We start from the raw sequence: 144179 nt of genomic DNA, 5'->3' as shown, positions 1-144179 counted from the left end.
GCAGTAAAAAATTGAAGTCACTTGATGATGATTATTTGAAAAAATATTATTTTAAACTTAAATATTTTTTAAAATATAATAACTATTATGATATTCATAGTTTAAATTTATTTTCAGAGCTAAAAGTTTTAAAAAGAATTATACAAGTGGAAGATAATAGTTCAATGAACATATTCAATCATATAAAAAGACTCGACTCTTTTTCAAAAATATATATTATTTTTATAATAATGTTAATAATTTCAACAAATATTATTTCAGTAAGAAGAAATTTTTTAAAACTAAAATTAATAAAATTTTACTTAAGATCAATAATATCTCAAGAAAGATTAAATGGATTGACTATATTATCAATTAAAAAAGAAATGTTAGAAGAATTTGATTATAAAAATTTGATTAAAAATTTATATCTCAAAAAGTTAAAAAAATAAAAATTTAGTAAAAAAATTACATAAATTTTAATTTTTAAAAAAATCGGTTGAATAGAAAAACTTGAAAAGTGATAGTGGCGGAGAGATCGAGTTGTTGTCATGTCGGTGATGGTGGTAGAAGACCTGGACGTGATTCTGATGTAGAGTCTTGACTTGACAGATTAGTAGGATGGGGTTGCCGCCGTGGTTTGTGGGAGAGAATAGAAAGAGGAGGACGACAGTGAAAATAGTAGTCTTAGCGAGATCGAAAGATTTGAATTCCAAGAGTGGAGGGGTTGGTACAGTGACCGACAGTAGTAAGAAATAAAATTAGAAGAGCATCCATTAAACAACGTCATTTTGTTCTCTCTCTCTCTTTCTGAGAATCCATTAAATTAAATTGACCATGAAAGGATCAGAAAACTCGAACGAAGATGACACATTAGAGCGTGACGGTATGACCGCCCACTGATATTCTCATCAGTGCATTCCAAAAGGTGGAGATGCATTTAAAAATGCCCTTAATATTCTCACCAATTACCTCACTGCCCTTCCACTATAAGAATAATGATTTTTTAACTTAAACTTTTAAAAAAATAAATAAGAAAAGATAGTGGATTTGATGGTCAGTGTTCTTCACAAAAAAAGCAGTATATCTTTAGAATGTTTATAAATCTATACATCCATCTTTGAGCGACATTGTTGAAGGAATGATTACAAATAAATCTATGCATTCATTTGTACCTACTATGCAGGTCATGACAATTTAATCTTCTAAAGGTACATTACGCATCAGTAGAAAAGATGTAAAAATAAATTTTTATGTCAAAATATATCTTTTAAATATTTATTTTATACATTTGGCAATGTATTTGTAATATTTCAGTTTTGTCGTTATCTTGATGTATTAGGCTCTAATACCATAGAGCTTTTGGTTATTATTTACTTAGCTGGCTCTTAGCATACTTCAAATAATAAAATTATAATTTTCATTAAGTATTGTAACTAAAAATTAACAACAAATGCATGATGCCATTATTTGATAATGCTAATATTTAAAAAAAATTACATTTCATGCATCATATGGGGTTCTAAGCTAGTTATTATTTATAATTTATAAATCCATTGACACACACAAATATATATATATAAAAAAAAAAAAAAAAAAAAAAAAAAATATATATATATATATATATCGGTAATACATAATCAATAGAGTGAAAATAGGCACATTAAACTAGACTAAAAATATTTTAATTTTATAAAAATAAATTATAAAAAAATAGTTACATCATTTTATCAAGAATTGATAAAATTAGTAAGATTATTTTCATTTGTATCTACCATACCATTCGATAAATAAAATTATCTTCCGTAATGTTGCTATCAGTGCAAACATGAAAAAAGGGCCAAGCATGGATATTCTCGCATAACTCATATATAACTCATGTTTTAGTTATTAGATACTCTTAGAACTTTATTCCAAAATATATCAGTTGGCTTATAAGCCATATCTATCCAATTAATATTTGACCTGTAATCCCTCCATATCTCTTTCTAAGAGAGACTAAATCACCTCTGCATCATCCCTTGTCCTTCTTTATGCTAATGTTGTCCTAGAGTTGGAAAAGAGCCATGGCCACTATTGCTGCCGTGTCTAACCCCACCCCCCTCCCCACCCCAAACCAGCCTACCGCAGCTACCTCCACTTCTCTCCTTCTTCTTCTCACCACTAAGAGGATTAAGTACTCTCAACGATCAAAATTGTTATATTCTTCTCTTGCTGTGCTGATGTAAAGTATATTTACCTTGAAATGATTTGCAAATAGGGATGAGGGAAGGTTAAATACATAATATTGCCAAAATCCTAGGTGTGGTATGTGTAAAATGCTATTTTCTTTAAAAGAGATATGAAAGGATTTAACGTCAATTATTTTTTGGATAAGCATGTGTTATGCATGAGATAGCTAATATATCTTGAAATGGAGTTCTATGAACATTTGATCATTGAAATATTTGTTCAAGTAATACAATTGGTTAGCCATTAGGATTGTATTAATGCCTGACATGTCCACCTTTTTCTACATGCTCATACTTATAAAAAATTTATGAAAAATAATTTTATCTACTTGATAGTATGATATATGTAAATAAAAGTGGCATCTCCGGTTTTACCATTCTCGAGGAAGTAATGCTACTAAAAAAAATTATAGAATGTATCCCAGTTAAAAAGAATGACCATGTTTAATTCCAAAAAGATTGTGAATTTACGAGCAATCAATAAAATTTTAAACAATGTCAATGTGCACCTTTCAAATTATAGATATAGAATAGATTTCAAAGGAGTAAGTTAGGGTTCCTATCATGCAAAAAAAAGCCTCAACATTTGTTTGCAACACCCTCATCTACAAAGTGTTGAAAAGACTAGAGGGATAGGTGGTGCGGACACCAAGCCATCAAAAATCGGCAACATGATTTAAGTTCGATTTGGATCGAAGAAGCCTCGTTAAATTGATTCTACTTCAGTTATTTATTTTCAGTCAATAAATTTTAATGCATTTGGCTTTGGGTCCATAGGGCCATACTTGGATTTGTCCACGTCACCTTTGGAGCCACCACTCTCCACATGCCAAGAGAAGAAATATGCATGCCAGCATGTGCCGTGCTCATGCCAAGTTGTGTCAAGCATCAAGCATCCACATGGAGTTTCATTTCTTCCTTAGAATTTCTTAAGAGTTCTTGTCTACTTACTTATTTTGTTGAAGGCTGATTTCTTTCCTATGGTAGATTATAATGCTTTACTTTTTTGTGGATGGTTGATTTCTTTCTTGTAAAGATAAAGATTCCTAAACAAACAGGACCCTTAGAGTCCTATATAAATCCTTGTATCTTTCATGAAAAAATAATGAATGATTTTACAAACTCCACAAATACTTGTGTCAATCGCTCTGAGAGGGAGAGGGTGTGAGACCCAAAATCGTCCCACAAAGGGAGGGTGTGAGGCCCACTTTCTATCATATTCCTTCTACTTAAGATTCATGTTCCTGCGACTCTGATCGACTCCACCATCTACCCACGCAAGCCTATTCCGTCAAGAGAAGATCTGTCTCCTTCAGAATTTTCATCTGTCGTGCTGAGAGAAGGAGTGATTTCTTATTCTACAGATCATATGCTGTCAAGGACCTTCGTTCCTTAACAGTTGATCTTTGATTTTTTTTTTTAATCCGATGTTGGTAAAGACCTAGTTCTTTATTGATGGATCTGTTTGGTTAAAAGATTAAGAGCCCTAATCAGAGTAGTTTCTTAACTACTACGATCCGGATTCTTATCATCTTCTTGGATTTTTCATGGGTTTAATGTTTTATTTTCTCTCGTTCTATTCTTTCTTTTTTTTTGCATTTACTCGTGAGCATGTTTAATTTCTGCTATTTGTTTATGAAATTTTCTATTACTAATTGTTTACTGATCTCTCGAATGTCATTCGTCTGTATCATTTAGATTGATCTCGCTTTAGTCTCGTATCAATCAATCATGCCTCCTGAGCAGAGTATAGGCAACTATACTGTCTGTCCTGGAATAATGAGCTCCTGACCGGACGTGATTTGTTGTTGATAAACAGAAGAGAGCTTGATTATTATGATTGTTTTTCTTTTTAGGATTGTCCCGCATCAATAGGAATAGTAGTCTCCATCTATAACAGGAATGATTGTCCTTACTAACTTTGTGCTTAGTATCTTATCTATTTATCTCATGACAAACACCTTTTTTTCACTAGATTGATGGTCTCCAAGTTAGAATAGCTAATGAGCAATTTCTAAGCTCATCAAATACCTCAATAAGAGTATATCTGATAGCTTAAGATATAATGTGCGAGCTTATTCAAAATGATGGTCTTATGATTCCTTACTTTTCAGTATGTCAGGAAGTTTTAATGGCTAAACACTTAATCAGATATATCCTAGAGCCAATTAATCTATGGCGTACACTGATGAGAGCTAAATATGGAGGATGGAATGTGGGCCAGATGCCTTCTCCACTATATAGTAGGTCATTCATTTAGAAATCAATTTGTTCATATATTCCAATTATGGTTTCTGAACTCAAATAGATGATTGAGAGATGGAAGATCTTTTTGTTTTTTTAATAGGAACTATCAGTGTACTCAATGATCTAGGAATTTCACCCATCTCCAAATGCTTTTCTCCTTAAATGGCGACAATGTAGCCTTGGAAAACCAGAGAGTTTGTGATCTCTTTGTTTCCATAAAAAGAAAATGGAATAGTACCTTTATTGCTTATGTTTTCAAGGATACCCCGGCTACCAAAGTCCTTGCAGTGCAATACCCATGTTCAGCACTCCTGATAAGCTTGAATGGGAAGGCTCCATATTAGCCCATATCCAAGATACTGAGTTATATGAACACTTGAGGGCTAGCTTGTGGGATCCTATAACATGGCCTAGGTGTAGAGGGTTAGCACTCATTAAAGGATAGCTCTTTTCTTATGAAAAGTGGTGTCAAAATATCTCTCCTATTGTAGATTGCTGCATCACATGGGATCCCTTCATATTGTGACCTTTGTCCCAAGTCAGAGGAGACTATTGAGCATGTTTTAATTAAGTATCCAAAAGACTTGCATTTTTTGAGGTTGTCCTCTCCTTATTAGATGGCTATTGTCAACACCCCACATCTAGATTCTTTTGCAAATACTAAAAGTCAATGCTTGAAGAGGTAAATGTAATTACAAGGTGACTCTCATGGGCTATATTGCCCTTTATATTTGGATTGCTAGGAATGTGAGAGTATTAGATAACCCTAATCGAAGTCCTCAAGTAATCTTCATGGAGGCTTAAATCCATGCATCTGAATTCATTCTCCCCAAGCTCTAGTTTCTTCAAGATTAACTTTGATGATAATGTGAAAGAGAATCGTTCAGTAATGATGCTGGATTTTTGATGAGAAATTATGGATCAACTTTTTTGGTTGTAAGTCGATGTCACCTATTCAATATTACATTAATGTTGCAAACTTGCGAGTTATATGAGAGAAGATAGCATATGTAGTCACTATGCTAGGAGTATCAACCATAATTTTGAAAAGAGTCTAAAATTATGATTTAATGAATAACAGATCGATAGATTCCTATGCTAATTCACTACTTTAGCATTTCTAGAGGTTTACTTCATCGCTAACTGCCTTTGAAGCAAGATATGTCCATAAAGAAAGTAATAATGCAACAAATCAGATAGCTTCGCATATTCGGGACAATCCATTAGGAGTCTATTTTTTTTATTCCTTATTGGATGGCCATTGTCAATACCTCACATCTAAATTCTTTTGTAAATACTAAAAGCCAATGCTTGAAGAGGTAAATATAATTACAAGGTGACTCTCATGGGCTATATTGCCTCTCATATTTGGATTGTTAGGAATGGGAGAGTGTTTGATAATCCTAATCAAGGTCTCAAGTAATCTTCATAGAGGTTTAAATCCATGCATATGAATTCTTTCCTCCCAACCTCTAGTCTCTTCAATAATAACTTTGATGACAATGTCAAAAAGAATGGTTCGATAGCAATGCTAGATTTTTGATGAGAAATTATGGATCAATTTTTGTGGTTGCAAGTCGATGTCACCTATTTGATATTATGTTGATGTTGCAGAGTTGCGAGTTGTATAAGAGGGGGTAGCATATTTAGTCACTATGCTAGAAGTATCAACCATAATCTTGGAAAGAGTCTAAAATTATAATTTAATGGATATCAGGTCGATAGATTTCTATGCTAATTCACTACTCCAACATTTATAGTGGCTTACTTCATCTCTAGCTTCCTTTAAAGCAAAATATATCCATAAAAAAAGGTAATAATGCGACGAATTGGATAAATTCGCATATTCGGGACAATCCACTTGGAATCTATTTTCTATATTCCCAATCAATTTCATCGTATTTTAAGTGTAGATTTTGGTGGTTGTATATTCTATAGGTTTGATTAATGATAATGTCTCAACAAAAAAAAGAAAATGAGCTAGCTCATATTGTATTGTAAAAATATAGAAATTTATCATTTCTTAATAATGTTAGAGCGATAAAATCTAACATATTCAACTACAACTTATTTATTCAGAACTAGTCATGCCTACCATATGTTAGCCAGTACCTTTCTTGGTACCATTTTGCATTGCCCGGCATCTTTTCTCTGCTAACTTTTGCTTTCCCACCCAAAGGCACCAACCATCCATCCCTTGCAACACCCCATTTTTTCATCCAAATCCTCCAATAGGTTAAAGAGGTCCCCTACCTCCAAAGTGCAAAGGCTTATCTCATGCTTCTTTCACTGACCCATCACTTTTATGGCCACCTCATGCAACCATTCATCCAAAATGATGGAGATAAATATATATGGGTGAATTAAAAAGTTTTTTTTTGATGGAGATGTCTTTTTTTTTGGATAATTTTTAATTATATATGCCTAGTTAGGGATGGCAATCGGGTTGGATCGGATCATAAACGGATCAGATCAATGTGGATCGGGTCAGAAAATCATCAATCCAAACCCGATCTGTTTATTAAACGGATAAAAAATTCAAACATGAATCCGACCTGTTTATAAATAGATAATCCGATCCGACCTATTTAATCTATTTATTAAATAGATTAAATTAGGTTAAATATGTTAAATGGATTAAACAGGTTAAACAGATCGGATTAAATGGGTCAGAAACAAGTTAAATAGGTTTTAAACAGGTTAAAAGATCTTAAATAGGTTAAACAGATCGGATTAAATAGATCAGAAATAGGTTAAGCAGGTTAAACAGGTTATCTGACTCAATTCGATCTGAATATTAAATGGATTAAACGGGTCAAATATCTAAAACTCAAATTCGATTCAATTATTAAACAGGTTAAACGGGTCGATCTGTTTATGACCCAAATCCGTTTAATCTAAATTCAAATCTATTTATGACGGATCGAATACGGATCGAATTATATTTTGTGAGCCCTATCTATAGCTCTTTTTTTATATTCAAAATGCCAAAATGACCCAAGCACGCCTGTCTCCTCTGTCAACGCGGACATGGCATATGTATACAATTGATCAAACACTCTACTATCTATTTTTATCAAAAAATAAATTTTTTTAAAAAATCCTACCATCTATTCTACGAAAAGACCCATTTATTTAACTTAAGACCACCATTCACAACCACTCACATCCCTGTCTTCATCCATTTTAGCAAACAAAGGGTCCATCAGGAGACATGGGTGGAAGAATATATGAAACATGGCAACCATAGGCGATTAAAGAAGCGGAACACATTAGGGAAGGTCATGCTTGGAGGTCTCTAAAAGAGACCATCTCTAAAAGAGACTAAGATTGACGAATCTATCGTAGATCACCATGTGGAGGTCGGCAAGAGGGTGGGTTCATAGGCAATTGCTATAATCGCCAATTAAGTTGATAACGCGTGCAATGCTAGCGTCTAGAACTAGTATGGAGTCGAACAATCTACGAACCGAACAACGATAAAGATACTCCAAGTAGATCGATGATGGGGATAGAACTACACAACCATAACATTGCCTCACAAAATTAATTCCAAATCATGAAGGATTACCCTGTCGAACAATCCGATCACATCTCTAATTCCAGATAATGGTCATTATTTAAACTCCTGTTACTAACGTATGAAAGCATGAAAGCGAAGCCGATTGTAGACCTGATCTGACATTCATTTTTTTATTTTTTTTTTTTAAAAGTCCGAATCCAAATCCAAAGATCCAGAAATCATTATCTAACGGTCTCAACTCTTAATTAATCCATTCGATTTGCATATCTTCCTCAACCTTAGCTGACAACTCCTAAATTGTCTTAACACTGCATGTGATCAATCATCCAACTCGTTCTCTCTCATGCCTCCTCCCAAGCATTTTGGGTCATGCCAACCAACACATGAGCATGTGATCTCGTAGGTGTCCGTACCAGTGAGCCAATATGTAATATGGATTAGTTGGACTGCAGATAGAATCTAACCCTCGGGAATTAAACGCATGATTGGACCGTCAAGTATGGAGCAAATGAGCAATAGCAAATGGAAGACCAGGCTGAGTGGTTGCCAGGGCCACATGCTACTCCCCAGGTGCCAGGTGCTAAAAGCGTATGATACCCGCTTCGATTCCGCAGCGGCCCCATCACGTCACATGCCTCAACCGTCCTTTCCCCCTCTTTGTGCTAACGGTCCATTCTTACGTGTCATGTGCTACACAAACGAGGTGACAGTTGTAAGAACAGCCAGCCTTTTCATCGAAAGAGACAGTTGCAAGAACTACCAGCTCCCCATACCTGATTATTAAAGCTAGTAATTGGATATGTGAGGTAGTCTATCTAAAGGGATGTTATGCTTTGGAAGATGATTAGCAGGTTGATTAAACAACTAAGAACGCTACCCATCAATTGATTGATTGCTTGGTTAATTAAAATTGATGGGATATGCAATGATGGTAGTTAGATTACATGTAAATTTGGACCAATAAAAGGTGCAAAACTCTTGGTTTATCTAAGTATTAAGATCTAGGAGGATATAAATTGATCTCATTGTAAATTTGCTTGACTTCAATATGTATGTTATTTATAATTGATGTTAATATGCATCGCCCCATAGAGTTGTATTCCTCTTACATTTTTGATAGAAAGGTTGTTGCCGTATCAATTACATGTTTGACAACTTAGCAAGAGCTAGCTTTCTAGTCTGATACTATGAAGATCATATTTTACTAGTTGGTGCTATTCTTCTAATACTCAATTTGGTTGGTTGAAAGATCTATGCTCTTTTGTTATATTTAGTTCACCGGTTTGGTTGGAAAGAGATTTGGCAAACCATTATTATTTGGCTCATGGGTCGTCTATTTCTATATTTCATTTATTCCTGCATGACCTAAGGATTTGGGTAATTCTCTCCTTGATATCAAGGCTTCTCACGTTCTTTGGGAGGGCAACCAACTTGCTAATTTTAACTTAGCAATAACTATTCAGCATTCTCTGTCATGGTTTTCAAAGTTCTCTTTTTCAACTTGTCTACATTTGTAATGCAGATGCCTAGACTGCTTCTTTCTTCAGATGTTAGTTTTGGCGATCTTCGCTTTTACAAAAAAGAAAAGAAAAGAAACTGATGAGCTGACCCAAGATATACCATAACAGATGATTGAGATAAAACATTGACGGAAAGGAGATGCACTTTGTTGGTTCTACTATTGCTGTTGAGTAAGGGGTTACATTTTATTTCAACTTTCAACCTTATAATAAGAATTCAACTTGGTCCCCTTAAACCATGGAATTAATATTGTGATACAGTCGTTCAACTTGGTCCCCCTTTAAACCAACTAATCTGCAGACATCCCACAAGATCCAATAGACTTGAAAATCTGTAACAAGTATTGCCATCCTCTCAAGGGAAGTTGAGCAGCTAGAGGGAGACAAAATATTCTCCAACAAAAGAGAAAGGACCAAGCTATATTATTGAAACAAGCTATACATAATGGTTTCACATTGACTAGTAGAAGAGTTACCACATGAATTTATTGGGTTGGGCCAGTCCTTCCAATAATTGAAGTTTTTGAGTTGCGAATCCGGGGCATACGGCATTACCTGTGGATTACGGCACTTGGTTTGAAGAAGAGCCTGGTCATGTCAAACTAGCATCAACAGTGCTTCTAATAGTGTATTGGGGTCGCTCCCACTTTTCCAATAAAAAGAAAAGAGTCAGTTTGGAACAATATCTTGGCAAAATGAGCACTGTAGATCGTATCACAACTAGTGCACAATTCATTGAACTGGCACGGCACTTGACCTGAAGAACCTGGCCATATCAAACCAGCATCAACAGTGCTTCTAACAGTGTATTGGGTGGGGTGGCTTCCGCTTTTCTACAAAAAGAAAAGAATTAGTTCGGATCAATGTCACAGCAAAATGAACACTAGATCAGATTACAACTAGTGCGCAACTCATTGAACTGGCACGACACTTGGCCTCAAGGATCCGGCCATCGCAAACCAGGATCAACAGTCCTTCTAAACTGTATATTGGGGCGGCTCCCACATTTCCATAAAAAGAAAAAAATATTGGTCGGGATCAATATCTCAATAAAATGAACACGATGATTAGCTTTGTCTCATGTCGCATTAAATACATATCCTGTCTCAGTCTCCTAATTAATTCACTTTTCATAACTAGTCTAATAATCCATATATCTTACCTGCTATTAAGTGCTCAAGTTAACGACTTCGAACTCTAAATATTTTTTTAGACAGTGACGGCCGATACTTTGGGTAGCTCCGAAAGTCCGAAACCGTCACAAAAGGAAATCCGAACGAAGACAAAACAAAGCAAATGAAGATGGGCGGTGAGCCTCCTCTTATTCTGCGGTAACGCATCCAATGCTGCTCTCTTTTTATCCCGAGAAACAGTGACAAAAGAGGAGCATATCAGAAAAAGGCTGGGTCCGAGACCACATAAAAAGGGCAATGAATCCCCCCAAAGAAAGGCCTTTCTTTTCTCGTGATAGCGTAAAGATTAAAGAGTACCCCATGAGACAAGCTCGATGCCGCCTCCTTTTCTGCCGCTCTTTCCAATAAAGAAAGACCCCCCGTCAGACCAAGATCACATGCACATTTACTGCCCCCCCAACGACGCCTCCGTCACCACCGGCTCCTCCTAAAATTATTCAAACCAACCCCATGTCGAAAGGTAAAGCAAAAAAAATTAAAAATTGACGTCCGCTGCCACCTCCTCCATATAGAGTAATAGCCTTGTAAGCTCCCCTCTGCCCCCTTGCTCTCTTCCTTCACCTTGCAATAGCCTGGAAAAATGCTGAAGCCCAGACACCTCAACTTCCCCCACTAACACCTCTATTAGCTCCCTTCTTTGTTTCCTTTTTTTTTTTTTCTCTCTCTTAAAAGATCTTTGTAAGATGGCAGCTGCTCTAGAGTGCTGGTCCGGCCGGCCCAGCACGGACGAGGACATGGTCGAGCAGGTGCTGATGAAGACCCACGACCGGTCGGAGGCCTTTCCCTCCGCCTCTTCTTCCTCCTCCTCCTCCTCCTCCTCCGCTTCATCCCCTGCCCGCGCCACCGCCGCCGCCTCCAATCTCCCGCCGCCCAAGAAGTGGCAACGCCTCGGCCGCAACTTCGCCGGCGCCCTGGCCGCCCTCAGGAACTCCATCAACCGCGACACTTCCCCCCGCAGCGACAAGCTCCTCTGGGGCGGCGTCGTCCGCAACCTCACCCAGCTCTACCCCGGCAGCCAGCTCCCCGAGAAGCTCATCTCCAACATCCGCCGCCACTTCGATTCCTTGCCCAACAGGTATAATTATCATCACCTCACCTCCCAATCCAACCAAACATTTGGATGGACGAGCTCAGCTAGCATTTGATTTTATTTATCAAACAAATTTGTCCATGATGCAGCTACGCTCAGGCGGGCTTCGACATGAAGGAGATCCTGCTTCATGTCCGATTAGTGGAGCAGGCGACGGCGGAGGATCACCCGGCGGTGCATATCCAGGAGATCCATGAGGACGATGAAGCTGAGGGAGTGGCCTTCAAGATCGCATTTGCCTGCAACTCCTCGGTCTCGTGGCCGGCCATGTCCGGAGCTCTCGATACTTCCTTGATCTGCTGCAAGAAGATCCAGATCTTCGAGAAGAAGGGGTTAACCCTCGGGGTTGTCACCGTCCTGGTCCAGCCGGGGAACGAGCGCCACTTCAAGTCCCGGATCGAAGCTGCCCTGAGGTCGGCGGTGAAGAAGCCGAGGAATAATGTGGTGAAGCTCTCGTTTGGGCTGTGCGGTTGCCAGGAGGAGAGCTCGAGGAGCGTGGAGGAAGATGTCCAGTTTGATGGGGATGATGGTCAGAGGGTTGATAATGAGGCTTCGCATCGGATTCAGCTACCGACCCCGTTGCCGGAGTCTTCGCTTGTGGTGTCGATTGATGAATGGCAGACTATTCGATCCGGCGGCGAGGAGATCGGGAAATGGATCCTGAGCTCCGACGAGGTCGAATTTGTTGACAGGATAGGGCCCAATTCATTCAAGGGTGTGCACAGAGGGAAGAGAGTGTGGATCAAGAAATTACGGGGGTGCGAGAGGGGGAGCGCCTACGATATCGAGATCAGGCAGGACTTGCTGCAGCTGATGAGCTGCGGGCAGAAGAACATCCTGCAATTTCATGGCGTTTGCATAGAAGAGAACCAGGGGCTGTGTGTTGTGACTAGAATGATGGATGGGGGATCTGTTCATGATGTAATGCAGAAGAATAAGAAGTTTCCTATCAGGGAAGTGATCCGGATTGCGCTGGATGTCGCGGAAGGGCTCATGTTCATGAACATTCATGGGGTTGCTTACAGGGATCTCAACACACACAGAATTCTGTTGGACAGGCAGGGGAATGCTTGCCTTGGTGACATGGGTATCGTTACATCTTGTAACAATGTCGGCGAGGTGACGGAGTATGAGACAGCTGGATACCGTTGGCTAGCTCCTGAGGTTAGTGTTGTTGTTCTTGTTGTTGCATAATTAATATTGGTCTTCTTACTTTGCCATCACTAATTGTTTCATCATGCTTCACTTAGCTTTAGTCATAAGGTACAAATTACATACTTGAGTTGCAGCTAGCTAGCTAAATCTACAGATTGTATTTGTTAGCGAAGAATGAGAGATCGGAATAGCTGATCGGTCACAGCTGAAGAGGAAAATTTTGAAGCTGTGGAGTGAAAATTGCAGAAGCTACCGCTTAATTTATGCTATCTTATTGATAGTTTTTTTTTTGAGCAATCTCTTGGGACCTCCCATATTTGATCTCTTAGTTGATCAGTTGAAGAAAGACATGATAGTTGTATAGTTAAAAAAAATTAGGACAAGCCCAATTTACAGTACAGCTGCAGTCAAAAAGCCTCTCGTTGTTAGCTAGAGATTGGTGTTAAGAATTCTTATTGGCATTTTGTCATATGGGGCCTACATTCTCCGTCATTGCTTTGTTTAATTCAATTCTTTTAGGGTATATATCTACCTCCTCTTCCTTGAATCTTGAACACAGGTGATTTACTTTTTGTGTAGGGTCCATTTTAGAAGGTTGGCTGCGATTGGTCATATTATTTCAGTAAAATTAACAGCATCGATCGGTATCAGAATGCCTTCTTTGAACGATCATTTTAGGATGTTTCTATCCTTTACTTTGATTACTTGAAACATGTAACAGCCACTTTCTTTCTAGGAGTCTTGGTAGATCTTTGCAGCAATTGCGAATGCCACTGTAGCATGCTCAGCAACAACTCCAAAAGCGCTGGTTATAAGTGATACCTTTGGCTTTGCTAAACTTTACCTGTTATTACTCAAATCTTCTCTATCTCTCATACCAGTATGTACTCAATGCCATAAGAGAAATATAATCCACCTTATGGATTGAGTACTCAAGTCATCTATCCAGCAGGCAAGTAATAACTGACATGACTGAGGAACCCAACCTTTAAAAATGTAAAATTAATGGAGGATTCATATTGCTTTTTGGAATAAGTTTTCTGGCTGATTTAGCAAATTTCCAATTAACTTTGTCGCAAAAAAAAAAAAAAGGATCATAATATCAAGGTTCATTTACTCACTAAATGAACCTAGTGTGTTTTCTAGCTAAATTTTGAAGTAGAAATGAATCAGCTGACTATATAGTCTCATTAAAATTGCAAGTGCAGATTATTGCTGGTGATCCTGAGAGCGCGACAGAGAGTTGGATGAGCAATGTGTATAGTTTTGGCATGGTGCTGTGGGAGATGGTAACTGGGGAGGCAGCGTACTCTTCTTACTCGCCGGTCCAAGCAGCAGTAGGGATTGCTGCCTGTGGATTGAGGCCAGAAATACCTAAGGATTGCCCCCAGTTTCTGAGATCCTTGATGCTGAGGTGCTGGAACAATTGCCCCTCAAAGCGCCCTCAGTTTTCAGATATCATCATCATCCTGCAGAGGCAAAGCAGTAGATAAGCCTCTCTCTCTTTTTCCCTGTACCTGGGAGCTCAATGCAACAAGCTGCACCTAACAGGAGCTATGTAAAATAGCACTAATTTTGGTTACTGTTTCCATACCCGAACTTTTTTTATGTGGGATCTGTTGTTCTTTGCAAGAAACTATGGCTTTTCTACAAGAAAAAGTCTCTCCTCTCATTCCATGTAATATGCATACACCAACACCCGATCCTCGGGTTCTGTCGGTTTGATTGCTTGCAAATGTTGTATACCCTAAGGGTTTGATTGGATAGAAATCGTCTGTTGCATTTGGATGGTCTGCCATATCAACTTGGTGCTTGAGAATGCCTCAGATTTTTAATGTTTTGGCTTGTCTTTATCTCGCTGTGAGAAAAGCATGTTCTTGTTTCACCGCAACACCTCCCATTTGCATCATGGACGTCTGGATCGATTGGGATGTTACATACTTTATTATATAATGTATATGCTCTCATCAGATTGTCTTATTTAGCTGGTGGATGGAGGACCAGCTTATCCAGTAAGGGACCATCCACATGACTGATAAGGCTGTGATTAAGTTGATTTGGCTCTGATACCATCACAGCTCACATTTTGAAAGCTTAAATAATTGGATGGAGGGCTGGCCCAGCTCTATAAACCTTTGTGGCACCTTTTTATTAGCAGGATTATGGCGAGCTGCTTCTGTTTGTAATTTCTCATACCCTGCTGTCTTTTCTCTCCAGGTGTCTTTCCTCTATGTGGCCCTCTTATTAGATGTCACCAGGGTCCACTTGGCTCCCATTTCATATTCCACTCATGCTGTCATCCCTTTCACACACCACTTGTCCGTCTAACAAGATAAGTAATGCAAGTGGGACGTGGCACCTGAGATTCCTACTTAGTTAATGAATTAGGTCCAGATCAAGAAACTGGGTCAAATGGATCCGGCAAATTATAGTTCCAAACTTGATTCGGATTGGAGACAACACCAGGTGTCACAGATCTGAACTCATCTAATTTAGGGGAAGATAGCAAATTAACTACGCGGGCCCTGTAGCAGAGACAGGAGTAACCTGAGAGGCCTCAGGATCATTAGATTCTCTAGGTCATGGGAGAACTCTGTCTCTCAGTGCACGAAAAAAGGCCACGCATACTTTCTTAAAAGGAGCTCTGTGTGGGAGGCATTTGTATTAGTAACTGTTGCCATAACTTTAGAATTGGATGTTCTTTCGCAAAAGAAGCGTGCTTTGTGGCAAGATAAAGGTCTCCACCCTCAACCAATCTACGCTGGCTCATGCACATGATTGGGTTCTGTCGGTTTCTTTCGGTGCAAGTCGTAGGTTTGATTTGATTAGATTTTCTTTTGCCTTCCGGATGGTCGGCATAATCAATTTTGGTGTCTGAAAAAAGCTTGGATTTTGATGTTTCCGCACCGCCTTGAGCCACGCAATTTCTTGTATCTCAGCATCAAGATATAAGAATGCTTGAATACTTCATAAGCGCCCTTGGACTCCACTGGAATTTTACATATGTTATTTGCTTCGATGGCAAGGTTTCAATAATACCAATATATCTATTGAGGAGTTTGCCGGTTTGATATGCTAACACTTTCAAATAACATAAAATGTTGTTTTCTTTTTACATTGATTTTTTTTTCTTGAAAGGCTATTATAACATATGCATTAACAAATAATAATACTAAAATAATTGCATTATTTAACGATATCACTTTTTACAGTATAAAGCATTATTTTTGAATTTGACATGTGGAAAGTTTAAGAAAAATATTACTGTAATTGGATGAAGAACAAATTATCCTTTCTTGCTGTATAACGGATTTTTTTTTAGTTTATCAAAATATTATAAAATTTTATTACGATGCTCTAAAATATATTTTAATTTTTTATCTTTTATATATTTCAAATCATTGGATTAAATATGACTATTCATATTTCAACTGGATGAGAGATTCATTTGTACGATTGGTGCAGTAAATATGTCAAATATTAAGATTATTTTTTATTTTTATTTTTTATGTTTTTCAAAATACCCTCTCTATGCCATCGGAAGGAAAAGGAGTGGGAGAGGATGGTGGTGGAGGATGTGACATGGAGATGTCAAGATCGACGAGGGATGGTAGTGCAAAAAAACCGCTGATGCCATCGAAGGTGGAGGAGGCGGGAGGATGGGGGTGTGGTGCAGACAAGCTTGGAGGTGGGGGGGGAGGGGAGCGAGGGTGGGGAGTAGTGTGGAGAACCATCGGACTATGAGGAGGAGAGGAAGGGTGGTGGTGCGGAGAAGCCGCGGGCCATCGGAGGAGCTAGGAGGGGGGGCGGCGTGGAGCCAAAAGTGGAGGCTTCAATGGACGGAGGTACACCGAAGGCATCATGGGCAAAGGGCAGAAGACCCATCGGGGGTGGTGGGGGTACCGTGGGCGAAGGAGGGGGGCGCGGTGGTAGAGCCGCACGGGTGGGGCAACACCAACGGGCAGAAGCGGTGGTGGAGAAAAGGAAAGAAGAGGGGTGGCGGCACTGCGTCGATGGTGGGGAGAGGGGAGGAAAGACCACAGGGTGGGGGGGGAACCACCGAGAGGGGGGGCGCAGCATGAGCATGGGAGGGGTGGTTTGTGGGGGCACGAGCACAGGAGGAGTGGCGTGACATGAGGACGGAAGGGGAGGTTTGTAGGGGTTGGGGGGGAGTGGTATGAGCATCGGTGAGGGAAAAGAAGAAGAGGAGGGGGGCGGTGGCAGGAGCACCGGGGAGGAAGGAAGAGACCGCAAGGGAGAGGGGGGTGGGGTGGTGCGGTGCGAGGATGGAATGGATGGAAAAAAATGATAAAATTTTTAAAATATTTTTTATAATAAAATATTATAAATAAATATTATAATAAAATTTAAAATTATATTATTATCACCGTCATCATCATCTTTCTTTAGTTTCTATACATGACGTATAAGAAAGATTCTTTTATTTGTACACACTCTCGTATCGGCCTGCTCTCTCCATCACACGTTGTTTTTGCTTGCTTATATCAACTTCACGGGTGCTTCAAAAGTTGGATCAATAAAAACATGCAAACAATTGCCAGTTATTCCTTTTGTCTCCATCTCTCTGGTCCATATCGTCCAAGTTGTTATTTCTCACACCAGTTACACATCCCTGGCCATATTGTTGAGTCATTTTCAGGTCCACTTGATTCCCATCCCCTATTGTAATAATCCTGCTCTCCCAATGGGTGACGCATGATGTAAAGAAATGAGTCATTATCAAGTTTGTCACTTTATGATTATTAGATTCCTAATTCATAATTATCAGAAGAACCTAATTTATAGGTTGGTCCCACCCCCTTTGGATTTAGACCTGATTTGGATTTGCACATGGGACACCATAGCTGTCTTAATTCGTCCTTGAGGGTCTGATCCAATCCCAACCATTTATGTAAACCTGACGGTCTTGGAGCAGGAAACTAGAGCCCAAGGATGCATTTGATTAGCCCCCCAAAATATATATATATATATATATATATATATATATATTTATTATATTTTTATTATATTTTATTTTTTTAATTTTTAAAAAATAAAATTTAAAAATAATATTTAATAACATCATAAAAAATAAAAAGTAAAAATCATAAAAATAAAAATAATTATTTTTTATGAAAAATAAAATATTTTTACTTTTTAAAATTTACTTTTGCTTCTTTCCGATTTATCCCGATTTGCCTCGACACTCACCACCTCCCCCTCTCCCGATCCTGATCCCCACTCCCTCCCTTTCAATCCCTCCGATGCCTCCCATGTCATCAACCTCAGGATCTCCAACAGCCTCCCGTAGAACACATTAGGGCCGTTCTTCCCCCTCGTCACGATCGTGATCATTTTCGATCGTGTTCCTTTCTCCCCTATCCTTCCATCTAGCGACGCTGACATCTAGATTTGAATCTTAGGACTGGCGAACATGCCCCGCAGCAACTTCTTAGGGGAAAGACGTGGACCATGGCGGTGAGGGGAATGACACGGTTAGAGATGAAGGATTCGCCGATTTAATTGAATTTAATTATCCTAGTTAGACTTGGATTTCAATTCTGATTGGACCAGATTTGATGAACTTTTCGAATTAGATTCGAATTGAATTCAGATTGAACCCAAATTAGACCCAATTAACTTGGACAACCTAAGCCCATGTTTTATCTGAGATTCTCTCTTTTTTGGCCAACCAAAAGGGGTGAGGATGCAAGAAATCACACCCCTCTTTTCTTGACGTGAGAAAACAAGAAGAGGGCCCAACCTCTTCTTGGTTAGTTAAGGTCCTATCTAGATAAGGACGAGAAGGCCCGGTTGGAGGGGGGAGGGCAGGATTCTCCTCAACATAGAGGTCGACAGTAGATAGGAGGCAGCACTTGACCTCGTCGGAGAGAAAGACGGGTCAGTCGGAGACGGTGAAAAAGACTGGTACGAGCCAATTCGCAATAATCGTCTGGGAGAGAAGATTTGTCGGAGGCCAACGAGAGAGAGATTTGGATTCGGCGAGAGGAGAAAATGAAAGCGGCGGCAAAAAGAAAAGGAAAGAGGTACCTTTGCAGTCCCGGCAATGCTTGTAACCCGTTTTAACTTGATCAATTTGGATCAGCTGTTTCGTTTCGTGGAATGGTAAAGTATGTTTTACTAAATATATTTTTTATTTTTTTATTTTTATTCTATAGCAAAAATTTAAAAAAATAAAAAAAATTTAAAAAATAAAAATCAAAAATCAAAAAATGTAACTAAACGCACCCTGAATAAAAGATGAGACAAGTCACAAGTATGGTCTTTGGAGGGATATGGATGTTGCCTAGAGAGCACTGAGGTTAAAGAGCTGATAGAATACCGATAAGTCTCTGAATATTATTAGGTAGAATCCCAGGTTAATTCAACATTCCTAACTGTTAGGTCTGCACCAAGTGAATACAATTCTAGATATTAGTGCTGGTATTAAGAGATTGGAAGCCAGATGGGGCCTCAATATGTAGCCAACCTAGATGAATCAAGAATTTTCTGTAAAAATAATAATAAAAAAAACTCCAGCAAATCTCTTTGAAAATGAGCCAGGCATTAGAATTTGATCAAATAGTTGAGAGGCCACAGAAATGAAAAGTTGGAGTAGATCAAAATGAAGCTGAAATAAAAGTTGCACCAATGACCCTGCCTCTGGAGCAACGACATAATATATGGCTGATGGGTCTTAGCTGCTAAGGCAAACTATTATGACGTTGGAAAATTGCTTTTGATTTCATTAGTCCTAAAATGATGCAATTTTTTCCGACCAAAAGGCCTTTTTTTCTTTTTGGGGGATGTGGGGGTGGGGGGCGCGGGGGGTGGTGTGGTGTATGTTGCACTTTTTATTACATGAAGAATCTGAAGATGACGGATAAAATTATAATCTAGAAATAAGAGCATATTTCAACCATAATTTAATGACATAACCAAGAAGCAATCTTACCAGAGCCTCTTCAGATGCTTACTCTACATGCCTCAACTATCTTACTTTCTTCTCCATTACATATGCCCATGATGCCCCCACAGAGTTCTCCATAGCATTTTGAATCTCATTTCAATGAAGCTTAATTTTGGACATTCACTGCGAAAGTAATTATTTATAATGCCTACAGCGAATAGATTGACCATTTCATGCTTCCAAGGAAAATAAGACAAAAGTCTGATCACTTGTTAATTTTGTGATGTAATAATCATTGTATTGCCTATGACATTAAACCAGGAAAAAAAAAACATAATAATGGAGTAGAACTACACAGCAGAGCTAAGGTTGTGCTCTGAAGATGCTTCATTGCACTTAAGCCTGAGAATCCAAAGGCTAGATGTCTGAAAGAAAAGAAAATGATGGGATTGGATACGATGGTCAAAGAATACAAACTGTCTTTATTATGGATTGTAAAGGTTGCACTTATGCTATTTTTGATAAATTTCTCTAATTTATAGTTAATATTTCTTGAAAGAACTGATTGATTGTTTAATGGTGTAAGGACAAAAGGTGATGAACTTTTGATGGTAAACTTTGAAATTACAAAGACATCATACAGAACAAAGGACAAATAATGGAAAGAAAATCTTTAAACCTTAAGGGTCCAGGTTTCTCAAATGGTGTCAATATCCTCCTTCAGAGATGGTTTCCATCAAAAAGTATACATGAAAGTTCTATTCTGAAAAATGACAACAGCAGAGAAAAACTATGACCATATGGTCACTCCATGATTGCCAAATACTCATGGCTACACATCCCCATCATAGACCTTTGTTGGCAGTGGGAATCAATCCACAGCCCATTGAGACCAGAATACAAACAAGGCGACTGTGATGGATCTTTTCCTCCTGATTTGCATAGCATTGCATAAAGATTAAAGCCTGATCACCCTTCTTTGCATGACATTTGACTTACCTAGGATCCAGAGTAAAATTCAAATTGAGAGTTGTGACCTAGTTCACTAAGAGGAATTCTTGAACCTGACTTACCCATCCAATAAAGAATATGAGGATAAAATGTGCATAAGACTATGATAAAATGGAGCTTTAAGGTTGAGAGAGAAAGCAGGGGATTGTCTTCAACTGCACTAATAGTTTGAGACTTCATAAAATAAAACTAGGGGAACACCTGGATGTGGAGAGAGTGTAGAGCAGCAGCTCTAGTTTGGAGTCTAACCCTGCTCCATACCAAAGATGAAATGCACAGAAGACAATGATAAAAAGAAGCTTTGAGGTTGAGAGAGAAAGCAAGGGATTGTCTTCAACTGATGATAGTTCGGAACTTCATAGAAGTAAAACAAGGGGAAGACCTGGAAGTGGAGAGAGTGTAGAGCAGCTGCTCTAGTTTGGAGTCTAACCCTGTACCACACCGAAGGAAGCCAAATGAACAAACAATGTAACAGGGCACAGGAGTCCAGTTTCATGCTTCATCGGGCGACTTGGGAAGTGAAGTCAACAAGCATCTTTAGAAGAAATACAACGAGAATTATCACTATTCATAGCGGAGGTAAGATATGAGAATCAAAAAAACAAACCATAATTTAATATCAGAGAATTATCAATATTCATGAAACGAAATCAAGGAATCAAATCTTGGTTTAATCTTTCATAGGAAAGCCAAGAATCATGTCGACGTATGATCAGTCTACATTGTTTTGCTCATATTAAAATCTGGATTTGCAGAATAAAATTTGATCCTCCATACAGTCCATTTAGTCTCCACTCAATACCTCAATCTAAAATACATTCTTACAGGGGATTTAGTCAATCTAAATTTAACTCCTAACCACAAAATCTAGTATCCTAGGCCAGAAATCAACCATCACAAACAAAAAGAAAAGAAAAGGAGGAGAGCCACTGTGAATTCTAACATCTTTAGCAGGAAATGGTTATAACACAACCATCACAAAGAGGAGGAGGAGGAGGAGGGGGGGGGGGGGGTGTGAATAGGCAGCTGTGTGCCCTTGGTTATAGAATTTAACCAATACAGAATGATTTCAGCTTTGGTCATCACTTGTGCACACCCAACTACGTTAAGCATCATTGTATCATGCCGGGTAAGGTTGCAGTTGTCTGCAGAATTTATGCCCTTCCAGAGCCCTGCAGGCCTCAGTGTAAACTCTTCCCCTCATAATAAAAACCTAAAGAAGTATCTGATTATCTGTGTACAAAGCAAAACAAACCTTCCCAATCCCCTTTGGTGGCCCATGCATGGAGAGGTAGCTGTGTTGTTTGCAAACAAGAAAGGGAATAGAAAAGTTAAAGGAGCACCAAACCAAAAGCATCATAATATGCTTTTATTAACTCTCTGCACAATTACCAAACCATTGCATAAAAATGAGAAGATTAGTGAAAAGTGCAAGACAAGTTTGTAGAAATTGCGAGCAAATTTTCTCCTATAAAATAGATCACAACCCTTTAATGAGTTCACATTTCTCCACTTTAGAAATAGGACCATCATAATATGCCCAATTTACTTGAAAAGGAGAAACCTAGAATTGTGTAGCATATTTCAGGTAGACATTCATAAAAAACAGAGAACAGCCATTGAATGGGTTTAGAGTTAACCACCCAGCAATATATGACTATCCATTTGAGGTACCATATACATTATTGAATCAACATATATGAATGGCATTAAAACTAGTAAATACTGAACTTAGAAAAGGAAACATAATAATCTGTTCCAGTGACAGCTAGTTGAGTAGATATTATGTGAATCATAACTATAAGACATGCATCACATCCATAAAAATAAGGTACCTTGATTAGTAAATAATCAAAATAATATTGGGGTAATGATGGACAAAAGGGGTAATAACATAAGTATTACAGCGAATTTAAGACTCTCAATTGAAAAAATGATATTGATCTGAAATCCAATGGCATAAACATCCACAAAAATCAAACACCTTAACCTAATACTGCAGCAGAAAAGCATATTAAAATGCAGATATATTAGATCCAAGGACACAACTTTGATGTTTGATCTCCCCCCGAAAAGACCATGCTTTATTCAAACATACTAGGAACCATATGAGTACAAAATACAGCAGAATACAAAATGAGGGAGGTCAAACCCATCAGGTTGAAAGCAAAAGCAAACACCCTAAGTTATGCATATATAAACATCTAGATTAGAAGATAAAAGGAAAACATATTACAATGAGGCAACAAGGTAAGAACTGGTTGTATTGTCACTTAGAAGCACACCATCTCTAGCACTGACCTTGCGCAAATAGGAACCATTGTCATCCCGGTACTGGTATGTCTGACGAGTGCCTGCTGAACCAGATAGAACAGAATGATCTTGGACCAGCATCCAGCCCTCAGCATCCTGCCTATCAACTAGAGCACTTGTAGTGACCACTTTATCCCGCAGAAGGGTGTATTCCTCATACAAAGTATGAGTAAGATTTGTCTTCGATGTATATGTGTTATTTTCCCCAGGCAGAGCCAAAGTTGCTATCAGAAGAGGATATTTGGACTTGTAAGTTCCCTGAGATAGAATGGCCTTTGGGCCTGTTCTAATCCTTACATCAGTCTTCACCTTCCCCTTCATATGAACTCCCTTGTAGTTCCCATCATTCATAAATTCTATTAAACTCTTGTACTTTAGCTTCTGATCTACATCAGTGGTAAGATTCCCCAAGGATGAATTCACCCAGCCAGAGAAGTGAATCTTCCTCCCAGCTTCTATCTTGAATGTCCCATTCAGCAAGTGAAACATGTAACGGCGGGAGACGGAGATCTCCGGGGCTTTGTAACTGACAAGCTCGGCGGTGACTGAATCTAAGTGTGGATCCAACCAGAGGTGCAAATTGGCATCCACAAGCCAAAAGTCTATACCATCAGTCACCCCGAGGCTGACATTGTGCAACTGGCCATCTAAGAGAAGGCCGAGGAATGGTGTCAGGTCTACATTGTAGGATGGAAGATCGAATGCCCCAAGGGAAACAACTGGTGCCCAGAACAATGGGTTGATCCCTCCGGTGAATATAACAGGGAAAGGCACGACTGAGCCGACGAATTGCCCATCAATTTTTGCGACAACCTCTCGAAATGAGCCATTGCCTCTTCCAGTAGTGAGATTGTTCTTCTTGATGTATTCATCAGGAGGATTGGAGTACCAGAACTCATCATTAGAATGGTATGAGACATAGATTTCAAGTACTGCCATGTAAGTATTGTTTGGGATTTTGAAGTTCTTGAAATGCGCATCGGATTCGTTCTGAATTCGGAACCAGAAACCCCCAGCGCTGTCTTCGTTAGAGATGGGGATAATGAGATCAGCCGGCTCTTCATACAAAGAGGGCACCTTTGCCTTGCTTGTGAGAGGATTACCAGCTTCCACTGAAGAAAAATCTAATCTTTCCTCAATTCGACCCAATTCCACCTCTGCAGTAATCAAACCACTGGAATCTTGAGGGAAAAACCCCAGCGCTAATGGTTCTCCACTCGGCCGCCGCCGCCGCTTCTCCTCCTCCTGATAGAAATCAAGAGAGACGTTCACATGGTAGACGCCAGTATAGACGTCATTGACGATGTTCTCGAGCATCATCGCGACGCTGGCGTTGGAGCGGCGGAGGAGGGCGGAGTAGCGGGTGACGTCCTTGCGAACGCGCCAGAAGACGCCGGACTCGGTGGGCTCCGCGGTGCTGGTGCGTAGTAGCTCGGCGCCGTCGAGCCACACGGCGGCGATGCGGTCGTACTGATCCCCGGCGCAGGCGACGGAGAGGTCGAGGACGACGTGAGCCCATGGGGCGGGGCAGTCGGCCGGCGGTGAGTAGGTGGCGGAGGCCGGCGGGGAGCCGTAGGTGTTGGCGAAGTCGTGGCGGAGGACCGGAAGGGAGCAAGAAGGAGGGCCGTCGGGGAGGAGAAGAGAAGGGCGGGTGGGGTCAATATATTCCTGGGGAGCCGAGGAGGAACCGGACGAGGGAGAGTGGAGAATAAAGCGGTCGGTGAGGAGGGCGGACGCGGATTCGCGAGCAGAGACATTCGGGTGGAATAATAAGAATAGCAGGAATAGCTGGAATAGCGGGTAGGGATTGACGTTAAACATCCTGGAGAACAATTGCTTTCCTTCTGTGGCGTGGTGGGGGGAGGGTTGCTGTGGGCGCAGGAGATATTAGAAGGTGGTAATTCTACGGATGAATTGGAATTGGAATTGGAATTGGAATTGCAAGGAAAGGAGTTGGGATTTGCCTAGAGGTTTCCTCTTTGCACCGTCGAAGCAGGGGATTCAGGGATCGGACAAGGATAGAAAGAAGCCCAGTTTAGCTGTTGGGATGGACCCTGGAAATTGTTTGCTGGGCCAATGCGAAGTGATCTAATAGTATGTGTTTGGTATTGATTGGTTGCATGGAGAGTCTGCTGTTGTTGTGGGAACACGGACTAGTGATTAGAGGAGGAAGCAAGCATAAGCGCGTGAAAGGGATGCTTAGATTTACCATCGTCCGGTAAATCCCCCGTCCGAGCGCTTTCCGCTGGCTTCGGTGCAGGCCTGGGGCAATGAGCATCCAATGGTACGAGCCGATTGGCTGAACCAAGTAAAGCCAAACAACTACGGGGTACTTTTTTTCGTTTTGGGAAAGCTACTGCCTACTTCATAGTTGAGAAATAGGACAGTACCGTTGTCTCGGGGCTGAAGTTACAAGACACCTCCCCAATTAAAATATCTAAACTCCTTTGTTGTGCAAATTGACATGCTACTACATGGTATCGAAATATTTAACAAACTGGAGCTACATGGCATATTCCAAGGTATGATGCGTTATACAGTACTGAAACTAATTCATTCATATGATCATAAATCCATAGATAGAGGCATGGTAGTATCATTTAGATATCCCTTTCCATACACTTGACATGTGCATAGTAGAGTTCTCTAATCCTCAAAATCCCATACATTTGAAGATTACCTTCAGTCCAATTAGTTCATAAATTTATATATGAAGATGCATGCAGCTCATGACAATTTGGTGAATGTGTAAAACGGTTAACTAGATATATTCACTGGATTATCTATGATCCAATTAGATCTCAACAAGATATCTTTTCTCTGTGTAAAATGTCATTAATCAAGGTCTTGCAACATGTCGATCATTCATTGATTTTCTAAACTAATAATTGATTGTCATTTTATTCCACTTACAAATTGGAGCCATAAACTATACAAGAGCCACAGGATATTGAAATAATTCAGCTAACATGCGCGTCAGTTTTCTCTTTCATGGTGGTACCTTACAAGCTTAAGATTTTCATCTTATTTTAGTCCTGAAAATCAATAACTACAAGTGAAACTAGAAACTGATGACATAAAATCAAAAGAATTTATCCTGGGAACCCTTGAGACTTCACATGGTCCATGGTGGTCTTGCAATCTCATGCTTGTGTTCGACAGAGCAAACGGTCATATTCTCCATTTTTATTTAAAAAAGGATGATAAAGAAAAACAAATAAACGCTCATTTTAGCTCAAACATATTTGCTCCATTCTGTATAGCTAAATTTAAGTTTTTTTTAATAAAAGAAAGCAAAAAATAAAAAGAACAAAGTAATTAAACCAATCTCAAAATTAATTTGTTATTTTGAAATTGCTTAAACATCAGCATAAAATACACTTGCATATATTATAGTAGATTCAGCGTTACAATTAAATAAAAGAATGCACAGAGATTTTTTTTTTAATAATATATACGGAGCTCTTGCAAACATAAGTAAATAATCAACCAATAAAATTATTAATACTCATCATTAATAATTCAATAATAATTCAACAAAATATTTCCCGTATCCATGAAGCGTGGATCATCCGGGTGCTAAGATTGCTTCCAAGTATTCCAACAGCAAGAAATCATTCACATGATTAAGCCCTTCCCCTTCGCTGCCATCTCAAGCGATTCAAATAGAAGCCAATCTCAACTCTTTATTCTCACACATATACTCTCTAATATAAATTTAATTTCTCAAAAAGGAAGGGCGTCGACACTGTTAATTATATCTCAGCTCCGGCGTTTCCTCTCAAGCGTCGGCGATGGCCGCACAGGAGGCGCTCTTCGTGTCCATCATCACCACCCCGCCGGCGGTGTTCACGTTCCGGAGGTAGCACGTGCTGTCGTCCTTGTAGCGGTACGACGACTTGGTGCTGCCGCTCCCCCACACCGGCGCGTCGGCGTGCATCAGCGCCGACCCCTCCGCGTCCTGACGGTCGGTCAGCGTGCTTGTCGTCATCGCCTGCCCCTCGCTCAGCGTCACCATCTCCATCAGCTGGTGGTACAGCCGCGACTTCTGGAACAACGCGCCGCCGGCCGCGCTCACCATCGACGTCTGCACCTGGAGCGGCGACTCCACGTAGAGCTGCACCCGGCCCAGAGGCTGATGACCCTTTTGGATCGCCACCATCATCCTTTCCTTGCTCTGGAACTCGATCTGCGTCGTGGAACCGCGGTTCTGGACCTCTACTTGGCTCTTGAACTTGAGCTTTTGGGTCACTTGTGTGGTCAAGTTACCCTTGGATGAGCTCACCCAGCCGGTGAACCGGAGGAGCCCCTCCGCGTTGATCTCGGACTGTCCTTCCTTGTCTCTCCATTCTGCGTTCCGGTTCATTTTGATCGGCGGTGTGATGTATTCGATCAGCCCGGCTTGGACGGAATCGGACCAGGCGTCGACCCAGAGGTGGAGGTTGGCGCTGACGAGCCAGGAGGGCTGGGCGTCGCGCACAGCAAGCCCGATGTCATGGGGGCGGCCGTCGAGCATGAAGCCCAGGAATGGCGTCAAGTCGAGGTCGTAGGAGGGCATGTCGAAGGCGCCGATGGCGGCGACAGGGGACCAAAAGTATGGATTGATGGAGCTTGGATAGAGTACGGCGAAGGGGATGTGGCCGCCAACGAAGCGGCCGTCGATGGTGGCGTAGACCTGGCGGAAGGCGCCGTTGGCCCGAGGGGTGGATAGATTGGAGGGTGAGTGGAGGCGGTAAGCGGAGCGGAGGGGGTTGGTGTACCAGAACTCATCGTCGCCGTGGTAGGAGACGAAGATTTCAAGAATGGCCCGGTAAGTGTTCCTCGGAATGGTGATGGAGGTAGAGTGGACATGGGTTTCGTTATCGATTCGAAGCCAGAAGCCAGAGCGGTAGTAACCGTTGGGATTGGAGATGGGGAGGATGAGGTCGGCCGGCTCGGGGTAGAGGCTTCTGATGGAGGGGTGGGCGGAAAAGCCAGCGGCAAGGCGGTGGGGGGAGGGGGAGAGAGCGCCGCGGTAGAAGTGGAGGGAGACGTTGGCGGAGAAGACGCCGGGGAGGACGTTGTTGGAGTTCTCGAGCATCATGGAGATGGCGCCCCCGCCGCCGCCGCGCCGCCGCTGGCAACGCGGCGGAGGAGGGCGGCGTACCGGGTGATGTCCTTGCGGACACGCCAAAAGGCGCCGGGGGCCATGGGGCGCGGTGTGGCGGTGCGGAGGACCTCGGCACCGTCGATCCAGACGGCGGCGACCCGGTCCTTCTGGAGGTCGGAGGCGGAGAGGGCGAGCTCGAGGACGACGCGGGTCCAGGGGAAGGGGCAGTCACGGGGCTGGGTGTAGTTCGCCGACGCCGGCGGGGAGCCGACGGTGTCGGCGAAGTCCTGCTGGAGGACAACCAGGGAGCAAGTTGGATTTTGACCGGGGAGGACCGGCGGGAGGGTGGGGTCCAGGTGCTCCAAGGAGACAATTGGGACGGGTCCTGCAACGGCGCCATACGTAAAGGTGGCCATGCACGTCAGGAGGAGAAGGAGCGAGAGGTGGCGATGGCTGGGTTGCATTCTTAGAGAGTGGATTAGATTAGGGAAGATATTTCTCTCGGTGAGACTCACCTGATTGCTAGTAGTTGTAGGGGATGGTTGTGTGGCTGGGCTTTTTATATCCAAGCAAGAGAGTTTCAATAATATACGATGAAAAGAGAGAGGTGGAATTAATAAGAGGGAACGCTTAAAATGTGTGCATCTTTGTGTTCCATTATTTGCTTCAATTTTCTTCCATTATTTACAGCATCTGGACTGGTGAAAAACGTGGCAGCTCAAATTGATTGGATATTTTTTATTCATTTGCAACAAGTGATGCTTCCTATGCATTTCGCGTTTTCATCCGTTCGGCCCTCTTATGAACTATCTATTATTGCCTTTTGAACGCAGGCTATGTCCTTTTCTCAGATCCTAGGGCAGAAACGAATCGGATGCCGATCAAATATCAATATATTGATTGATATATATATTTATTTTATTTAATAAATATAAATATAGATATAGATATTATTTAGATATAAAATTTTTATTTATATATATTTTAAATAAATATAAATATAATTTGAATATAAAAAATATAAATATAATTTAAATAATTAAATTTTATGACTATAGAATCAAAGATAATATTAAATACATGATAAATCAAGTTAATAATATATTTATATGGTTATATATTTTTGTTAAAAATTAATAAATATTATATAAAATTATATTGGATTATATATAGATTCGAATATTCAAATACGGATCGTATGGTTGTCTATTGATATCCAAATCTATTTTTCTTTGACATATATGAAATAATGAATATGAATACGGATACAGATATTAGTTGGATCCTCAAATTTCTGTGTATATTTAAATTGATTCAAATATGAAAATAAATTTGAATGGATATATCCAAAACACTTTCATTCTCACCAAATCCACATCAGGGATTTCAAAATCATGGGTAAATGCCAGGATCGGGCATAGTGGGTCGTGTATTTGTGGCTTAGTCCTAAGTGGTACATTGGTCAAGCAGGTGTTGGCTACAAAGGATTTCATGGTTTCTATCCCAATTTGCTGTTGTTGAAGGAAGATAATAAACACAAGATGCAGATCACTGCAGTATATTGAATTTTCTAAAGATGCCTCTAGCAACAGGTAGGTGCCGGTTAGGTCTGGCTATCAAAATTGGCTGGCAAGTGCATCAACCGGTGCTTAAATTACGCCTAGCTATTGTGTTCGTGTCATGTTAGGGGCTCTAATGTAGATCTGCCAAATCTAACCATCCTACTAGCCTGTAAGATCTTAAGATATCTTACAAACAGGACTGCTTGGAAATTTATTCTTCTTTAGAAATTTAATTTTTTATTTGTTTATTTCATTTAAAAATTAATAAATTAAAAAAAAGCTTATAGCTGTTTTTTCTAAAGAATTTTTCCAAGATTTTTTTTTTCCTATTCTCTTATACATTTCCATGCAATCAAGCATACCTTAGTTGTTTCTATTGGAGTACTACTAGGTTGGCATAGAGGCTTAGGTGGCATATTCTTTTTGTGAAAACTAAAAGACTTGTGATTGATTTGATTGAATCTGGACAATCTTTATAAACAATATTCTTAAATAAGGGATTTATCAAGCAACTAGAATGGCATATGAAAGAGATTACCTAGCTAGAGTTTAGTTATCCCAAATCATTTGGCTGCTAGATAGAAAGTACCATACGACAAGCCCTAATTTCATAAAAACATAGTTTTTTTTTTAATTTATTTTTAAGTACACAGAGAAGAATCCTACGTACAATGCTTGTTGTATTTGGGAAATGGTTCCACAAGCTTAGCAAGGTTTTCTAAATCACCAATTGACTCTTATAGAATTCTACTAAATTTTGAAATCTACTAAAATTTAAACATTGTGGACAGGAAATGAAGTCATAGTACAGATTTATTGCTGAGATAAATGTCCAAATCAAGTTCCATGACCGCAACACAATTTGGACTTGGAAATAATAGCATAAGTGAAGTTTGCTTGTAGTCTTGAAACTTTCACTGACTATTTGTTTTCATGGTGCTAAATTAGAAATTTTGATTTAACTCTCATGGTATTGAATTTTTTTTTTTTCAAAAAGAATATTCACAATGCTTTCAAATAAGTACTCATATAGGTAGGTCCTTGAGCCCACATTTGACTTCCAATGCCTTTTACTACCACAAACAAAAAATACTCTCATTGAAAGTAGATATTTTGCCTCTTTTGAGTTTTGATTGAAAGATGCACTCGTGTTATGTTGGCAGGTGGAGAAAAGAAATTAAATTTTTCAAGTTATTTAATTTCTTTGGATGCAACAAGTATGAACGCATGCTTCATAACATATGGAACTTTTGTTTGAGATTATCAATCAAATCATTATATGTTGTCTCATCCCATACTCTTGGTGAGCCTCAAATTGATGATTTTGTTATGAATTTCGGAAAATATCCATTTTATTAAAAAATTATAAGAATTTTTGTATATCAAGACATATATGTAATTTTTTTTTTGTTTTTTTTTTTTTGAACCTATCGATTTAGTTTGTTTACTTAGATAGTAATACTAGTTTAGATGGATACAATAACACTAAACATCAGCACTATAACATAATAGCCTGGAAGCACGTGAAAATCATAACTTTCCGGTGTACATGAACGGTTATATATACAGGCAAAAAGAAAGAACTTAAAGAATTATTTTATCTTTAAAAATTGATAAGATATATAGGGGTATTGGTTGAAAGGAGTGGAGGTCTAGAATCAGAATCGAAATGAGTGACTCTCATTCCACTGTTTGGTTGGGAGAAATTCCATTCCGATTTCAAGATGGAATATGGAATGGAAATGGCTCAATGTATATAGAGCTCAATCCTACTCTCTTGGATTCAAATTTCTATTCAAATTTCGATTTCGATTTTAATTCCGATCACGAACCAAACGCTTGATTTGGCCATTCTGATTCTGATTCCAAACGATTTCGATTTTCATTCCCATTTGATCTCAGTTTCGAACCAAATACCTCCATAATTTTTGACAAATGACAACTATGTATTTCTTTTGATTTATTGCCATTTTATAATACTTGCACATGTACTTATTTGTTTTGCACAAACTTATGCGTAAGTGTATATATAAGGCCTTTGCACAAGTCCACAATTGGATCATCCGTTGGTTGCTTTAAGAGACGTGCAGGTGGATGAAGGATGGCAATCAGATAGCTTTGAGACATATGCTGTGGGTGATCCAATGGTGGATTGCATGAAGGGGAATCCATGAAAGATACAATATATGTCCGGATAACGATATAAGGCCAGGGGCTGATCAATTGGTCATGATTCCTGAGATCAAGGATTGGGGATAAAATTTTCAGCCAATAAAAATTAATCACTAAATGACCGTTGAATATAGAACCGATTGTCAATTTCTCCTCAACAAAATTATATACTAAGTGAAGCCCAAATACTTTCTAAGATGATTAGAAGCTCAAACTCTGATCATGATGTAGTCAATATAATACTTTAAATGCCTTATACATATATATATATAAACAAGATTACAAACGTACAAATTCCATTAACCAGCGCGTATTGAAAACCTCGCTGTCGAATTGTAATTGCAACAAGAATAAGTCTATCCTGATTCTCAAAAAAAGAATAAGTCTATCCTTCTTCCATTATAAAAAGAAAGAGAGAGAATAAAATTATCCTTCAAATACCATTACTCTGACATCACCTTAACTTTAACCTGGGCAGTACTTTAACACCAATATCACCGTTCTTACCAAAAAAAAAAAAAAAAAACACTAGTATTAATCACCGTGAATTCCTTTGCCACGCTGGATACCTGAAAAAATTAACATAAAAGAAGCAATGAGACATCATAAAAAGCATAAGACACAGCTTTTAAGAGAAACCAAAACAAAGATTCGATCGGTTACTCCATCATCCAGGGACTACGCTAACACCATATGTTATTTATACAAGAGGGGAGCCTGCACATAAAGTCATATACCAACCATCAATTCCACACTAGGAAATTGAGTACAAACCTCTTCTAGTCCAAAATCCAACATGGCCACCCCCTCATGCATCAACATGGGCCCCTCTGACTCCTGCCGATCAGCACTCGGCTGATCATTACATCGTCTCTCTCGATTCTTATGCTAGCCCTCGCCTTGTTCTCCATCTCCCCACTTGTCACCTCCCCTTTCTTCTCCACTTCTATGCGAAGCTCTTCAACTTGATTTTGTGATGCACATTAGTGGTGATGTAGCCTTCGGATGAGCTAATTAACCTAGCAGGAGGATCGAAAGATTACTTGTCCTTCAATCACTGATTTGCCTTCTTCATCCTTCTAGTCCATCTGCCTGCTTAGCCAAAGCGGAGGTGCTTTGTAATGGATCACGAGAGCTCCTTCAACCGAATTGGAGAAGGTGTTGAGGCAGATATGGAGGGTGGTGGAGACCAACTAGAAGGGCTGGCTATCACAAATGATGAGATTGAACTCATGGGGTTTATTGGATAGACTTAGTCTACCACATATGCTATAGATAAAGCTAATGAAAAGATACAGCAACAAACAACGATGTGTTGAATAGTTGAACAGTGATATGTTGAGGTAGCTACAAAATTTTTAAATTCAAAAAACTAATGTGGTATCTTTTTATTAGTTTTATCAATAGTACATATGATAGACTAAGTTCATCTAAGAATTTCTCCTATCGATGAGCTGGCCAATAAAGAGAGTCAGATCAAGATTATATGAGGGGGCTCTATTTATCCTTATTTATAGAAAAAATTTGATAACTATTATCGAAATGGATGAAATATATATTAACTGCACGGCAATGGTTATAATTGTGGTTAATTTAACAACTTCTATGTAATCTCGATTATATTCAGTTTAAACATATGATAATGATCGAGTGGGTATAATTGCTGCCGCTAATCTTAGATCGATGAGATTGTCTTTTAAATTCATCCATGTACAAGATGAATGAGATTGGACACCCTTGAGGTGGTTCCACCCTAGTTAGTATTGAGCTCAGACCAAATATCCGGTATACCACTAAGCATGCTCATCTAATACCGAAATTCATTTTCAAGCATCTGATATGAGCACTTCAGAAGGTATATTGCATGGAATGAAAAGAAAATCGTGAAGGTTTTCTCTTTTCCCCACTTTTTTTCCTACGAGTAGGTATATGGAAAAGACATCCAAAACAAACACATCATCCAACCACAAAGGTGGTGGATGAAGAGTGGTAGCATCTCTATAGGCCTACGCCAATGAAGAAGTACCCTGGAGATGTTCTTTTGCTTGTTTTTCTTTTTATCATAGCTGTCGTGGTGGTCTTTCCATTACGGATTGAGTAGGTCCAATAACCTATTAACTGCATCATATACCAGGGATTCTGACGTGGATACTGTAAGCATGATTAAATAATTCTAGTTTTTCATAGGCACAGGTTAGAGTTGTAGGAAATCCTCTTCATATAATGCATACCAACTTGGAAACTCACGGATCTATTTGGCTTTGGGCTAGCTAGTGGCCAGTATTGTTGAATCTTGGTCAGGGTCAGATGAAGAAAATAATATTATAAAAAATTATATCCTATACCACATACATCAATATGGCCATATACCGTAAAAATTACTTTATCTCTTTGCTATGGCCAATCACTAATAGGAGCACTTGATGAAGCCTATTGGAAGGAAACGAGATGATTGGAATGGTGCACGACTACATGGTGTATATGGTGTTGGGTATAATTTCCTACAATATTGTGCTCATACACAACTTAGGAAGGGATAGTGCTATGAATGACAAATGGAACTAATGCCAGGTAGCAACGAATAGGATGCTAACCAATTAAAGAATTTTCAAACAACATTTCATGGTGATACCAGAGAATGAAGCAAAATTATAGCTAGTTTATGAATAAGAATCAATATGCCTCCATGCAGCATGCATGCTCTCTCATTGCCTTGCATTGTATTTTTACCACCATTGTTGAAGTCAAGAGTTCATTCAATACCAAAAGCCAAGAAAAACCGAATAATCAAATCTCCTGGGACCGATACGTATAAACTTAACATAGATGACCGATATTCTACTGAAGCTATGCTTCCATAACCATATATGGTAGTCGTGACAAATGGGTAAGCAAGCATGTGACCATGCAAAATATATCAAATATCAATCATGTCCCCTTCACCTCTAAATCACAATAAATTTACATGTAAATTTATCTTCTCAGGAAACATGTACATGGTAACATTAACTAATGTTTAGTTGCTTATTAAAGTTACCAAGTCATAGCTATTCAAGTGAAGGGTAAATTTCTAAATCCTATTTAAAGATTATACAAACTAGATAACTCATCAGTTTTCCGAACCAGAACCAAAATAAGCACTGTTTTTATTTTCTGGCATGAATATTTCATACCAACATGCACCCAATAAGCTCATAATAGTATGCATGTTTGTTGCTGAAGCAATGCTGCAAACTAAGTTCCAGTTTTTTTTTTTTTCCTTTTGTTTTCATTTGCAAGAACGTATAGAATTTCTTACACTCTCAAGCAGCTCTACGGTCCAGAGAAGAATGTTGTGAAGCTGCTACACTAGCTGCTTGTCTCCAACAAAAGCTATATCAACCTCCAAACGAGGGATACAAGTCCTTTTGCATGCCATAAACTAGCATGTCGCCATTCTATTGGATGTTAATATTTTTTTTTCACTTAAGCCCCTAATGAACACCTTATTGGATCACCACCATCCTCGTACTTCTAATGGCCCATCCATTGTTCCTCGAAGCAGTTAAAAAAGCAGAGAGCAAAATAAAAAGACACATTCATATAGAAGTAGGAATCATAATACTAAAAAAAGAAACGAGAATAAAAATACTTTTTCTATCAATTACACCATGTCTTTCCAATCGAGACCCTTCACACCTCACTGGCCTCAGATCGCGGAACACCACGACAAGCACATGACTGCTCTCCCCTGTTTCCGGTTCTCAAATACTCCAATACGTTTCCGTCGCTGGCCACCCAAACACTGCCCCTCAAAGTACCATTAATTACTGAATTTTGTGACCATCTCTCCGATCGTTTTCTGTAAAATGGCTGGTAGGCAATTTCGGTAGTTACTTCGTCCTTATTCCCAAAAATAATAGAACGCAAAAGGACACAGGCGAGGGTCTGGACAAAAATATTTAACGAAACGGTAACGGGAAGGAGAGGTAACCTCTTAGAACGGAAACAATGGATCCACCGCTAAAGAATCGCCGCCGTATTCCTCATCTCGTTCCTTTCTTTCTTTTCCTGCTGAAGAGAACACCAGGAGCTTGGGATTAGGAGGCGAAGGAGAGGGCAAATCGAGCTCGAGATCGAACCTTAGCCCTAACCCTAACCCTAGCAAGGAGCTGAGCTTCCTCGTCTTCTTCTTGACCACCCTTCCGTGGAGATCACGTTCCCAGTGGCTCTTCATGTGCCCTCCCAGCGCCCGCCCCGTCCGGAACCTCTTCGGACACAGCGAGCACTCGTGCACCCGCGCCTTCGTCGTCGCTCTTCTCCTCCTCCTCCTACTCCTCCTGATCCTCTCGCCATCTCCGTCCCATCTACAACTGCCGGTGTTCGCCACCGCCTCGCCGAGACGACGGAGGTCACCATCGGGGGCGGGAGGACGGGAGGAGAGCGTGAGGAGGAAGCGAGCGATGTCGCGCTCTTGGCTCTCCGGCTCGCGGTGGGTAGGTTGGGGGATCTTCCTGCCCCGCTTCCCCGTGAGGGACCACGTGATGAGCGGCGGAGATGGGGTCTCGGCTCGGGTCATTTGGAAGGGGGGAGGAGGTGAGAATAATAAGGAGAATGAGAGGGAAGAGAGAAGCGACAGAATACGCTTCGTTTGAACGTCAGAAAGGAGAGAGTGGTGAAGAAGAAGAAGAATAAGACGGGTTATTTCATGTGATGAGAGTCGTGAGATGCGGTAGAGTAGAGTGTAAGACAAAGCCGAAGGAGGGAGAGATTTTTTGTCGAAGGAATCAGGACTGCCACTTTTCGCTTCCACACGATACGCTTCGCCGGTGATGAGAGCTGGTCTTCCGCGGAATTGGTGGAGGATTTTGAACGGATGCGGTGATAGGATGCTTATCTCCACCGGCGGTGGTCGCAGCGGCGGTAGCCCATCCTCCTCCCTTCTCCGCGGCGACTTCGGGCTTCTCTTCTGTTTCTTCTGCCTACTTTTGAAATTTAATAATATTTTGGAGACGGAAAATGGGACACGGCCATCAGAACAAGTCTACGAGAGGATGAGTATGGTTTGCCCGTCTGGGACTGAGGCCCACAATTCCAAGCTGGATCCGTTTATGGTTTAGACCACCGTGGATAGGCCTAGATCTATCATGGTGCTGCTGACAAAAGACGGACATAATATACATACCGCTCGTGATGATTACATGCAAATTTTTTTTTTTTTTTTTTTTTTCAACCTCATGTGTGAGCCAATCACCGCTCACCGCAGATGTTGCATATGGTTCTGCACCGCCTGCGGTGCACAAAAAATTTCTCTTACATAGAATGATTGCATACCATATTTTCACATGACAGACCTTCGAAAAAATGGATGAGTGCAGACTACAATTTCAGCAAAGTCGGAGTGAACCTGATTATAATCGAAGAAATGAACACTTCATTGATCAAGCACACATCTTAGTGCATTGCTATATGAATAAGCGGTATGATGTGCATGGCCACATGGTACATATAGTGTAGGGCAAGAAGTCATAGGTGCACCTTACTGATTCATCCAAATTATAGGGCATAGTAGCAATGCAATCTAGAATCTGGTTGGCCTCCCTAAACAAACTTATATAAGTCATCTATCAAGCACAATTCACATAGGAAATCTTATATATTCCTCTATACGCTAATTAGGTCTGCATGTTTCCGGGCAAACCTTTTCCCAGCTTGAAGTTTAAGTTGCCATTGCACTGAGGCTCCATCCTTAAAATTGTTGATATCATGTTAACCAGCCAATGGCATAAAACAGAGTCCTCTAAATCTTTCCCGGTCCAAAATTGTCCTCTGTAGCTGATCCATTTTAATAGAAAATGATTAGCATGATAACAATCATGGAAACACAACATATACGTGCTCATCATATATCACTGAAATATGCATTATTGTAGATAATGCAGATACTAACAATAGTACTGAAAATGAATTTTCACTAAAAATTAAGTTATAGAACATATTGAGCTCCACGACAAGGAGACTCATTGCCTACAGGCTACAGCAAGTACTTTGAGTGAGCCAATGCAAATCATTGCTTGCATGAATTCTAAAATTTTTTTACGCATGCTCGCATGAATATGTTAGGCTTATACCATATGTGATGGAGTCCCTACTGAACATATGAATATGCAATCTTCCATTTATGCATCACATTCCCTTAATAAACAAAAACGTGGAAGCACCATTGAAGAGGTCTTAAGACATGATTTTATTTGGCATGATAACACCTTATACAGAAGAATCCGAGAGCAGATTAATTCCAACAGAACTATTGTTGCAAAGAAAGATCAAATACTGATGCCACACAGAAACATGTGGCCATAAGCCTTAGAAAATTTCAAGAACCCGAATTCAGTAAAAGAGTACTATGATGCCATTAGACAGTCTCATTAAAGAAAAACATAACCGAGGAATTCATGAATTGTGTTTTTCTAAAGTTATCCCTCACAGTCCAAGAGACAACCTCCAGCATTACTCAGAAATTGGGCATGCTTTCTCAAACTCTTGTTGTTCTTTGCGACATAAGTCAAACTCATTGGTATAGTAATACATGCAACCTGCATAAGCATCCATCTCTTTGGGGCACCTCTGATGAAGATCCTTGAGCCTGCACGTCACAAGTTAATAATTTGGTATTTTTTTAAAAAAATACTGATTAACTAGAATATTATGAATAAGAGTAATTTATAATCTGTCATGAAAAATTTTGGCTGGATTTAAATGTCTTATAAAGAAAGAGTCTCTCTAGCATATTTAATGGCTAGCTCACTCACGCTCTCTATGTGCCTCTGCCTGCTCTGCATAATGCCAAATATTCTCAACACAAACTGACCAGTCATCCCCCTCCCCCACCAAACACCCACCCACCAACCCCAGCAGAGGAAAGATCTATCCATATTCACATATGAATTCTATCTGTTGCACTGAAATGCGCAAACTTCCAGAGCCTGTTGTTTCTAGTCCTACCATTTGTTTTCTTTTCTTGGTGCTTTTACTTCTGTAATACTGAATCATCCCCCAAATAAGGCTTTTTACCATCAAAACTTTGTCTCATTGTCACCTCTTCTTCCCACTTCTATTCACACCTACTTCTCCCTCTCATTCTCCTAATCCCTTTTCCAATCCAAGACAAACCCATTAACCAGAAACCATCACTGGAACTGCTGAAAACATTAAAGATTTACCATGTACAAACTCTTGTTCTCACCTTTAACAACATTATTGACACCATAAATAATTTACCACATGAGCTCCCACTTCTATTGTTGAGTAACTCCAGTAAAACCCAGAATTTCACTTATATTGCACTATAACCATGTCAGCGTTGTGTGTGTGTGTGTGTGTGTGTGTGTGTGTGTGTAACATAACATATACGACCAGGCTCAGATTTATGAAACTCGCTGATTGCTTGCCTGAGCTTGGCCGAAAAAGCACAAGCACCGTCTTTCTACTTTGTAAAGATCCAATATTAGAGACAGTTTGAAGAAATGAAACTCCAAGGACATATTTTTCTATTGAATAGTAAATAAGGGCTGTCTTTTGAGGTCCGTTTGCATGTTCCTCACAGTGGAAAAGATTTTTACAGGCAACGGAATCCCATTAATGTTTACCATGGATGATGGCAAGAATGAAAACATAGAAATAGGTGCAGAAGATGTAAAAGGGCATGTATTTCTGAGACCTGTCAGAACTAGGCCTCGGGCCTCAGTAAGTCAGATATGTGCTATAGTGACTCTGGCTTCAGTTTAGCTGAGATCATGTCTAAGATTTCTCCCACACCAAGTTAAGCCACAACCACCCCATACCAAGCCTGGTCCAAAACCTTACCTGAGTGTAATAACAAAATATAATATTATTTGTATAAATGAATATGTTATTATGTCAGTCAAGCTTAAAAAACATAACTTTGATTCTATCTCAATTTAAGGGGCTGGGACCACGAAGGCACCTGCATATGAGATTTCAAGGTGGGTTTATAATGCAAGGGGGCTTAGCATCACATAAACAGGCTAGCTAAGACACAAATACAGACACACACAGACAAAGAAGAAAAGAAAAGAAAAGAGAAGAATAGAATAATGGGTTGTTTACTGTACGACATGAAAACAGCCAAAACACTACATATCATGCAATGCCATGGAAAAAGGATTTCCAGTACCACTAAATTCATCATTCTTGTAGCTAAATTCCTTCTCCTTTCACTGGTATTAAGTGGAAGTCTCTGATCATGTACTGAGATTGTCGGGGTCCAAGAATCTAATATTATGTATGTCTTCCAATATCGTGTCCCGTTACTAAATGCATATATACCAAGATGATGGAAGATGATAGCAATATGTCTGAGTTTTGATATTCAATTTCAGGGTCCAGGAATCCAATGTTACCCCCACAAAGATCAGAATACTGTTTCAACATTTCTTTTCTTTTTTTTAAAAAAAAATTTAAAGATGGATCTTAACTCTTATTGTAAAAGTTAGAGTGCTAAATTCAAGAGGTTGGAACATTGGATAACAAAAACTGTCAGTCTAATTGGATGATCTCAATACCCTGCTCTCTCAATAAAACTCCACCAAAAATTTCCCAACAGTAACTTACATCATTCAGAAATTTTACCCAACCATAATGAAAATATTCATCTGATCAAGAATCTCATGATAAGTCAGTAGGAAAATACTCAGGAAGAATATTTAGGCACCAATGACTAACAAGAAGAAAAATCAATCATCTAAAGAGGGATACAATCCAAAGTCTAACTTGTTGATTTTCTTAGAACTATTAAATAATAATAGTAATTAATAAACAAATAAAAGAAAAGTCCAGGAAAGGTACATATGTAATTGATTCCTCGTAGGCTATCTGCTAACCATTAATTTGATGCAACAGCTCCACAACTCACAATAGTTGTAGTTGACCCAATTTTCTTCTCAAAATGCATAGTTGTTATGGAGTTTATGGGAAAAGTGTAATATGCCTTCTCTGTTTTGTGATTTTCTAAAGGAATATTGAGTGGGGATCAGGATTTATATTTTAGCAAACATAAGGCCTCTCTGGTTATGGACTTGCGGTATCTTCTAGCAGTGTCTTGATGTCCTATTTTGTAGAGCAAAAAGCAAGTAATTGGTACCATCTTTTAGCTGGAAATATTGTAAAAAATTTCTGTTAGCTAAAAGTTGAACTGAAGGAGTCCTAGAGACAATAAATGTGTATTTCCATGCTGTTTGTCTTTCTACGTAAAATTATATGAGACCACATTCTCTAAACAGCCAGAACATCTGTCTAGAAAGAAGGGATCTGGACCAACAATAGAAACAAAATGAAGGAAATCAATAAAATTAATTATAATTCATAGGTCTTCACTGGAATTCCTGTTGGTGAAATGCCAAGAAACCACTGTTTGAGAGATTTTATCAAATGATTGAGCTAGAAATCAATGAGATGACAATTTCCACTTGAGAACAAGATGATATGTTACCATATTCATTTGCTGCTTTGCAGATATACATGCTAAAAAATTCAGATACTAAAGAGACAAAACCAAGAGCTTTCTGACTGTGTGAGCCCTTTGTAGCTTATCCACTCTTGACCAGCATTTAAAAAGTTATTTTCCTACTGTTGATAAAATTTGAACATCAAGGTGCAATAACATCAAAATGTATAATATTTTAAGCAAGTAATATGCAAAACCTGAAAGTGAAGTCATAAACTTGATAAGAATGTAGCACTGGAAAAGATGTGCATTGAGTATTGATGAAGTTTATAGGCGATTTTCATACAAGTTGATTGTTACCAATTAAAAAAAAAAAAAAAGGTCCATGACAAAATAGTGGAACAAAATATTTATCAATAGAGGTGTTAAGACTAATATAGATGTTCTCAGTAATCAATTAAAATCTTCTTCATCCATGGCATCCATGTATTATGCAGAGCTTCCACTTATTAACAGTTTTTAGTCAAGAAGATATATATAATATTACAAATAGAAGAGCAGAAACATAAGCAAAAGTAGACCCCAGCCTCAATGAAGAGATTATAAGGCAAAATTTCACCAATGAATAACTTTCATGAAAATTAAAGAAGGCAACAAGCATACCAGAGAAAGATGATTTGAAGTATCAAATGATGCCCGTTAAGTTACATAGTTTAAAGTACTAAGCCTTCATTCTGGTATAAATAGACTGGCTAGGTCCCCAAAATTTCTGAGCACTAAACTTACTCATAATCATAACCACATCCATGAAAACTTGTTCCAAATGCTTGCAGTGACCTTGAAAAATCTTTCCTCTAAGCTCATTCACATTATGGAATAAATACATTGTCACACTTGCTTTTTACAGATCCTTCCTCACATTTCCACCTCATTCTCCCTCTCTCTCTATCTCTTTTTAATAAATTTCCGTGCTCCCTGCTTGTAGGACCTTTTGCCTCATGATCGAATGATGTCCTTTCCGGGCATCCAGGTCTTCACTGTACATACTCAAAGCATCTCAATCAGATATAAGTCAACCTTAATTAGTGCAACCCCTATATTTTCTCTAATCTATGGCACTCGTTTACAAATTTATTCTTCATAGTGGGTATTCAGCACACTTTTCTCATCCTTCCAATTCTCATTTTGTGTGAATGAAACCTTTTACTCCCACATTCCCATTAATAAGATATTTCAACAATAGAACTATATTGCACTGATTTCCCCATTTACATCATGTTAGATACAGCTTAATTTATCATCCAACTGAATGGAGCAATAGAATTAAGGCATCAACAATGGCTAACCAAGTATCTCTCTATCATTAATTTTGATTTGGTACTTCTGATATATCTCAGCTATGCATTGTTCAAGTGACTGCCGAAGATATATAGGTACCTTCCCTGATTCGAATATTTTGATTGCTGCCTTCCAGTTGAACTACATCTGATCAGTGAGGAGGTGGATACTATCATTTGACTCGTCGAGCTTTTCTAGTGGATCTGTAGAAGGAAATAGGTTCATTTGTGAAGCATGAAGCAGATAAAATAGAAGCACCAATAGACGTCCTAACCTCTTTACTCTCATACTTCCTCCAAAGTTATAAGAACAGATGGAGAACACGGTTATTGCTTTCCAATCTATATCTTTGTCGACGTGAGAACCATTTTATAACTCATTACTCATCATAAATTCATGATACACAGTTATTGAACCGATTTATCACACCTTTTTACCAACTTCACCAAGGATTTATGGACAGGAAAACATGGCTTCAACATCTAATGCGTTAAAAATCCATTGCCCAGTCGAAAAGCTCTCAAACTTATCACAGTAGCAAGGCTTGTAACAGTTGCAAAAAATTCTAACAATTTTCCCGGACACCAAAATCCGAGCTTTTTACCACAAAGTTACCATTTGATCCTCCAAATGAGCAAATTAACGATGAAACTCAGAATGCACGTTGCACAGCAATCAAATCCAAACGAATTAAAACAAAACGAAAGAAAAGAATTAACTCGTTTATAAATCAATAAACAATTTCGTCAAGAAAAAAAAAATATAAACATGAATAGAGATTTGTTTGGAATGTCGGGAATCCCTACAGATTTAGGACGCAACGAGTGACCGCCCGGCCCTTATCGAGGCATTTCTCCGGGTTGGGGTCCTTCTTCTTGCAGTTGATGAAGGCCATATTCTCTGCCCGGCATCGCACGGCGATATGCCTCGACGCCGCCATCAGTACCGCCGACGTCGGGATCGGCTCCCCCGCCGCATCGACGGTGCCCGACATCCCCGCTCTTCCTCTTCCGAACCCTGAGAGATTGCAGAGAGGATTACCTCCAAGAAGGCCACGGAGTTATCACGGTTAGGGCTTTGAGTTTTACCTTTTTTCGAGCTTTCCGGAGCCGATGATCCAAAGCTTTTGGGAAGGCGGAGCTGGACTTGGAAAGGAGCTCCCGTTTCGCCCTATGAGATGTGGGCACAACGGAAGCCGCCCGGTCAAAGTGGGTCGTGGGTGTGCGTGAGGAGACGGACTGAACTAATGGAGCTCCAAGACCGGAAGCCAGGAAACGATAGATATGGGCTGCTCTGGAATAGAGAGGCCCATCTGTTCAAACTGAAGGAAGCATTTAATTTCAAGACAGAATGCACTTTGTTTAGAGAATAATAATAATGGCCAGTATGTGTTCTCTTGACCCTGGATTCAAATGAAATCCTACATTTACATCATTCCTTGTGTGTATGTCATGTCTAACTATTGCTTTTTCCTGTGCCTTAACATGCAGCACAACATGTGCATCTTCCTATATTCATTTGCATATCTTAGAAGCGACGATAAGTTGAAAATATATATTTTTATTTTTATTTTTATTGTGTGTGTAGTGGGAAGAGGGGTGCTGCGGGGTTGGGATGAGGGTAGAGATGATCATGAGTCAGATTTGAGATTTAAATTATATTCATTTTTAGTCAAGTTTTGGGCCAGACTTATTCAAAATTTTGCATTTTTTGTGCTCAAATCTGGTCCATGCTAGGCTCTAGATGGAGGATGCATAGAAATGGATTTGAAACTCCTTCATGTTGCCGAAGAATGTTTGGAACCTATTAACCAAGCCACATATAAAGAGGTTAGAATCAGAACACACAGATTTTTTGATTGGGTACAACACACATACATATTAATCAATTTTTAATTAGATAGGAGGTTGTATCTGCACCTTCTTTCACTGGACTGCTCGATGGTCACTTCGAGATCTGAATAAATTTGGAGTGCTCTGAGATCTGTGCAGGATGCTATGCATTAGCTGACATCAAGAAAGGAGATGCAACCAGAAGGCTGTTTAAATAAATTATATTTTATCAATTTAAAAAGACTAGGCATTAGGTTCTGGATAAACAAACATGGGCCAGAACTACGTTGCCGTTCGACCGCTTCAAACTAGGGCTTTCCTGACTAAATTTGGGCCGGTCCTGGGCTTTCCCGCCGCCGAGGAGCCAGGTTGTCCCTTACCATTGCTTATTGAACCGAGCCGGCCGCCAGCTTAGCTTCTACGCTGTTCTTGGCGACTACGACAAGGTCTCCCTCTTCTCTTCGCTTCTGGATCCAAAATAGGGCGAGGAACCCGACCAGCGAGAGGCACCAAGAAATCCGAAGAAAGAAGATATCTAAAGTAAGAGAGCGCAGAGTCGGTTCAAAATCCCACCGCATTCCCCCGGGATGTCCCCTTCTCCTCGAATTCGAAGGGAAAGCGGAGAGATTGAAAACAAGAAGAGAGAGACAGAGATCGATTCGATCTGAGCCGGATCCAGATCCGGCGGAAGGAAAGAAGAGGGGAGACGATGGGGGATTTCAATTTGGCGCTGGTGATCGTGGCGGTGGTGGTGTGCGTTCTGGTCCTCCTGGTGAGCATCTACTTGCTGGTGAACTACCAGCACCCGGACGATGTCAACCAGGCCTACTTCCCCAAGCTAGTGGTGGTCGTCGGCCTCTCCATCGCCGCCATCTCTATTTTGATGCTTCCAGCCGACGTCGCCAACCGGCATGCGTGCCGGCATGCCATCTACAATGGCGCCTGTAACCTCACCCTCCCTATGAAGACCCTCTGGTTCGTCGTCTACATCACCGACGCCGTCCTCGTCTTCTTCGTCATCCCCTTCGCCATGTTCTACTACGAGGGCGACCAAGACAAGTCCATCCCCTCCCGAATCGTTTTTTTCTATGATGTTTATTTTAGGTTCTAGGGTTTGTTTTGCTATGGTGCTGAAGTTGTGGTTGGTTATTGCGCAGGAGCGTGGCAAAGAGGTTGAAGAGTGCTTTGCTGTGGGTTGTGACCTCCGCCATTGTTTGTGGGCTTGTTCTTGGCATTCTCTATGGTCAGCTTCCTTTTCTTCTGTTTCTATGATTGTTATTGCTGATGCCTTTTATTTCATTTCTTGCTCAGAATTACAGTTCTGAGAAAAGAATAGTATTTTAAGGTGATGGAAGATTTCCATACTAGATGTTCAGGGGAAACTGGAGGTGGGGTTCAGTTAGTGGATTTTGGGCTGCAATGCCTAGGGTTCTTCTTATGCAAGGGAAAAGAGAATAAAAAGGGAATTTTTAATTTTTGAAAGGGAGAAGAAAGGGAAAAGTGATGCAAGAGATGTTGATGACTGAAGTATTTAGAACACATATATTGGAAAATAAAGAACTTGCACATCTGATTTCTTGTATAGATATTCATTCATTTACTGTTAATTTGTTCACTTAATTAGCAATTAGGATTTCCTCCAATGAAAGCTGACAATACATGAAGCTGCAATCATTAATCCACTATTAGAGTAGTAGGACCTGGTGCTTTCTTTTCAAGAAAGTCAAATAGTATGCTTAAAATATGTTTAATAATCCAAAACATTTTTCAGCCCTTCAGGAAAAATAGAGGGGAGAAAAATAAAAGATGTGCTTTACTGTCATTCAATAATGGAAGGCCAGGTTGGCTAGTCAAATCATCTATTGGTGTTCATATGGATATCATCTGTTACTATTGGCTTGTAGAAAAGCTTTAGGCTTAATATAAATACAATCCAAGGAATATAAAGATCCGAAAGGGTTTTAAGGACAAGATAATAGCACCTATCACATTCTCTTATCAATTATTATCTCTTTGGTTGGTTAAAAATACCAATCTTATTATCAGGTTCTCAATTTTAGAACTAAAAGATGATAGCTTCCCTAACTCCAAATCCAAAAGTTCAACACACAAAGTTGTGGCTTGCACACTACATGTCTGAATATTAACTGCAGTTATTGCTTGATGCAAATTGACCTTATACTAGCAATTCCATACAATTTAACCACAGAAAAGCATTGAAGTGCACCCCCAGATCAACTATCCTTCTTCAGTCTAATCTTACAGCTGCCTTTTGCCTTATGCTAAATACCCTCTGAAGATTATTGGCACTTATAACTACCCTATGCTTTCCGTCCTCTTGTATCTTACAACTGTAATATTTCCTCCCCTTAAATTGCTAAATTACTTAGTTTTTAAAGTTTAACTTTTCATATCTTTCACTAACTTCATTAAATTGTGCTCTTCCTCCCATTTTATACTAGTTCATTTCTTTTTTGGTCTCATTTGCATCTGTGATATTTCATAAATCACTTTTTTCAAGATTCTTGTGTGCATAAGAGTATGGTCTATGTTATTCTTCCACCAAGCAATAAGAAATATCACTTCCAGGGGCAAATTTTCCTTTACTCTCTCGATCATTGTTACCAACCAGTGCATCTTAAACCCAAACAATTCTTATGCAATAATGATAACAATTTTACACCCTGCTGCAGTGCCACAATTACATTTTTTTCTGGTTCCACTTTCCATTAAAGAAAGAAGACCATAGAATCTACTATTATGAATATTTTATCGCATGTCAACATAAACCAAACTATTCAGCACAAGGTAACTTTATAATGGGTTGAGTACACCTTTTTTGCATGGTAGGGCATGGTACATGAAAACATTTATCTGCATGCTGTAAATACCTTGAGTCCTAAAAGTAGGTTTTCCTAATCAGCTTACGTTTGTGAGCTACTCAAAACATTGTCAAAACCATTTGAGAGGAAAGCTTCTTGCTTTGTGAAAAGCTGAACAAAAACCAAGAAAGGGAATAGATAGAATACTTAAGAATTGCCATCTATGTATAAACTGGCAATTTTCCTTGAGCATCTATGTATAAACTGGCAGTGTTACATATCTTTCAGTGGTGATGCTTATTTTAACCAGTTCTAGCATGATACTACATGTTACGATATTTTGGTAAGCCCCGGCTTATGTGGACACAATGTCCAGTACTTATGTGTTGCCTTTAATTGTCAATAGTTGAAGCTCAAAGATATGTCAGATCACCTGTCATGCTAGAACTTTTTGGATTCTCTCTCCTAGTATTAAAACTGATCCCCATGCCGAACACTTTCTGGATTCAAAAATGCTCTACAGGAAGTTGACATGTTGTATAGGTGTGAAGCTCTATATACATTAACCCACTCAGTTTACTGGCACAACAAAAAGACCATGATAATGATATAAAGAATGGGATAATTATTCAACTTTTGCAATGAGGATTGTTATATCAAAGGTATATTTAAGCGTGACATGGCTTAAAGGTTTAAGTTCTTGCATTGATTAGACTAATTTCCTTTTTCCTTGCTGTAACTTTTCAGGTTCTTCTTTTATATATATATATATATATAATGTTATTTTGTTATCATTTTTTATGCTTCAAAATATTGGGTTTTAAGATTTGCTATTCTAGATACTATTGCTAGTCAGTGATCATATATGTGTACACATACATACATACACATGCACGCATGCGCGCGCACACATACGTATTTATACACACACACATATATGTATATGTATACATACATATCCTGAAATTTCTTTTATAGACATCCTAGTATCCTCCAAAAATGCCTGAATCTATAACCAATAACCACAGTTTTTTTTTTTAAATGATTGGAACTTATATGATAATCCATTAATTGGTTGCAACGTAATTATTATCTAAAAAATATAAATATCAATATATGATATTTTTATTTATTGCTTCTGCTGTTGAAAATGCATGGTATGCTGGGATGTCGGCAAGGAGGGGAAGCTGTCTCAATCAGATTTTCTAAAATGCTTTAATTCTTCCATTTTGAATCTGAAACAGTTTGTTTGTTAATCTGCTTTTGCCCTGCTACTATGCAACTTTGCTGACAGACATTTTGTTGGTGGTATCAGCTCTGGTAGGTAAAGTGGACTTCACAGTTAGACACCTCAGCTCATCTGCAATGAGCTTCCCAAGTTCCTGGACAGTATTTTCAAGCAATCAACCTTGTATAAGTCCATTGACTCGTCAGGTTTCACCCATCATTTATGCACATTTTCTACCTTGTACTTTGATTGCTTTCTTTGGGCCTTTAAACCATGTTTGACTACTTTAGTTTTATAATTTATCTCTGAATTTTCTTTTGGTGTTTTGAATTTTAAATTTAAAGAATATAAAATATATGTTTTTTTTAATGCAGTAGTTTTCTACCAATTTTTTTTTTTATAATTATGAAGTCCATCTTTGTGTGATAGTTTATGTGGATACAGGAAGTCTAATATTTCCTTTATCTAATCTTTGGTTGTTGCTCCATGCCTCCAGTGTGATGCATATACAGCAAATGCTTCTTCAGAAACGACTTGGACAATGCGCACCAGCTTTCCAGAATATGTGGTTGCTCTTGCAACGATTGTTGGATCAGTGTTATTTGCAGTATGTTCCATATTTTGATATTAAAGTGTTTTAGTAGACATTCTTTTTCTTTCTGTTTTTCTGCTTTATCCCTTTTGAAGTGAAGCTGGAACTCAAGATGGTGATATATTCTTGGAAGCTCATGTAATCATTATTGGTCTAATAGCATTTATTTTGTAAAACTGAGTAATCTGAAACTTGCTTTGCTAGATGCATTTAGATCCAAAGTTGATAGATGTTTTTAGAATGCATTTCTTAACCAAAGTTGATAGAGTAATTTAAATTATTTATTAAACATCCTTGGTATGCTATGCTAGATTTTTGGAGGTGTTGGGATTGCTTGCCTTCCACTGGGACTCATATTTGCATTTGTACGGCGCCCCAAGGCTGTCATTACTCGCTCGCAATACATAAAGGTGTATCTTGTGTCTCAAACCTCATTAGTGTAGAAAGCCAACCACTGTCCTCGTTCATATTTGGACATTCACTTGTTGTTACTTACATGGCTGTTGTTTCCTCAATATTTGCATTGTGGTCCTGTAGGAAGCAACTGAATTGGGAAAGAAAGCTAGAGAATTGAAGAAAGCAGCAGAAGCCCTTCATCAGGAAGAGCGAAGCGGTAATAAGGGGAGAAAATGGCGTAAAAATGTAAAATCTGTTGAAAAGGTACACCTAATCTTAAAGTGATTGATTTGTCACGTGCAGCTGTCTGGATATTTTTTTGTTTCCCAATTGGTAGACAAATTTGGCAAGCTGATCTGCTTCTATTTAGAAGAAAGCCAGTGAGCAACCTTCTCAGTGGAGGTCATGTGACCTACAGTTCAGTCCCTTGCTTTTCTTCTCCATAAATGGTTATTATGGTTGATATCTGAAGCCCCTTTGTTTAGGTTACATGTTCTTGATTAAGATAAAACAATGAAACCAATTCTTTACTGATCTATTTTGGAAATCATTATCTTTCTCTTGTTGCTTAGATTTTTTTATTTCTCAACAGAATATGCTAAAACCAAATCTCGCTTATGAATACCGCTGGTCACATGCCCACTTTCTTCAGTTGATATATAGTTTTTCTAAGCAGATTTTTAATCTGTTCTATGAATAATTCATGTTTTATTTTGTGGTCCTACTAGGCATAAGAACAAGCTTAATTGGTTGGTTGGGCTTAACTTTGATCACGTGGACTATATTTGGCTTAGATCTTAGTTACCTTCTTTTGGTTGAGCACTGTTCCCTTCCTCTGGCTGGACTCAGTTCTTTAACATCCTTTTGCTATGTGGTTGTCCTTTAGTATAAATTGTTTTGGCAGAACCATAATCCTGGGTAAGTTTTTAGAAGATAATCATTAACAGCATGCTTTAAGTATACTACTTGGCTTTTAAGCATTCTTCTTCACTATCCGTCCCTATTTTTCTGCTACTTTTTGATTTCCAAGTGCAATATCTATCCAAGTTACCTTAAGTGTTCCATCCATTTTTGACCTTTTAAAACAAGTCTTGGATCCCTTTTCCTTATCTGGGATTCTAGGCTTTCCTGTCTATTCATAGTGTTACTCTGTTCTCCAACATTTCACTCTATATGCACCTCCGAATCTTCCTAACTAGGTTTTTCCACTTTTTATTGGTTTATGTTATGGTGGGTTGATAAGAAAAATGAAGAAGTACTTTTGTATTAATCATAATGCAGGAGCTCCCACACATGAGATGTCTTCATCATTTGACTTCACACAAGAAAGTTGGCTTTTATTAAACATTTCTATTCTCAATTTTTCATACTTTGGGCTTCTGGAGTAGTGTTTATGGTTTTCTTTATGAATTGGATCCATAAATAATCTTCATGCTTTAAAGGCTAGTTCTCTTGTTATTTGACTTCTGTCTATGAAAATATTTTCTAAGAAAGTTCTATTTTTAATTATCAAATCATTAGGAGTTGCTTCTCTTGGAAGATGATATGAAAGCTTTGGAGGAGATGTATCCTCAAGGAGAAAAGGTGAGAAAATATCATACAATATATGGTAAGCATCTTCCTTCCTTTCTTTTTCTTTTAAATATAAATATTTGTGCTCTTCATTCTTGTACAGGCAGAGACTGCTTGGGCTCTAACTATCCTGGGCTACTTGGGAAAACTTATTTTGGGGGTTGTTGGGTAAGCAGTCTTTCAAAAAATGTCATAATTAAATCTTTGCATATTCCCAGTTATGCTAAGTTGTGTCTTTTCAGTAGAAGCTTGATTTATGAATTTAACTGTTTTAGTATAAATTGCATGTCGTAAGCGGTCCAGAAGGGTATGTAGGATTTGCATCTCTTGATAGTTTGACTATTGCCCTATTAGTTTGGGAGAGCTTGGCATAATTTGGACTAGCTTAACGCTTTGTTGTGGATTTAGCATTCATTTCATTTTTCCAATCATATTGTAGTGACATCATTGTATCATGCAGTGATATTCTTGCCATGATGCCCATCCATTAGTAATTCTTGATATTTTGTAGAGTTATTGCTTCCTATCAAGTCAAATATAGAGGAAATTAATGATTTTCTTTTTAACCATGAGCTACAATAAAACCAATCTCATTGGAATGTTTACCCACAGAAAGAGAGCTCCACTAATTTCTTGAAAATTCATATTTACAGCATTTGTTGCCTTAAGTCTCTTCCCCTTCTTCTTACCAGTCCGCAACACTGTTGGCCCCCCATTTTATGCGATAAATATTAAATATAATGATCATGATACTTCATAAGCAGGTTCTGATTGTTCTCTCAAACAACTCTTCTTAAAAAATGACCACATGAGGAAACGATGCAATGATCAGATTTTTCTCATAATAAAAATGTTGTATCAATCAACCAACAGAATGCTATAACTCTTTAATGTGAAGCAGTTGCGGTAGAAAAGGGTTGTTTTCAATAAAAAAAATATGGATCACTAGTGCGATCAGAAGAGTGACATGCACCAACATACTGTATGGTCTGAAATCAGCAGATGATTCATCTGGCACTACTACAAAATAGGGCTACAGCAGCAGTTGAAAATGCTGTAGCCCAAAAAACTGTTTCATAGCCTATAGCAGCGGTTAGACAACCGCTGTCACTGTGTCGTCACCATAGGCCTACGACAGCGAAACCACTGCCGTAGTCCAAAAAACCGCTGCTATAGCCTGTCTAACCGCTGCCAGTGTTCGTCGTCGTAGGCCTATGGCTTCGATTTTTTGGGATATAGCAGTGGTTGTGTCAACTGCTGCCATAGAAAGGTATGGCAACGGTTGTCCAACCGCTGCCGTAGCTTATTTAGGGCAGCGGTTAACAAACCACTGTCGTAGCCTTTTATCGGTCAAAAAGGTTGGTAGGTTGTCAACCGCTGCCACAGTCTTTCATTGGTCAAAAAGGCGGTAGGTAACGGATGGTGGCTGGCCGGCGGGAGGGGGCAATCGGTGAGCGAGGGAGGCCAGGGGCGGCAGCGGCGGCCGACGGCCGCCCGCTGGCGGACGGTGGTGGGGGCGGTGGTAGGGGATGGTTGACTATTTAAGTCATTATATACATTTCATTCATTTCTTTCACAACCGATGTGGGACTATCACAATCAACAATAGGTTGGACCTACGGCAGCGGTTATTGATAACCGCTATCATAGGATGACCTACGGTAGTAGTTATCGATAATCGCTATCGTAGGTCCAGTCTATGATAGCGGTTGGTGATAATTGCTGCCATAGGTAGTGATATGGTAGCGGTTATACCTAACGCTACCATAAGTAGATATGACAGTAGTTAGTAAATTGCTGCCACAGACTTATAGCAGCGGTTATTAGCAACCGCTGCTATAGAGGCAGAATATAATTTTTTTCTATTTTTCTCTGAATATGATATAATTTTGGAATTTAAAGTCCATCTTCACCGTTCATTATCTAAATAATTATTGTTAGAGTATCATCACAAAGGACCGCCTCGATCCAGCAGTCTCAGATATGTCAATTATTAAAATTTGATTTCGACGGCCACGAACGGCTACGTGATGATCTGATAGATAGAGAACATCAATGGATCTGAAAATTTACAACGATGATCTTAGTGATATTTATATTACACTATCAAAATTTTACTTCAGTCGACATCATTAGCATGGTCAATTTAGCACGGAATGATTTGGGCCGTTAAATGAAAAACGAGTGATGAAAAGATCAAACGACATCCGATTATAATGCAATTTTTTAGATAAATGATCTTTGCTACTACTTTGATCATTTGTACGGTGATGATCGTAAAATTTAAACTGTGCGTATATGAACGATTTAAAACTATATGTCGCTTGTTACTCATTCTTAAATTTCTTAAGTAATTGTACTTGTGCTTTTGTAAGATGTGCTCAAGTAGATTCCAACATTTACGTACGGTTTGAATTTTATGATCACTACCGTACAAATGATTAAAGTACTAATAAAGATCATTTATCTAAAAAATCACCTCAATCGGATGTCCATTGGCTTTCTGATCAGTCATTTTTCATTTAATGATCAAAATCATCCCATGCTAAATTGACCATGTAATGATGTTCGATTGAAGTGAAATTTTGATAGTGTGCTACAAATATCATCGAGATCATTATCGCAAATTTTAGACCTATCGGTAGTCTCTACCTATCAGATCATCGCGTGTTGTTCGTGGCTATTGAAATCGAATCTTAATGATCGACAAAGTTAGGGCTATCGGATCGAAGCGGTCTTTTATGAGGATACTCTAACAATAATTATTTAGATAATGAACGGTGAAGATGTACTTGAAATTCGATTTCAGTATTACAGGTTCGCATAATCATTCAAACTTGTTTGTAAGTATCGACTAAATTTCTTTAAAACTCCAATTTGAGGGGTAAAATGATGTTTTTTGCAAAATCATCGTCGCAGCTATGTAGATCTCGAAAAGTTATATGAAATAAAAAAAAATGCAGAAATCCGACCTCTGGATCAAAAGTTATGGAATAAAAAATTTTTACTTAGAGCGCAGTTATAGCTGCTGTAGGTCCGACCACGGCGGCGGTTGCGGATAACCGCCGTGGTAGGTCGGACCTACGGCGGGGTTATCCGTAACCGTTGCCGTAGGTTATGCCTACCGCAGCGGTTACAAATAACCGCTGCCATAGGTTCTAGGGCAGCGGTTTTAGAAACCGCTGCCGTATAAGCGCTGCCATAGCCTCTTTTAGTAGTAGTGTGATGTTTGAGTCACGCTCCAAACTGATCCAAACAATAATGATGTCAAGGATTAAAAGCGATGAAAATAAATGCTAATGATTTTGTTGATCTAGTCATACTATAAAATATCAGGTACTATTACAAGCAAAGTCACATGAAAATCCTTTCTGTTCTTTGAAGTCAAAAAGCAGAGTTACATGTGACTTCTCTCTTCTATGGCTGATTGCAGAAGCTCAGAGAGTCTTTGTTTCACATATCTGAGCAATGGTTATGGATAGACTGCTTCTCCTCCTTGCTGACATACCAGCATACCTTGAATTTTCAACAACAGAACCAATAAATAAAATATGTCATAGATTGTTATTCATATCTTTTAGATCATAATTATGTATTAACCAATTAATGGATTGTCATATAAGTTCCAATCATGTTTCAAAAAAAAAAAAAGCCTTTGGTTATTGGTTATAGATTTTGGCATTTTTAGAGGATACCAGAGTGCCCATAAAAGAAATTTTAGGATATAATTTATATGATCATTGACTAGCAATAGTAGCAAATCTTAAAAACCAATATTTTGAAGCACCAAAAATGATAACCAAACAACATAATGTAAAAAAGAAACCTAAAAAAATTACAGAAACGAAATAGGAAATTAGTCTAATCAGTGCAAGAACTTAAATCTTTAAGCCATTCGTTACTTGGCCTTGGATTTTGATCTTATAGTGACATATTATCTCCTTATATTGAAGAGAAGTATTGCAAGCCAAAAAGGTTTCGTGACATATTCCTTTTACTACCATCAAATACCAAGGTTAATGATTCAAATTTTTCGAAGTGGTTCAGTCCCAATATTTTGCTTTTTCATTTTCGCATGATTAATTGCATTACATGCCTCCTGATAAACAGCTACCAATGGTTAATCTTGCTTTCCTTTTGGTACTCATTTTAACTTCTATTCATACCAGTTGAGGGTAAATAAATGATCCTCCTGCATTTGTTATAGTTTTATTGTGCATATTTTGGAGCCCTACATTTTTTTGGTCCTGTCATTGTGAGTTGCACGCAATCTATTCTCTGCACTTCTATTTCAGGCTGATTGTTTCAGTGGCTTGGGTTGCACACATCATCATATATCTATTGATCGACCCTCCTCTTTCCCCTTTCCTAAATGAAGTCTTCATCAAATTGGATGATGTCTGGGGTATGTTTAGCCAAGCATTTTGTTTTCTGTATGGAATTTTTTTTTTTCCTTTTTATTCTCTTGGTTAATCATGGATTTAACTTTTTTTTTTTCTGATTTGAACCAGGTCTTCTAGGTACTGCAGCATTTGCATTTTTCTGCTTCTACCTTCTGCTTGCAGTGATTGCAGGGGCGATGATGCTTGGTCTGAGATTAGTCTTTATTACTATTCACCCAATGAAGTAATTAACTTAAGTTCATAAACTTTCCATTTTGTATTCATTATCTTAGAATGACTTTTTACCACTGTTGCTTGACTATCAACTTTGTTTCAGGTGGGGAGGAACTCTGATGAACTCCTTTCTTTTTAATGTGGGACTCATCCTACTTTGCTCCATCAGGTATATGAAGTCCTTTTCCAAAGCTGATATAATGACCTGTTCAGTGCCATCCCAGCTTAATTGGAGAAGACCTGAGAGCTTAAAATGACACTAGCTGCTCTAGTTAATACACTTTCAGTTATTATGTTTTCAAGTAAAATTCCCTGATTTTTGATGATACTCTGCTGGTTTGTCAATAAAACTTAAACCTTCATAATTCAAGTTTTAGATTTCTGCAAGTGTAGACTGGGTCACTTTGTGGTGCTTTCCTTTGACTGCACATCTGATGAGATTATTATCAGATCCTCTGTCACTGCTGGAGTGACAAACAGTCCTAGCTAAAATTTTGATGTCTGACATTACTTCCATTCATAGTTGATTTTCCTTCTTCTTTTACTAACCATGGCGCATAGATCCAGTCACATGTGCACAAAACCTTGTGGATGGCACTTAATCTTTAAAGCCAAGTATCTCTTTTATTTGACAATCAGCCTGTCCTCAATTTGAGATGGTTTGAATATAGTTCTGACCATTAATCTGGAAGAGCTTTCTGCTTCATTTGCCACATGTCCAGCCTGCTATAATACCAGCTTTCCCTTTGTTAAGCACTGTACTTGGCCTCATAGGCATCAAGCCTTCAATTTCTCTAGATTATGATAGCATTTTTTATCCCCTTGTGGAAATTGATTCTTCTCTTATTATGATCTGTGGATGATATAACATTCTATGATCTTTCTTGCAGTGTGATTCAGTTCTGTGCTACAGCTTTTGGTTACTATGCGCAAGCAACAGCTGCTCAGGAGATATTTGGCCACACTTTGCAGTCTCTCCGTGGAATCAAATATCTGTACAAGTGAGTCAGGAACTATCTTTGTAGTCGATGAGTCATGTTTAGAAGTACATACTTTTACCTGTTCCAAACATAATACTTTGTTAATCGGACTTGCATTGAAATTGTACTTTACAGGTATAACGTATTTCAATATGCCTTTGTCGGTCTGGCAATAATCACTCTTTTCTACTATGCAGCCTTTGTAAGTTCTATTCACAGATTTAGTTCATTAGATTATATTGAAGTTGCCACTCTTTAACTTCATTGTGACTCCATTTCTTTCAGGGATGGAAAAAGAGAAAACCAAGGGGCAGCTTCCAGCTTTCCAGTTGATCGGGTACTGCTGCTGGCCAGATTTCCAGCGATTGCAGCGATTGCCAAGCAGCTTTTCTATTATAGAGTGATGGAAGTTTGTCGGTTGTACTTATTGGTGGTCTCTACAGATGCTAGGAGGAGAATGGATTGCATCGTGTAAAATATCCATGATTACTGTTGACTATGAACAAAGTGATATGCCCACCTGGGTGCTGTTGGAGTGGAATATTGTCGTGTTTTCTTGATCGTATTATTTATACTTACCCCCTTTTTCTGTTTTTCATACATTTTGATGTATTATTTTGTAGTTGGCTGACCCAGTTATGTATTTTAATCTAATGAGAGTAAAGTTTGATCATTTTATGTGCAATCAGTGGTCGCTTTCGTTGGATTACAAGTAAATCGTCTTGACTTTTGGTAGATGTGTCTGGGAGAGAACTGCTTGTTGGCGTGGACTGACGTAGTGATATTCCGTAATCTGTATGGGCCACTGGGAAATTCTTTGGTAGACTTAGTCTACCACGTGTTGTAGATAAAGCCAATTAAAAGATGCCACAGCAGAATGCAGTGGTATGTTGAGTGGTTAAATAGCGATGTGTTGAGGTGGTTGCAAGATTAAATAGTGATATCTAGAGGTGGTTATAAAATTTTTAAAATCAAAATATTAATGTGGTATCTTGTTATTGACTTTATCTATATGACCAAGTTTATCCAAAAATTTTTCTGAACCAATCTGAGCTAAAAATTGATAAATTTGATCTGATCCAAGTGGGAACAAGGTGGTTGAACTCTAACTTTAGCTGGGGTCAGAGCTAAATTCAATCAGATCCAAATGAGATAATCAGTACGTTGATAAATTTTAATTAATGGAAAGATTGAACAAGATAGCGACTTTGTTTTTGGCGTATCTAAAATCATGTATGAAGCTTTAGTTCGTCATTGGGTGAATCACAATTGAAACATTCGAAACCTCACATGTATCAAATCAACCTTAGCTCGAAGAGTACCATCTGTCTTTTATGCCCTAGGTGGGTGTCGATTTCAGATATCCACAGCCTTCCTTTTGGATGCTAATTATTTTATCATGACCATCTTAAAATTTATATTAATTTAATTATTTTAAAAATTTTAAATTTTTTAAAGATTTTTGTTTTTTATCTTAAACTTTAATTCATTGGAATCAAACCATCTTATTTATAAAATATTGTAATTACTTTCTTGGTTGTTCACTCATTTAACCACCATGATGAAAATGCTTATATAATATCATGTGATGTTTAATGGATGTTGATATAGTATGAATTAGTTGACGTAGATTTTTTTCTCATTTTTTCATTTTTCTTTTTATTTCTTACCTTTATCATCTTCCACTTGCACCTCCATCTATACCACTGTCAGCTCCAAACCCACCGCCACCGCCACCATCAAAGCCCTCACCACTCTTTTCAGTTCTTAGTAGATTTCCATATTCCAAAAATTTTAATGCCTACCATTTTTGAAAAGTTTACAAAAAAATACCATTTACAAAATTATTAGAGGCTATACCGTTTTCTCTCTTTGTTTTGGCTTTTCTCTCTCTCTCTAAACTCATCTTCTATAATTTAATTAGAGCATATGGAAAGATTTTAAGGTGCAGAAAGTAGTGGATTTATAGTTCAATTGTTATTTACCAAGCCTTGTGTGCTTTTCAATTTTATCAAATCTTTCTTTTTTGATCTTGTATTCTATCCTTTTGATTTATGAAAGTTTTCTATTTTTTTATGAGAATAGGAAGTTGTGGGATGCTACCCCCTATTTATTCCCGAAATAAAGTCAGAATGAACAAGTTACAGATATTAGGCCCATACAAAATAATAGCAAACAGAGTTTAGGCCCTTCCAGACTTGTGAAGTAGTGTTGAGGAGAAATATTGATTTTGAGTTTTGTTTATCATAGATCTTCATTGGTAGATCACTAGGCACCATGTTTTTTGCCTTTTTTCTGTAAGCGTCACAGGGCCTTAGCCCATGCTTATGGTCTTGTTTTATGCTATAAACTTAGTGGATGAACTAAATTGTTTTCTAAATTCATAATTTTTCTTCTTTTATCTTCAAAATTTCTACCATCTTATAATAGTTAAGTGAAATCAAAATCCCACCATTAACATTGTATCTTCTTTGATTTTTTTTTTTCAAAACTGAAACTTAACTATTTGAACATTCCTAATGGCTGCCAAGACAAAATTAAGCGTCTCATGTAAAATTTATTTCAAAAATTCTCTGTAAACTTCTGCCATTTCAATGGATAGCGGAGGCTGTAATGCGGTAGTAGAGATAGTCTTGATGATGGTGATGTGCATGACAGATTTAGAGCAAATGATAGTGTAGATAGAGATATCAATAATGACGTAGAAAGTGATGAACAAAAAATAAAAAAAAATTATAAAAAAAAAAAAGTTCATATCAGATAATTTCATATCATTCTGGTATTCATGAAATATACATGATAGCATGTGATCATTTCACTATGACCATTAAATGCGTTAACAACGGAAATAATTATAATATTTAAAAAATTAGATAGTTTAATTATCATAAATTGAAGTGTTAGTCGAAAATGAAAACTTTCAAAAAAAAATTAAAAATTTAAAAATAATTAAGCTATTTTATTTAGAATGACAACCGTGGCATCTGCGCCGCTGGTTCTGAACATCTGATGCCGTGGATCACCGCATCGGCTTAGCATGTGTGATATCTTGGCGCGCGGTTTACCGTCCTTCTCCATCACCGCATGCGCCGGGGAGGGAAGACCCAAGAACCCGACTCACCAACGGATAAAATTCCAGATCTGCCCCTCCCACAGCATCTTTTACAGTTTTACCCCTATCTCTATATATTAGACCATTTCGCCTCACTCCGCCATCGTACAACACGAGTTTAAGCTTCGTTTCAACCCTCCTCCCATCTCGTTCTCAGCGATCGCCCTTCTGCTCCTCCTACTCCTCCTCCTCCTCGTTTGCCATCGCCCTCTAGAGAAGCTAAGGAATAGAAAGAAAGGAAAGAGCAACTCTAAGAGGAGGAGATGTTCTACTCCCATCAGCTTCTAGCGAGGAAAGCTCCTCTCGGCCAAATCTGGTTAGCCTTCTCCCATCCCGATCTTGTATCGTTTTGCTCCGTTTCAAATATATCTTCTACTGCATTAAGTGGAAATTTTCCAGGATGGCGGCGACGATGCAGTCCAAGATCAATCGGAGGAAGCTTAACCAGCTGGACATTATCAAAATCTGGTGAGCTACTCCGCCTCTTATCGCTTCTCCACATCGTCCGAGATTCCTCTTCTATAGAGATTTCTCCGATCTGAGCTCCTTTTTTTAATGGAAATTTTGATCGCAGTGAAGAGATCCTGAATCCCTCCGTCCCGATGGCCCTTCGGCTCTCTGGAATCCTCATGGGCAAGCAATCGAACAATTCTCCCTTTATTTTTCTATTTTAATTTCGTCTTTCTTTCGGATAACCTTTCTTTTTTTCTAGATCTATCTTCTCGTCTCTAACTGTGGTGGCTCTTCTCAGGCGGTGTGGTGATCGTCTACGAGCGGAAGGTTAAGCTTCTCTACGGTTCGTCATCGATCTGCTCCCTCTCTCCCTTCATTTGTCTATTCCGATTCCGAGATCTCTTCAACTTTTTTGATGTTTTTTCTTATGAATTCTTTTCGATTTGCAGACGACGTCACACGTTTTCTGGTAACTTTTTAAACCTCCCGGAGCTTCTCTCTCTCTCTCTCTTTCTGGGCTTTACCTTGTAGACTTAACAGGTGGAGATTAACGAAGCATGGAAGGTTAAAGCAGTCAGTGACTCCACCGTACTTCCCAAAGGAAAAACCCAGGCCAAGTACCATGTTTTCTCCTCTCCTTTCTGTCCCCACTTCTTCTCTAATTCCCTTTTTAGGAAAGAAAACTATACGGTAGTTGTCTTCTCTTTTGATTTTATTGGAAAAGATAAGCGATTAGAATCTCGGATGGTTAGTAGTGGGCTAGCATGCAGTAGCTATGATGAGAAGGGGACATGCCTGAGATGAGTCTCCGTGGAATTGGGAAGCTAAGGACCGTGTGATCATGATCAAACGATATTCGCTTGCAGGTTCGAGGCCGTTACGCTTCCGGACAACGTCGATATGGAAGTGGAGCAACCCATGCACTTCCCGGACGCGTCCTTCTCCGCCGCGAGATTCCAGCACATGGTAACGAAATCTGCTTCTTTTCTGACAATTTTGCCCCTGGATGCGGGAAATCGAAGACGGCGAAACAGGAAGGAAAATGTTCGGTTTCGCTAATAATTATTAATTAAACGGTCGTTGCGTAGGAAAAAATATTTATAGCAACGGTGATATCACCTTAAATCTATAATAAATCAATAAAAATTTTTATATTTCATCGATTTCAATATATTTTATCAATTTTTGTAGATAATATTTCATACTATTTTTTTGTATTTTTTTTATTTCTGACTGTTGATTGACTTATGACCATGATGACGTGATATCACCGTTGCGAGGAAAATTTACTCGTTGTGTAGGGTGCAAAATGTTTGTCTTTTGGGGGCAAACCTGGTTCGTGGTGGCAAGTTGCTGCGGGGCCCTCCCCATTCGCCAACCGTTTGTTGCCACGTCGATGGCCGCTAACATCTTTTTAACGGGATGTTTCGACCCGCGCGGGCTACATACCACGGAATCGATCTAAATCCGCATCGTGGTGGGGGAACAAAATGGTATTATAGTACTCTTCACGGCTCACGATTTTTATGGTTATGGGTGCAGCGATTGGACGACCTGGATGAATTCTACGTCAACATCGACCTCAGAGACGAGAAGACGTTTCGCACCGTCACCAAGGTTTCGCTTGGCTATTTCATTCGATTCAATGGGCTCATAATTAACCTAATGGAGCTACTAGTCATGAGTGGCTCTCTCTTACTCCCAGCTGAGCCGGCCAATATCACTCTGTTTGATGATTTCGGGTCAGGCGTTGCCCAGACCGATCTTTATAACCGCTTCGAGAGGCAAGACAAGATATACTTATTTTCTTTATTTTTCTTTGAATGTTAATCTTTCTTTAAGCTCGCAATTGCTGCACTGTAGGTTTGATATAGAAGGAGACGATGATACCCAGATAAATTTCACTCCTCAGGAGCAACCACAGGTCCCGAGCACTCTGATGCCCTCGCCCCCGCCACAGGATGAGCAGCCACCAGCCCCGGGCTCTTGCATCCACTCACCTCCTGCACGGCAAGAGCCACCACAAGCACAAGGTTCATCTCAAAGTTTCTGACCCTTAGTTTTTAAATGGATGTGGATGCAAAAGTTATCAAAGCTTAGGCCCATCAGCAAGATAGGGTGTGCCAAACCATGGTTATGTAGGGATAGAGAAGAACCTTCAGACACTGCTAAAATCATAAAACTCAGCCAAATCATAGTTATAAATCTGCTTGATTTAAATTTTAATGTGGAATGGATTTCCAAAGTTAGCTTAACTACTTTGTATATTAGTTCAGCCTAAAGATTTTATGGCTCTATCGGATAAATAGAGCTGCTAACTAACTTGCTTAAAAATTACTTATGTATAAATTCTTTTGCACAAGGTGGGATCATGGACCATCAGATGGACGAACGGGAGGATCAGCAGGCAAAGGTTTGAATAAGTGAAGCCCAAAAAGTGATATATATATATATAATAATTGTAGATATATGTTACTTATAACTAGGACATCTCATTACAACAACGACTATCTAGTATAGACTTTTTTCTAGCAAAACAATATTTGTGGAATCTAACTGCCTCGAGATGTGTAGAGGCCTCAGCCACCAAAAAGGAAGGCACGTAGAAATATCACCCAGGTGATCATGGACAATGAGCTACTCATGATCCCAGGAAGCATATACCAGACATGGCTTCAGGACTCTTCCAACATTGTATCGAAAAGAGGAAGAACCATTAAGGTTCGCCATGGAACAAGTTTTTTTTTTTGCTTTCTAACAACTTCCCTAATATTATTCATCCGTACTGAGCATTAATTATTTGCAGTCCCTTAATCCTGTTCTCTCTACAAAAATAAGCAACCTCATGGACTTGCCACCAGTGGCTCTGATTTCTGGTCTAGAAATGTTTCCAGATGAGATATATTACCCTGCCCCGCTTCTTGAGCAATGGAGGAAGTGTACTGAGCCAAAGCTTGACAATACTTCATCTTCAGGTAACCATGTTTTTTTGAACCCTTATATTTTATCACCTAATGGCAGTAAAAGTAATTGAGAGACTATATTAAATCTTGTCTTGAAGGAGGAACGCCGCCACCGGCACGACAGCCACAAACACACTCAACGCCTGTTGCATTCTATCCTCAGGATGTTCCTCAATTTGTAATTTCTTTTCGTAAATTCCCTTCTTTTCATGTCTATTATCACATTGACTTGCATCCGATGATAAATTCTTGGAATTGAAGCCTCCAGAGGAATTTCGGAGTGTAATAGGATCACACCCACTGGATATCTCAATAGAGAAGCTCAGAGCAAACCTAGAGAACATGGACTTCCAAGGAGTCGATGATGCAGCGTCCAGCGACCATTTTGTCACTCCAGGAAGTCCTGGTAACCTCCTAAGCTTCCTTGTAGCTGTAGCATGTCGATCTCTTGTATGCTTCGGATAATTTCTCTCTTTCTTTTTGGAGCAATGATAAGAATGTGTTTTTGACACGTAGGAGGAGGGAGTTCTAAGTCCATTCCCAGCTCTGGCTCTGGACACGCTTCCATTCCATTTGAACCTGAGATACTACCTGCAAGAAGGTCAGTAGAAACTTTGGCTTGTTCAAGGAAGTTTAAGAGATTTTTGACCGTTGTACAATCCTTCAGATGTACCTGAGCGGTTCCTGTAAAAATTTCAGAGCCTGATGGTATTATGTGGAATCTCATACCACAGCTTGTGTACAAATCCAAACAAATGCTACTTCTTAAAATCAACTAGCTGAAGTATTTCAAGAATCACCTTGAGTAATTGGCTCTTCTTGTACCTTCTTTTTTGGTAATTGAAACAGGTCTAAAAGAAGGCAGCACTCATCATCAAGGACTACTCTGGGGAGCCTTGATCCGGTTGAAGAGGAGTTCCCACTGCAGCAAGAAGTGAGAGACTCCAAGAAGAGAAGATTGTCCGGGAATGGACCTACCCCTGATTTTGGTTCGTGCCTTGGCCACTGAGATTCGGTCGTTAGCTTTAACTACTGTTTAGATAACGTTATCTAAAGCAGCATTAAATTATGATAAACACATTAAGATACCTGGATTGATACGAACTATGTTCAGTTCGGTCAATAGGTTGGCTTATGATATAGACGCCTGAACTAATTTCAAATATTACAGAATTATTGGAGGAAACAGGACCCACTCAAACCCCACATCCCGTGCCCTCCGATCCCGCTGTTGACAAGATCACTCAATCAATTCGCACGTAAGTACTTTAATAATGAGAAAGAAAGACCTGCATTTCTGACCACCATTGATGCAAAATTGACATGATATTTGTGTGCTCATGTGCAGGCAACTCAAGTTGCATTTTGACACGCCTGGCACGGCACAAGCTGAATCACTCAACCAGCTTGCTTTTGGGATGAATCGGAAGAGAGCTGCTCAGCTCTTCTATCAAACATGCGGTATCTAATTTTCTTTGATGCTTTACAATTTGGAATTAAACAAAAAAAAAGCCTATGATACATTAGCTCCCAATATCAAGTCTACTAAGGAGGAAAGAATAATATCCTCAAGTTGATGTAACCATACGATGACTGATGAATCGCATGCACGTATTTCTCTTTTTTTCCCCTTTTTCTTTTAATGGAAGGTATGGCAAGGCCACCTGCTATATTGATTCCCATGCTTTTCACGATTTCTTTAGGACTCTCATGTTTGATATTTTTGATATTGGCCCGTGTGTCTAAATGTATTATTTTGGTTAAGAAAGCTCTCATATATATTTACAATTATTGCTCAGAAGCTACTGCCATTTATTTTGCAGTTCTCGCAACCTGCGATTTTATCAAGGTCCAACAGGTGGCGGCATACGGCGACATTTTAATATCAAAGGGACCCAAGATGTAAGTTCTTCAAATCAGAGGACGAATATGACATCCTGGATGGAGACAAGCTCACCTAGCCTTTCTCACGAAGAGATGCTGTTGTTCTCACGTTTTCCAGGATTAATTAGTTCTCTCTTTCTTTTTAGTAGGTAAAGAATTAGTTCTCTTTCATAACGCATGATGGAACAGCATAAAGGTAAGAAAGAGATGAGATTTAAAGTTCTCACCTCTCATAGTATGAATACTGGAAGGAAAATCCACGTTTCTGTGTATCGAAAATAGTTCATAGCTTGGAGGTAAGCTTAGTACAACTTTGCAAATATAAAGAAATGTTATATAATTAGAACAAAAATGTTTCACATGGCATTTCTCCGGATGTTCTGTAGTTTCCTGCACATCATTATGTAAATTATGCTTGTCATAAATGGATTCTAATTTGATATCAAGTGCAAGAATGATTAGAATGCCGCAGCAGCTGTATACAAGCTCCACTATGGTCAAATGCAGAGTCAAGACCCACCATTTTACTAGGCAATACCAATGGGCAGACTTCACAATGAACTCAGACATGGGCCTTTGACTGCTGCGTTGAAGAGAACAAATATTTAAATCATTTCCGGTCAGGCATGGTCCCTGCTAGGTAAATTATAAACTCAGATGCGTCAAACAGAATGAACTTTCGTGTTATGCAAAGGCACAGATTCTATAGACATCGGTCGTGAAGTGGTGAGTCTTGCAACAGTGCCCCGCATCAAGCACATTCATCAATATCTCAAAAGTGTAAAAAATTCTTGTTTATAAATTATCCTGTATTAATATTATTATTTATTGGGCTACAGAACGGGTTAAACCCTGTCCAAATTAGTCCGTCCCTACATCTCTCACCATGATGAAAGCAGAACGTTATTCTGCATCTCTGCTACAACCACCAGCCGATACTGATACAACAAGGGCACCATTATTTTAAAAGAGTTAAGAACTCCGGTTATCATCTGCACCTTCATCGAATACTCCAGAAGATCCCACATGGAAATCAAGTTGCTTCTGATGCTTTGATCGCCGGCGCTCATCAAAACGCTCCCATCCTTCAACCTATTGCAACAGGTAATAAGAATATTTAGCTAGCATCATAACTTGGCTCAAACTTGAACCCATCCAAGACTGCAAATAGGTGGAGCAGGCTCTAGGTAAATCATGATTCAGTCCCAAATCGGGTCAGAAATGGATCTAGATATTGATCCATTATCATAGACCATAACATATTGAACTCCTATCTTTCAACAGAAGGGATCCAATTTCAGTAGTTTAATACTAAACTCAAACAAATTGGTTAACCTTTTTTAAGTCATGTACATACAATCATGCAAAATGGAACATACTCGAATCCATAAATAAATCTACCTCTAAGCATGACCCACATACAGTCAAATTCAAGTCCCTGACCAGTTATATGGCCCTTTTGGTCAGTTTTGACAAGGTGCAGGTCATTTGCACTCTCATGCTGATGGTTGCAATAGGTCAGTCAATGAAACTACCAGCAGCCAGAAAACAAATTTGAGAAAAAAGGCACAGGAAGTAAACTAAAATTTGCCACACCTGCCGGAGAAAATCATTTGTAATCTCTGTGCCATGGAGATCAAGTGTCGACAGTTGAGAACACATCTTGAATAACGTTGAAGGTAGAGATTTGAGACCATTGTTCCTTAGATGCAAAGCCTGTGTCATGGACAAGAATATTATTTCAAGCAAGAATACACTGCGCAAATTTAGCCAATGCAGAGCATATCCAACAGAAGCAGCAACAAAGGAAAAAACTGCAAACTCAAAGAATACGTCTAAAATTTCTTACAACAAAACTTGAAATAATATGAGATAAAAAAACAGTGGTCCAAAATGGAATAACTTACATCCCCATACGTAACATAAAACACTTTTAAAAATAAGTGATCCAACAAATACAAACTAAATAACTTGGTATCGAACATAATCTTTCATGAATATAAAATGCATCCTGATCAATGCCAGGAACTTCAACTTTGATTGAACCCCGTTGATTCAATCTCTAAGAAAATAGCTGATGCAATCATTTCCATATACAGAACTTTTCACTACCATCAAACCTCTAAAGAACTTTTCCATATTTAGGCCTTGTCTGGTATTTTTTTTCCTTTTTTTTAAAAAAACAGAAACATGAAATTTGATGTAGAAAATCCGTTTGGTTATCATGTTTCTGTTTTTTAAAAACAACTTCCATTATTTCTGAAAAAAGTGGAAGCGAAAAAATTTCATTTCTACATTTTTTTTTAATAAAAAGTGGGTTTTCATCCCTCTCCTCCTAACCACTCTTCTTCCACCCAACCTCGCCCTTGCCCTGTCACCCACACCTAACTGTGCAGGCTTCTCCAGGACCTCACCAGCTACCTCTCTGCATGATGCTGAACTATGCCTCATCCCTAGCCACATCGCTGGCCTCATCCCCCCTCTCTCTCCCTTTGCTGCTCCCTCAGCTGCCTCTCAGTCTGACTTCAAGCTCTCCCACTTCCCTGAATGCATCGCTGGCCCCATCCCCACTCCCTCTCCCTCGTCTCTGGCTACATTGCAAACTCTTGTTGTTTAAACAAAAATAAAAAAGTGAACCAGACATATTTTCTGTTGTTAGATATCTGAAAAAAAACTGGAACAAAATTCCTGCTTCCAATTGTTTTTAAAAAAGGAAAAAATGACAACGATGCCAAATGCAGCCATAGTCATATTCTCACATGTGGAGGGGTGCTCACCCTCTATCTGCTGCAAATAAATCGAATGTAAAATAAAAAGTTTCCATCCACCAAGCAGGAAGCAAGAACTTGTTTTTTCAAACACATGTAAGGGATAGATTTCATTCCGTTATATATTTATATTTCGACGTTTGGTGCAAAATCTTCCAATGATAAATCTCCTTCCTAGCCAACTTACAAAACAGACAAGCCAGGAAAAAGGATTTACTGTTTGCAGGTTACAACCATGACTTTCCTTCTTCCTACTTCAATGTCACAGCATAATTATGATTATTGAGATATTATTGAATGGCCATACATAATGTCCTAAATCTATTAATCAATATGAATCTTATTACCGACCATGTTTTCCATAACAAATGCATGTGTTTACAAACCAAGCCTGAGCCTGACCTGACCTTTATCCAAGCATACAGATCCAAAAGCCAGAACCCAACCAAAGGGCTGGTATTATTGAATAGAAGGTAAAAGACATTCAGAACCAAACCATGTTATTAGCTGGTTTTTATTAGCTTAATGCATTGTACAACAGCATGGACTACAAGATAACCCTAATCAAAGGAGGAAAAATATCAGAGGCAGGTTCCTCTAGCATGTGATGTTGTGGTACAAGTACATCGCATAACAAGAGTAAGTTGATGGATACCAACAGATAATAAAAGCTTCAATTACAGATATGCATGTTATCCAGCATATTCTCCGGGAGCAAAATATTATCACTTTCATAAATTAAAAATATATGTGAATAATATTTACTGGTATGACATATGACATAGTATAATCATTCTCTAAAAGCATGTAAACCTGATACATATTTGCTCATTTAGTTTTTAGATGTTTCCATATGGCAATTGAGCAAAAAATAAAACAAACCTTTAGATTATGTAAATTCCCAAGTGTTTCTGGCAGCTCAACTAAAAGATTTGATGACAAATCAATCTGCATCATCAAAAAACCAAGCCAAGCATATAAATTATCTTCTTTTTTTTGGTACATTATAAATTATCTTCTTTATGAAGTTCCATAGTCATCTATTATTGATTCAATAAAGCAAGAGGATGAAAACCTCAACAAGCGAATGGCAGTTTCCTATAGATGAAGGCAATGAACTTATCCTGCCATCAGAAAACATACGCATGTCAGATAAGAAGGTTTATCAATAGGGAAACCATTGCTCCATATAAATCCATTTTCACTTGATGTACAGTTAGAAGTATTAAATACAATTCAATTACATAGAAGGGTCCACTCATAACATGGGATCAAAATTCAGTAGCATCCAGAAAGATAACAAACATAATATCGAGAATCTGAGATACTCTGGCCAATATTCTGATCTCATATCTGACAGGTACATAACATCTACAATTTCAAATTTTCAAAAAAGCATGATGTTCTGCTTATTAGAGGATCTCTAAATCATTTTAGATCATTCTATGAGACAGAGAGAGAGAGAGAGAGAGTTCTATCTAAATATAAATATTGATTGCAAGCATGGCTCTAAGGGTTAGTAAAATGCATATACCCAGGATCTTTTGCTTTCATTAGATCATCTGGATGCAGTATTACTTTTTGGTCAAAGTTGCTGTGTCAAGATGACTGCAATCATCAGCTTGGTAGAAGGAGAAAGTGCTATCTAGACAATCAAATTTTCTTTTCCAGATTCACGCTTTTATCCAACTAAGATAGTCGTCATGCTTCATTAATAGCAAGTTTTCATTTTATAACAAACTCTTTACCTACCAATTTGCTTTTAAATTTAGTTTACAAAACTATCCTAGCATTGGTTCGTTATTTGTTTTTCTTGAAGTTCATGAACTATAGAGAAGCCACTCCAATTTTATCAAATTATTTAGCTACGGCATCATACCTATGCTGTTGTCTTTTCTCCCTGAAGATTTTAAAGCCCCAAACCAATAATCATAATGAAAAGAACATGTGACAATAATTAAGTTGAACATTCAGAGAGTGCTAAGAGTTTAACTGAACATAAAACAGAAACTTTAAAACACATTGTTGCCTCTGTTCTAATACTACCTATTGTTGCCTGCCTTCAGAATTTGAAGTTGATTCAGAAATCCAATTTCGGCTGGTAGGCTTGTTAATTTGTTGTTGGCAATATGGAGTTGACAGAGAGAAGTCAATGTGCCAACCACAGAGGGCAAAGCAGTTAAACTGCAAAACAAATAAGTTGAAATAACAAAGAAAAGCAAAATGTCATATTCTTATATGCTTGATTAGTAACCATATATAGATGATCTGAATTTACTGGCTCATAATTAAGGGCCTGTTTGGATGCTCAAATGGCCAGTCCCTGGAATTATCCGCACATAGTGAACATTGAGGAGTTGACTAGTGGGGAAGAAGATTTTGCCAATCTGGGAAACTTTAGATTACACAATTACAAAAATTACTGGGACACTAGGAGCCACTTTTTACATTTTAAAAGAAAACCAGCATCCTGTTTCTTTTTTTTTTTTCTTTTTTTTTCTGATTCCAGGATTGCAGAGTCCAGGGGTTCCCTAGATTGCTCAAGATTCTCCTCTCCCGTAGCCACCTCTACCCTCACCTTCCACCACATGTGGGCTTCATCCACAGGCAACTTATTCGGGCTTCCAAAAACAGGCCCTTAATGTAGGTTTACTGGATAAGGATGAAATATTAACATATAAGGATTAGCAGTTTGATGTAACGAGGATTGATATGGATGCAATAGTCAACAATGACATCCTCTCCCTTGAAGCAGGCAACTAGCCAGCTTTCTAATGAAATGCCTTTCTGCTTGTCAGCCATATAGTATATACTTAATATGTACTGTATTTACATTGCTTAATTGTAACTTCCTTAAAAGTCAACTAAGCATATGCTGTATACGTCACACTTACTGGTTTTGGCTTAAAGAGAGAATTGTTAAAGACTTCAGAGATGACAGGCCTTCCCAGCTAATACCCTTGTCCGATAGATCATTAGCATTCAGCAACAATTTCTGCACAACGTAAACAAGAAGAAGCTCTAGACCAAAGCTTGCTACACTTTGAAGATGTACATAAATCAGACTATTTCTTCAGATCCTGACTTTGAAATAACATTTTGTCATGAGAATGGTGGTGGTACAGCTTGTAGTACTTATGGATAAAGAAAATTAGTTAACTGAGATATAACAGCAAAAGAAGAAACATTACATTCAATGATGTCAATAAACCGATGTTGTCCGATATTTCTGGAATAAAGTTGTTGCTGACGTCCAGTACTCTTACATAATGTCCACAAGCCCAAACTTCTTCAGGCACTCTCTGCTAGATCAACAATATATATGTAAAATTTTGAGGCTCACAACATAAAAATGCAGGATGACAAAATTGATGATAAGACCCAAAGGACAACAGATAACTGCAAGATATTTAAAGTAATTCTTTTCCTGCTCAATTAATCATATAAGTGGTGATCACCCTTTTTTGCTACCAACAAAAGATAGAAAAATGTCCCATGTGGATTTTTTAATTGGGTCAGAGTCCTGGAACCCAAGATCGATGGAAAGAGAATCCCAGTAAAGTCAAATTAGAAAGAAAGGGGGATTTCTTTTTCGACAGTCATGGGATTGCAGTCATTTTCCAAGAAGCCCCACCTCTTCCTTTTCAACCTAAATAACTAGGCTTTGCCAAAGTGTGATTTTCTTGATTCCCACTGCTCCCTGCTTTCCCCTTTTCCGCTAACTCAGCCAACAATGAAGAAGAAAAAAGGCTACTAGGGCAGGCCACAGTAGAGTTTGAAATTAGAGGTTGCAATTGTTGAATCCGCTCCTTGATCTCAATCTTATGGATGATTTAATTTGTGAGTGGAGGGGAGATTCCTGCAAAAGCCTTTGGTTATTGAGGTTATAAGAGGTTATAGCAACAGAAAAACAAAATATTCTTATTCACTTCTTGTGGACATCTACCATGAAATCACATCGACTGTTGAACTCAGTCGAATATGGAATTTTCACATGGACATGACTCAAATGCATCAGTCACATATTTTTTTTAACTACAAAAGAATGAAATTCAAATTTAAGCACTTTCAAGTAAGCTTTTGCTCAGCTTAAAGCCCTAAACCAACAAATTTAGCGCTAACTACTGCTAAAAGGCCAGGACTGCACAAAACATCCTCTTCGATATGGTATGGTCAATATCTTGGTTTCAAATGTTGTCAAATAGAGGTCATGTACAGTTGCATGAAGCAGAATAATACTAACAATGACATTATAGCAAACCAAAAGATGAAACCTCATGATAAATTAGTCAGCATCAAGATGATCTGAAATCAGATCACAAGCATGAAATTTAAAGAAATTTTGAAACAGTGCAACATTATAGTTGGTAAAACATTAAGAAATTGCGAGTAGCAACTTCCTACTTTGTCATAGACTCATAGTTGTATCAGAACATTTTCCAGCATCAGACCAAGTTAATTGTTTCATATTGAGGTTTAAGCAGTCTTACAAGACATAATCCTAGGGAAACAGCAACATTGGTGAAGAGAAGACATAGTATTGCTAAAAGAACAAAGTACATCAGCCTTCTTAGATACAAAAAGAAGCAGCTGGTTTATTTCAGAGTACAAATAAGATGAAAACAAACTCCTCCATTCACTTATTTGTGTCTTTTAGCACATACCTTTAAGTGGCTCAATGACAAGCCTACAACACCAGTTATCTTCCAATGTTCTGAACGACTTTTGTCAACAATTGTGTTAGTCTTATAAACTTGACTTTGTTTACTATCAAAGATCCTCCTTGTGTTGGTTGATGGAGAAGTAGTGACTTTGGTAATCGGACCATCCTGTTCATGGGCACAGGTTACTTACTGAGGATACATCAATAAAATAATGCATCTGGGGGACAGCAGGTTGCAGTTCAAGGGACAAGCAAGTTTAAACACTAATGCATATTGTAAATATTAAATAATTCTAAAATACAATAGAATTGAACAGGGCACAGGTTACTTACTGAGGATACATCAATAAAATAATGCATCTGGGGGACAGCAGGTTGCAGTTCAAGGGACACGCAAGTTTAAACACTAATGCATATTGTAAATATTAAATAATTCTAAAATACGATAGAATTGAACATGATAACATTCCCCAGCTACATGGAATCAGCTTTAATGACTATAAGTATGAACCATCTAAATCTATAGAAATATAAAAGGGTACAGGAATAGAGCAGACTTCTTCCATCATGAAAAGTGAAAAGTAGCATTAAAGTAACACAGATAATCTATGAAACTGTTCATCTCAAGATGCACACCCATAAGTTCAATGATTTTAGCTTTAGGATATGTTAGTTTTGAGCCTCATAATACGTCAATTAAACATTCAGTAGAAGCATCTCACATAATGAATTTATGTTATCAGGAAGAACAGGAGTCCATTGACTACAATATTTAAACAGTGTGGTATCAATGCCCTAACAAGCGGTTGCTATGTGCAGGCAGCATAACGTATACGCAATATGTGGCAACATAAGTAGGTGTATATACAGTTATATTTTAACTATTTAAAAATAAATATAATATATTAAGTATAATAATCATAGTAATGTTTTATAGCAAATATTAATAATAATAACTAATGGTTACTGCTTATTAGTTAGTATATAATACCCAATAGCAATAGTTATTACCATAATCAATGTTTTAGCAATATTAACACATGTATCGAGCCAACCTGAAATCCATATCAAACCTAACTTGAACCCACTTTACCTACACGGGCACACATAAGAGTGGATTGTATATATAGCTCCAGAGTGCTGAGTGGGCTCACATATGCAGCTGTACAATACCAAGCAAGCAACACATGGCTATGCAAGCTAACTTGGCCATGTTTTTGGTCCATATTTGGTACGACTGCTGATGGTACTGCAAATAGGCAATGTAATGCGGGCAAGGGACTGTATAGGTCTATGCAGTCCCTTGACCGCCTGTGTATGTGGCAGCAGGCACCGCATTTTTAAAAACACTACAACATATGATAGGATTCAATGATAGTAAGGAAATGTGATGGCATCACTTAAAGTCGAGAAGCAGTATATGGAAAGCGGAAGCATATGGTAAAGTTTGGCCCCTTTTTGTCCAGGGTTGGGATCCACTTTGTAAGTCAAAAGGTTGTTGAGTTTCGATACTAGATAACTTCATTAAGCTCTAATAATATATTTACAGCAATTAACATAAAACCCAAAGCACCAAAGAATAATATAATAGAACAGTTGACAGAACACAGCATAAAACGAAAAGACTTGATTAACCTGGGAATAACTATAAATGATACTGATCTGTAAAGAAGAAGAAGTCTTTCGTATTTTTATAGTTTAATTTCTTTAACTTTGATGTTTTTCCTAATCTCAATCACAAATATATGCTAAAAGCATAGTTACACAAGAAAGACGTAAAATTACCCCTTGGTGTAGACCTTGCGAAGCTATCAACATAATTTTGGAACCATCTATCACTTGTTCTGACTTCAGTTTCATAGTATCTGTAAGAACTTTCCCTGTGATTAAAGCATTTAGAATTATCAGCTTCCACCACTCTCAAAGATTGCATGGCTAGTGCTGCGATTATTTGCATATTCCCAATAAGTAAGCTATCACATGATTCTAGATTACTTACAACATAAAAAGGAAAAATAACAGAAGCTGACAGATAGCATAAATTAATGACAAAGCAGCCCATGCAATTTTATTTTAATTAATTGAAGAATATTATTTCATAGGAGGCTTTAGACAACAACATTAGTGTCAATGCTTGTGGTGTATCAATCTTTTTCTTAATCAATGTTCCTAAAAAATATACTACAACAGTTTGGCACCTTTAGCATAAGATAAACATATGAATAGATGTATAAAGAAACCTTTATCCAATGCATCTGGATTGGAGACCTTTGATCATTGATTATGATTTAAGGTCAGATACAAATGGATACCAGCTTATCAACACATATTATGTGCAACCTCTCTAGTAAAGGCAGAGGCCTCAGTTAAAAAACAGATGTTTCATATTTACATGTATATATCAGGAAAGATCTTAGCTTTTCAATATGAAAATTCTTTTCTTCATATCACACTGGATTAATAGAATATAGTCATACAAAATAACATGGTGCATTTAACATGGAGATGAAAAGAAGCTTTTATAAACCAGAGATATATCTCTGAGGAAAGCACGATATGAAGAATGAAAGTAGAGGTGGCAATTGGCTTGGCGCAAGAAAAGAATAAAAAAAAGGAGGTTCCATATTGAATACTAATGCCACCAAAAACTTGCTCAAATTGTATCACCACTTTCCACTTGAGAAAGGGGCTGGAGTTCAATTCCGATTGGAGTTGGCCCTCAAGGGATGGGATCAATATAGGGTAGAAGATGGGGATTAGCTCCCCAACCTCAATAAGGGAAAAAAAAAGTGTCAAATATTGATTTCATTTTATTTCCATATCCATAATCACTTCTTGTCTTGGTTTGTAGAACCACTAACTAGATTGAGTGAACTTCATATGCAAACACTATGTCAAGATGCCCTTGTCATGATCCATTCAGCCCCAGCATTTTATGGTTTAAACAAGTTAAATACATTTAAATAGCAGGACCTTCAACTTGGCAAGGAAATAAATTTGAGCCAACGGCTACAGATTTAGAGATTCAATCAGAGAATAGCTTTTCCAATCCTTCCCTCACGCTTATTCTTTTTCTATGGAGAAGTCTTCAGTGTATTTATACAAGGCTTTTAAAAAAAATGAAGATAACAGGAAAATAACTTTGAGGTGCAAAGGATGACAGAGCCACCCACCATTTCTTGAAAAAATAAAGCCTGCAAATTATTCACCTTGGATGGTTGCGTTTCTAAACGCTTCTAGAAACAGCTATAAGGTTAATATCGCTCATCGCCTCTGTTTGATTCCATTCCCGGATTCCCCAGCATTATCTTCCTCTTTGTCTCCAATCTACCGTGCCAGCTCCAATACCAATAATTTTCCACTTCTCCAATACCAATATTCTATAAAAGAATCGTTCTCCTCTAGCACGACCCCTCTAACCAAATACCCACCAGGAATCACTTCTTGAATCCTCCATCCAGAGGGGCTTCAAGAACTCTAAATCTCATCAAACCAACAATCCCAGATCTCATAGAACCAAGAAAATCTTTTCTCTCCACCGAGAACTCCAAATCTCATCAAACCAAGAGCCCTAAATCTCATAGAGCCAAGAAGATCTTCTCTCCTCCAAGAACTCTAAATCCCATCAAAACGTGAGCCCTAAATCTCACGAAACCATAGAACAAGTTATCTATTGTTCGTAGTTTCAGAAAGCTGGCCTCCTTCTAGGGCAAGATTTTGATCTAGGGCAACGGAAAAAGGTCGAAAGCTCGTGCAGAGAGAGGTAAATAGAGGGAGAGGAGAAGAATGAGCGGGAGTACCTTTGAAGATGAGCTTTTGGCCGCGAGGGATGACATCGGTGAGAGGTTGGAGGAGGGATTTGAGATCTCTGACGGTGAAATCGTCGGAGACCGAGAGACGCAGCGTCCGGCCGCTGAATTTTACGTGAATCGTGATGGTGGTGGGATCGGGGGCTGCATCGCCGCTTACCTCCATTCCCTCGCCTGCCTCCTCCCGGGGACTGGAAGTTTACTCTCAGATTGCTTTATGGAGTCGGGACACAACTTACCGAGTTTAATGAGGCTGAGGTCAAAACCCAGTATTCTGGTATCTACAAGGGGTTATACGCTGAATAGCTTAAAAGTTCCCAACTAACATTTTAGAAAAAGCCTTCACTCATCAAAAGCATGTGAACAAGAAAACCTGAGGATGAAAATAGTCTAGCTAATATGTATCAAAATTTATTTTTGTATCTAAAATTATCTAAATAAATTTAAGTATTTGACCAATATCTATATCTATCAACTGTGAGAGATGATATTGGTGAAAGGTTGGAGGAGGGATTTGAGATCCCTAATGCTATACTTGTCGAAGATAAAGGAAGACAACATCCGGCCGGCTACTGAATTTTATATGAACGATGATGGTTGTAGGATTGGAAGCATTGCCTTTTTTTCTCCATCCCCTTCTTTTAGAGTTTGGAAATAACTTACTGACTTTAATAAAAAGCTTAGGTCAATAGAAACTAATATCTATAGGAGGTTATAAGTTAAATAGCTTATAAGTTTTTTATTTAAGAAAAAACTTTCACTCAACCAAGACATGTGAACAAGAAAAACTAAAAATGAAATTGGATAAGATAATATTCATTTGGATCTATTTTTATATCTAAATTTATCCATATAAATTTGAACATTTGATCAATATCTGTATCCATATCCATATCCATTAAAGAAAAAATTGATATAAGTATGGATTCACAATTATTTTATGATATCTGGATACCTTATTCTATTTATAATAATCCTATTTAAATTTATATAACATTCGTGAACTTTTAAGAAAAAAAATGATCATATTTATATGTTGCTAAATTAATTTATCTTTTATCCAGTGATATCTTTGATTTTATAGCTATAAAGTTTAACCATGTGAACAAAAAAACCTGAGGATAAAAATAGACCAGCTAATATGTATCCGAATCTATTTCTGTATCTAAAACTATCTGAATAAATTTGAGCATTTGACCAATATCTATATCTATCAACTGTGAGAGATGATATTGGTGAAAGGTTGGAAGAGGGATTTGAGATCCCTAATGCTATACTTGTCGAAGATAAAGGAAGACAACATCCGGCCGGCTACTGAATTTTACATGAACGATGATGGTTGTAGGATTGGAAGCAGCATTATCTTTTTCCTCCATCCCCTCCTTTTGGAGTTTGGAAACAACTTACTGACTTTAATAAAAAGCTTAGGTCAATAGAAACTAAAATCTATAGGAGGTTATAAGTTAAATAGCTTATAAGTTTTTCATTTAAGAAAAAACTTTCACTCAACATGTGAACAAGAAAAACTAAGAATGAAATTGGATAAGATAATATCCATTTGGATCTATTTTTATATCTAAATTTATCCATATAAATTTGAATATTTGACCAATATCCGTATCTATATCCATATCCATTAAAGAAAAAATTGATATAAGTATGGATTCACAATTATTTTATGATATTTGAATATCTTATTCTATTTATAATAATCTTATTTAATTTTATATAACATTCATGAATTTTTAAGAAAAAGAATTGATCATATTAATATGTTGCTAAATTAATTTATCTTTTATCCAGTGATATCTTTGATTTTATAGCTACAAAGTTTAACTATTTAACATATATATCCATACCTATATCTGTACTCTTAAATATCATATATCTATACGTATCTATATTTGTATTTATCAAATGTAAACGAATATCGGTAAGGAGATCTACTCCATATTTGATCCATTTTGAGTCCTAAGAAAACTTGAACTATGGCCATTTATTTGGTATAAAATTATCATTGATATTAGTAAATGTTTAGTTGACAATTGAGAGTTGGCTTGTGCATTTACAAAAATATAAACTTGCAGATAGACAAATGATAAAGTAGGAGCCTAACTGCTACAAATTAAATTGGGATTATTGCAAATTATGGAACTTGAGAGTAGTATATTTCATAAGAAAAATAATCCTAGAGAGAGAGAGAGAGAGAAAGAGAGAGAGAGTGTGTGTGTGTGTTGTTGATCACTAATCTCGAATATTTTTTGGAGAAAAAAAAGCATGGAACAAGTTGGTGCTTGCTAGGTTGTTTCCTGGAGATTTCAGTTTGGAAAGCTTTCAATATCTAGATGATGGAAAAGAAATTAGTAATCATGGAAAAAAAATCAACAATGCTAATACGAGGCAATGGCTACAAAACTAATCCGAACAAGATATAGAGCTTAAATTAATTATATTGCCAACTTAAATATGAATAGAGCCATTTTAGAGATCGGAACTAAAACCAATGAATTTTTGCACTTTTTAAGATTAAATGGAGATAGTTAGATTAAAAATTGTTATAATTGAGAATAAGTAATTTACATGAGAAGAAAGATAAATAGATGTGATTACATCTATTATGTTTTATTTTTATATTTTTAATTTTGTTAATAGAGATTTGTAAGCAATAGACTGTACAATGAAGGTAGCCCTCTTTCAAATATTTCTAACCCCTTCAAGAATTTACCGGCACATGGACCAAAATAATCACTTAGGCATTTTTGCCCTTATTTTTAACCCATCTATACATGAACAAGTATACAAATATTAAAATTCTACATTTTTTCCTTTCCAAATCCTATTCTAATTTAAATCATTGAAATCCTTTACTAGGTTTCAATGAATTTCTAATTTGGATCCATACAAGCAATATAGGCTGCTGGTAGAGCCATCACCAAGGTGAAATGGAATAAGTAGGAGTACTTGCATGTGGAGTTTTTGATTCTCATTTAATCATTTCCTAGTATAATAGTATGATTGCATATGTTGATTATTCTTCTAGTTAAGAGGACAATCATGTATTGACTTTTCTTTTTCTATTATTTCTGAGATGGATTTTTTAAAATACTTTTACCAATCAAATGAAATATACAATTATTAATCTCGCTAAAAACCTTGAACTTGTGCAAAAGTTCTATATTTACATTTTAAAGTTCAATTTCATAAAATCGGGTCATTGATCTTAAAAAATTTTATGATCGAAATTCTGGACTTCCTTTAGGTGATTGTGGTAGAATTGATCACATGCTATCATGTGCTATTGAAAAGATGCTAATGTGAATAAAATTCTCTAATATGAAAGGTGGAGCTATCTTGAACTCAATTCTCTCCATTTTCACTCTTCCTTCGTTGAGGTTTCCACTACCTATTCCCACCCATCCTTTCGACCAATGATTGGAACCCAGCAACAGCCATGACATGAGTAGGGAAAGTGAGTGTCAGTTTTTCTCTTTGGCGATGAGCGATGGTGACAAGTAGCAAGGGGCAAAGGATTCCCCTCAACTTCAGGTGTTGATCACCATTACTCATAATCGAAGGGAAAGCCTATCACTCACTTTTTCAATTTTCCAACCATCTCATAGATGTCATCGGTCTCCGTCATCGGTGGAAGGATGGACGATATTGGATGGTAGAAACTCTATTTGAAGAGAGGCAAAAATAGAAAAAGTTTAGTTCAACACAAGTCCACCTTCCATATTAGTGACGTTTGTTCATAGCAGCATCTTTGCGATGACACGTGATAGGACGTGACACATTCTACCATGATCTCTAACAAAAGCCATAGCTAGGATTTCAATTGTAAAATTTTACCAAGTTAATGATTTAATTATATGAAAGTAAACTTCAGTTACATATAAAACTTTCGTGTTGGAATAGGGCTTAAAAAATTTCTGAAATGATTTAAAAAAATTAAATAAAACTAACAAAATTTTATTGTAGAAAAATTATAATAACTTACCAAATATTAAATAAAAATGATCAAATCCAAAAGTGTGTAAGGCACTGTCCTAAAACGTATTTCCGTCCCTCGTACTAAAAAAATCAGAAAGATTATCCCAAAATATGATTGAGATTCTTCGCCTACAAGTACGATCATGGAGGAGGTTGATGAAAATCTTTTTAACATCTAGAAAAATAATCATAAAGAAAAAAGATTTAAAGAGAAAAAGTTAAAAAGAAGAGAGGGAAAGAATTATATGGGATATCTAAAATCAGATCTCAAGACTTTTATAGCCATCCAATATGACCGTTTAGATTTTTTTGACCCATTAAAACTTTTAATAAGGAGCGCAATGGTTAGAAAATAAGAACAAAATTAAATGTATATGATCATTTGATTTTTGCTGATCCATTAAGGTTATAATTAGGAGTCCAACAGTCAGAAATTAAAATTATGATAATGAAGAAATTAAAATATTTAAATGATAAAATTAAAATACTTCAAAAAAAAATTTGAGTTCTCCGAGATTTGCGGAGAGAATTATCTATATACAAAAAAGTGAGGATAGTAATAAATGAAAAGGTGTGATGGAATGGTTGATTCCTATGTAATATAAATTTAGTTGGATTACCATGGATCACCGTTTCAAGCCTTCAAGTAAACTTCAAGTTAAATATAGAACCTCCACAGGTCCAAGATTTTTGGAGAGAATTATCCATATATGAAAAAGTGAGGATGGTAGTAAATGGAAGGGTGTTATGGAGTAGTTGATTCCTATGTAATATAAATTTAGTCGGATTACTATGGATCAACGTTTGAAGCCTTCTAGTAAACCTCAAGTTAAATATAGAACCTCCATAGGTCCAGGATTTTTAGAGAGAATTATCCATATACAAAAAAATGAGGATAGTAATAAATGGAAGGTTGTTATGGAATGGTTGATTCCTATGTAATATGAATTTAATCAGATTACTATGGAACACTGTTTCATCCATCATTAATTTACCTTAGGGATAAGGCAAAATAAATATTTTATCTCGACCTTTATCCAGTTTCTAAACTAGTTGTATCTATCATTTTTTTCTAAATTTTAACATTTGCTCCAATTTTCCTTTCTTGAGTAACCTAGCATCAATATCTTTAATGGTTTTGCGAAGTTATAATAATATTTTCAGTTTATTAGCATATAATACAATAAATTAATTTATATGATCCCATACATGAAACAATTAACGATAGAACCTAGCATCAGTATCTTAATGGCTCTGTGAAATTATCATAATATTTTCAGTTTATTAACATATAACACAATAACTAATTTATATTATCCCATACATAAAACAAATAAGGATCAGAAATCCACAGGATTCCGCCTCCTATATTTTTTTTGTTGGTTTCTGTGGATTCAAACATGCACGTTTTTGTAACCAATCAACAAGCCCACTAGTTTTTATCTTTCAGTTTTAACTCTAACCATCCTATTATTACTTCTTTCCCTTTTTTTTTTTTTTCTGTCTTATCTTCAAATTCATGCCTTCTATACCTACCATTATCTCCCATGATAATTCTCTCTCCAAAAGAGGTTAAGTGATAATTTCTCTCTTTAACACTTAAAAAAAAATAATATTCTATTAGACTTATCCGATCTATATTATTACAATAGATTAATTATCTTTCTTTTACGATCAAAAAGAAACCTTTTAAATCACGAGACGGTACTCAAAAAGTACCATAAGATAGTGTTAAGCAATAATTTTTTTCTTTAACACTTTAAAAAAATAATATTTTACTGGACTTATCCGGTCTATATTATTACAATAAATTAATTATCTTTCTTTTGCAATCGAAAAGAAAGTTTTTAAATCGAACGAATTCTCTGTGGTATTCAAAAAATATACGGTTAAGTAATAATTTTTTTTTAATATTCTAAAAAAATAGTGTTCTATTAGATTTATCCGGTATATATTATTATAATAGATTAATTATCTTCTTTTTGTAGTCGAAATTTTTTTTTTAAATCATGAAAATGATACTCAAAAAATATCGTAGGATTTTATGTATATTTCGGAGATATCTATCAAAAAAAAAAATGAGTGACTGTATGTCTTTACCTACGTCATTAAAATATTAAAAAAATAAATAAATTTTAAAATATTTAAATAATTTAAATAAATATTATATAATTAATTTTTTTGATAGATGTTTTCGAAGCTGTACAGTATTATTGTGATTTTTTTTTTAAATACCGTAGAAGATTTCGTTTCTGAAATCACCGTCTCCAGGCCACAAAACATGACAAGGAAACGGTTGAAAAGCATACCATTCTATTGACCCCGTCTCCAAATCCTACTTTGGAAAACATGGAGAAAAGCCCTCGTCCACTCCTCTCCTCTTCTTTCCTTGAGAGGCAAAAAGAAAACCAGAAGTTTCTCTCTTCACCGACCCCAAGTCCTTCATCCTCCTTGTCTTTCCCCACCAAAGTTAGCCACCCTGGGTTTGAACCGACGGAAAGCTGGTAAGTTGTTCCTCCCTACGATAAGTTTAGAAACAACGAGGCAAAAAAGCCGAAAGGTGTGCCCCACCCTCCTTTCCGCTCTCTTCCCTCCGCCGCTTCGCTCTCTCTCTCTCTCTCTCCCGCTCGCCCGCTCCTGCTCGCGCTGCCGCCCTCGCCGGCCCCATCGATCCCTCTCCCTCCAAGCCTCCATGTGGCTGCCGTGGGGTACGATCCCTCGCGGCAAAGCCGCCCCCACCTCCCTGGCCTCCAAGTCTCCCCTCTGTCGCTCTTCCTCCCTAACCTCCTCCTTCAAGGACGTCCATGACCTGCTCGATGAAGGGGCCGCCGTTAGTCCCGCCCCAGTTGCGAAGGCGGCCCCGGTCCTCCACCGCCTCTGGTCGGTGTGCTCCGCTCTTCCCTCGTGGCGCTTCCTGCCCACCTCCCTCCTGGATCCCCATGGCCTCCCCTCCGGGAAGGAGAAGCGGATCGTGCTCTACTTCACCTCCCTCCGAGTGGTCCGCAAGACCTTCGAGGACTGCCGCACCGTTCGATCCATCCTCCACGGCTTCCGCGTCGCAATCGACGAGCGTGATCTGTCGATGGACATGGCGTTCCTCGGAGAGCTGAAGGGGATCCTCGGCCAGCGGCAACTCAGCCTCCCCCAGGTGTTCATCGGCGGGCGGTACATCGGGGGGGCCGACGAGATCCGGCGGCTCAACGAGGTCGGCGAGCTCCAGAAATATGTGGATGGGGTCCCGCGGGCGACCGCCGCCTGTGAGGGCTGCGGCGGGATTCGGTTCATTTTGTGCCAGATTTGCAACGGAAGCCGCAAGGTGTATACCGAGAAGGCCGGTTTCCGGTGCTGTACCGCCTGCAATGAGAACGGCCTCATCCGGTGTCCCAATTGCAGCTCCCCCACCGTCTGATCGAGATTGGAGGGACGAGGGGACATCAGAGATGTGCGCGAAGAAGCAAGGCCTATATGTACAGGCAGCGAAAGGATGCGCTGCAAGGGGAAGCAAGAAGCTGGGGTTTCTGAAAGGATTCAAATCCCTCCCCGCTTCTTCTTCTATTCCTTGGTACTGTTATTTTTCTTTTTTTTTCTTTTTTATGTAATATAGGAAAGAGGGAGGGACCTAATGGAATCTTTTCGTGGTCTTGATTGGGAGCTTTTGTTTGGAATTATGGATTCCTCTTCTGCCTTCTGCTGCCGTGTTGCAGCTTGTAACCGAAAGGTAAGGACAAATAGAAGATGATGGCTTTCTTTTCTTTTCGTTTCTTTCGTTTGGCTCCCATAGAAATGGTTATAAATTTGATGGGATGTGAGTCGGGTTCAAACCAGACCAGCTGCTCGAAATGTACTCGAGGTCTACCCAGGTTCCATCTCGATCCGGCTCGACCATCATCAAGCTCAAGTAATAGATTGCTGAATTCGAAACCTCCCTAATCCATTCAAATATGTATATTTTTAATAATATTATTTTTATTATATATATATATTATCAATAATTAAGATTTGAATTCAAATTCGAATAGAATTGTATTTGAGTCAACTCAAATTAATTTTAAATTTTATTTTATTTTATTTTTATGGAACTGAGTTTGAATTTGAGATATTAAAATTCGATCTTGAATCGAGTTTTGAACCTGAATATTCTAAATCGAATTGAGTTCGAGTTTTTAGCTATTCAATTCAACTCTATTTAATTGCATCCCTAAATTGTGACTTCTAATAAGAGAATTGTATCATTTGAGTGTAGCCCTGTACCAGGTATTGGCACTCCTCTTTATTTTCGTAATGATTTATAATTTTTCCTGATTAGCTAAGATGTATCATTCGACTCAAGATGCCAACAATTGGCCCGGGTAGAATGGGCACTATTGAAATCAATTGCAAGTGGTTATAGGATGTCTGTAGGTTTATCAATTAGACTCGTTTTGTATAAAATCAGGTATTCGGATGAGGAATACCTACAAAGAGGTTGAGAAATGTTGTCAAAAAGGCAAATTAGAGTGAGTGGTACATGCTTGTTGGCTTCTTTTTCAAGGATGGAGGTTCCATAGTGAGATGCATTGTAACTACTATTTTATATGTTTTCTCTCTAAGTTCCCAATATTGCCAGAAGTTGAATTCTAAGGGATATATCCATCTTCTTAACATCAACACAGCTACAGCATATTGACATGTTATAATACAAGGCTGGTTGATATAGATCACACCTCTAATCCCTGTGGACTCAAGGATCCAAAAGTGAATGATATGGCAAGACACCAACAAACATGGATGATAATACCTCTATTTTCTTGATGCAAACCGTTTTCGGGTTGTGGATTATCAAAAAAAGATTCAGGTGGCTATTAGCAGTCGATCATAAAAACATATGGTATAACATGTGGCATGAAATCTGTTTGCCCTGTTAGCCTTCTCCTTTTAGTCACTGTCGGGATTCATTTTGATAGTCTAGAGGCTCGCACCAAGATGCACCTCTCTTAATCTACTGTTACATTGGTGGTCGTCATAATGTCTTCCTTTCAATCTTCTCATTCCCCGGTCCAACGATCTCGTTACGATCTCAAGAAGGCTCTCTCGAATGCCCATGAATTGGTGGTCGTCATAATGTCTTCCTTTCAATCTTCTCATTCCCTGGTCCGTTGATCTCGTTACGATCTCAAGAAGGCTCTCTCGAATGCCCATGAAGTCACTAGAATTTGCATGAAACTATGAATTTGATTGGTAGGTTACGTTGTCGCTCATGTAGATTATCACATCATCAATGTAGAGTAGCGGTTCAGTGACCTCTATTTTTTTTTTCCTATTGATGTGTGCCTGGGCCAAATGGTTTTACATCCATGTCCATATTGCAATGTGGATTATTGTGTAATTAATCTTAAGTGGAAGTTTGAGAGGGATGCACGAAAAGGATTGTGGATGGATAGCTGGTATCTGTTGAGGTTAAAGGCTCGTGGCTCAGATAGGTTGGTCTCTGCTTTTACATACGTGAGATATTATCCACTTCGATTTTTGACAATATGGCACGAAGCCTCACAGTTTTGCCTTTTAAAAGATACCTCACGTAGAAGAGAATGTCATATCCCCTATAAGTTAGATCTCTCTTAATTCACAACTAATGTGGGGCTATTGATGTCCTTCCATCTACACCACGGCAATACCTCCTAGTCAAGAGAGACTCTGGGCAAGAATATGGAAGGTGCACCATAATTCGTCGGAAGCACGTCAGCCCCACGAGGGGTGCTAATGTTACAGTGAAAGGTTCATGGCTTGGATAGGTCAGTCTTCACTCTCGCATACGTGAGGTATTATCTGTTTCAACCTCTGGCACTATGGCACAAGGTCTCATGGTTTTGTTCTTTAAAAGGTGCTTTATGTAGAAGAGAAGATCATATCTCATACAAACTAGAATCCCTCTTAACTCACAATCAATGTAGAAATATTGTTGTCTTTCTATCTGCACCACAACAATATCCAATGGTGAGGGTGGCAAGAGTTCAAGGCCTGCTTCAAAAGGATTGCTAAAACGTTGATAGCTAACTCTAGATGTGCTAGAAATTCTACTGATGAAGGTAGGAGGGGCTTCGTACCTTTAGAGGAAGCCTTTGGCATTAGATGGAGTATGGGGGATTTTCTAGCAGGCACTTGTTGCATTCTAACGTCCTTTTGGAGTCCATCTAGTGCATTTTTGCTTCAGACCAATCTCTCTGGCAAGGGTTGACATGTCGACATGATATATTTTTCCATCAGCGCTTCTATGGAATGAAGCGGTTACGAAATAGGTATGCCTCTTTGCATCTAAATAATCTGGAGGGCTAATGGATGCTCAGCAAGCAAACTCGTGGAGGCTAAAGAAATGAACAAATTGGTGGAAGAGGCAGCGAGGGACTCTATATAGACATGTTCATGGACCAGGCTGGGACAAGCTTTGCCAAAGGGTAACACAATGTACTTAGGTCCAACATAGCCTTCATGCTTACTTCCAAGTTTAAGCCCAGCCTTTTCTCAGATTTTAGGATTCAGTCTGAGATTTGTCACAACAGTGTGATTGCTTCATTTGATCTAGGTTAAAATACGTAAACAACCTCTCTGCATGCATGCAGGAAAAGGTTATGTATATCTAACCCTCTCTAGGTCTCACAAAAGCTTGAGCCCATACAAGGAGATCTGCTTTTTGTATTTGTTATGATGGACTCATCAAAATAGGTAGCCTATTAGCTTTACATACTAAAACACAATCCCGTTTTTGGGGCACAGAAGTTATCTTTATCGTGGTTTCCAATAGTTGTTCATAGTTCAAATTTATAAATGCTATAGTCAAGATAAAGCCTTCGATGATTAATCCAGAGAAAGCCTTATGATTATATAAATGAACTCTTTCAAAAACAAGGATTTTTTTTTTTTTTTTCTGAAGCAGATAGTTTAGGTCGTTTAATTTGAGTGTAGCCAATCAAATCTGAAAATAAACAATGCCAAAAGGAGAAGATGTAATAGCATACTTTCTATATTGTTCTACTAGAATGATTCGCAACATGGACACCATCCAGTTCGCTGCCTTATTCGCCTCCCTTTGGATGTGTGAAGTATTGAAAGATATACATGTTCTGGAAAGGAATCATATGTCTGAAAGCAATAGATGTCTGTCTATGATCTGACTCTGTCTCAAAATCCAACTCATCACTATCGTTGAAGCACTTTCTAGGAGAATGTGTTGTTCCCAAAATCAACTTTGCACATATGAGATCTTCCCTGCACTCCTCTTAATTCTACCATTGGAATTGTGATGTCAAATAACTATGTGCCACCCATGGCCAATAAATTCGAGTACGGTCCTCTAATCACAAATGCCGCTGTAATACCCCCCCCCCCCGCATAGATCTTGAAGTAGCAAATAATAATAATAAAAAAATTTAAAAAAAAATTAAGAAGAAGACTCCATTAAAGAGTCTTTTTCTTCTCGAATGACTCCCAATTAGAGTTAGAAATCACCACCAGAGAGGAGTCAAACTCCTTTCCTCCGATCCTATTTAAAGAGAAGATCTTCCCTCTTCCTCCAATCAAAATCAAAATCCAAAATCGAAGAAAAGTCGTTGAAAATCGTCGAGCTTTCAATGACTGTTTCCACGACCACCACGGCCTGGGCACCGCTAAAAATAAGATAAGAATCATCTAATTTTTTAAGTTAGTTGGTTTATCACCCTTCCTAGCCTATGGAACTCAATTTTTAGTCAATGATCGTCGGATTTTTTTCTAAAAACCCCATCGCTATTTTTCCTGAGCCCAGCCCCTTTCTTTTGATGCTTTTTCCCATGCCGATGGTCACTGCTGACTGCCCGTTTGGTTTTCCTGAGCTGCACCATAGCAGCCCCAGTTGCCACCGGCCACAGCCGTGCCAACTGTGGCCTTTGGTCCCCTGTTTTTGCCAAAAACCCACAGGAAAAGAAAAAAAAAAAAGAAAAGAAGAAAAAGAAAAAGAAAGAAAGAGAGAGAAAGAGTTTCTCTTTCTCTCTCCTCTCTTTCTAGACTTCCACTTTCTCTTTAGAAAGTCTGACTCTCTATTTTTTCTTTTAAAAAAATACTACTTTCTCTCTCTATAAGTTTCTCTCTTTAAAAATCTCTTTTTGATTATATGTTTCTTCTAAGATTTTTTAGATTTTCAAAAGATCTTTAATAGCCTTGATAGATCCTTGTGAAGAAATTTTGCTTGTTGACCGTCGGATAGTTTGCCATTCCCCATCATGATTAGACTGAGCATCATGAGATTTTATCGTCGATTGCATCGTAGCATCCTATCTTAATCTTGATTTATAGTAGATCAATTTGATGCCTTAGATTAGACCAACTGGATGTCGGATGCTATCACATAGCCAACCAGCTTTGTGAGGATTTAGAATTTTTTATTTTAAAAATAATTATGACTAAAATTTGATAAAAACATGATTTTAGGTATTAGATTTTGAAAGAGAAATTTTTAAAGTTATGTAGATTTGTTGGAGTACATATGATATAAGTAATGATCTACCTTCTCTAGATTTTTTATTTATATAATATTATTTTAAATATCAAATAAATTATTTTAGATTTATATATGATTTATCAATCTCATGAAAATATATTTTGAATGAAAATTGATATGAAATTATCGTAACTGTTTATTGATTTTAAATTATATATGTATATTTTGATTTGATTATAAAATATGTGTTATTCTGTGAAAAGAATTTTGACGTGAATTGATATTGGACTCTCAACCAAATTATGTTCTGAACCCTGCCAATTGGGGGTTATGCATTGGTACTTCGAGCTCATGATTTTATTTTTGGTCTGATCATAGGATATAAGTATAGTATTCTGATTCGGCCACAGGGTATAAGTGCAATATTTCGATCCGATCATAGAGTATAAGGATGGTATTTTGATCCCATCACAGGATATAAGTATGATATTCTAGCTCAGCTATAGGACATAAGTATGGTCATAGTGAATGTTGATGAGTTAAGTGGCATTTATTTTGATTAGATTTTTGAATATGATTGATTTTTGAATACAATTGATTTTGAAATCAAATATATGATTATGTATATGAATATTTGAGAGATACTTGTATTATTAAATTCATATTTTGAAAATAAATTTGATTATATTTATGCATTAATTAATAATAAAATATATTTTGATAATTGCAACTCATACTATCATATGAATTATCTAGTCAAGATAATTATTGCTTATTAGGTTGTCTAACTCATTACTCTATATTTTACTATTTTTATAGATTTAGATGATTAACTTAATTCAGAGATTTGATATGGAAGAACAAACTAGAGGTAGACTTTCATATTTCTATTATAGATTAGAATTTATTAAGATTTGAGGCAAGATCATGAAATTTTATTTTATAAGATACTTGATCGAGTTATTTGAAATAAAATTGAACATAAATTATTTAAATTTTATTCTGCTGTTGCTTTATGATATCGTGATATGATGCCTTGCATGCTTATAAAATGAATTATTTATAAATATGTGGCGATTGCCATAACCCTCGGCTCATGATTTCGAATCGAGGGCATGACAGCTGCACCACCATGAATGTCTCCATTAATCACACTACCATCAAAATTAACTTTATGAAAATTAGTGGGTGGGGGCTCTCAAGAGGTGTAAACAATCTGAGAAGCAACTACTGTTAATGAGGAGTTCTAGATGTCCCTAAGTATCAAGGCCCTATTTGGGATTACTATTGGTAGTAGAACTTTTGGAAGTTGAATTTTTGAGAAATAAAACTTTTGGAAGTAGAATTTTGCAAAAAGCTATTTACTGTTTGATAACTATATTTATAAAGTGCTTTAGAACTTTAACATATATTTGGTAACTAAAATAAAAAAAGACTTTTGACATAATAAAAATGACAATAAATGATATTGCATAGTATTATATAGTAGAGAATAATATAATATAATATTATATATTAAAATATTATGACACTATATAATATTATTATCATATAGTATAATATTATAATATAATATAATATAATATAATTATAATTATAATATAATCTATAATATAATATAATAGTTATAATCTAATGTAATAATATAATATAATATAATATTATTATAATATAATTATATTATATTATTATTAAAATATTATTATATTATATTGTATTATTATAATATAGTAATATTATAATAGATTATATTATATATCTATAATATAAATATTATTATATTTTAAAATATTATGTATTGTATAATATTATTATCATATAACATAACATAATATTATAATATAATATAATATATACTATAATATAATATTATTATAATTATGATATAATAGATAATGTAATATAATATAATGGATTATAATCTAATCTAATAATAAATTATAATATAATATAGATTATATTATATATTTATAATATATTATAATATAATTTATTATTATATTATATTATATTTATAGTATAATAATATAATATGATATAATTATGAAATTTATTAATGAATATTTCTGTCATTAAAAAAAATTTATTTAAATCAAAATAGCTTTTCGACATTAGTCTGAAAGCACTTTTGGAGAAAGCTTTAAAATAGAGCTTTCTCAAGTAGACTTTTTCAGCTTTCTACAAAGCCAAAACAGCTTCTCAATTTTTTACTAAACATTAGTGTACCATCCTAAAATATTTTCTGAGGATGAAAAAATACTTTCTGGCATTCTAAAAGCTTAGTCAAACATGACTTCAGACCCGTCCAGTTATGTGTAACTCAATAACTTCTATCACTTGCATAAGAGCCCTTTCTAATACAAATCTTGAACATGATTTATGATCTTCAAATATGCAGCTATTATTTTCTAAATAATAAAGCTCGGGTGGTCAAACCTCCCATTACATCAAAACAAAAAATGCGACTATTATAGGAAAGCCAGATGTTATAGCGATATAAGCTGCCCTAATACACAATAGTCTTCCATTAACTCTACTTCTATTATTCTTCAAAACTTTCCCTCAAAAAAAAAAAAAAAAAAAGAAAGAAAGAAAAGTTCTAGAAAGGATTCAACGGGGGATGTATGCATAGAGAGAATTGTAAGAATACCTGAAATATTTCAAACCATCGATCCTTTCACGCAATGAAAAAGAATATGAGCCACTGTTTCCTCCTCATTTGGACAGCAGTCACCATCTGAGGCTACATTCAAGCCCCTTCCCCTCCTTTACGTAGTATTCCTTGACATAGAATCCTATCCCACACATCCTCCTATCCGGTATATCATGGTAAAGTATAGCAATAGTTTTAAGAATACCTGAAATATTTCAAACCATCGATCCTTTCACGCAATGAAAAAGAATATGAGCCACTGTTTCCTCCTCATTTGGACAGCAGTCACCATCTGAGGCTACATTCAAGCCCCTTCCCCTCCTTTACGTAGTATTCCTTGACATAGAATCCTATCCCACACATCCTCCTATCCGGTATATCATGGTAAAGTATAGCAATAGTTTTAATTTTGTTTGCCAGATAGTCATCAAACAGCTGAGAGAGTAGAGAAGAATTCCAACATTTTTCTCCTCAAGTAAAAAGGTTACAAAGTTTCATATCCCGTAAAAGATCCAAATTTTTACCACGGTAGGCCACAACATCAACAGAATGTCAAAAATCCAAGCATCCGTCAGGATATTTATGGTTTTCCCATCTCCTACTGCCCATTGAATGTTAGTATACACCAGAGTAGCAAAACTACAAATTTCTTTATAAAAAATTGAGCACTTGTGACAAAGACTTTGTTGAGAAGGCAAGGATGGTTCTCCATACTTAGTTCTTATTAAAGAACACCTTATATTGTCAGGCTCTAGAATCATTCTTGTAGCATGTTTGGCCCATATTGCATCTCTCCGAATCACTAAGAATTGAATTCCCAAGCCACCCTCTTGACCCGTCTGGCCGACCTTATCCCATGATAGCAAGTGAATCCCTTTTTTAATCTCCCCAAGTGCCCCAAGTAAAATTCTTGATAATTTGTTTCACTTTCATAATTGATGCTTTAGAAACAATAATAGTATTAGACATCGCATAGATAGGAATAAACGATGGTATTGATTTTATCCCCATCATAAAGAGTGATTTTGATTTTCATCCCTCAAGCTTCCTTCAGATCTTTTGTTCCATGTCCATACTTTCAACTCTAGTTAATTTTTTTGCTTGTTATTGGCACTCCAAAATATATCCAAAAATACCTTCTCGCTCGTTCACACCTAATGCTCCTTTGAGACTTAATTATGTAAAAATCTTAAATTTTTTTTAAAGATTTTTAATTTTATCCTAAATTTTTATTTAGTACAATCAAGTCATCAAACTTTTAAATTCTTTCAATTTGGATCCTGGCTCTAATTTCTATCTGCTTGTCGTAACTAGATTGTCATGTGATAGATGTGATCCACTTATATAGCCTTCTTTTGCTGATCTGAAAATATTCTAGAAATCTTTCTCTTCTTCTTATCCTATCTTCTTCCATCTAGGATTTCTATCAATGAAAAGATAAAAACAAGCCTCTGCCTCTGGATGTCTATCATGTCTCTTTTCTGCCTGCTTAAATAGAAAGAGAAAAATTTATTTTTAAATTGGTAGAGATCAAAGCTAATATAACTCTATCTCCTCCAACCTCTTTTCATCCAAATTTCATCATTCCACTCACCTCTCATCAATGATTTGGGTCACTTTTTGCTCAAAATCACTGTCAATATTTGATACTAAACCAATTGTTACATTATTTTTTCAGGGATCTATGATGTAAAGATTAGGGATTATAGAGAAAATATCTAAAATCATAAAATATTTATGAATACAATATAATACAAGTTGAAAATATTATCTCCATTATAAAAATCGAGGACTAGTCACCGATGCTCGTCGCCGAAGGCAAACACCAATTCTCTCAAGACTGTCGCTGGTGTTCAAGCATCAAGAAGGTGAGTAGGGCTTTGGATCGAATGGATCAAAACCATAACTGAAGAGGAGAGCTAATTTATGGAATACAAGCTACAATTATGCCTCGCCATCATTTTTTTTACTATATAAGTAAATTTTTGTCAACATAAACAAGCCATATCATAATTCCGTCATAGCAGGTCGATGAAAATTATAACCAATATCCGAATTGAAGAAATTTGAAAGTTTGATAACCCGATTGCACTCAATAACAATTTAGGATGAAAGTGAAAATTTTCAAAAAAATTAGAGTTTTTTTGCATAATTAAGCCCTCCTTTAATGATATTCTTTAATTGAGGCTTGATTCTCTATCTAAATTGAAAGAAAGATTTTTTATGATTAATCTTTTGCCTTGAAGCCTTGCAATAATCCTCCATTATCCTCACGAATACCACTGCATTAGAAATAGATGCTTCGTTTTTAACATGTGTAGGTTACCTCTTATTCTAGTTCAAAGAATTTTTTGGGAGATCACTTGTGAATACCACAAGCTCCTTTGATATGAGATCTTATTTGCAGCAATCAATTTTCGAGTTAATTTTTTTTTGTTTTTTTATAAGAATTCAATCCTTCTCAAACATTTTAGTATATTGCTAAAGGATATAGCCCCAGTGAGTGGAAACATGAGAAACTCTAAATAACCAACTTGTATTTGTCTAATTATTTATGCTTTCTATCAACTCCCACCAATATTTTTTTTCCCAATACCCCTCACTAACTATTTACAATGAGTACCTTGACTAACAATTCTTCGTTAATGTTTAACAACCGATCAAAGAATATTGTAGCTCGGTTGGCATACGAGAATCATAGCAATGCAAACACAACTAGCTAATGAGTAAATAGATCATATAATTATCCAAATGTACCGTAGAATGCGTTTAAGTAACATTAGATATCTATAGATGTGATTTCACGGATCAAAACATGAAGTCTGAGAATGCTGCGGATTGTTGCATTCTTAGCTCGGCCTACTTTGGGAATGTGAGGATTAATAATAAAAGTTAGCATGCGTCAAGTTTACTTTAAGAACTTGATTTCATATTGAAGTGCAAATTAAAAGCCAAATAGTAGAGGAGGAGCTCATCCTCATCTGCTCACGGCTTATCTAGCTATATCTTAGGTGCAACTCATCATGAAGGAGATATTCTCCGTTGTTTCAATATGCAAGCAAAATTGGATCTCTAGTGTCCTATTTATCTTTCCATCACTCCATCCAAAATCATGTCCCCTAAGAATAGAGACATCATATGTTTGTTAAAAAGAAAACATTTTATGAAAAAGAAAAGTGGAAAACAAAGTAACCTCGCCTAAGAGTACTCAGTGTATTTGAGTCACCTCACACTAGAATTACTACCATTAATTGCACCAACTTGGTTGATCCTATAGATGGCAATCATATCGAGTTAGATCGTATGCAGATTAAGTCAGATGCAAATCGAGACAAAATTACAAAATTGAAGCTGATTTATTTATTACACAAGTTAGGATGTAAAATATAAACTAGCTATATTTAATAAACATGTAATATGATCGTACTTGCTTAATCAGTTAATCTATACTGTTAACCTATTTCACTTATATAACTTGTTAATTTGTTAACATGTTTAACAAATAGTTAATCTACTTAACTTGTTTAACTCGATCAATTGACCTAATTCGATTATTAAATGGATTAAACAGGTCAAAAGATTAGAATCTAAACTCAACCTAATTATTAACTACTTTAAATATATTGATTTGTTTATGATTAAAATTTATTTAGTCCAAATCCAAATATACTTATAATAGGTTAGATATAGATTATTTGATAGATTAAGACACATGTTGTCGGTTCTGGTTGATCTAACTCGATCATTAAATAGGTTAAACAGGTCAAAAGATTAAAAATCTGAATTCAACCTAATATTAACTACTTTAAATAGATTGATCTGTTTATAATCAAAATTTATTTAGTTTAAATTCAAACCTGCTTGTCATAGGTTAAATATGGATCATTTGATAGATTAGGGCACATATTGCCAGCCCTGGTTGATCCGTTCCCTATGCAAAGATCCCTTCAGCGCACCTTTCTCTGACATACACCTCAAAGACGAGTTCTGCGCTTGCTCATACGTTATAAAATGATGCATTGCGTCGCAGATGGAGCAGCTCATTCAAATGAAGGTACTTTTCACCCGCATGAGGCAAGGGAATAGGCAGGGAAAATTATGGGTGCATTATCAAACAGCTCGGGGTGAAAATATCAAACCTTTAATCATGTTTATTTTTGACCGGTTCTCGAAGCCACGTGCATCCCAGGTGATATCGTACTCGCTGACGACTCCAAAAGCTAGAGGACGAGGACCTTGCAGAGGTGATAGCTTCCCAACATCCCAAAGTGGCTTTAAATCCAAAGGGGCGTCGCTTTATCAGAAAGGAACAAAACGTGTGGTTGAAGCCTCGTCTTTCTCATCTTTTGGATCTTAGCTTTAAGCTTACCAGCCCCATGTCCAATTCCTTGCAAAGACTTTCCAACACCCACCCAACCCAAAAAAAAAGAAACAAATTGTAGACATTTCCCTTATGAGTTTGCAGAACATATATAATTCTCTTTTGAAAGAAGAATATTTCTCCTTTCAAAAAAGAAAGAAGAACATGTCTAATTCTCATCTTACCCCATTTAGGTGTTGGTGTTACTCTTAAACAAAATTTTGATAGGAAGAAGAAATGAGTGAATCTACTTGAGAAGAATTGAATTGATCTTTTCTTTTGTAAGTGAGAGGATGTTTGTTTTAATTAACGTTTTAACTTCACCTGCTTCCAACAACTACGCAGTGACGTACAGAGTATCCTATATTCAAGCATGAGACTTCATTTTGGATACCTCATACAAAATAAATGAGATTGAATGGTACCCAACATCCTGATCATGACTGGATCTATGATTATGTTTAAATTGCTTCCATGTTTAAAAAATGAAAATGAAAATTTAACCTTGTATTTTTCGATGCTTACACTGGGCAAACGTGCAAGGAAATTTCATTTGTTGAATTATTGATTACAGCTATTGATGAATTCTTAGACATTGTGGTGAGAATGATTCATGGGTGCAATAGTTGCTTATAAGATGTACTAACCTAACATTTGTTGGGTGAAGAGGCCAAAAAATAAGCTCAATGTCAAGGAAAAACACTTGCAATTGTAACAAATCTTCCCATTTGGTATGTTTAGATTGAAACGTGACCTGTACATGGCATATTTAAATTAATGCTTGCATGACTTAACATTGTTATGATATGGGAGAAAGAATAAAATAGTGAATGTTCATAAAATAATAGGCACGATCTTGTGATAAATGAGAAGAAAATTTTATGAAATTCTGTAAGTAATACGACTTGTTCAAAGAGAATATATAAATCTAAAATAATGGTAATAAAATGGACAAACAAAACACTATAGCAGAACTACTCTATTCTCACATTTTTATCCATCTCTTTTATAAACTTATTTATTTTTGATATTTTGTTTTCAACGACCCAAATAAAGTTGACCTAGACTCAAGCATGAACCCTGCCTTTTAGGTTCCCACTATACACCAACTGGATAGAATATTACAAATCTGAAATTGAAGCCATCTCAAATAAATCCAATCAATTTTATACTAGCTTGTGCAAATAAATTTTTTAAAAAAATTAGAATGGGTCTTAAACCAACCAACTATACAATTTGTTGGGGTATTTACTTGGATTTATGACCTCGATGAAAATTTAACTTTTCTATTTGATTGAGAACTGACAATCTCTTACATCATCAAACCTACTCGGATGACTATCGACAATGCTCAGCGCAGTTGTATATTAGTATTGAACCACCGATCATGTAATTCGAATATCAATCGAATATTTATTAATAAACCGTAATCAACAACTCAAAAGATTAAGGGTCACAATAAGATTACAATGCGCAAAAAACATATTAATTGCTCATAATTGAGAAATCATGAGTCTAATTATCTATTCATTAAATTTATATTGAATTCGGTAATTCTCACATGGAAGTTACAATACAATGGCAAATTTCATCCTATACAAAGAGAGAAAAAGGAGATCAGAATAAGATATTTTTTTGCTTAATAAACTCTTATCTTTATAAATTTTTTTATTTTTTAATAAAATTTTAATTAATTTAAGCATCAAAAAAATTTTGTCGGACAAATTTGAGAAGAGAATTTTTTTTTACAAGCATAAACTCCATTGGGAGCAAGGCATGACTTATTCATCACCTAACCAAGAATTTTCTTAGTGTTTAGCGGCAACACAACCTAAACAAAGGATTTTTTAAAAAAAAAAGTCAAGTTAGCTAGAACAAGCCCTACTTCACGTATGGTAAGTATCCAAATTTTATTTGGGAGCAATAGCACAAAAATTTCACCAATCATTGGGCGAGAGAGGTGGATGTCGAGTGCCAGGTTGTCATTCCTCCTTTTTACACTGATCTCTATTCCACGTAACCATGTTCCCACTGGTACAGAAAAAGGTAACCCTGTTCCCACTGGCTTTGTCACCCATTGGATCATGTCTCCACGATCATCCAGCCGTACAGCTGAAGAACACGCTAGACCCCTCGCCCACGGCTTTGCCAAAATCACCGAACATATTTAAAATATTTTACAAGTCACCGGTCAAAACCCAGCAGAGAAAAAAATAGAAGGAACCGGCCCACGTCTTCCAAGCTCGCCTCCCACCTCTTTGCGAGAGCGAAGGAAAGAAAGCGACCCTCGCCGAAACCCGGGCGGTACAAAGATTTAGACTTGGATAGATACGATTTTGATTGCCGCGGAATGAACAGTACAATAAAGAATATAATGCTGCCATGGAGTCGGCGTTGATTGCTTTGTATAATCTCCGCCACCGCTTACTCCCTTCCCGTTTCCGCGTTCCCCCTCACCTTCTTGGAAACTTTTGTTTTTCCTCCGTAGTTTAATTCTTGTACACAATTTTTTCACCCAAAATTTATGTGCTTTAATTCGATTCTGATACGAAAATCCCGAGAAGAAATCGAAGATGGAGAGGTGGAGAAGATTTGGAAGGATGTCGTTGATGCTGCTGGTGTGTTGGTGTGGTCAAAATTCGATCTTTGCGCTTCTCTTAATGATGAAGGTAAGATTTCGTTGCAGTTTGGGATTTGTTTGATGGGATGGGATTGTGTATAGTGGTTAATCTTGTTTTTTTTTTGATTTGTTTCTTTGTTTGATGGCAGGGAGAGCGCTGTTGAGGTTTAGAGAGAGGGTGGAGTTGGATCCGTATGAAGCTTTGGCTAACTGGAGTGAAGAAGGCGGAGATGATCCATGCTTTTGGTTTGGGATTCAGTGTTCCGGTGGAAGAGTCGTGGCTCTGTGAGTAATGGAGTTTCTTGAAAAATTGCCTGTTTTCTTTGGTTTGATGTCTTGACTTATTGTTTTCCTGTGTGTTTGATTGATGCTAGAAGGGTTTCGGATGGAATCCTGATGTTTTTTTAGCTCCAAGTGGCGAGATTTTTGTGCATTAGGTTGCTGAGGCCGGAGGGGGCACATGTAGTTTTTTTTTTTTTTTTTTTGTTGTCCAAGGATAGTTGTTTGTTAGCACAGCTAAAATTGTCTTGAAAAGCCCTAATCCATGTAAAAATCATATTGGGTGACATGGACAATCATACAGATTGATACAACAGTAAAAAGTTTTCGATTTAGGGCTAGGAGCAGTATGAATCCAGAATAGTGTCACACATTTGCATCAGAATTCGGATCTGAATTCTCAAGCCAATCTGCTGAAGGTAAATGGGTGATAAAAGTCCAAGTAGGCTTAGGTCCTTTAATAACTGCGGGATAGCGATAGAACATTACACTTGCAACTAACGGTCCGTTATGTGATGGGTCACTCTTTAGTGGTTTTTGCTGAAATTCCAGCAGATGATATGTGGAACTGATCCTAATAGCAAATGTTTGGTGACAGGTCATCTTTCCTGATCCTGTTACACAGATCTGAGCCCTTAGCCTTTGCAGGGCCTCCTTAAATCATCGTTCCATATGTTTATTCAGTCATTCTTGGTTCTTGGCTGTCTAATTCTGCTGCCTATGAGTCTTAATGGCATGTGGCTTTCTACAACTAGAAAGCATTTGCCTTCATCATATTATGACATTTAATTAGATATGTCATTGCAGACCTCTCTGTTTTTTTCATCTTATACTTGAGGATCATAAAAAGGACAAACAGTGATGTCTCATGGCTGTCTATTTTGATAGGATTTGAAGTTCCTTTTCTGCTTCCAGTAGAACACCGTCAGAAAACATTCTGTCATGTTCCAATGAAATATGCACTATGGATGCTGCTGAGTATTATTAGTTGATTACATCGATGATAAGTATAAAAAAGAGAATGTCTTTAGCTTACCTTATGAAAAGTTTTCTCGCTCTAACAACTTTGGTAACTTAGTGGTATGTTATACATTCTTGTAATGATTTCAATGTAATTTTTAGAATGTCTTTCTTTCTTGATGCCTCTCAAATCACCCCCTGCATCACTTTGTTTTGTCCTTTATCCAATTAAATGAAAATAACCTTCATTTTTGAACTTCTTTCATAAAGCTAAGCTGTTGATATAGATCTAATCTAGGTTGACCAAGTGCACAATATAGAATCTCAAATTAATATCATATCTTCTGTATGTCTAGATATCTGAAATTAATACCAGATCCAAACTGAAAATCTGTGGAAAACAAATCCAAGTTTCCAAAGGCAAATCCCCAAGCTTCAGGTGATCTTAATCCACTAAGAAACTAAGAAAAAAGAGGGAAAACATGGAGAAAAGAAAAGAACCACCATCTTCCATGAGTTTTACCAGAACTGATTTAGACTAGCTTCATATCCTAAATTTATAACCTTTCAAGACCTTAATCATGTATAACAGATGCTAGCAACTGTTAGTTGACATCTGTGAGAAAAATAAGAAAAAGGAGGACTTTTGATTAGCTGGTTAAGAGGGAGAGAAAGGTCGGTGGAAGGTTGCAGCAAGCCCCTCCCTTTTTTCTCTTTCCCATTCCTTCTTTTTCTTTTCTTTCTTTTCTTTCTCTTTATTTTTCTCTCTTTCTTTTCTTGCCCATCTCCTTTTTCTCTGCTATAGGGAACCCAGCGCAGGCTATTTAGGTCCGACAAAGCCAGTTTATTGTTGTTTATGTATTTGATTCTTACTTGAGTTATCTTCAGAACAATGGTTGTCAAGGATTTCTTATTCTAATGAGGTGTAAGAAAACTCTTATGGCCTGTTTAGATATCGTATTGGGCTAAAATCCCTATAGGAATTGGGCCTGTTGGCCTATCTAACTTGCATTTTCTAAAAGCCTGTCCAAACCTAGCCCAGATCCTTGGCTTTGGGCTGCAGGGAGGTTTTTTCTCTTCTTATAGGATCTGGGCTTTATAGAGTTTGGTTGATATACAGACATGCTTAAATGGACGACCCAATCCATAAATCTTACAAGATTTGTAGTTCAATCCTGTAGGAATTGCCAAACAAGCCCTTAAATGTCTTGTTTTTCCGCTACTAGATGCCAAGTGAAGGAGTTGGTTAACTAACGGATAGCCCATTCCTAGGAGTTGGTATGCTGTTCTCAACATATTATCTTTTCTTTTATGATTTTTGATGATTTAAAATGTGACTTTGGGACCTATAAAGCAGACATGTCCTTCCATCATGACATAGATTTCTACCCTCACAAGTAACATAAGATAGTCGTCCTTATCATGTCTATTTGAAGCTTCTCTGATATTTCTATGCTCTTTTCTGAAAAAAATCAGGAAATTGGAAGATCTTTGTCTCAAAGGAACACTTGCACCTCAACTTGGAAAGCTCATTCACATGAAATTTCTGTGAGTACTTCTGAGCTACTGACTAATCACAGAGTTTTCTGCTTGCCATGTTTCTTGTTCTCTTGAAAAATCTGTTACCATCTTGTCTGCCTTTTGCATCCATTTACTGGGTAAAACTTTCTGCCAGAATGTTGGTATCTGTACAAATAAATAAATATAAATAAAATGGTAGCATCTAACTATTTCTTCATAAAGATATCTTAAAGTGAATTTTTCATCCTGATACTGTTTATATCATGCTCATAACTTTATTTTGAAGCTTGTGAAACAGAAATATTTTTACCATCATAAAGATGTAAGTGATATGTGCATATAACATAATATCCAGTGTTAACTCTTGTCGATACATCTCCTCTGCCTCACTAGATCGGTCCAGCAGAGATGGAGGTTCATTTGATAAGTTTGTCCTATACTTGCTAGAACTGATTTCACTATGAAGAATCTTGGCATGATTAAATATGAGATATGTGGAGCGCCTGTGGTCCTTTTTGGCTTAGACTGGCATCCTACATTATGATTAGACACAAATGTACAATTGTAGGTCTCTCTACATATTTATGTCTGTGCATCTATATTGTTATCTATATGCTTGTAGGCATGCATGTGTGCATGGATGCATATGTATTTATGTTAATCTAATTTGTCCCATCTTATAATTGATGACATCGGAATAAGGGGACTAACATATATCATTCTTAGAGTTACTTTTCTTTTGGAAGTGAAAATTTTACTTAGATATTGAAAATTTGTCCTATTTTATTTTTGTACCAGTCTTCGATTTTGTGATGTTTCTACAATTTTAAGAAATGGAATCGTGCCATGCATATCTGGAGAATTATATTTCTATTTTCCATCTCATGATGGTATTCTACTAACTTATCTTATATCCTGCAGTATTCTACGCAATAATTCATTTTCTGGAATCATACCTAGAGAGTTAGCAGAATTGGAAAATCTGGAGGTATTGGACTTGGGACACAATAATCTTAGTGGACCAATTCCATTTGATCTTAGCAGTACTTTGTCCATGAAAATCCTGTAAGTTATGATAAAACTATATATATATTTTTTATTCTTGATGGTCATAAATTCACTGAAGTCATTCCTTTGCCCTTTACAGTATACTCAGAAGCAACAGTTTTGTAGGTAGCACACCAATGAAATTCCTTGAGCACAATATTCTCCCTGATCATCAAATGGATGAAAATCTGTTATCCTCAAACAGGGGATCTGTTACAAGGTAAAATATTTATGTAAAAAATCCATGAATTGATATATATTGTTAAAGCCTTCAATCATCTCTGATTTATGTGATGTGGAGTTAGTAGGATTGGGTTGTCAGCATTGTTGTTGGTGTCTATTTCTTGAAAACTTCCTTGGTTCATGTTGTTATGTCCTTTGGTTTGCGGAATGTGCAATTCACCTATATTTTCTAACAGATCAGTAAGGATCCCACAAAAAGAAATTCAAACCATTGAAGGGCCATAACCAATCATTCTAGAGTTGTAGCTTATCATCGTTTGACTTTGAATGTTCAAAGATGGTTCTGAAATTGTCAATTGATTCATTGGTTGAGGTTGTCCAATTGAAGTGGATTTGGCATTGGCATGTTCATGATGCAGTTCTTTCAGCCATGGTTATTTAATAATACTGTGGTGAAGCATCCTTAGCATTTTCTCAAAATCTCTCATTCCCATCATTTCCCTTTTCCCAAAACTTCAGACGTCTTATTTCTCTGAGTAAACTTTAATGGTAAAGTGAAGCACTTTAAATAGTAAAAGTAACAAGTAGTTTTCATGGAGACAAGCACAACACACTATTTATTGTTCAATCAACAGATAAATTCAGCGATTCCATGACTTATATAAAACTTAAGTACAATTAATTACAACATGAAGGTCTAATGTTATAATGTTTTGTAAAACCTGTAAAATTAGAACCATTGCTCTTTGATGGAGCCTGTCTCCTGTTGATAGCTCTGGTAGATAATAGGTTCAGCAAGATGGGGTTTTATCTGTCAGGACAATAGGAGATTAAATTTTAACTCCTCTTCATGGGCAGTTGACTCCATGATATGTACTTCTTGAGGGCTGCTAAGACGTGAATGTTTAAACATTTAAGTTTTATTCTGTTGTGCTGACCCTATTCTGGGCTTTTCCTGATCCCTCTTTATGAGTATTAGGTTCCCATAGATATTCTTCTTCTGTATAGTTGTTGTAAGCATATGATCCAATCGCTGCATTGATATGAAAAGATTCAGGGAAAATTTAATTTGCTTGCATATCATTTCAATTTAATTTGAAATGTAATTTCTATTGGTTCATAAGAAATGAATGATCGAAGACTTTCTCTGACTTCACACACTTTTCCCTGCTGACCTTCTCAATGCTGGTATCGCCTGCAACAGGAATGCTCAGAGTGCTACCATACGGAAGCTTTTGCAGAGAGGCAGCATAGACACAGACAAACAACATAAAAATGGAAAACATCAGCCAAAAGTTTTCAGTTCACCAGCACCAGCACCAGCACATGGGGGTGGTCAACATAAAAATGGAAAGAGTCAGGCAAAAGATCTTGCATCAGCACCATCTCCTATGTCTCCAGAGGAACAGTTGCCACCATCTGTGTCACCTTTCTTCCCCCCATCCCACCCACCAGGTGTTGCACCATCACCATTCAGTCAAATTCCAACACCCGCACCCTCGCCTTCTCCAACAATCGAACCACCATCCCCAATACCAGAGCACCATCCCAACATTGATGCTGCACAACATCCTGGTTCTGTTCCAAATCCCTCTCCCTCTGTAAGTCCTTCACCATCAGCTGCAGTATATACTCCAGCAAAGCATGCAACTTCCTGGGCCATCTATATGTCAATAGTAGGAGCAGTTTCCTTTCTCCTTGCAATGTCTGCAGTATACTTTCTTTGCTGCCGAGACAACAAGGTTGTCACTGTCAAACCTTGGGCAACAGGCTTAAGTGGGCAATTGCAGAAAGCATTTGTGACAGGTGTGCTTCCTTTCAGACCATTCATTTGATATTATTTCATTTTTGCTTGCAATTTTATTGATTTACAATATTGGTTCTGCACTGCAGGTGTACCTGTACTGAAACGAGCAGAACTGGAAACAGCTTGTGAAGACTTCAGTAATATTGTTGGCTCTATATCAGATTGCATGTTATACAAGGGAACCTTGTCGAGTGGAGTTGAAATAGCAGTTGTATCTAGTGCAATTACTTGTGCAAAGGATTGGTCAAAACAATCAGAGTCCCAGTTCAGGAAGAAGGTAAATTACAATCTACTTTTTTTTTTCTTGCACAAACTTTTTAAACTCAGCATATGTTGCTCAAGCACTGGGAGTTGGTTGTGCTTTCAGATCATGATGTTGTCAAAAGTAAATGACAAGAATTTTGTCAACTTGCTTGGCTATTGTGAGGAAGGAGAGCCTTTCACCAGGATGATGGTGTTTGAGTATGCTCCAAATGGGACACTTTTCGAGCATCTGCACAGTAAGTATTTTGTTTAACCATAACTGATGGCAAACAAAAAGTGTAGCCCAATTTTTATTTTTCAAAAATTTATGTTGTTAATTTTCAAAATTGGTTTTAGGGCCCTATTTTAAGTGAAATGGTATAAAAGAGTCTTATATTAGGCATATGTTAGGTTGGGCAACTCATGAAATCATTAGAGTTTGATTTTTTGTTGTTTTAGATATCTTTCTAAATACGGTTATGTGCTATTTCAATTTTTTTAGAAAATATTTTGGGGATCGGTTACTTGCCTATCAAGGGTCCTAGTTTGTTTTGAAAAATAAGTAATGTGTAGTATATAAAAGGATCTCTTAGGTTTGAATGAAAAAGCATTGTACATGATTTGTTTTGAATGAAGAAAGGATTTCTTTTTTGTCAGGTCTGGCCTTTCTTATCTTTCTCCCTATCGCCATACTGTCCTTTTCTTTCTTCTTGTTCTTCTTGTTCTTCTGTTATTACTTCACTTTTATTCCCTACTCTCTACTATTCTCTCTTATTTCTATTGCTATTCTTCTTCTTCACTTAATTGTTTGCACTACAGATGATTTTCTGTAGGATGTTAAATCAGATTTGTGCTGGAATCAACTTTAAGCTGTTTTAGGCTTTTAGCCTCTTGTTATCCTACATTAATAACATACACTAAAATGGGACATGAAAATTTTATATTTTTTCATTGTTTTAATACTTCTCTGCTACCTGAATATCATCATAACCATGAAACTATCTGGATTTAAATATCACGCAGGGTCATTCTAGCACTACCCATGATTTCATGTATGATGCATTTCAAGACTGCATCACCAGTTTATTTACATAGAAAATTCATCCAGGATAGTTTCTTGCTGTGTTTCATGCTAACCTAGTCTTCAACCATGAACGTCGTAATTGAAAATTATTTACAATTTGTTTTAATAGTTCACCATATCCTTGAGATGTGCAACTGCGATAATGTCTAATATAAAATACAAAACATGGCTATTCTAACGAGTCACAAATGATAACTGTATCTAATGTGAACCTAAAACTTAGGTAATTGGTATAGTGAGATGAAAAGTGTAATGACAATGGTTTTTGCTGACCTCTTCTGTTGTGACGAATCTGATCACTGAGATAGCAAACCAATTTATTATGGTAAAGCAACCTGTTCTATTTAGGCATATGTGTTGGGCACTCTGCAGTTATTATGATAGCTGCAATGGAAATGATTTCTCACCTTAATGTCCTGTCTCATTAGGCACATGTGAAGGCATCCAAAACTCCAATTACTGAATCTTAAATTACTTGCAGACCTTCACTTTAAACTACAAAGCCCCCTCTGTTTTCTTTTCCAGTCTTTTGAATGCTTTGCCTGATGTTTATATCTTGATGTCTTTTGCAGTTAGAGAAGCAGAGAACTTGGACTGGGCTATGCGGCTAAGGATAGCCATGGGAATAGCATATTGTCTAGAGCACATGCATCAGCTTGACCCCCCTTTCATTCTCAGAAATCTGGACTCCACTACCATCTATCTTACTGATGATTATGCTGCCAAGATCTCAGATCTTGGATTTTGGAGTGAAGCAAAGGGAACTGAGTCACTGCCTGGAAACTCAGGTCCCTTGGCACCAATATCAGATGCAAAGAGCATTGTGTACAGATTTGGTATAATACTGTTGGAGATATTATCCGGCAGGGTTCCATTTTCTGAGGATGGCCTGCTTGAGCACTGGGCTTCATGTTTTTAAATGGGGAGAAGCCTCTTAAAGATATGATGGATCCAAGTCTTGTATCCTTTCATGAAGAAAGTGTCAGTGCACTCTGCGAGGTGATACGGTCCTGCACTAATGTGGATCCAAGTGAGCGACCGACAATGGCGGACGTGGCTAGCCAATTAAGAGAGATCACAGGGATCCTGCCAGACCGAGCGACTCCAAAAGTGTCTCCATTGTGGTGGGCTGAGCTCGAGATTATTACTTCAGAAGCTACCTGAAGATGAAACAGTTAACCTCATTTGTAAGTTGAAATTCTTTTGTTTGATTGATTCTTTTTCCTTTTTTTTCATTGGTTGGGGTTGGAGGGGTGGTGGGGTTGAGAACTCTGTGTTAGCTGTCTGTATGTATAAGCACGGAGATAAATGTACTGGCTAGGAATAGGGAGAGCTGGGTATGGTTTATTTATGGTGTGCTTACTGTGCAGAGAAGGGATTTGTTCATGTCTGTGGAGAATGACATCCATGGGGCATGGACATGCTTGTGGAATGAATAAAGGAAAGAAATTTAAGCTTTCTTCGCTTCTGCCTTCTCTGGTGATGGTTTGCTGATTAGAACCATCATTGGAGATCCTTGATCATGCAATAATGAAAATTGTGCAAAAGAATGATCCTTACTCCTATGTTGCAAAAGTAATTCCTTTTTCCTTTTTAAACAGATTAGAAGAGAGGGTGGGTCTTGATGCAACAGTAATACTATGACTTGGGTGTTGCAGATTGGAAATACAAAAATAATCTCTCTATACACGGCACAAGTTTTCATATATCTGGCCCTCCCCAGGTCCTGCATTAGTGAGAATCTCAAGCATAGGGACTTTTTTTTTTAAATTTTTCATGAGGATTAGAAATATGTTCTTTTCTTAAATGAAATCATTACTGCTACTAGCTTGTTCTCCAGTCTTTCTGTGATGGTTCCACTATCGCATTATAACTGCGCTTCATATGATCCCTTCTCCCACTATCGAGAAACCAACAAAATTACCCAACCCTTTCTCTTTTTTTTTAAGAAAAAAAAATCTTTTCTCTTTAAAATACTATTAACTTCGTAATGCCATCAACCATCTCCATCAGTCTTTTTTAGAAGTGACAACCCATGTTGTATTTTAGAGTACTATTTGATAGGGGTGATATTTCACATCACTCTAATGATATGAGTTAGGTTATATGATCACTTTGTTTGGCGTTATAAAATCCCATCCGATGATAAATTCGACGATAGCATTACTACATTATGCAATGATTATACAGTAGTGCTAATCACCATATATATCCTAAGTGATAGTACATTATTAGATATTGCTGATATGCTAAAATTATTTTGAGATAAAAATATTCTCAATCACTAAATTAGGGAGAAAAAAATTCTCCTCATCTCTTTCTTTTCTTTGACATTTTATCTTCAATAACACCTCCTATAAAAGAATATCCTCTTTTATTAATCTAATAGATGCCTATTTTATTTTTATTGACAGATTAGTTAAATAGCATGAATGCTTTTTATTAATTTATTGGATGCTTATTTTTTTTTTATAGATAGTGATAGTTAATTGGCATGGATGGATCATATTAAACCCTTCATACTTTTTTTTTATTTTATTTTGATAGGCTAAATCATTCCTAACAGAGAATTCTGATATTGATGGTCAAAATTGGTTAAGCCCAAGCTCAATTATATATGATATTATCATAATATCATTTTAATAGTCTAATCAAAATAGATACCAATAATAATAAATATTATTATTATTACTACTACTGCATGTTTTTTTGAGAAGTTGTGAGTGAAGAATGTTTAATCAAGTTATAGAGTAATTATTATATACTAATATATTAAGTTATTTATGATATTTTATATATTATCATTATCACTACTTAGTGATATATCAAACACAATAAAGTTATATTTTTAGTAATATTCTAATGATATACCAAACACAGGGATTACACATCACTCCAATATTTGAACATCATCTTAGTGATCACATCATCGCAATGATCATATCATCGGTGATATACCAAATAGCACCTAGGGATTTGCAATGCAATTGCCTCTCTATCATAATCCACGTTCAATTTACAACAATTCTTGGGGAAAGCCCGGCAATATTTGAAAACCTGCGAATAAGTAATGATTGGTCTTCTATGAATTCCATATGCTTTAAACTCCTATTTCTTCTTTCGGAGAGCCTTAAGATTACTCATTTCACTATCTTATGAGAGATTGAAATATCAGCTCTTTGATGAGCTTATTTCACTTTCACTTTCCCTTATTTTTCAAATATTTGAATTCCTGAGATGTTTTTAATTTTCCCCTCCTCTTCATTTCTTACTGTCTCTTCGTCAGACGATTAGACTTAGAAATCTCAAAACTTTTAGCCGAAAATGTTTCTCTAAAATATTACCATGACTTGCATATAAAATATATAAGATATCCTAATGCAATTGGATTTTGTTCCATAATCAAGATAATATTTTTAAAACCTGCTCGCACGAGAGAAGGACAGTGGTCTTCACGTAGCCCGGAACTCATCCCCTGAATGTTCCTCACGTCTCTTCCAATCCATTCCACTGAATCGCCTGCACGTCCGTGTGCATGGAGTATTAAGTTCAGGACCAGTTTATTCTAAAACTCAGGAGGAACAACCGAAACAAGCCGTGTATATAAACCCCTCTAATCCAACGTCTTTCTCCAATCCAAGCAAGCGTTCCACATTTTCTCAGATACTCTTGATACGCAAGAGGATGGCAACTCACTGCTACCTACCTCTCCTCTTCCTTACCTCACTGTTTTCTTTTGCCGTTGGAATCCCACATCAAGCACCTAAGAAGACCGAGGAGAAGGTGGTGGCGGTGGAAGGCATGGTCTACTGCCAGAACTGCGCCCATGTTGGCTCTTGGTCTTTGGCCGGTGCGAAGCCCCTGCCATCAGCCAAGGTGAGCATTGCATGCAAGGACCACAAGAACAGGGTCGCATCCTACAAAGCAGTCCAGGCCAATGGGGAGGGATACTTCTACGCGCCGCTTGCCGGCTTGGAGGACTACCATGTTAATCGCCCGACCGACGCTTGCTCGGTGCGCCTGCTCTCCTCTCCTGATGCTCGCTGTAATGTGCTCACCAATGTCAACCATGGGACTGAGGGATCCCGACTTCAGGACAAGAACAAGAGAGTCATGGCAGGGGGCTACGGTGCGGATATATATGCTGCCGGGCCGTTGGCTTTCCGGCCAGCCTACCGCCCTCCAAAGACTCTTTATTGAGGAGCTATATATCTGCCCTTTGTGGTGTCTTGTGACTGCACTGTGTTATTTGTTTTACTTGTTTGTTGCTCGTGCACTTGTGTTTTCCTCCTGTGTTATTGGTTTTCTTTGTTTGTGGTTTGTATCGTCTTCGTTTTCGGGAGCTTTGAGTTGGAATGCTGCAGAGGCCTTTCTTTTCTCTGAATTAGCATTCATGTTTGTCATTCATTTTTTTAAATAAATTTTGTCCAAGAATGTGGCTGGGTGATTTCTCTATTAATTCCAATATTTTTCTATTTCATGTTCATGTTCTTCATTGTCGTCTATCAAAGTCCAAATATCAAGTAGGATACTGACATTAATTAGGAAGCCAACTTTTTCAGATGGATACTCTCATTTTACTTTTAGGTATTACAAGTGCACCAATCTTTGGTCATGGAACTAGAATTACTGTACCTTTAAAGGCAAAAAAAAAAAGTCTATAATTAATTGACTTCTGATCTTGAGTTAGTCTTTATATGAAAAATACGAACTCGTAAAAATCATAGCATGGTAACCGGCACCTAGACACAGCAGACAAAAAATTCGGTAACATTTTTATGCAAAGAAAGGATATAATGGAGTAGAAAACCGCTTTTTCCACGTCTTTCTCCAAAGTAGTTCTTCTTATCGTCAGTCGTGTTCATGTCACCATCACTCTTGGAGCAGTCAAACTTTATGAATGGCTTTCCAGCCACCAAATAGTGCTTTGATAACGAACCAGCAAGCATCTGCTGAGGTCTTTTGTTTCAAACAATGTTATGCGCACTCCTGTATTTGTGATTTTGAAGCCTCAAGTTTTTTTCAACGATGTTATTTTTGTTCTGGTACAAAATCTAATATTTCAAACGTCTCTTTCCCTTTATTTAAGTTCCTGGATGGATGCTGTAAATTCTGATTGGAGTATAAACTTTAAAAAATAATCCACAATTCTTCGTTCTAGAAAATAACTGATTGTTTATTAGATTTTATAAAATATAGCTTAAAGTACAGAAAATCTCTTGTAAATCCTGCAATGTCACATGTACAATGCACCATTAATTTCAACTTCACCGTCATGTTACTTTTCAATGACAGGAATCCCTGCAGCCCATCTTTTACCAGTGCAGGTTTCCGAATAATTGTAGAGTCCTTTCTGACTAAGTCTTCAAGTGAACGGCTCAGCATTGGACTTGGGCATTAACTAAAAATTGCAATTTATGCATCGTTACTAAAAAAAAAAAAACTAAAAATTGCAAGATTAACCAAAAAAAACAAATATTCAATCATAAGATCTAGATGCAATTCGCAAGGCACACGCACTCCTTGCTTTCCGGTAAGAATCCAGATATTCCCTGTAAGCTGTATGCCATTGGAGGTCACTGAGAGTTGTCATGGAAGAACAAAATCAAAATTTATTCTAAGTGATATCCACAACATTCCAAATGACCAAGCACCACGAAGTAGTGGATGCAATGGGCAACAACATTCAAGAACCACATCCATCACTATTAACCCTTAAAGTGGCAAAACACTGCTACTCTAAGGTCCCAAAAAAGTGAAACAGCTATTAAAACAGAACTAGTATACACTGCTAAAGAGCTTGAGACTTCTTTTGAATTCTAAAATACTATGGTATTAAGTATAACCAGGAAATGGACTAGCATACTACTGCAAAACAGACTCCACTTCAGGAAACCAGTACTCGTCCAATCATCCCTTGAGTCCAAGCCGCAGTCTCCTTCAATTGGTCATCATCAGACTGAAGACACTCCCCTAAGAAATCAATATGGAACGTGCAGCCTTTGAACAAGACCTTCGTGTTTGGACCCAGCGTGTCAGCAAGATCACCCATTGCAGCAACTGCAGCTTTAGTGACGCCATCGTCCCTGCAAAAAAGGGTCAAAATGATGATACTGCTGCATATTATAGAATCGAACATCTGAAACAAAAATGTGTTTCAGCACAGCATACCTGTTCTTATCCCTGAAGACTGCTTCAGTAAACTGCAACAGATGGCTTGCATAAGGTATCATCAGCTCAGCTTTGGAATTTTTGAATCCCTGAAGTATACCAGAGTAAGCCTCAAAAATGCCTCGTCTAAGCTGGTTTCCATAATCCATCATATCCTCATCACTAGCATCCAGATGTGCACAGAGCTCTGCAGCTCCTTGCAGCATTGGCAGTGCATAGGGAACATATTTTTCAAAATGCTCACTGATTGCAAGGGCAATATCACCAAAGCATGAAAATATAGGAGGTTTGACAGACCGATGGAGCATGGAATTAGAGAGGTCCTTCAGAAGTTGACTCATGATACCATCACAAAAGGGAAGAACCTTTTCATCCAAGGCACGGCAGATGTCACCAACCACACCAACTGAGATAGAGCAGACTTGATAATCCTCAAAATTTTGCAAGCCCATCTCTAGATACTTATAGAACTCTGGCATGTACTTGGCAAATTCTGGTCCGGTAGCATAAGCAAGGGCCCCAATAGCAAGCATTGCTTCCTCATGCACGGTGTAACTGTGGGAAACAAAGATTTGAAGAAATAAGAACATCATCTGATCAGCAGACTGAAGAATTATGGGTTTTGTCTCATCCAAGCTACTCAGTTTCTGAACTATCACTTGAATAACACCACACAGCAGGGCCTGCAGATCACTTTGTCTTTCCCTGTCATCTGAGGACACTATTTGGAGCTCCAGAGTCCGGCTTAATCTGCTCATGATTTCATGAAGTAGATGGGTTAGGATGTTTGAAGTTTCTGACATATTACTGGCTCTAACTAGCTCATTCAATGTCTCATATGCAGAAGATCGAAGCCTGGAATTGTCAGTATCTGTACGATCAGCTGTAGAAAGAAGAGCTGAAATAATGTCGCCAAGAAAAGGAGTGAGCACTGATGAATTTGCTCCTGAATCCTCATAACCCTGGGCAAGAAAATAAATGGCTCCACAGACCTTGTCAGCCACATTGGGGGCATCTCTGATACTTTCTAACAACACGGCAATGATACGAGGAAGGTTTGCAGGAGTTATTATTGGATAAGCACTACTTGTAGAATGCAGTATCTCAAAAATCCTTCCAAGGGTCCAGGCTGTTGTGTCCTTGACATGACTTACTTGGTCTTTCATTGCATTGAGCAAGAAATCCAGTCCAGCATGAACCAGTGGCGCAAGCTTTTCAAGTGATGGACCTTCAAGAATAGACCCAAATGCAAAAGTGGCTGCCTCACGGCTGCGCCAATCACTCTTTGATATGTTACTCTGGACAAAAGGCATCACAAGGGGCACAACTGCATCCCCAACAGTCCTCGCAACAAGTCCAAGGCATGTCCCACCAGCCATGGACAGATTCCAAATACCATCATCTTGGTCCTGATCCTCCTCTTGCTTAAGCAGTGTTTCCAACAGCATTGGCACCAGCAAAGGAAGAGCCTTTTCAATAAAATGAGAATGGACAGAAGAACCCCCTTCATCAGCTCCGCCATACTCTTCTTGTAGCCCAATCTCTTCATCACAGATAGAGCTCCAAAATTCAACAGCTTGCAGAGCAACAGGCTCCTCATCTTCCCTCACAGCATTTGCAGTCAAAGTGAACAATGCCTGCATGTATGGATCAAGAATTTCATAATACATAGAAGCTATAGAAACAAGGCACTCAAATGCTGCCTGTCTAATCTCCAGCTCTTTGGATACAGCAGTCTCACACACAACTTTCATGATGAAATTCCTCTCCATCTCATTATCAAAGTTAGTCTGAGCAAAATCAAGAGCATTGTACAGTGCTCTCACAGCAGCAAGACGGACTTCAGAGCTATGCTCTGTCTGATTCATGCCCTGAACCACTGCAGTTAGAACGGCATTCACTTGATCCTGCTCCAAGTCCTGAGGAGACACCTCCTCACAGACATATCCCAGTGCCTCCAAGGTTGCTTGTTTCAAAGGAGCGGGAGCCTGCTGCAGGGTCATGTTGTTTAATAAATGGCCAATAAGCTCCTGCCATTCCCGTCGGGGGATCTCGATAGAAGCAACCTTGGCAATCACTTGCGATGAGGTGTGCCGTGCTTCCAATACAGATGATCCAAGAGTCCTTAATAAAGATTCCTTGATTTGGACTTTGATAGAAGGGTCCACACTGACCCATCGCTGAGTGAGTTCTTCTTTTCTAACTGAATCCTTTGCATCCAAGGAATTCTTAAGGATAATGCCAGCAAGCCTTCGAGATTCAGGAGGCTTTTGGTCATTTGATAGCTCAAATGATAATGAAAGGAGGAACTGAGGAAGATTCTGTTCTTGAAACTGCTTGAGGTTCTCCTCTGCTACAGTTCGTATCTGCCCATCAGGAGATTGGGCAGATAACAGAATCTGGGTAATCTCCATTGCCATTTTAGAAAACTACAAAATAATACAGGAAGTCTGATTACAAAACTAAAATGTGCAAAACTAGGCATACCAAACAAATACATGATACCTAATTTGCAGAAAACCTACTAATAATTGTCATTGAAAACATTCATCATTTTCTACTAACCTACTATGAAAAGAAGTCATAAATTTCCCACATTGATTTCTAGCATTGTTTCATATGAAAGTTTTATGTTCTATAACTATGATATGGAATTTCACAACCAAAAGAACAATTTCAATTTTCCCAAAATTAAGCAAGATGGAGCATCTGATAACTGAAAAGAAATCAACAATATATTTGATAGAATCAGGAGAAAATGCTTTCTTTGCCCAGGAAAGAAAGTTTCCATTGCACGAACATGTGACAGTTATGATTAAAAATTTCCTTTTTATTATTAAAACCAAAAACGGTCAGACAGACCCCTTAATCAAATACCTAACAATTATGTAAGAATTGACAAAAGGTCATTAATAAATATAACCAAAAACAAATTTTAATGCCAACATTAACGCCCCCCACCATGAAAAAAGGGAAAAAAAAGGAGAAAGAAGATAGTGATTCGCAGGACCTTAACCCTATAAGACACAGAGGTGATAGAAAAATTAAAACACAAAACTCTAAACCCCAAAGGCAGAAAACATGCCAATAAAGAATAAAGAGGACTAGTGCAATCAAATGGAAACCAAAACCCTAGTCCCAAAACCCTAATATCATATTATAGTCGAAGGCCCACAAAAAAAAAAAAAAAAAAAGGAAAAAAAAACATACATCAGCATCTAAGAGAACCAATGCCCCAAGAACATCTTCAAATAAATAATACTGAAATCATCACTTCACCCCAAAAATAAGACCAGAAATTAAACAAATACCAAGATAAATCACTTATCCATAGCAGAAGAAAGCCATAAACCCTATTGGATCAACCGATAACCTAGAACACAGAAAAAAAGAGAACCAAAAAAAGCCAGAAATCGGGATCAGATCTGGGAGATAATCCCCCTCCCAAAAAAAAAAAAACTAGATCAGAGAATCGAAAGCGATACCACTGACTGGGAATCTTCTAAGCGACGCGCTTCCTCCTCGTCCACCTCCAGCGGCGACTCGAAGGAGGAGGCGATTTAGGGTTTCGCTCCTCTCGGCTCCGCTCACGGGCTCCAAGGAGAGTAACGGACTGCGTTTGGGGTCGGGGGCAGAGATTTTATAAGGGATTCTTTCCCTTTTCGAATAGGTCGAAGAAGCGGGAGGTTGTCGCGTGGCAGTCGAAAAACCCTAGTGTTTTGAAATGTGACTTCGCACTTGATTCGAGTCGAGGCTACTGCGCGTGGAAGGTGTTTGACCTCATGGGAAGTGTGGAAGTGGGCCAGATAAGACGGCCACGACGAGGGGCGGGTTGGGTTTGATACGTCCAATGGCGTCGGCTTTACAGCTTGGCGTGTCAAAAGCTCGACTGGATCGTTTGACGGGTCAAAGGGTCCAATCGTGTGGAGATGTGAGATTGACGGTCCATTGATCCTTCTAAGGTGGACTACTTGTTTTCACACTATGGTTGCATTACAGCTACGAGAGACATCTTTATCTGTTAATGTGATGTTAAAATATCTGGAATGGCAAGTAGGACGTAGAGTAGGAGTGCAGGTGGATTGAACCATGTCTGGGTCCCATGTTAGTTGCGAACTGAGATCTGCTTCCATAGTGATCTAATCTGGCTATCACCCTAAGAAAAATTCTTCACTAAATTGGGAAGGAAGAAATAATTCAGTATATGCCACATAATTAGTCAAAAGGTCAAGCCAACCCCATCATATAGGATATTCTAACCTAGCTTTCAATATGACCGACTTGATAGAGTTGGTCTAGAACACGAAATTGGTTTTGCACGATATTTTGAAGTCAACTTGGAGCCTATGTTATCCAATTATGAACTTTCGATGCTTTTGTGGTGTGTGTTATGCATAGATAATCACAATATCATCTATATCGAAAATAGATGATTATTGTTGTTGCAGTTTTTCTTTGATGGATAATCGGTTGTAGACCGATCATTAAATCGGTTGCGGCTGAAGACCGTAGGAGGCACATTAACCTTAGTCGGAGTAGCATCGACTAGGAGAGACCAGTCTTCAGTTATCGGATGTCAGCAATGACGTCCGACGTCTATTCGGCTAGGAGGGAGAATTCCATATAACCAAGTAGAGTTGATTGCTGATTTGCTGGTACAGTTTGCCTAGTCGGCTCAAAACGAGAAGTCAGAAAAAGTCAGCTGTATGAAAATCTATCTCAACACTTGCCCCCCAACTTCCGAGTCGACATATTTGCTTGTCGGATGAGAGAGTTCATCCTTGATCCGTCATGAGTCATTTTAGCCAACTGCAATCTCGATCGATGCTTCGAGAGGCGGACCATCGTCATGTCTTTTCGTGCAATAGTGCCATCCTTTCACAAGTCATGTAGCAATAAATGCCGGAGCTCGAGATGATCTTTCGTATTAATGATAGAAGATCGCTGGCAGGATAATAATGAGCTCGCGTACCCGAGTCGTCCGCATATCAGCCGCTCGTTGGTTCGATCTGCGATCATGCGGATTGAGCCAACTCGGCAAGATCTGAATGGAGGTACACTGAACGGGTGCGAACACGATTGAGCCAGCTCATAAGATCGTACTGGCTCCAGGGACGCACCCCATAGCCACATGGGCATTGGATGGTCCCACCCGCCTACAAGGTATTGTCCACTTTGGGCATACCCGCATGGCTTTATCCCTCGGGGCTATATTTTATGGGCCAAAGGCATCTCGTAGAGGGTTGGAGGATGTTGAACCATTATAAGACAAGATGGCCTAACTAAACAATCTATGTGGACTAAAGTCCCACTCCCTCCGTAACAGTGGACCCCCAGTCAGGGGATCTTGCCTGTTGGGGGGAGACTGCATGGGCCATCGGTATTACGGTCCTATCAACCTGGCTCATAAGATCGTATCGGTTCCAAGGCTGCGCCCCATAGCCACATGGGCATCGGACAGTCCCACCCGCTTACGAGGTATTGTCCGTTTTGGATGTACTCGCTGATTTTGTCTCTCGGGCTACTTTTATAGGCCAAAAGATGCCTCGTAGAGGGTTGGAGGGTGTTGAACTGTTATAAGGCAAGGTGGCTTGATTGAACAACCGATGTGGGACTAAAATCCTGCTCCTTCCGCAATAGTGGCCCCCCAGTCAGGAGACCTTACCCGTTGGGGGAGACCTGCATGGCCACCAGTGTTACGGTCCAGTCAGCCAAACTCAAAGGTCGTATCGGCTCTAAGGATACACCTCATAGCCACGTGGGCGTCAGACGGTCCCAACCGCCTACGACATATTGGCCACTTTGGGCATACCCACACGACTTTATCCCTCGGGGCCACGTTTTGTGGGCCAAAAAGCACCTCGTAGAGGGTGCTAAATCATTATAAGATAAGTGGCCTGATTGAACAACCGATGTGGGATTAAAATTTTGCTCCATCTGCAATAGTGGCCCCCAATCAGGGGATCTTGCCTGTTGGGGGAGATCTGCATGGGCCACCCATATTATAGTCTAGTCAGCCAGGCTCATAAGGTTGTACCGGCTTCAGGGATACGCTTCATAGCCACGTGGGCGTCGGACGGTCCAATCCGTCTATGAGGTATTGTCCGCTTTGAGCATACCCGCATGGCTTTGTCCTTCGGGATCATGTTTCGTAGGCCAAAAGGTGCCTCATAGAGGGCTGGAGGTGTTGAATCATTATAAGACAAGGTGGTTGACTGAACAATCGATGTGGGACTAAAGTCCCGCTCTCTCTGCAACAGTGGCCCCTCTAGTCAGGAGACCTTATCTAGTGGAAAGAGACCTGCATGGGCCATTAGTGTACAGTTGTGGAGGGAGCGGATCCATGTAGGTCTCTCCCCAACAGACAAGTCCTCTGACTGAAGGGGCCACTGTTGCGGAAGGAGAGAGACTTTAGTCCCATATCGATTGTTCAGTTCAGACCACCTTACCTTATAATGGTTCAACATTCTCAGCCTCTACGAGGTATCTTGTGGCCCACAAAATATGACCCCAAGGGATAAAGCCATGCGAGTACATCCAAAACGGACAATATCTTGTAGATAGGTGGGACCGTCCGATGCCCATGTGGCTATAAAGCTCGTCGTTGGAGCCGGTATGACCTTATGAGCCTGACTGATCGGATCATAACACTGATGGCCCATGCAAATCTTTCTCTAACGGGCAAGATCCCCTGACTGGGGGGGTCATATTGTAGAGGGAGCGTGATTTTAGTCCCACATCGATTGTTCAGTCAAGCCACCTTGTCTTATAATGGTTCAACACCTCCAGCCCTCTACGAGATGCCTTTTGGCCCACGAAACTGTTGAAAATTGATGCAAGTTAAGTGCCAAATCTTTGGACTCTTCTGTTAAGAGACTTCTGTTGAACGAGTTAGTAGTCTAGCTACAATAATGTATTATTTTTAACTACTTATCCTGTATAGTGATCATGCCACTATCCCACCATGGGTTTTATAAGCCTATAAATAGGCCTGCATATAGTGTACTGTGTGGGGAAATAAAAAAATAAGCTCTCCTTTGTTTTAGTGTCTCCTTCATCTGTGTTTTTTTTTGTGTTGTATAGTTTTTTTTATCGTAGAAATTCAGCAGCTGAAGCTGCTCTTGTCTCAAACTCAATTTCAACATTTGGTATCAGAGCTAGGCTCATTCTACTCGAGCAGAAAGGAAGAAGAGTAGGAATTATCAGCAATACGAGTTCTTCTCAAGTATCTTTCTGAAGTTGAGAGGTAACCTCTACTTCTTGTCAATTTATTACAGGTCTGTGTGAAGCAGTCATGGCAAGCAACAACTCTTTCAATATTTTTCAGACTTTGATACCTATTTTTAATGGAAGTTTGTATAAGTTTTGGAGTATTAAGATGAGAACTTTTTTTATTTCATTGGACTTGTGGATTTGGTTGAGAATGGTTATGCAGAATCAGATGATGAGGCAAGGCTTACAGCAACACAAAAGACAGAGCTGAAGGAGAATAGAAAGAAGGATAACAAGGCACTAGTAGCATTACAACAAGCTGACATAGATTCTATCTTTTTGAGAATTGCTGCAGCAACTAAATCCAAGAAGGCTGGAACATATTAAAGAGAGAGTATCGAAGATCGGATAAGGTAATCTCAGTGAAACTTCAAACTTTTCGACATGATTTTGAAAATCTTTGCATGAAAGAAGCAGAATCTGTGCAAAATTTTTTTCTAGAATTTTTGTTACAATCAATCAAATGAGATCACTTGGAGAAAATATTTTGGATCAAAAGATTGTAGAAAAAATTTTACGAAGTCTACCATCTAAGTTTAATCATATAGTTGCAGCCATTGAAGAATTAAAAGATTTATCTGATTATTCTCCAAATCAACTAATGGGTCATTACAAGCTCATGAACAATGACTTAATAGGTCGATCGAGAAAAATATTGAACAAGCTTTTAGTTCAAAGTTAGAGATATCTAATCAGTAGAAAGCTATTAAAGCCCTTGAAAGTCATGACTCAAAGTTTGCAAGAAGAGGCCGTGGAAAAGGTTTTTACTGAGGAAGAGGTGGTAACCGAGGATGAGGCAGAGGAAGATCATCATTCATAGAACACAAAAGCTTTAATAATGAGCAAGGTAATCGCTATGCTAATGTTCAATATAATTTTTATAAGAAGTATGGTCATATTGAACGTTTCTGTAAAAGAAAGTCTAAACAACAAGTTAATTTTATTGAAGAATAGATGGATGATAATAATCTCTTTCTAACCTGTTGTAATGTTAAAGAAGATAAGAATGATATTTGGCTATTAGACAATGGTTGCAGCAATCATATGACAGGCTTGAAAGGAATCTTTAAAAATATTGATGAATCAGTAAAAATGCAAGTTCAACTTGGAGATGGCAAACAAGTTCAAGCTGCAAACAAAGGTGTTATCACTATCAAAACTAAATCAAGTAGAGAAAAATAAATTCATGATATTCTTTATATTCTGGTTTGGCTCATAATTTGTTAAGCATTGGACAATTAACACAAAGAGGTTATTCGATTATTTTTCAAGAAATACATGTGAAATCCATGATTTGAAATTTGGTGTTGCCATTATGAAGTTAACATGCACCTAACAAAATGTTTCCTTTAGAATTGTCATATCTTGATGATCATGTTCTTGTCTCTAGTTTAAAGAATAACTCTTGGTTGTAGCATATGAGATATGGACACTTGCACTATGGTGGTTTAAAATTATTACAACAGAAAAATATGATGTTTGGGTTACCTAACATTGAGAAGGTGGAGCTCATTTGTGAAGACTGCATCTATGAAAAATATCACGGAGCATCTTTTCCAACAAAGCAGTCATGGGAGCTCAAAATTCACTACAAGTAGTGCATGCAGATATCTGTGGGCCTATGCAAACTCCAACATTGAATGAAAATAAGTATTTTCTCTTATTTGTAGATTACTTCAGCAGGATGAGTTGGGTATATTTTTTAAGATTTAAGCATGAAACTTTCTCTAAGTTTTTAATATCAAGGCATATATTGAAAAATAATCTAGATACTACATTAAAGATCTTGAGGACAGATCGTGGGGGAGAATTTTTATTTAATGAGTTTCAGTCTTTTGAAAAAGAAAATAAAATATACAGGCAGTTAACAACAAGCTACACATCGAAACAGAATGGTGTGGCCGAAAGAAAGAATCAAACAATAGTTGAAATAGCAAGAAGCATGATTAAGGCTAAAAGTCTTTCAAACTATCTTTTCGGTAGTAGCTGTGGCAATCTCAGTATATTTACTAAATCGATCTCTTACAAAGGCTATTCAAAATTATACTCTATATGAAGCTTGGTGTGAACGGAAACCTCAAGTTAGCCATTTAAGAATCTTTGGCTCTCTTGCGTATGCTCATGTGAACTCTGAAACTAGGCATAAACTTGATGAGAAAAGTTTAAAATGTATGTTTATTGGATACAGTGAACAAACTAAAGCTTATCGCTTACTTGATCCTATTACTAAGAAATTTATTATGAGCAGGGATGTAATATTTGATGAGAATGGATGTTATTGCTTCAGTGAAGTTGAACAGGTTCCTTCAAAATTTATGGATATGGAGCAACCACACACTTCATCAATCACTAGGAAAGAACATGTGATTCCTATTACTTCTCTGTGGAGAACACAGGAAGTTGTTTGTGAGCCATCTAGTTCTAAATTTCCTCCAAAGAAGGTAAGGTCTTTAAAGGAAATATAGGAATCATGTAACTATGCCTTTGTAGCAATAGAACCATCATGTTTTGAGGAGGCAATTCAAATAAAAGAATGGAAGCAAGCTATGGAAAGTGAAATTGCAGCAATTGAAAGAAACAACACATGGGAGCTAGTAGACTTACCAGAAGGGAAGAATACAATAGGCTTGAAATGGGTCTTCAAGAATAAGTACAATGCCGATGGCAATATACAAAAGCATAAAGCACGGCTCATGGCAAAGGGGTATGCACAGCAAGAAGGTATTGATTTCTTTGAAACCTATTCTCCCGTTGCTAGAATTGAAACAATAAGAGTTGAATTAGCTCTAGCTGCATAGATAAAATGGTTAGTTTACCAATTTGATATTAAATCGATATTTCTTAATGGTGTGTTGGAAGAAACTTTATTTGTCAAACAGTCACAAGGATTTACAGTTCAAGTCATGGAGGAGAAGGTGTACAAGCTATGAAAAGCACTATATGGATTAAAGCAAGCTCCAAGGGTATGGTATAGTAGAATAGATGCCTATTTTTTGAAAAATAATTTTTATAGAAGTATAAATGAACCAACTCTCTACATTAAGGTGAAAGACAAAAACATTCTTATTGTGTCTTTATATGTTGATGACATGATTTATACTGGATCCTCATACTCTCTTATTGAAGAGTTTAAGGTGAGGATGATGAATGAATTTGAAATGACTGATCTGGGCCTCTTACATTACTTTCTGGTCTTGAAATCAAGCAAACAAAGAATGAAATTTTTTTTTCTCAAGAAAAGTATGCATATGGTCTATTAAAGAAATTTAATATGAAAAATTATAAAAGTTGCGATATACCAATAAATGCAAGAGAAAAGTTATGTCTAGAAGATGGAACTGGCAAGGTTGATGCAACATATTTTAGAAAACTAATTGGAGGATTGATGTATTTGACTCATACTCGACCAGATGTTATGTTTGCTGTTTGTTTAGTTTCAAGGTTCATGCACAACCCATCAAAGCATCATTTGGGAGCAGCAAAATGCATTCTGAGATACATCCATGGCACCATTAATTTTGGGATTTGGTATTTTTCAATTATTGACTTCAAGCTTACTGGTTTTACAGATAGTAATTGGACAGGTTCTTTGGATGATAGGAAAAGTACATCAGGTTATTATTTCACTCTTGGATCAGGAGCCATCTCTTGGACATCCAAAAAGCAAGCCACGACAGCCTTATCATCTTCAGAAGCAGAATATATAGCAACTACATCTACGGCGTGTCAAGCAATATGGATTCGAAGGATTCTTGAAGATCTTCATCAGACTCAACTTGATGCTATTACCATTTTTTGTGATAATAAATCAACAATATCAATGACAAAGAACCCTACGTTTCATGGACGAACGAACCATATTGGAATTCGACATCACTTTATTAGAAATATTATAGCGAAAGGATTAGTAAATATGCACCACTGCTCGACGAACAATCAAGTTGCTGACATTATGACCAAGGCTTTATCCTATGAGAAGTTCTCCCACTTTCGTGAATTACTTGGTGTCAATAATTATACATCAAGGAGGAGTGTTGGAAATTGATGCAAGTTAAATGCCGAGTGTTTGGGCTCTTCTATTAATAGTCTTCTGTTTGAACGAGTCAGTAATCTAGCTACAATAATGGATTCTGTTTTAACTACTTATCCTGTATAATGATCATGTCACTATCCCACGATGAGTTTTATAAGTCTATAAATAGGCCTGCATATAGTGTACTGTGTGGGGGAAATAAAAAGATAAGCTCTTCTTTGTTTTAGTTCTCCTTCGTCTGTATTTTTCTTTGTGTTGTATAGTTCTTCTTTTCATCATAGAAAATCAGTAGCTGAAGCTGCTCTTGTCTCAAACTCAATTTCAACAGAAATGTGGCTCCGAAGAATAAATCGTGCGGGTACACTCAAAGCGGACAATACTTGTAGGCGGATAAGATCATCCGACGCCCACGTGGCCATAGGGCGCATCTCTGAGCCGGTATGACCTTATGAGCCTGGCTAACCGGACCGTAATAATTGTGACTCTCGAAAATATGAGGGCTGCAATATTGGGTGCTCAATGCAGCATATTGTGATAATCATCTATTTTGAGATGGATGATATGGCAACTATCCAAGGTTATATAGTCATATACAATACAAATATATACCACAGATGATCCCAAGTTTATAAAACAATAATGTTGCTTTTTTGATCTAATAAGGTGACATGTTGTTGCTGGATTGGTTGCTATTTAGGATCCTCATGTCAGCGGTGTCGAACAAAGAAAGATTTGGCTGGGACTATATGGTATTGCATGATGCGTTTTCTTAATCCCATGATACAATGCTATGAATTGCTTAGTCGTACAAAGAAACATTTGGTTGACACTATATGGTGCTGCATGATGTCTTATCTGAATCCCATGATATCGATGCTTTGAATGGCTTATCAAATTCTTTTTGACCTCTCACCTTTCCTTGGTCCTTTCACTCTGTTTCTAGACTGAGCGAACTCAGCCCTTTTTTTTTTTTTTTGGTGGAAATCTCAAATAAGCTGGTTGAGAATAAATATATGCCTAGCAACTAAATGAAGGATGAGTTCTCTCCAAAAGCAGAGGGGTCCATGACATGTGCCAGAAAAAGAATGATGACTGAGATACTACCACTCATGAAGCTTGAAAAACCCATCTCTTCAAGTATCTCACCTTCTCCATCTGAGCAAGAAAATTTGTAGATTGATTTGGGGAGTACATATACAACCTACCACCTGGAGAAGCACAAAGTCCATCAGGGTCATGGATGCTTTTGTTGATAAGGTAAGGAGCAATCATTAATTCATTACAGGTATCAAACTACCAGACCAAGCCACCCATTTACCTTGTCTCAAGAGCTCATGAAATCTCATAATTTCAAATTCCCACTTTGCTGTGCCAACTAAGCCAACTAGCTGGCTGATATGCTAAAGGAGCAACCTTCTTCTGTGATGCAAATAAGAGTATCCTGATAGAATAATGTTTGGTTGGAGAGAAGTAGAATCTGAAATTGAAATGTATCAAAATAAAAATTAAAATAAATTAGAATGATCAAATTTTTTAAAATATTTGATTCATGGAAATCAAAATCGAAATAAAAATTTAAATTTTTTAAAAAATAAATATTAAATTTTAAATAAATTAAATTATTTTTATTTTATTTTAAAATTAAAATGAAATAAAAATTCATACAACTAAGTAATTAAAATGGAGCCACCCTTTCTAATTTGGATTACAGACTCCAGCTCTCTCCCAGTCAAATACCTCTAAATTTCTTAACTAGATTTCGGTGCGATTCCATGAAGAGCCGCCGATCCAAACGTACCATGATTCTGAGCGCATCCCCAAGCACCGTGGGATGTTAAACGCTGCGATACTGTCGGTGAGTTCGAGCGCCGGATCGTAGTCGGCAATGTAGTTGCCGAATTAACGAGGTAGAAATTAGTGTCAGTTAGTCCGCACGTTCAGTTTTCGCTTCCTTCTTGATCCTCATTTAATGGCAACACCAGCGGCAGTTCCTCGCAGCGACCAAGAAAAAGAAATAGCAGAAGATGTGAATTGGGAAGAAATCGGAGCAGAGGAAGAAGACGACGACGGCGATGATGACGACGGCGATGAGGATGAGGAGGAGGAGGAGGGAAGAGGGGATACGTCGCAGGAGATCAAGAACCTGGACGATCTGGTCAGCCGGCGGAACTCCATCTGGCCGGCGCGCGTCCGGGTCACGGCGTCTTCGTCAAGGGAAACGCCAGGACGAGGGCCTCCCTGATCGAGGCCGAGGTGCTCCCGGCCTTCCGGTCCGCGGTCACGCTCGGGGGTCTCCTCCGGGCCGCCGCGGCCGCCAACGAGCGCCTCCGGCGGCTCGGCATCTTCGAGTCCGTTTCCATCACTCTCGATGCTGGGCCACCCGATCTCCCGGGCACGGCGGATGTCGTCATCGAGGTCGTCGAGGCCAAGAATGCCGTCGCTGGCGATATTTGCGTCTTCTCTAAGCCGGAGGTAAAAATCCGGCCTCCCTGCTTCCATCCAAAGTCGAGAGGATGTTATGCGTTTCTTTTTAGGTTTTCTTGTGTTATTATTATTATTGTTATGAATGAAAATGAGTTAATTGATTTGAGCAGTTCTGTAAATTTGACAGAGAGCCGACTAGATTTCTTGAAGTGGGTTTACATTTTGGTTATGAGGAAATGTCCCATTATTCGTGTTCCTACATTGGTATCGTATATACATAGAACAAAATGGGAGGTTTTCGAAGAATTATTGGTTGAAAACTGCTCAGGAAATGTATCAAATGTTTTGACAATATCTTTTTGGATTATTGAGAATGTAGAGCTCATTAGTGGAGGTGGAAATTATTATGATGATGCCGAAGTTTAGAGGGGTTTGTTATATTAGGTTCTGTAAGATGGTTCACCTCAACAAGGGACAGGTGCCTTGGCCTTAGAGGGGTATTGAAAAGCCCACATGCGATGCTTGTGCCTGCTTTCACCCTATATCAGTAAAATTAGAAGGAAAAGTGTTTGTAACACATATGTTTAAACCACATACTTGTAGCATTTTTAGCCCCAAATTCTCATCATCCTGAACTTGCAGAAAACTTGCAGCAAACAAGAGGCCTGGCTATCTTTTTACTTCTATATGGTGTCCCCTACATGGTTTTGAGATGACCAAAGTGAGATCGTCAGGGGAGAAAGAAGTAGAAGCTATAAGAAATGGCCTTGGATCCCATGATTATTAAATCTTAGGAACATGGGGAATCACCTTTTCCATTCCTCTGCATCCTCTTCTCAACCAATTCTAGCTGTGTGGATGGTATATGCATATATGGTAGCTGGAGACCAAGAAAAGTTATGGTCATGAAGAAGTCTTTTCATAACCATCTCAAGCCTGCCTTGTATGTGCCTTTTTTTAGTATTATTTTGAGCTATCACCCATTTTTTTCTTTTTTGGCAATTTTTCATGTTTTGTGGCTTTTTACTTTCAAGCTGAGAAAAATGACTTTTTTGATGGTGTTGGAAACTTACTAGCATGTTCTCTTGTTTACAATTCTTTGGAAACACTCCCCAGTTTTCATGCATGAGGTACTCAGTGGTATCGGGAAGTTGATATGGGGAAGTATGGCATGGTACATAATGGTATTTACTGCATTATGGTTGTTTTTTCAAACCTTAAAATGGAATTAGTAATCCTCCTGACATCTAGAGCTTAACCAATTATAGGTGATTTGCTGGTTAACTGTAAATCAGCATGATCCTTGATATGTCTAGTATTACTTCTTGCTTCTGTGTTACCTTGAAAGAAAATTTAATTGGAGCCAACTTGTTATGCATTGTGCACATGGGTCATGTTGAAGAAACCAAAAGCATAGCGACATGCTTCCTCGTACTATTTCAATTTGGAATTGGTTTTGTGAATTCTTCGATTTTCTTACCTCTCAAAAGCTACAGCACGTTTCAAAACAACCTTCTCAAACTCTTTCTCCTTAATTCCACATGCCTGAACGCTTAGGTCTTTCCTCAAATCATACATGTCGTGCTTGCAAAAATTTCTGGTTAGACTTGTAGCAAGTACAGAATAACCTTTACAAATGCAATGCATTTGTAGATTGGCAAAAAGTCATTTGCCGTTGAAGCTAATTAGAAGTTGAGGTGCATCCACCGCTTAGAATGGCTGATATATTGAGTCAATCATAAATATGCACAAACATACAGGAGAATGCACCTAAATAGTGCAGAGTTGCATGATATTGGGGTCCCATAAAACCAAGAAGCAGGGAAGCATAGAGGGGAAGGATGATTAAGAATTCTTCACTTGTGTTTCATGTAACCCAGCCATGAGAAAGCTAGACTTCGTTCACACTTATTGTGGGTATTTGTGAGTCTTAAACTTCTCAGCCCATCTAACATGGATATCCATGATTTTTGAACGACTCAAACCATCTAAAGCAACCCCAGTATATTTCCTATTCTTAAAATTACTAAATTTTTCTTCATATGTTGGTGTTATCTCTCATTTTTGTATGCTAACACTATTATGAGCATCATAACAACCAAACTAGATAGCACTTAGACAGAACTTACCAACCTTGAGATGCTTTCCTCAGGAAAGGTGATTGATGTTTGTTCATTGCTTTGGAAGCTTATACAACATTATTTCTTAAGAATAACTGATCTTTCTTCAGTCTCTCCCTTAGGGAGGACCTCTTATGTTCTAGAAGATAAATTCAGGCCCCTCCACTTTTGTTTTAAAATTGTGTTTAGTTCTGTGCCAAAACATCAGATCAAAGCCGAAGCACAGGATTTAAGTAAGAATTTGGGTTGGAACCGTGTATTTGTTGTCACTTTCTTTGGAGAACTATGAATCATAATTGAACTACCATAGTCGGAGGGTTTATTTGTGACTAATAGAGTCTATTTACATGTTTGGCAACTTTGCACATGGATTTGTAATTTGTTTTGTATAAGCATTTTCTTAGTTGTTTTATTTTTATTTTTCCTTTTCCTTCCTTACCTTTTGGAGTCTTGGGTACTTTTTTTTTTTGAGCATTAATAAATCCAATTTACTGGTTTGCTCAAACTTTGAGTTGCCCACTTAAACTTTAATATTCTTTTCATCAATCTTATTTAATTTCATGTTTGGAAAAAAGTATTGATCATAACTATAACCATCAAGACTTGCCTCGACTAATTGGGTTCACCTTTATTAATGTTCATTTGCCAAGCATTCTTATTTAGATCTAGCTTTGATGATATCTCAGGCTTTTCTATATACTTTCTTGCAACTTTTCATCCATGTTATCTTAGGTTTTCCCCTCCACTTTGTACATCCAAATTTAATGTCCTCCTACTTTATTGTGGCTTGTTGCATAAAGAAATCAAACCTCAAGCATTCAAATTTCAAACATATCAAAAATTGAAGTTCCATTCTATAGGTTTTTCATGTTTTTACAGCTGGCTGTCAACCTAAATGTGAAGTCTTTACCTTTTTGTTTGGGTTTGTGACTGACATCAGCAGTTCTGAAGAAACAAGTGAAGTTGCAAGCTATAATCACATTGTGTCAAATGTAAAAACCCGTAGACATATAAAATATTAATATGTATTAAATGATTAAAAAAAGAAGATAAAATCATGGGGCCATCATGTACATCATAAAACAGAATCTTAGGACACGGCCAGTGGGATATTGCTGTAATCTTGTGCAGCTATGACAATCAAACACTGATCCACCATACCCAGCAATATTAAGATGCCCAGTACCTCATAGGAGTTTATTTTTCAAGGCTGTTATAATTATGAGGAGTAATAGGCTCTTGATTGGTTCTTTCTTTAAAAATTGCAGATTCTTGCCTTTTGACTATCAGACCAGCATGTAGCCACCCAATATGAAGTGCATAAGAAGTCCAAATCTTGAATTATTTGAAGTGTGAGTAGATCTGGAATCATCTAAATTAGTCATTTTAAAAAGAAAATTGGAACAGGAAGAACATAGAAAGCTGGTCTGAACTCTTAAGTGAGTGTGGCACCCTGGATAGAAGTTTCATTTCACTAGGGTTTAAACTTTAAACCATCCCTTTGTTCTTCTCAAAATTCCCTTTTTTTTTTTTTCCTTTTTTTCTGGCAACATTCTTCTATGATCAGCATCATCATTCTGAAAAACTTATGGGTTAGAATTATGCATTTCTAGGAACTTCATATGAGTTTTTATTTGCTTGACACCTGCATTGATTTTGTTTGTCATGCCACCTACTAATGACATGTTTGTTTCTTTAACAAACCCATTCAACTGGTCCAATTTTCTTCATTTTCTTGAATTGTCAATGAAGATGCCATTTTTGAAACCATGAAATGATTGTTAGTTTTTATTTTTCTGCCTGCAAAAATATTATATTATCTCTTCTGAATTATCATGCCAGTACTGGTGTCATCTCAAAATATTTGTTGCTTCATAGCATTATCATGAAGTTCAACAAGTTTTAGTTTCTTTAGTAATGAAAGCAAGGAATCTATAGGCTTGCTCTTAGGAAAAACCAAGGGAAAAGGGAAGTAAAAGAGAAACAGTTTCTGCCTCAAAGTTACTTAAGATCTATGATGTAAATGAAAGAAAAAATGCTGATCTAGTGCTTACTTTGACCTACGGCAGAATATCTGTTATACTCAAAAGTACCTGCAAAACAATATTATGGAGCTTGAAGTCCTTCAGAAGAAAAACTTATCCAACTATTATTGTTATGCATACAGCATCTTGTGTTTCCAAAGGTTGCCTGACTTATTTTACTAAAACGTCGATGGTTTTAGCATAAAACTTGTGCAAGTCTGAACCTTATAGAATAACTGATTCATACCATATGTGGTTGTGACAAGGATAACATCAGTGAGATATTGATTGGTAATTTTTTCATTCTTTTTTTAAAGTCATGTTGCTATAGTAGAAAACTGAATGAATCTTTAAAATAAAATAGAAAAATACATAGGAACATACAGGGCGCGCACTACGGCTTTTCCGCCTCCGTTTGCTGGAATCAGAATAGTTGAGAACAAAGTGGCGAATGGGTGTGTAACATGTGGGAATCTGCTGAATATGAATTAAGATACACACAAGTGGATGGTTTAATGCAAAATTCTTCCCATAAAACAGTCAACATCCACAAAGACCACCAATCAAAGCAATGGTGTTCTGTGAATGCATGCTTTAGTTGATCCAGGGAGTTGCCATGTGAAGTAGATATAATGAATTTATCACTTGCTTATCATATGTGTGCATATCTGCAATTTGGCTATGTATATCTACATGCCTTTTTGGTTGCACTAAATTATGTGGGCAACAGGTGCAACTAAGTGTTCATATATAGGAAGCCTGAGTACTGGTTTTCAGGCTTTATATATAATGACATCTATGTCAGGATGATGTTATAATAGATATTGAAGCACTTACTCACTCTCTACTCACTCTTGCCATCCCAAAACGTAATCAGGTCATGCAAGCATACATATATATCATATGCTTATCTCCATGTATCTTCTGATCAAAGTTAGCTGTCTGCAACTTCTCCAACTCCTTTGATGCATAGAGAAGAGCAACACCACCACCTACAAAGAACAGAACGATGTTTCTTCTTTGAAAAAACAAGGCCACCAACATAACACATCATATAACAGTAACTTACCTGGCACAATACCCTCTTCAACTGCAGCCTTGGTTGCATTCAAAGCATCAGTTACTCTATCCTTCCTTTCACCAACTTCAGCTTCACTGGCCCCTCCAATCTGGAGCTAGGTATTGTTTTGTTTTCAGAAAAGCATGTTCTTCTGTAAGGCTGTTCTGAGTAATCTTTTCTGCTAATTGACATTTCTATATCTATAAACCCTGTGTTGTTCATATGCTTTATATTCAGTGCTACCCATGTTATACTGTCATGTTTTTAAATGTTTATCGTAATTCATTTTGTTTTATGCATGTCAGAATTGTTTAATTTACTTTGTAGGCTAGAACTTGGTCGCTTGAAGGATCGCTGAAGTTCAAAAACTTGTTTGGCTATGGTGATATTTGGGATGCTTCTGGGGCTTATGGCTGGGACCAAATATCAGAGATTAGTGCTGGACTGTCCTTACCCAGATTCTTAGCATTATCAACTCCTCAAACAGCTAGACTTTCGCTACTTACCCAAGATTGGTTTAAACTTTCATCTTATAAAGAACATTTATTAGGCCTTTCTTTTGGTTTGCTATCAACTAAACATCAAGATTTGACTTGCAATCTTACACTGCGTATGTTAAGTGATCCATCACATATATCAGCCGAGTCAAGGAGGAGGCAGATGCTCTCCTCATTTAAATACACGTATAAGATTGACAAGAGAGATTCAAATCTAAGGCCAACATGTGGATATGCTTTTCTCTCTGCATCTCAAGTTGGTGGCCTTGGACCTGATAGTGGGGATTCACGATTTATACGACAGGTAATATATTCCTACTTTTTCTAGTTTTCATTAAAATGGGTTTTGCTTAAGTATTTATACATGCTCTAGTAAACTACCATCTTGGCTATGTCAGCATAATTCAAACATGTAAGCTTAATTCATCATTTCTCATACCTTTACTGTGAGAGGCTGAAAATCATTTACTATTGTTCATCTTTTATGTTTTTTCCAATGAAACAGCAAAAAGTTAAAAACAAAATGTAGAGTAAATGTTCATAACTTATCTTGTCTTTTGGGGAGGATGTAAATTTTTTAAGAGTATGGAACCATTTGATTGTTGGTCATTTATGAATCCTGAGATTTTGATTGCAGCTATGCTATGTCTCTTGTTCTGGTTTGTTCCTCTGTTCTTATTAGATGGTGTAAAATGCTTTGGAAAGATTGGAGCATGATAGTATACTCGATTTCTTTTTTATTCTTGCTAGTCATATAATGATCCTGCTAATTTCAGATTTAGTTCTGAACTTCTGATGATATTAAGTCTTTGACTTGCAATCACCATATTGTTTTTTACATTTAGGCTCTTGAATGCCTGACAGTTATATGCGTTGTTAAATTTGCATCTCCAACATATGACATGCCATTTTACATTGTAGTCATTATGGCTAAGAACTGTTATCTGATATATAAAAATTGACTATATATTATTGACAATTTGACATTGTATTAAGCCACAGAACTCTAACTTGTTTCACATAAATAGACACAATGAGAATTTATCCTAGAATGCACTAGAGCTAGGTATCAGTAGTTGTTCATGAAAAGGCTCCAAAAAGCATGGCATGGACCATAACTCTAGTGATTGCCAAGGTGGGCATACCAGTGTGCTAAGTACAAAGCTAAGTCTTGATCTTTTCAGACAGTCACTAATTATGTGTATATATGACACAAACATGCAAAGACTGTGAATAGAATAAATTAGAAAGGGACTAAATGGTGAATGTTGGAGTTTAGGTTTCTAGATTCTAAATAAGCTCCTACGCTGACCATATGGTCCTTGAAATTATTAGCAGATCACATAAGTCTATGCTGTCAATGCAATTCTTTTCTTCTCTCTTTCACTCTGTTTCCTCACATGCTCACACTCATTAGATTAGAATGATCAAACTCCTAGGGTAGGTCAACCCCTTAGAATTATTAATCCCTTTAGTAAACACTAAATCCAAGTTGCATTCTTGAGAGATGGGTGAGAGAATTAATGAATAAGCAAGAGCAGAAGCGAGATAGGTCTCTAGGTCCACCTAAGTTCTCCTCTAATTTGTCTTTCTTGATAGGTTAGGCCTGGACAACTTTGCTACTGTGGACCAACAATAAATTACAAAAAAATGTATAATATTATTCGGTGCTTGATAGAGATAGAACTAACTAAAGTAGTCTGCCTTTAAGTTAGTTACTTGCAGTTCAGTCCATCTTCCTTTCTTTATGCTTGAATGGGCTTGGGGTATTTAATCATTGCCTAGCCCATAGTCCTTACAATTAATTCATGGTCCCTAGGACCTTAAATTAGCACAGGCACAAACCAATGTAAAGCCATTCTCAAAACCTTTGTTAAACATATTATAAATCAAATAAACATAATAAAACTCTATAAATCAAATGACTGATATCAGATCTAAGGTTTGCATGTCTGATAATCCCTGTCCTGCTAAACAACTGATAGCTTCTTCCATATGATACAATAGATGGCATGTAGGTTTGGTCCCAAAGACATTGAGCTTAAACTACAATGAGTAGTGCCCTTATGTTAGTTACAACTTGCACGTTATATATCTGAAATCTACATATTGCATCTTGATCATGGTTTCCTAATATGGATTTAAAGATCATAATGTTGAGTTGTTGACAGATTCAACATGAAACAAACAACTTGTTAGTGAAAAATCTCCTCTTTGGTTTGAGAAAAAAATCTTTTTTAATCCTATTAGATGCTATACATTATGCCAACTTCATCACGCCAAAACCTTGACATGATTGTCTAAATATTTCAACTATGCTCGAAATAATCCAGTCCTCATGCTAAACAAAATTGACCGCATGGATATTCTACAAGGAGACAGCTGTGGATCTTTTTCTTGATTCAAGGTCGATTTGTCAGACATACCCAATACTTACATGTTTTTTAAATTTAGAAATCATAATCGTCTAGCTATTTCCCAACAATTGGCGATCAGCTTTATGGATCCTCATTTGCGAAATATTCCTATTTAGAGCCACCTCCAATGTTATTTGTAGTTTCTCTATATCCTTACAACCATCATCCTTGTTAATTTAGGTCTTCATCCTTTCTTACAACCTTCAACATGAACTGAAGTACCTCTTCTAATAGGATCTTACTTAGATCTTCATTGTACGTCTGTACCATCGCAAATGATTTTTTATTGCTTTCTAGTTTTACCACACATCCATCTTAACATTCTCAATTTTTGCCATAATTTGTTTCCATGTACTTTCTTTATCACCTAGCTTTTTGAGCCATACAATATTATAGGCTTTTCTATTATTCTATAAAATTTTTCCTTGAGTCTCCAAGGTATGCATCTGTCATATAATATTCCATATATACCTCTCCACGTCATCTACCCATCTCTAATTCTGTTACAAATATCTTTATCTCTCTTCCCATTATTTTATAGAACAGATTCTAACTAACAAAATTAGTCACTCTATGGTATCTCTTGTCTAACAATCTTAATTAATATTATGTCTTTTTGGGCATACTCATATTCCAGCATTAAGTTTAGAAATAACTATGAAATATTTTATATATAAGGATCCAAAAATTATCAAACATCTTTTCAAGCATGCTCATTCCAGTATTTAATGCTATAATTTTATAAACCCACCTATTTTTAGCAGTGATTTCATGTTAGCATATTGTTCAGAGTTTTTTTTCCTTTCTATTTTGGACAAAATTCCTAATATCATAATCACAAGGCCCATGAGTAGGCTTGCTGATGAAAAGGTATGTCCAATCCTGGACATATATAAAAGTGATATTACCATGCTCACTTTGAGATTGTATGTCTTGTACTGGCACCTGTGTACATGGCATTGTTAGAAACGAGCATGCTATTTTTTTCCAAAAAATATTGGACGTACTGAAATGATCCAGTCTTATTTTTCTTCATCTCTTCAAACTGAGTATATTACACTTAGTAAGGAGTGTTTCTGAGATCTTTGTATTATTTTCATAAGTCTGTGGGTCCAACTTAGATAACAGATGAAAGAACTAAATCTTTGATGAGAACCAATTTTTTCTTCAGTAATACTTGCATCAACAATTTTATTTCTCTTCTTTTCTCAAGTTTGAATTCAGTCTTTTTTCCTTTTCAGTCTAGAAGTATTTATTATTGAAGGCTTAGCAATAGATCATGCATAAACTTTTATTTTGTTCCTGCTTCCCATAATATTTTAAGGCTATTCCTACTCCGAGAAACATTGATGGGTCTTTCCTTCATTATCCTACATTAAAATATGCTCCAATGTTCAACAATTTGATGCATATCATGCCATATGCTAACCTAGCACCAACCAATCTGGTTTTGTATACTCACATGTTGACTGCTATGCTACAACACAGAGACATCCCAATGCACAATGAAGTCAATACTTGTTGTATTTATGCCCTTTAAAAATGAAATTTTTGTTAAATGGCATTTTAATGATAATTTTTTATATAGAGTTCACTAATATGGGACAGTATGTGCATATTCAGGGAGGTTTATTTTTTTAAAAAAAAATCATATGTGGGAGGATTTGTAAGTTTTTTATGTGTCTCAGCAAAGAAACATGCCGAAATACAGCTGAAATATGGATTCTTTCATGGTAAATCATGGTACTGGTTGATGTCACAAAAGGACTACTGTAAGGGACTCTTGGAGATCTAAGTTTTGGTTATTTCATTTGTGGATCAGCAGATATGACATTGGTATCTCCCTGATCAATGAGGCTGGAGATGGCATATGTGAGTTAAGAATGAATTTGCTTTCCTAGTCAACCACATGTAATCATAAGTTGATGCCCTCACGCTTTGCAGAGTTCAGAATGAGCCATGAAAGCTTTGAAAGATTTTTTTTCATTTGTGTAGTGACTGAAGAAACAAAGTTGCTTAGGCAAGAATAAAATAATTGGAAAAAGTCTTTATTGAAAAGGCTTTCTTTTACATGCTTGGCACATCACTACATCATGTAGATCTTCACCCGTCCGGCTGGTATTTATTATTTTTTATGTTATATCACTTCAACTAACACTGTGGAAGCAAACCTTTTTGCTTTTAGTTATTATATTGCTTCTAGTATCTCTTGATGAATTATGTTTTAAGGAACAAATATACAAGGAAATTTCCTTAACATGTGCAGGCATTTTGGTGTGTGCTCTTTTAGATCTTTTGCTTTTCTCTCTTACATGTTTCATTTATTGTTCACTGGGGTGTAAGTGATCATAAACGTGCGCATGTACACACACACGCATTAGGTTTAAGTAAGTTTTCATGAGGTTTTGTGCTTTCCACCTTACACAACTATGTCTGTGTTTTGAGATCATATAACAGGAGTTTGATCTTCGAGGTGCTCTTCCATTGGGTTTTCACAACACTGCCCTCAACATTGGAGTTGCAGCAGATCTTATCATGCCATGGGGAAGTGGATTTCTTGACTCGTCATTGCCTGATAGACTCTACATGGGCAATCATTCTTCTCCTGTGTGCACCTTGGGGGGGGGCACCTCATTGTTGGGGTACAAATCAGGAGGATTTAGCCTCCTTGACTTGAAAAGGTTATTTCGCAGTAAATTTGACAATGATGACTCCAATGCCTCTCCAGTAAGGAGTGCTTTAGGGGGTGGGCTTGCTGTTTCAGCATTCGCTGATCTTTCCTTTGATATGCCTTTGGAGCTGTTCAGAGAATCTGGGATACATGGTCACATGTTTGTCTGTGCTAGGAATCTTTCTAAATTAACAGGACAAGAATTTAAGAATTTTTCATTTTCAAAATATATAGAGATGTTTCGAAGTCTGCAGGTTTTGGCTTGATAATTCCCGCTAGGTTGTTCCGTATGGAGGTTAGTAATTTGTTCTTCCTGAACATAGCTCATTTTGCCCAAAACTGATGATTCATGTTTATTCTTAATGAATGGTTTTTCCTTTCAGATTAACTATTGTTACATATTGAAGCAATCTGAGCATGATCAGGCAAGGACAGGTGTTCAGTTCAACTTCTCTTCCCCATCGTAGAATTGTTTTGGCTTGCTTTTTAAGTGGAGATTTTAAGATACGTACCACCGATGACAGCCATGATTATGTTCCTTGATTACTTTGTATGGTAAGCCAATAGAAAAATAAGTTGGAACCTATCCAAAAGCTTATAATTGACAATTTTAGTCATATTGCAGAAGGTATTGAAAAGAAATACTAGAGCCATTTAAATATTTTCTCTTTTTTACAGGAAGGATGAAAATGACTATATTCAAATGATGGTTTCCTTGCCATTTTCATTAGTTCGTAGTGTCAATATTCATGGTAGATGTTTTAACCTGTATCGTGGCTCCAAGTCTTGAACTTGTAGTCAAAACCAAATCTGGTAATGAGGTGTTAGCTGAAATGCAGATGCTGCTCATGCAACCGGTGCTTAAGTTAGCACATGAACTGGGATGTCCAAGTGAAACACAGTTCAATCGGCACATCGTGGATGTTGAAGCATGCAGGGAAGCAGGATGGATAGGGCATTCTGAATCATGTGCTATTTTAGCAGTCTGGTTTGGTATGGATTTGAAATCAGATTTTAGGCTCAACTGTCAGCGATAGAAGCTATATTGTTGCCTGGGCTAGTGGATTGATAGAAATAAAACGAATTTCTTTCCTAACATCTGTCACATCTAACACCAGCATGTCTAGGTCCTTAGTTAAAATAAGAAATTCTTCAAAATCCTGGACATTCGATTTATCAAAGAGTTCTGGTGGTCCTGAGATGTCCACACCCAGATTCTTCAGGTTCTAGTTTGTCGCAGAATTACGCTTAGAAACTAGAATAGCTGAGCTTTCTTCCCAGAAAGGAAACCTTTTTTTCCATCAAGAGAACATTAGGAAGTGCTTCTTCCACTGCAACCTAAAGAGTTAAAGGGAGGGGGAAACGGGAAAAATAAAAGATGGTCCTCTCCACTTTATGGGTGATGAGTTTGCTTAAACAATATTCAGACTCCATCAACTTCAACAAGGAGGTTGACAGCAAATTATGCTTCACTTGAGACTTCCATTGTGTCGCACACAAGTTGCCACATGCACTGACATCTGCAGCCCAAATGTATTATGCACTTTATATGGTGCAAATGAGAATGCAAATTAAATAAACAAGAAGTTCATGCAACTAGCAGATTATGGAAACTTACAGCAAAATAACTGTCACTAAATTAAACAAAAAATAACAACAAAAATAAAGTAGAGGCAAAAATTTTATTAATTGGTCCGGATGTCTTTTGTGTTGCAGGTAGTCTTGGTCTGGCTATTCTAAGTAGCATCACTATTCACTACGGAATAATTTGAAGAAATCGTGTTTTGCTAGTTTACCGTACATCTGCTGATCCCTTTTGTTTTACAGCGGATATACTACAACCGTAGCTATCAAATAGTTGGAATGAGGCTTGATGGTGCAAGTCTGTTTAGTACTGAAGAAATGATGCCAGAAAATTTATGCAAATTGGCATCAGCAGAACAACACGTCCTTAACTTGTCTACTTCTCCCATCTAACAAACACGTATCTACAATTTCTTTTAGATATTGTTAAGAGCATTTAAACATAAGGTAATAATGCAAAAAATGCTCCATGGAATTCATGTAGGATGGTATTGAGGTGGTTGGAACCATCTGGTTATATTGTATGTCATGGCTCTCAGGATGAGAATGAAGGCATTTTGGGTGAACAACTTGCTTGGTTGCGCAATTTTTTTTTTTTATTTGGAGAATGTGGGAGGCTATAAGCCACCCAATGTTTATTAATATAAAGAGCTATACAAGAGTAGGATTTAGATAAGCTTCAGCAAGAACAAAAGACATTAGTGGTAGTTCACAGATTATACAAAAGGCTGTAAGAAAGACAAGAAGAAGATGGATGTAGTAAGCAACACAAAAAATTTGATATTAGAAAATACACTCTGTGGCTCACAATCACATCTGAGGACAGATGATTCTGACGAAGAGGTAGGCAATTTGAAAGACCAGATAACTACTTTTGATTGCAAAAGGCCATCCAATTACTAATTAGGTGAAGCAATTTCAGAACACCCTCTCTTCTGAAGAGCTTTTCTTTGGAAAGATTCTTGCGTTTCTTTCTTCCCAGCAACACCAAACCAACGCAGCCCGCACCATGAGCATAGGTTGACGAAGATCGTGGTTGTAATTATGTTTGTACCAAAAAGAATAGATTTGAGTCAAATTATCAGACACAAGAGGGACATTTAATTTGTCACATATCCAAGACCAGATCTAAGCGGTAAAAGGACAGTTTACAAATAAACGGTCCACAGATTCACAGGCTCCAATCCAAAGAACACAATCACCAAAGTTTCTATGAAGCTTCTTTTGGAGAAGATCCCTGGTATTAAGCTTTTTCAACAGAGTGAGCCACATGAGACATTTGACTTTTGAAGGAAGCTTATTCTTCCAGATTTTTTTAGCCAGAGACCACCTCAAACTTCTAGATATAAGGAACTTGTATAAGAAAGAAGAATAGAAGTTACTCGAGCCTTCCGACTGCCAAGTGATCTTTTATTGATCGGTATTCAGGTGGACATCCGAGAGAATGGAGAGAAGATCAGCTTTTTTCTGCAGCATTAGTGGAGATTAGGATGTGAGTCTAAATAACCATTTTCCCAGATTAAAATTGAAGAAAGCCATCGTTCCATTTTTACCACAATAACTATTAAATAGATTAGAGAATAGGATTGTCAGGAGGATGAAACCAATCCAGCAATCGTGCCAAAATGAGACATTTAAGCCATTACCAACCATATATTTAGTTCTATTCCAAACAGGTGGCATAGAATTGATAACATCCCTCCAGATATTGGAACAGAGTCTAATAGGTCTCCAACTTTTAGATAATTTGACCCGCTTGATATATACACCAACTACAATTTTTTTCCACCATCCTGGATCATCCTTTAAAAAACTCCAGCCCGATTTATCTGGAAGTGATTGACTGAAGGTTCTCAAATCCTTTATTCCAAGCCCACTTTCCTCTTTGGGAAGGTAAATTTTGGTTGAAGAGACCTTACAATTGATGCCATTTACTGAGTCTGAGTTTTTCCAAAGGAAGGCTCTTCTAATTCTATCCAATTTCTTGATGACCAGGAGGAGAATTTATGTAAGGACATGAAGTAAACCGGAAGAGAAGAAAGCACAACATTAACGAGAGTGTGCCTTCCACCAAATGAGATAAATTTGTTTTTCCATATAGCCAATTTGGAGCCAAACCTTTGTATAAGAGGCATCCAATCAGAATTAGAGATCAGTCGACCTCATTTGAGAGGTAGTCCGAGATAGAAAAGAGAGACCACAGTTTAACCAAGAGGCATAGACCATTGCCGGACTACTTGCACCAATAAATTGATTGTCCAAAGTTGGAAAACAGTTATATGCAACAACATGGTGTTGCACCATGAAGGCAAACTACTCTGCTAGACATCAAGATGATCAAACTGGTATCATAGGCAAAGAAGATGATGATACGCTCATCCAAGACCACGAGGATGCAAATTATCCAAGTATGATTTTGAAATATAATGAACGTAAAAAAACAAATTGGTAAGTAAAACCCGTCTATGAAAGAGGTGTCTCTTTTTTTTTGATAAAAATAGATCATTCATACAGATCTTGTGTGAATACATTCAAAACAAAATGTTCTTAAATTGTCTTGGGATTACATCAAAACAAGTCCACAACCAATCGCCAGTGTGCTTCGCAACGTATGCCGCTACCCAATCTACCGCAGAGTTAGCTTCCCTGTAAACATGTCTGACTCTGAAAAAGGTGTTAAAAAATAAAAAATAGAAGAGAGTAGAGAAGCGATTATCCAAGGCACAGCAATGTGATTTTAAGTATAATATTGCATTTCTGCATGCTGCCTGTCTTTTTCCCTTTCTTCCATCCAGTAAGATATTAGCTACTTCTGCATAAATGTCAAGCTTTTCAATAGATTAAAGGTTCAACTTGCTCACACATGAAGGTAGAAAGACTTATGCAATGGAAATTGGAAAGTCTGTTTGCTCAAGGATGGAGTTCGAGTGACTTGTGAAGTGATGGTGGATATCTTTCTGTTATCAAGAAAATAGCTCAAGTCATGCTCACAAACAAAGAAGTTGATTTACTCCAATGTTAGGTTCGAGTAACATAAGAGACCATGATTGGAGCAATGGACATGACTTATTCCTCCTTATTTTGTCATGATTAATTATATATTTTATTATATTATATCACGATCATTTTTAATTACCTCTATTTGTTATTTCCCCTATCTTTATCCCTTTTTTTTTTTATCAATTCCTCAAAAGATTTGAAGTCATCTTATTTAGGCATGAGGAAGAACTTAGACACTTTTGATCAATCTAAACCATGATCGATCACAAAGAGAAAAATTTAAAGATGTGCAAACGAAAGGGAACATGATTCAATCCTCATTAAACTATACCTCTGACACCATAAAATACATGGGCTTTGTTAATCAAATCAAACTCTACATGTTGATGAGTTCCTCAAGTGTCTAGCAAGCAAAATCTGCATGACCCCCTTTCAGATAAAACCTATCTTTCCAAGTTCAACTGAACATAGAAAATAAAATAAATTACTACACATCACTGGCTCAGCAGGAATAGTCTGTAGGAGATATAACCTTTTTAGAGCGTATGGGAGGTGAGAGCATGACATGCGTATGATGGAGCTTTGGCATTTGGCATCATGGAGATATGGTTTGGATGACATGCATGGTGATAGAGTAGGGGAACAAACATCCTTCAGTAGATCCGCATTCATAGGGATCACGTATGCTCATGCAATATATTATATGCTTCGTTTTGTTGACCTTTCCAGGTTGGGTGTGTGAGTGAATCTTTCTACACCAAACCAGCCATTAAAAATCCTATCAGGACCAGAGCAACCGGGATTACTTAAATATACCTCCTGCACCAACGACTAGACTAGTTATTCCTCACGTATTTTAGGTATGAAAATCCAAAAATATGCTTTCTTAAGCTACCTAACCCACAGGAAGATGCCCTAAAATGTCCCTAAACACAGTACTAGATGTGGTATAGAGTGATTTGAACCCATTAACTGAAATCTAAATTCAACTGCAAGATTTATATCAAATCCAGGATTTTAATTATAGGATTGGATTTGGATCCGACTTATCTGATAAATTAAGGACTCAAGCTAGGTCTGAAATTAGTTGTGATTTATCATATTTTGGTGCTGTTATGCAATGTAGATTTAATGCAAAAAATTAAGTATACACACTTGCGCTTGTTATTTGATCTGGTTCAGGTCAGTTTTTTCCATTGAAGTTTCAGACCATTATGATCGTGAATTTTGGAACCTGCTACTCATGAATTCGTATGTCACTGAGGGTTGGTTTTGTGATTTCTAACTTAGATTGATCTATAGGATATTCGATAACTTGTGGTATGATACTTGCAGAAAAATTCTTTTAAGACAGTGGAAGCAACTCTCAAAGGCTTAAAAAAGGAATGAAAGTGTATACCAAAGTGACCTACAGTAGTTATGGAGAATGCTTTATAGAGAGAATTGGAAAATGCTAGATCTGGCAAAGCATGCAGCAATGGATGAAACATAGTGGAGATCTAATTCATGAAGCCAGCCCAGAATAACTGAGCTATGAATTATATATAATATACAAAAATAGTGTACCGTAGACAATAATTTTTTGGAGAACAATTTATGCTGCTTTTTTTTTTTTTTTAAATGTGAACAGGAGGTAGTAGGAAGCTACCCCCCATTTTATTCAATTAACAAGGAATACAAAGTGCTCCGTAACAGAGTTCTTAACAGAGCCTGACAATAGAAATTCAGCTTACAAACATATTGCTAAATAGGAAACAGAATCAAAACAATAAGAAAGAACTTTTAGCTACTGGGAGGATGGGCCAACAATTATAGCTTAATCCATAACTCTTGACGATGAGTCTGAAATTTAGAAGAGATCAGAAATCTCCAACAATAAAATGATTGAAGCAACTTCTGCAAAACCAAAAACACAAAATTTTTCTTAATCAGAAATATGTGGGTGTTTCTCTCCCTCTAGATCTCCCAGCAGATGGCTCCAAAAAGTTGATGCCACACCGTCTTACTCATCTTGGCTTTGTCTTACTTCTCCAAACCGTCCATTTATAGGTCACGAAATGTGGAAGGCCTTCCCTTTAATTTCATTTGAACTTGATGGTTGTCCAGTGACTTCTGTGAATGAACATCTGAAAAGATGGTTAATAGATTCAATATTAGCTCCACAAAGTGAACATCCAGTACTAATGCTCTATCTCTTCCTATTCAGAATTTCGCTGATCTGTAGTTTATTCTTAACAGTTAACCACAAAAATACTTTCACCTTCTGTGGACTTAGGTTCATCTAAATGGCATTATGATACGAACATCTCAATTCTCCAAAATTGAGAAAGCTGTAGAAAGAGTCAATACTGAAACACCCATTGTGGGTCAGTTTTCAAATCGGAACCTCCATGATACAAGACAGCGCACAATCAAAGCAAAAAGGTCATACAAGAGATGCAACCTCTGAGTCTCAAACCATGATAAAGGATCTCTTAACCGAACACACCACCTCAAAGTACTCCGGTTCCAATAAAAGAAAATTGGAAGATTTAGTTTCAATGTCTGAACATGAAGATCCTCGAATCAAGAGCATAAAGAAATTGTATCAGCCCACACATCTTCCCAAAATCAAATGGATTCTTCATTTCTAATTTTAAAGGTTACACAGTTCCAAAACTTTTATTATTAGCTCACTTCTTTCCAAATGGGTGAAAGGCCTGATGTTGACTTCTTCACTCTCATCCCTAGCTTCCTCCTCGAATAGTAAGCTCTAGCAATCTGGTGCTACCATGCCATGATTCCTTCGAACCTTGGAGAAACTTTTATGCCTACTTTATCAGCAATGATTGATTCATGAGGGACAAAGTTCTAACACTCTGATCACCATCTTGTTTTCGGATCTGCAAATTAACAACATCCTAATTAACTAGACAATGAAAACCACCGATAGTGTCGGATCTTTTCTATAAGAATGCTCTTCCCATTTTATTGATTTTGCTAATAATCTATTACGGCAATTTATAGATAAACGTATAATAAGAAAGAAGAGCTGTCACAATAGAGCCGATTAAAGTTAATCTACCTCTCCAAGAGAGCAATTTTTCTTTTGAAGAAGCAAGTCTTGAGCTAACTTTATTAATCTACCTCCCCAAGAGGCAATTTAGGCTGCAGATATATCCTCAAAAGTTTAGGCTGCACATAGGTAGTTGCGGATGGTGGCCCATGGGTTCAATTCCCACGCTCTGGATGAATCACTTGCA

At 37.6% G+C, this 144179-nt stretch overlaps 12 protein-coding genes and 1 non-coding gene across 16 annotated transcripts; 7 read left to right on the top strand and 6 right to left on the bottom strand.

Moving 5' to 3' along the window:
- Positions 1-11122: 11122 nt before the first annotated feature.
- LOC105044717 (uncharacterized) lies at positions 11123-14736 on the top strand. 2 transcript variants are annotated; one of them, XM_073257292.1, is made up of 3 exons: positions 11123-11768; positions 11873-12947; positions 13518-14100. In XM_073257292.1, exons 1-3 carry the CDS (start codon positions 11377-11379, stop codon positions 13527-13529), a joined length of 1479 nt encoding a protein of 492 aa, XP_073113393.1. In that variant the 5' UTR covers positions 11123-11376; the 3' UTR covers positions 13530-14100. The 2 variants fall into 2 exon arrangements, with proteins under 2 accessions (XP_073113393.1, XP_010921005.1); XM_010922703.4 differs by lacking the exon at positions 13518-14100 and adding an exon at positions 14147-14736 and having other exon boundaries at positions 11137-11768.
- Positions 14737-22908: 8172 nt separating this feature from the next.
- Positions 22909-25237, bottom strand: LOC105044716 (peptide-N4-(N-acetyl-beta-glucosaminyl)asparagine amidase A). Its single transcript, XM_010922702.4, has one exon. It carries the CDS (start codon positions 24991-24993, stop codon positions 23092-23094), a length of 1902 nt encoding a protein of 633 aa, XP_010921004.1. The 5' UTR covers positions 24994-25237; the 3' UTR covers positions 22909-23091.
- A 1407-nt stretch (positions 25238-26644) lies between these two features.
- On the bottom strand, positions 26645-28780 carry LOC105044715 (peptide-N4-(N-acetyl-beta-glucosaminyl)asparagine amidase A). Its single transcript, XM_010922701.4, is given in 2 exon segments — positions 26645-28269; positions 28272-28780. Coding segments are annotated over 2 exon segments (1770 nt in total). The 5' UTR covers positions 28726-28780; the 3' UTR covers positions 26645-26953.
- A 6780-nt stretch (positions 28781-35560) lies between these two features.
- On the bottom strand, positions 35561-36553 carry LOC140857900 (uncharacterized). Its single transcript, XM_073257289.1, has 2 exons — positions 35969-36553; positions 35561-35847 (listed from the first exon to the last, which is right to left on the bottom strand). Exon 1 carries the CDS (start codon positions 36551-36553, stop codon positions 35972-35974), a length of 582 nt encoding a protein of 193 aa, XP_073113390.1. The 3' UTR covers positions 35561-35847; positions 35969-35971.
- On the bottom strand, positions 35561-44069 carry LOC105044713 (NADH dehydrogenase [ubiquinone] 1 alpha subcomplex subunit 8-A). Of its 3 annotated transcripts, none has more exons than XM_073257291.1 (3): positions 43867-44069; positions 43585-43785; positions 35561-37809 (listed from the first exon to the last, which is right to left on the bottom strand). In XM_073257291.1, the coding sequence occupies exons 2-3, from the start codon at positions 43770-43772 to the stop codon at positions 37650-37652; spliced, it is 348 nt and encodes a 115-aa protein (XP_073113392.1). In that variant the 5' UTR covers positions 43773-43785; positions 43867-44069; the 3' UTR covers positions 35561-37649. The 3 variants fall into 3 exon arrangements, with proteins under 3 accessions (XP_073113392.1, XP_073113391.1, XP_010921000.1); XM_073257290.1 differs by having other exon boundaries at positions 43585-43795; positions 43867-44049; XM_010922698.2 differs by lacking the exon at positions 35561-37809 and adding an exon at positions 38198-38620 and having other exon boundaries at positions 43585-43795; positions 43867-44025.
- A 972-nt stretch (positions 44070-45041) lies between these two features.
- LOC105044712 (LIMR family protein Os06g0128200) lies at positions 45042-57489 on the top strand. The gene is made up of 14 exons (XM_010922697.4): positions 45042-45669; positions 45768-45853; positions 48748-48866; positions 49157-49267; positions 49564-49662; positions 49790-49912; positions 51170-51232; positions 51324-51388; positions 55516-55625; positions 55732-55846; positions 55940-56005; positions 56727-56837; positions 56952-57018; positions 57102-57489. Exons 1-14 carry the CDS (start codon positions 45320-45322, stop codon positions 57147-57149), a joined length of 1533 nt encoding a protein of 510 aa, XP_010920999.1. The 5' UTR covers positions 45042-45319; the 3' UTR covers positions 57150-57489.
- A 2702-nt stretch (positions 57490-60191) lies between these two features.
- On the top strand, positions 60192-65916 carry LOC105045076 (sister chromatid cohesion 1 protein 1). The gene is given in 21 exon segments (XM_010923242.3): positions 60192-60244; positions 60328-60396; positions 60503-60561; positions 60680-60724; positions 60831-60850; positions 60922-60998; positions 61248-61347; positions 61924-61971; positions 61974-61998; positions 62087-62165; positions 62245-62414; positions 62745-62794; positions 62956-63102; positions 63188-63356; positions 63443-63522; positions 63606-63750; positions 63861-63945; positions 64194-64333; positions 64516-64603; positions 64693-64805; positions 65168-65916. Coding segments are annotated over 21 exon segments (1845 nt in total). The 3' UTR covers positions 65251-65916.
- Positions 65917-66007: 91 nt separating this feature from the next.
- On the bottom strand, positions 66008-76697 carry LOC105044710 (plant intracellular Ras-group-related LRR protein 8). The gene is made up of 10 exons (XM_010922696.4): positions 76460-76697; positions 74445-74539; positions 72661-72825; positions 71188-71298; positions 70891-70991; positions 70043-70180; positions 69072-69120; positions 68879-68944; positions 66825-66944; positions 66008-66320 (listed from the first exon to the last, which is right to left on the bottom strand). The coding sequence occupies exons 1-10, from the start codon at positions 76632-76634 to the stop codon at positions 66201-66203; spliced, it is 1140 nt and encodes a 379-aa protein (XP_010920998.1). The 5' UTR covers positions 76635-76697; the 3' UTR covers positions 66008-66200.
- A 6310-nt stretch (positions 76698-83007) lies between these two features.
- On the top strand, positions 83008-84214 carry LOC105044709 (uncharacterized protein At5g39865). The gene has a single exon (XM_010922695.4). It carries the CDS (start codon positions 83151-83153, stop codon positions 83865-83867), a length of 717 nt encoding a protein of 238 aa, XP_010920997.1. The 5' UTR covers positions 83008-83150; the 3' UTR covers positions 83868-84214.
- A 13963-nt stretch (positions 84215-98177) lies between these two features.
- Positions 98178-107123, top strand: LOC105044708 (protein MALE DISCOVERER 2). The gene is given in 11 exon segments (XM_019850373.3): positions 98178-98539; positions 98542-98589; positions 98690-98825; positions 101256-101327; positions 102222-102365; positions 102448-102567; positions 103735-104336; positions 104424-104614; positions 104705-104837; positions 106237-106572; positions 106575-107123. Coding segments are annotated over 11 exon segments (2082 nt in total). The 5' UTR covers positions 98178-98493; the 3' UTR covers positions 106829-107123.
- A 1890-nt stretch (positions 107124-109013) lies between these two features.
- LOC105045075 (non-classical arabinogalactan protein 30) lies at positions 109014-110009 on the top strand. The gene has a single exon (XM_010923240.3). The coding sequence runs from the start codon at positions 109349-109351 to the stop codon at positions 109862-109864; it is 516 nt and encodes a 171-aa protein (XP_010921542.1). The 5' UTR covers positions 109014-109348; the 3' UTR covers positions 109865-110009.
- Positions 110010-111256: 1247 nt separating this feature from the next.
- On the bottom strand, positions 111257-115581 carry LOC105044707 (importin subunit beta-1). The gene is made up of 3 exons (XM_010922693.4): positions 115321-115581; positions 111836-114264; positions 111257-111750 (listed from the first exon to the last, which is right to left on the bottom strand). The coding sequence occupies exons 2-3, from the start codon at positions 114253-114255 to the stop codon at positions 111552-111554; spliced, it is 2619 nt and encodes an 872-aa protein (XP_010920995.1). The 5' UTR covers positions 114256-114264; positions 115321-115581; the 3' UTR covers positions 111257-111551.
- Positions 115582-125009: 9428 nt separating this feature from the next.
- On the top strand, positions 125010-137028 carry LOC105044706 (uncharacterized). Its single transcript, XR_012141348.1, has 4 exons — positions 125010-125612; positions 131096-131569; positions 136140-136648; positions 136737-137028. It is a non-coding gene; the product is annotated as an uncharacterized protein (transcript).
- Positions 137029-144179: the final 7151 nt, after the last annotated feature.

This window comes from Elaeis guineensis, chromosome 5 (genome assembly GCF_000442705.2).
Source record: "Elaeis guineensis isolate ETL-2024a chromosome 5, EG11, whole genome shotgun sequence".
NCBI lineage: Eukaryota > Viridiplantae > Streptophyta > Magnoliopsida > Arecales > Arecaceae > Elaeis > Elaeis guineensis.
The sequence above is the reverse complement of the archived record's forward strand: the minus strand, read 5'-3'. Positions and strand labels throughout refer to the sequence as shown.

What these genes read in the sequence shown, in the direction of transcription:
- LOC105044717 (XM_010922703.4), top strand. Translation starts at nt 11,377, where the DNA reads ATGGCAGCTGCTCTAGAGTGCTGGTCCGGCCGGCCCAGCACGGACGAG. An exon ending in TTCGATTCCTTGCCCAACAG is followed by an intron (nt 11,769 to 11,872) that starts GTATAATTATCA and finishes TCCATGATGCAG; the next exon opens with CTACGCTCAGGCGGGCTTCG. An exon ending in ACCGTTGGCTAGCTCCTGAG is followed by an intron (nt 12,948 to 14,146) that starts GTTAGTGTTGTT and finishes TTGCAAGTGCAG; the next exon opens with ATTATTGCTGGTGATCCTGA.
- LOC105044716 (XM_010922702.4), bottom strand. Translation starts at nt 24,993, where the DNA reads ATGTTTAACGTCAATCCCTACCCGCTATTCCAGCTATTCCTGCTATTC.
- LOC140857900 (XM_073257289.1), bottom strand. Translation starts at nt 36,553, where the DNA reads ATGACCCGAGCCGAGACCCCATCTCCGCCGCTCATCACGTGGTCCCTC.
- LOC105044713 (XM_073257291.1), bottom strand. Translation starts at nt 43,772, where the DNA reads ATGTCGGGCACCGTCGATGCGGCGGGGGAGCCGATCCCGACGTCGGCG. An exon ending in ACTCGTTGCGTCCTAAATCT is followed by an intron (nt 37,810 to 43,584) that starts GTAGGGATTCCC and finishes AAAATGGATCAG; the next exon opens with CTACAGAGGACAATTTTGGA.
- LOC105044712 (XM_010922697.4), top strand. Translation starts at nt 45,320, where the DNA reads ATGGGGGATTTCAATTTGGCGCTGGTGATCGTGGCGGTGGTGGTGTGC. An exon ending in TAAGTCCATTGACTCGTCAG is followed by an intron (nt 48,867 to 49,156) that starts GTTTCACCCATC and finishes CCATGCCTCCAG; the next exon opens with TGTGATGCATATACAGCAAA. An exon ending in ATCCTACTTTGCTCCATCAG is followed by an intron (nt 56,006 to 56,726) that starts GTATATGAAGTC and finishes TCTTTCTTGCAG; the next exon opens with TGTGATTCAGTTCTGTGCTA.
- LOC105044710 (XM_010922696.4), bottom strand. Translation starts at nt 76,634, where the DNA reads ATGGAGGTAAGCGGCGATGCAGCCCCCGATCCCACCACCATCACGATT. An exon ending in TGTCATTGAGCCACTTAAAG is followed by an intron (nt 71,299 to 72,660) that starts GTATGTGCTAAA and finishes TTGATCTAGCAG; the next exon opens with AGAGTGCCTGAAGAAGTTTG. An exon ending in ACTGCCATTCGCTTGTTGAG is followed by an intron (nt 68,945 to 69,071) that starts GTTTTCATCCTC and finishes TTGATGATGCAG; the next exon opens with ATTGATTTGTCATCAAATCT.
- LOC105044709 (XM_010922695.4), top strand. Translation starts at nt 83,151, where the DNA reads ATGTGGCTGCCGTGGGGTACGATCCCTCGCGGCAAAGCCGCCCCCACC.
- LOC105045075 (XM_010923240.3), top strand. Translation starts at nt 109,349, where the DNA reads ATGGCAACTCACTGCTACCTACCTCTCCTCTTCCTTACCTCACTGTTT.
- LOC105044707 (XM_010922693.4), bottom strand. Translation starts at nt 114,255, where the DNA reads ATGGCAATGGAGATTACCCAGATTCTGTTATCTGCCCAATCTCCTGAT. An exon ending in GTCTTCAGGGATAAGAACAG is followed by an intron (nt 111,751 to 111,835) that starts GTATGCTGTGCT and finishes CCTTTTTTGCAG; the next exon opens with GGACGATGGCGTCACTAAAG.